Source organism: Adiantum capillus-veneris, chromosome 15 (assembly GCF_014529385.1).
Source record: "Adiantum capillus-veneris isolate H3 chromosome 15, ASM1452938v2, whole genome shotgun sequence".
NCBI classification, from domain to species: Eukaryota; Viridiplantae; Streptophyta; class Polypodiopsida; order Polypodiales; family Pteridaceae; genus Adiantum; species Adiantum capillus-veneris.
In genome coordinates, this window is record NC_140945.1 from 58,795,694 (window position 1) to 58,939,872 (window position 144,179).

The 144,179-nt window shown below is 44.5% G+C and overlaps 1 protein-coding gene across 1 annotated transcript; it reads right to left on the bottom strand.

Annotated features, from left to right (window-relative positions):
* Nucleotides 1-21,305: 21,305 nt before the first annotated feature.
* Nucleotides 21,306-105,214, bottom strand: LOC147440740 (protein PAT1 homolog). The gene is made up of 4 exons (XM_086482573.1): nucleotides 104,992-105,214; nucleotides 66,086-66,246; nucleotides 65,927-65,998; nucleotides 21,306-23,694 (listed from the first exon to the last, which is right to left on the bottom strand). Exons 1-4 carry the CDS (start codon nucleotides 105,008-105,010, stop codon nucleotides 21,724-21,726), a joined length of 2,223 nt encoding a protein of 740 aa, XP_086338699.1. The 5' UTR covers nucleotides 105,011-105,214; the 3' UTR covers nucleotides 21,306-21,723.
* Between the last annotated feature and the right edge of the window lie 38,965 nt (nucleotides 105,215-144,179).

Here is a 144,179-nt window from a genome sequence, read left to right on the forward strand (position 1 = left end):
CGTCTATAGTATGCACACATACCTATAAAGCTTCTTAGTTCATGAAGATTCCTTGGTTTAGGCCATCCTTTTATTACCTCTAATTTGGATGGATCCATTTGGATTCCATCTTGAGAGATAATGTGACCTAAATATTGAATCTCTTGCAAGAAAAATTCACTTTTCTTTCGATTAACATAAAGTTTATTCTCTCTTAAAACTTGAAATATTACCTGGAGGTGTTGCTTGTGTTCCTCCAATGAATTAGAGTAGATGATAATATCATCAAAGAACACTCCAGTGAAGGTTCGATGAGGCCTGAACAGCTTTTCCATCAAGCGGTTAAATGTGGCTGGTGCATTAGTCAAGCCAAAAGGCATGACAATGTATTCGTAAAGACCAAATGTAGTACGAAATGCGGTCTTTACAATGTCTTGATCAACTATCCTTATTTGATGATAGCCACTTTTTAGGTCAATCCTACTGAAGTAGGTCGATCCTTGTAGCTTATCAAATAGGTCTTCTACCCGTGGAACGGGAAACCTATTCTTGATAGTGATCCTATTTAGTGCTCTATAGTCGACACACATACGATATGTGCCGTCTTTCTTTTGCACTAATAGCACAGGTGAGCAAAATGGAGATGAGCTAGGCCTAACCATGCCCTTCTCAATTAACTCATGCACTTGCCGCATAATCTCCTCTTGTTGAGCTTGAGAAACTCTATAAGGAGGTTTGTTAGGCGGTGAACTTCCTGGAAGAAGTTCAATTGCATGGTCGTCATTACCTCGTTTAGGAGGTAGCTCACAAGGGATGTCGTCAATAAAGACATCTTGAAACCCCTTGAGAAAATTGGATAACTCTAATTCCTTTTGGTTGCTTTTATTTTCTTTTGCTAAAGCATTAGGTTCATTTTGAGAATCTTTAACAAAAATCATGTACACGGAAATAGAGCTCTTTATTGACTTGTTGAAAGCTGGTGTATGTACAATGGGGATGGTGTTACCCATCTCCCTAGCATCTATATACATGTCCTTTTCCCTGAACTTAAAGGAGATTCTCCTTTCAGGAAATTTAACATGGGCAGCCAGACGGTCAAACCATGGTGCCCCTAGGATTACATCCTCATGCTTGAGAGGAGAGATAAAGAAATCCTCTTTGTCCACATAGCCTTGGACATGAAGCCTCAATTTCCCGATTAAGGGAGTGACTGAAGCTTCTTGCCCCTTGAAGGCACTGTCTGCGGGTAGGATATCTCCCATCTCGTAGGATTGTATGCCTAGCTTGGTGGCTAACTCCATAGATATGAAATTGTGAGTAGAACCAGGGTCAAAGAGAATAAAAGCATCATGTTCTCTTACCTTTCCCCAAGCATGGCATAGAGGAGATCCTTTGTGGTGAGTTTGGTGAATCTCCTCCTCTTGGATTTCAACCAAAGAAGCTCTAGGAGGATCTTGGCGGTTGTTCTTTTGGGGACAAGCGCGGTACGCATGCCCTTGTTCGCCGCACTTGAAACACCGGTTATCTTTACGATAACGCTCAAGCTCTTCAGGAGAGAGTTTATTCTTTCCTTTGTAAACTCCCTTCTCTTTAGCTTTGTTGGAATTGCCCTTAGGAGACTTTTGGACATTGTCCTTCCCCTTAGGCTCATTGGTACCTTTGTTTTCCGGGGGCTTATTATTTCTTTTACCCCCCGTTTGGAAATTGATTCGCGAGGCCACCATAGTATGGTGTATTACCGCCGATATGGTACGTGGCCTTTGGGAGTTGACATACTCCGCCATTTCTTCGGTTAAGCCCGCACAAAATTGTTGCTTTTGCTCTCCAAAATCCAACTTTTTGAAGACAGTGGCTTTGAGTTGTAGGTCCCAAAACTTGTCTACATATTTGTGGATGGATTCATTGGGAGAGAGCTTTAAGCTTCGCCATTCGGTGAGTACTTTGTCTTTGGCATCGGTGGCCAAAAACTGCTTCATAATGGAAGCTCTTAAAGCCTTCCATGTTCGTGGAGCTTCACCGTTGGCTCGTAGGCTAGACCACCATTGTCTGGCGGACTTTTGAAAGTGCATAGCTACATGGCGTAGCTTAGAGGACTCCGTGAAGCCCTCATCTCCAAACGCCGCATCGAATTGCTGGATAAAGGCCAAAACTTTGTCTGTAGCACCGAAGGTGCCATCATAGGTAAGGAAAGAGATGCTCTTCCCTCCCTCTTTGAATTTCTTCAGCTTGGACGACCTCTTCCATGCGGCATAGGATTTCCTATGGCCTCTTCTTTTTGATGGTTCAAAAGTTGCACCATCACTTTCTTCAGAAGATGAAGAATTTGAAGAAGGTGGAGAAGAGGGTGACCTCTTTCTCGCCTTTTTCTTGTCTTGATCTTTGTCGTCTTCACCATAGCTTTCATAAGAGGAAGAGGATGAAGAAGATGGAGAAGAGGGTGTCCTCTTTCTCGCCTTTTTCTTCTCTTGCTTTTTATCATCCCTCTTTGAATTATGGCGTGGAGAAGAGTGTGATGGTCTTCTCCGCTTTGGTGGTGATGGAGAGCGTTTAGCCCGCCGTCTTCGTGGAGCCATCTCCGCCGAGGTGGCGGGAGACTCGCTTCTTTCTCGTTCCTTCGGTGGAGGCTCTTGAGTTCTCCTTTGGGAAGGAGATGCATCATCAAGAAGTAAGTTCTTGAGCCCTTCATATGGATTCTCTTCTTCTTCCCGAATCGGAGAGAGACCTCTTTTGGTAGTCTCACAAGGAGGCTTCCTAGGTGTTCTCTCGTCATGGTGATGAGCTTGGAGAATCCCGTGAGCACGGAGCTGCCGTTGCACTTCACTTTGGAGAGATGGATTGCCCATGGCTTGTTGAAGCCTAGAAACAAGATAATTAACAAGCATTGAAGCATCATTAGTAGCTTGCTCATGAGCAAAATCAAAGTTATCAACATTAATTTCACTCTCTTTAATATTGTCAGCCATTCTAACAACTTTTAGGTGTAAACTTTTTAGGTGTACTTTGGCACTTCAAGCCCTAGTTGCTACCCCTCTTTACCCCTTTAGAAAAAGCACTCAAGCTACTGTACCCGCGGCTCGAATACCATTAATTGCAAGGAATAGAAGAGAGGGTCTTTCGACACCAAAACAGCACCGGCTCCTGTCAAGCTTCTAATAGCTCAATAGTGGTTAAGCCGTAGGCAAGTCCCGTAGGACTCCACTATTAAGACCATAGCTCTCGACGGTGATGCCCCGTTAACTGCACAAAGGCAGGCGCACTGCAAGGCTGAAAAATCCCTATTCTACTTACTCACAGGCAATTAATAATACCAACCATTTGTAGCTAGCTTGAGGACCTCCCTTCTTGAGCAAGAAAAGAGAAACCTTGAGCTCTGATACCAATGTAACATTTAATGGCCTAAAATCTTTTGTGTAGCGGAATTTAGCATGAACATAGTGGGCATTTCATTAGAGTTGATTCCTAATGAGAATTACAAGAGTGCTTGGGTGGAGAGAGCAACAAAAAGCATAACACCTAGTTAGATAGCATCGACAATACTTTCAAAAGAGAGAGTAATTAAGCTATTGACAACAGTTGAGGACCGGATTTGCATGGAGCCGGTCCCCCCTCCAAAAGGCTTTGTATTATGGTTTCTCCCATCAAGAGAGACATTGTACAATACAATTCTTTGTGTTCCTTCAAGACTAGCTAGTGCAATGAAGATGGAAGCTTCATACACCAAGCAAAACACTTAATCAAACACAACTTGAATTATCCCCGTTCTCAGACCCAAGACCTCACACACCTTCGAAGATGGTGAGAGCTAGCAGGGTATGAGAGTAGATTGAGAGGAAAAAGAAGTATCTTACGAGAAAGAAGTACATCTCCTCACATAATCACTCATATTAGCATAGCTTAGCTTAGTAATTAGCTTGGTAGAGAAGATGAGCATGCATTGAAGCTTGGCTCTTGGTTGGATTTGCATCCACATGCCAAGAGAGTGTTGATGTAGGCTTCTATCCACAAGCTTGGAGTAGGTGATGAGCTCTCCATTAAAGCTTGGGAGGAGATAGAGTGTTTTTCCTTCACACATGGTCAAGTGTGAGAGTGTGTGTGTCCATGCCAAGCAAAAATCAGCCCCCTCTCTCTCTTGGGCGAGCCCTAGCTGCTAAGTTAGGCTGGCTTTTGCCTCATTGGACCTCCCCAGATCCAGCCAATAGGGATTAAGCAGCATAAGTGATAGCCTTCTGACATGTGTCCCCCTTTCCCCTTTTGGGAGAGCTTTAGATAATTAAATAATTAAACTAAACTCTCATTGGACCCCTTTGCCTCCTGGCCAATAGGAATCAGGCAAGCCATGGGGCTCCTGAATGCTCATTGGTCCCCTTGGGAGACTGCCCAATAGTCTTCTAGGACACTTAATTCTTATTGGTTTCTTTTATTAAATGTTTTTAAATTAATTAAACTAGATTTACTCTAGCTTAATTCTCATTGGTCCACTTCAAGGGTCTTCCAATAGGAATTGGGCACACCTTGTGGGCATCTGGCCTAGGGAGCTGACATGTGTCCCTCATTCCCTTTGTGTAAAGGGAGCCTGTGTGTGTGTGTGTAGCTTTCTCTCTCATCCCCTAGCTTTGGGGCTCGCCCCCTCCCATGTAGGGATGCAGAAAGACTTTTTGGGCACACACACTAAGCATCCAATTTTTCCTAAGGTTGACCTTTGGACACAACCTTTGAATTTTGGAACCTTAGCATTTTGGAAGTCTTAATGGGCTGAACCTTAGGGTCTTTTTAGCCCGTTGTTTCACATGGCTCTTTTGCAGATGGCCCCCCCTTTGGATCCCTATTTTCCCTCCTTTGGATCCCTACTGTGGCCGGTCTGCTAACTTAACCAATATTCTAGCTTTTTCTCCCTTGGCACTTCCCCACATTAAATGATCAGTTTAATATGAGAAAATCATTTAGGAGAATTAGATATTGATTATTATGACAGTTTGAGGGGGGATTGTTGGATTTTAAGCCCTGGTTAAAGTGGTTTAGCCCATGGAAAACCATTATGTCAACAAACAGTCACACACCACTCTTTAAAGTGGGAGTTTGCATGGAAAAATATTGGATATTATTAGCTTACACTTTCTATATATATGTAAGAGCTTTTCAATAATTCATAGCATATTTATTTTGTTCATCTTTCTCCCAAAGTACTCTCTCTCTCTCTCTCTCTCTCTCTCTCTCTCTCTCTCTCTCTCTCTCTCTCTCTCTCTCTCTCTCTCTCTCTCTCTCTCTCTCTGGACGCTCTCCCTACCATGGCTCTTCATCAGCTCTGCCCACCATAGCGCTACACCCAACTAGCAAGTCCCTTTCACTTCACATTTTTCCACTTAGCTGAGTTGGTGCTTGAAAGATGATGATGTTGAAGCTTGCTTAGTATGAATTATAATTGAATTTGAATTTTAGGTGAAGAGGTAGCCAGAGAACATTTGGCTATGAAGCATAGTTGAAGAAAAAATTATGCAAAGCTTGTTGCTTCACAATGAGAGTTTTGGCAAGATAACAATATCCGTACCAACCTATTTAAAATTTGAGGACAATGAAGGTGTGTAACATCATTACTCATCCAATACTCTCCTTTAACACTAAAGGAAACCTTCTCCTAGGGAAAGGGCACATTCTCTCTAAATCATGAAACTTAGTAAAGAAAGTGTGCACCCTCACTGCCATAATTTATGTATGGATTTTCTTTTGACACCTGCATGTGCACATATAGCATCCAATTGCATCATCTTCTTAGAGATAACTTTCTACTTATGTAGATTGTATACTCTAACTCATGTTTTTATCTTGCAACTTCTTAAGTAAACTGTCATGCCAAGGGCATACCTGGGGGGGGGGGGGGGGGGGGGGGGGGGGTCACTGACCCGGGCCAACAGGCCGCCTACCAGTGTGGACTGGGGATTCAGGCCAAGGGCTATATATATGGGAGATTGGGTGGTGAGTCCTACAAGGTAGTTCCCTGGGCTTCTTATTGGTATCAGAGTTAAAAATAGTCCAAGGCAGGCGTGGTCCTCTCATGCTTTTGCATGTGCATGCAAACGGCCGTGGAGCTCCTCTCTTGCCATGCGGGGAAGAAGTCAAGGAGAAATTCGAGAGCAAGCGCGTGTGTAGAGCCGCTTGGGGCGGGGGAGGGAAGGTTTTGAGACCGGCGTCAAAGTGTGCACAAGTAGGCTGAGAAGGAGCACGAGGGGAAGTTAAGGAGATTCCATCACACGGGCGGGCGCAGCCAAGCAACACAACAACCTCTCTCTCTCTCTCTCTCTCTCTCTCTCTCTCTCTCTCTCTCTCTCTCTCTCTCTCTCTCTCTCTCTCTCTCTCTCTCTCTCTCTCTCTCTCTCTCTCTCTCTCTGCGACTTTGCCATGTTCGCCATTGCCATCTCTTGAAGTTCTTTTTTCACATTTAAGCACCCAAAGGCCTTTGGCCTTAGGGCAAAGACCTTTATATCTTAAGGGCAAGTACCAATGGGCTTTAAGCCTGCATTCAAGAAGCAGTTGGTTCGGGAGATTTTGACAAGGTGCCAAATCTTGGCAAGTTGAATCTTGGCACATATTTGGCACACCTTCAACAAGCCACTGGTTTGCTGCACCTACAGAAATTTGGCAAGCACGGGTCAAAAGCTCGACGAAGCACATTCGAATTGCAAATTATGCAAGGTGACTTCACAACAAGCTTGATTTCCTGGATTTGTGGCTTTCGACAACCATATATTGCGGTTGTAGACCCTAATTAGCACGGCTAATTATCGACATCTGTGGTGCATTCTACAATTAGGAACTTTCTTTGGAATCAAGGTATTCTTCTTTTTCTTTCCCAGCATTGCAAAGTCACCATGGATTCAGATATCAACATGACTTTTGACTTCGAGCACAATATGCCCGATCCTCCCAATGATGGCTCGCGGTCGGATACTCTCACGAAGGGTACCTGCAAAGCTACGGGAGGAGGTGACGCCTATGAATTGCTCGATATCCAAGAATTTCGAGCACTTCGAGCACGCATAGCGGTGATGGAAACAAACTTTGCATCATTAAACAAAAATGTCAGTAAATTATCCACTTTAGTGATATAGTTTATGCAACAGCAGGCCAAGGGCCCTATTGACACACACATGCATGAGCACGTAGCCGATTAGGGGCAGGGCCCTCCTTGTCATGTACAAGGTCCATCTCCAGATTCTCTGCACTCTCTCACTACATAGGAGGTGGACGAGTTTTTGAAAAATACAAAGCCACCAACTTTTAAGGGAGAGGACTGAGAGCGCAATAAGGATGTAGTGAATATCTTTTTCAGCAAGTGGGATGGAATTCATGCCTTACGGCATACTCCATATGCATTCAAAGCACTACAGACAAGTCTGACTCTAGAAGGTAAGGCCTATAAATGGTGGATGTCTCTCAAGGAGAAGAATATCATACCACAGCGTTGGACATCCTTTGAGGCTATGTTTAGAAAAGAGTTCTTGCCCACGAATAAGGCAGATAGAAATTGAACGACTTGGGACACGTGTTCCACGCGCCAACAGCCATCATTGCTTGAATATATCTCGCACTATTGGGATGTTGACCTCAAGTTGGAAGGGTTAGACACCTTTCAACAAGTACATGGGTGTACCCATGGTCTGACGCCAAAGCTTAAGAATCACGTCAAGACTTAGGACGCTAAAACACTTGAGGAGGCTATAGTGAAAGCGCACATTCATGATGATCCACATGAGAAAAAATACACATGGTAATACACAGACACAACATGGGCACAATAAAAGGAAACATGTAGTAGCCAATTCTAAAGCAGCTAAAAACCCCAAGGGGTCTCGAGGGCCTCCCTCTCCTGAGGAATAAAGACTCAAATTGCCACAAACTCCAAGTTCGCACCGCTACAAGGTAGCAATGATGAATGGCTATGATACCAAAGTATGGGATACTCAAGTCAGAGCCGTACCGTTGGAAATTCAAGGCTATTCCACATCCTTGGATTTCTAAGTTATGAATATGGAGCGGGCAGATGTGGTACTTGGTAGAGAGTGGTTGCATAGCCTAAGACCATCACTGAAGCGTAGCTACGAGCACAACGGTTTGATGTTTGAATCCCATGGCGCACATTGTTGTTGCTAGGAGAGCAAGATGTAACTTCCTCACCACTGATATGTACAGCAGAGCTTACGAAACTCACTTTTGATAATGAAATAGAAGAAGTTTTCTTGTGTTACTCATTGTCTCATTTTCTTTCAAATGTTCTATTAAAAAATCCTCAACACCGCATGCTTCTCTCTCTTCTCTTCCAGATCTTCTCAACAAGCAAAGGTTGCTAGTCGGTTAAAAGATTTATTGATGGAACTTCAAAGATGACCGCTGACACGATCTATGCAACATGACATAGAAGTGGTTGCAGGCAGTAAACCAGTCAGTAAACCATCCTACAGAGGCTGCTGAGATAGAACGTCAACTTGGGGGCTATCTTAGCAAAGGGTTTATTCGATCGTGTTCTTCACCATGGGCTTCTCCTATCCTATTGGTAAATAAAAAGGATGGTAGTATGCACATGTGCGTAGACTACCGTGGGTTAAATGCGGTCACTGTTAAGAACAAGTACCCATTACCACGAGTGGATGAGCTACTTGACAAGCTCACTCATGTTCATATTTTTACAAAGATCGACTTGCAGAGTCGGGCTATCACCAAGTACGTATTTGTCTTGCTGATATACCCAAAACTGCATTCCGGACAAGGTTTGGGCATTACGAGGTTTTGGTATACCAATATGCCCGCTACTTTAATGACACTCATGGATAGTGTCTTGGGATCGTACTTGGGCAAGTTTGTTATCGTTTCTCTCGATGACATTCTCGTATACAGTGCTTTTAAGGAAGAGCACTTGCAATATCTGAGGCAGGTGTTTGAATTGCTAAGAGAAAATAACTTATATGCCAAAGAATCAAAGTGAGATTTTCTCAAGGAGGAAATTTACTATCTAGGGCATGTTATCTCAGCTAATGGGATGCACATGGATCAACCAAAGTGGATGCCATTCGGAAGTGGCCTTCTCCTAAAAATCTAGAAGAGTTACAGATTTTCTTGGGATTTGCAGGTTTTTATCGACGATTCGTTAAAAACTATGCTCATATTGATGTGCCAATGACAAACCAGCTGAAGGGCAAAGGAAAAACCTTTCAGTGGGGTGTCGCTCAACAACAAAGTTTTGATACGCTCAAGGATGCATTAGCTACAACTCCTGTTCTAGCTATTTTGAATCCTTTGAAGCCATTCATTTTGGAAATGGATGCCAGTAATCATGTTATTGGAGCAGTCCTTCTCCAAGAGGGGAGGCCAATTGCATTTTAAAGCAAGAAGCTTGATTCAGAGCAGTAAAATTATTCTGCTTATGAACGTGAACTCTACGCAATAGTATTTGCCTTAAAGACATGGCGGCATTATTTGTATGGAGCTCAGTTTGAGATTGTGTTTGACCACAAAAGCATAAAATGGTTTACACAAAAAACCGACTTGAAGGGTCGAAAGGCCAGGTTGGCTGAGATTCTTTAGGAGTATGACACAAAGCTCTCAAAAGGACGATACAATGTGGTGGATGGTGCTCTTGGTCATATTTCTAAGATCAATTCTCTTTTGTTCATGGAACTTCACAGTGAGTTTTTGGATTCTCTGAAGGGAAAATATGAGCATGATGATGCATACTCCAAAGTGTGGAGCCATGTGCAAATGAGGTATCCTTCTCACTCCAATGCTGATAGTGTGTCGTTAACCTCCACACACAGCTCTTCTCAGTTGAGTGATGAGCTTCAGAGATGGAAGAATTTTTCCATCGATAATGGGTACCTACTCCCCAAGGGGAGAGTTTGTGTACTGCACGGACATTCGGTGCCAAATTCTTTATGAATGTCATGACAGTCCCAGTGTAGGGCACTCGTACATTAAAAAGACTTATGCTCTCGTAAGACGATAGTTTTACTGACCAGGTTTACATGGCTTTGTTAAAGACTATGTCTTGCATTGCCAAAAATGTCAAGTTAACAAAGCAGATTGCCTAAAGGAAGGAGGACTCTTACATCCTTTGGAGATTTCCAATGGGAAATGGGAAAGTATCTCTATGGATTTTATTGTGGGTTTACCAACCATTGTACGAGGTCATGACTCGGTATGGGTGGTCGTAGATCGATTGACTAAATTATGCAAGTTTATTCCAACCAAGTCGACCATAAAGACTCTAGAATTATCTAAGCTATTTGTGGACAATCTATAAAAGTTGTATGGATTGCCAAGTAACATTGTGAGTGATTGTGATCCCAAGTTTAACAGTCATTTTTGGAGGGCTGTGTTTAAACGATTGGGTACACAACTTAACCTCAGTACAGCAGATCATCCAGAAACGGATGGTCAAACTAAACAAGTTAACCAAGTGCTAGAGGATATGCTACGAGCACACGTTAGCAAGAAACAAACAAACTGGAAGGAGTATCTATCTCTTCTTGAGTTTGCTTATAACAATGCAAGCATGTCACGATTGGATGTAGTCCTTTCATGCTCATGTATGGTTTTCAACCTAGGTCACCCGTTACGGTGGGGTTGGCAACCGAAAAACTCCATCAGGTTAAGGATTTTCTCCAAGACCATATGGACATTGTGAAACTCGCTCGTCAGAATGTCCGGCAAGCGCAGGATTGGTATAAGAAGTACGTTGATGAGAAATGTTGGCAATTGAGGAAGGGGAAGAGGTGTTTTTGCATGTGTCAGAGCATTCAGAAAGTCTGAAGACTGGACCAACACCTAAGTTATCTCTAAGATATTGTAGGCCTTTCAAGATACTCAAGCGAGTTGGTGATCGTGCTTAAAAACTCTCATTACCGACACACTCTTGTGTCCATCCGGTTTTTCATGTAAGTCGTTTATGTAAACTTTTACATGGGGATGACAATGTCATTGACCAACAGATTCTCGTCAATTTCGTTGAACCTCCTATCCCACTGCATGAACCTGAGCAAATTCTCGACTATCATGATTTACGTACGCGTCATCATGTACGTCGTAGCTTTAATCAAGTGGAAAGATCGACCTGATGAAGGCGCCACTTGGGAAAACATTAGTGTTCTTAAGAATAAGTTTCCCACTTTTGTTTTTGAGGACGAAAACACTTCTCCAAGGGGGGAGTAATGTCATGCTAAGGGCATACCCGGGAGGTTCAGGGACCCGGGCCAAGAGGCTAGCTACCAGTGTGGACTGGGGGTTCAGGCCAAGGGCTATATATAAGGGAGGTTGGGCAGTGAATCCTACAAGGTAATTCCCTGGGCTTCATATAAACATGTATGATGTTCCTTCTACACCAAGCACTACCCCTCAGTTTTGAGTAATCAATACATGGATCTTGTACATTTGCATTAAAATTGTGCATGGGCTAAGTCGCTTATGGATCTTATGTTGAGTCACTTATTATGAGCTCATGGTAATGTACAAGTTTAACGGATGTTGTTTGAAGCATTGGCTGATTATGACTCTATCGCAAAAAAGGTATGGTTGCAAGCTTATGTACCCTTCTATCTTGGATTCCAATGAGGCTGAATATTTATACATCCAACCTAGTTTTTGTATTGGGCTATCAAGCCCATTTCTTGAGTCTTTATAGGTATGTAGAAACGATCTACTCTAAATATTAGCCAAAAAGTCTCTCCTAGTCTCAATGGTTGGCTGCCCTTTGAGAGGTGGAATGAAGACTCAACATCACCTTGATGGCCCAATGAGAAGGTAAGAAGTACATACTAGGCGCTACTATATACTATGTCTCTAAGTGAGTTGAGGTATTTGGCACCATTAATCGTATTTTCACTAGATGGCCAAGTTTCTCCATGGAGATTTTGTCTTTTTGGTTTTCCTTATAGGTCTAGAGATCATTATGACCACACATTAAGGATCAAGTACTCACTTTCCAATGAGGTCAAGATGGTTTTGTCAAGTAGCTCAAAATCTCCCAACAACTTTGTTAAAAGCTTTGTCCAATGACTTGAAAGTCATCCATTAAAAATGTTTCTCATACTACTTCATAGAACATGGGTAAGCCAAAAGTGAAAATAAAATTCTAATCACTCTGCTAAGGAAAGCTATCTTTTTCACTTGCACATTTGTGCTCTTTGTTGGTTGTGAGGCCCTCCGACAAGGATTGATTCATCTAAAGACTTTTTTTGAGTCTCTTCTTCGTTTGATGGTAAGGGCCCCTTTGTTAGAGTTTTGGCATCTAAAGTGAATTGCCCAATTTGAAAGTGATCTCATTATTTATTTTGGCTTTTAGGTAATTATTTTACTTGTTTGTTAAAGTCTAGGTAGGACAATTTACGGAGGTGGGTATATATGTGACCCCTTGCCCCCATTGTACATTGTATCAATTCATTGCCAAGGTTAGTTCGTTCAACAAAGTCTCTCTCTCTCTCTCTCTCTCTCTCTCTCTCTCTCTCACTCTCAACCTCCCCAATACTCTACACTTTTGCATCATCAACTTTGACATGGTATCAGAGCTTTGTGCTTGTTGATTACAAGAGCGAGGATAGAGCTTTGTGCTTGTTGATTACAAGAGCGAGGACCAGCGCATGTGGAGAAGAGGAACAACAACGGTCAAGCTCGTGCATTTGTGAAGCTGTGTGGACTTGGCCCAGATAGGAGGCTTTGCTATTGGCGTTTTAATGGAACTTCATAAGGTGTGAAGGCTTGCTTTGCTAGCGGTTCACAGTGCTTGGTGCTTCGGGAGAGTTTCAATACGCAGGTAGAGTGTTTAAGGAGTGCGAAGAGTTGAAACACTAGGGGGTGACATCGCTGGCAGCGTCCCGCCTGCATTTTGATATGCAACGGTGGCACTACATGGCGTCGACAGCGTTTTGAGATGCCGCCGATGATGAGGACAGCCAGGTGTGGTTTGAGAGGCCACAAGTCTAGACGACAGCAGTGAAGAGGGAGTGCTATTGCCATGTGCCTTGGTAGAGCTTTCGACGTCAAGTGGTTTCCCATGAGGACATTCCCACGATGGCAACACTCATTGAGCCTTTGAAATGCGGAGGACATTTCTACTAAGCCAACATTAGAGTGCTAGGCTAGGACCTGATTGCATTTTGAAATGCGAATCCATTTAAATGAAATATTGCAAGTTCACCATGACTTGTTCCCGTGCAACCTTGCCTTCAATGAAGAACCAAAACCAACACATGGCTATGAAAAGATCATCAACCATCGCCCAGTTAGCAACCTATGCACCGACGAAGTTCTCAAGGAAACCATCAATTTGTTTGGCTTGAGATTGAAGCCAAAAGTAAATGCACGAGTCACATAGAGGACAACGACAAAGGCAAGCTTGACAAGGACGGTAGTATTAGTACTCAGTTGGCTACCTCAACATCCATAAGGTGCGACAATAGTTGTCATAAATGTGACATGACGCTTTGTTTGGCTCGAGAGTTTGAAGCCAAAGACAAAAGCAGGAACTCATAGGAGGACAAAGTTAAAGGCAAGCTAGAAAATGATAATGGTGATATAGAATTGATAGACAAGATTGGCATGGCACACGTGGTGGCAACCATAGTGGCCACGACACCAGATTTCTAGTCAAGAGGCAATTGTTATCACTAGCTTCAACCAGAGAAAGGCTTGTGAGTGACAGAGAGGAGCAAGCAGTGCTCCGTATAATTAATTTGGACCCTTGTGTTGGAGTTCAAGTTACCGATGTTTGAACGCGTGGGTTGGATTTCAAAGCACATGTATCTCATGGGGAACCAATTAGACGTATCTAAAACACTATGGATATGTACACCAATCGATTGTTGTTGGTCGGATTATAGGCAGGATGTGTTCCAAAGCTCATTATCTTGGATTATTTTGGATGTGATGTGTTCATAGTTACTGAGTGGGGATTTTTGAACGTAGTGTGCTCTACAATCAATTTTCTAGGCAACCGATGCTCAAGATGGCATTCTTTAAAGGTAAAAAGTTGAAGGTAGGAAAATCGAGGTGTACCTAGTAGTCGGCCCCTTCTGGGGTGTCCATGGTAGCTTCTTCATCGACTTGGTCTTACTATTTATGTCCACTATGAGCTGCAGAGAGGGTGTTAGAGTTTTGGAATCTCAAGTGAACTACCCAAAGTGATCCCATTATTTATTTTGGCGTTTAGGTATTTATTTTAGTTAAGCTTCAAAATTTGGCAGGGCAATTTACTGAGGTGGGTATATATGTGACCCCTTGCCCTCATTGAACATTGTATCGCTGGTTTAGCATAGTCTCTCTCTCTCTCTCTCTCTCTCTCTCTCTCTCTCTCTCTCTCTCTCTCTCTCTCGTATTCTCCCCATTTCTCTACGCTTTTGGATCGTCAACTCTGACATCCTTTGCGGGTTTTAAGATCTTTGCGTGTGGTGGGGCACACCTAGATGTTGAGAAGAGTCAAGCTGAGAGCATGGAAAATTGTGCTAGAGTAGAGATAAGATTGAGCACTAATGAGGTCAAAGAGAATGAGGATGAACATCCCCAAGAGAATTGTATAAAAGAATGCGTTTTCAATATGAGACTATAAGGTACATTGTTTTTTACTCTCTCTCTCTCTCTCTCTCTCTCTCTCTCTCTCTCTCTCTCTCTCTCTCTCGTTTACGCACATAGAATTACACCATGAGTTCTAAGCTAGTGCAATCCCCATAACCCTTGTTTATGCACACATAACTACACCATGAGTTAGAGCTAAGCTAGTACAACCCTTAAAAAAAATTGGAAATATGTGGAGCCTACATTGGGCATTAGGGTCCTAAAGGAATCCTCCAATTAGAAGATCGAATTATAATTAGTTAATTGCAACGCTTCTAGTATTACCAATAATCAAATACACCCTACCCAATTTCTTCAAGTAGTCCTCCAATTAGAAGATCGGTTTATGCTTAGATAATTGCATCACTTATGGTATTATCAACAATAGAATGCTTACTACCCAATTTTTTCAATTAGTCGTGTATGAAGGAATCTCTAAGCAAGGCCTTTCATTTAGGCTCTCAAGCCCTTGATAATTTCAGTAGACTTCTTAATCTAGGTGCAAAGCATTGATGTTTATGTGTGCATTGGCACCATCTTTGCACCATTAAAAATTCAACATAAAGTTCCCAAATTGGTGTATCAATTTTTCCCACTAAGAAAATCTTTTGAAAGTTATTTTATTTGAGCCAACAAGCTTTGAATTTTGAGGTCATTAGCTCCTCTTATTACTTGATTAGCAAGTGTGTGGGTGCGTGTGCTTGTGAGAATCCCTATCAGGCTAAAGATAACATATCTATTTTTGGAGGGAATATCACACAAAGCCACTTGGCTTCTGGTGGGTTGCAATCAAAAGGGATATCACTTTAAAAATTAAATTTAAACAGTGGTGTAGGGAACAATTAGGATAAGGAGCCTCAAAATGTAGATCTTTTTATTCATATTCCTACACCATTCCTTTTATGTTGCCTCTATGAATACGCAAAAACCAACGGATTGTGGTCCGTATTATGGAAAACCCATCACTTACCAAGTTATTAACCAAGTTGATTATAAGTTTATGTCGCTTTGTAAATTTTTTCTTGGACTTTATGTCTCTTGGCCTTTGTGCATGTGTCTATGTGGTTAATGATTCACCTTCCACAAATAGCCGTGATTTTGAGAATTGAGAACAAGAGTGAAACAAATGAAAGATATTCATATTTAAGAGAGGATTTTGGACAAATTTAGGGGGAGGGTTGCATCTATCAAAAATAACTACATCCATAGAGGCCTCCTCCATGCTTGTTGCCTTGCATTGCTCTTGCTTCACCTTTTTCTCAACGCCTTATGAGCCACCATTAGAGACAATGTCATGTCCGACATGAGAAACGTGTTGCCAATGTTTCCCAAGTCAAGATCCATGAGCATCCCATTTTCCTCCTCCTTATAGTCTCTACTTGATTTCTCAAGATTCTCGTTGAATTGCATAAAAAATTTGTGTCCTCCCTAAAGGTGTGATTGATGAGATTAATTGGCACCCATAATCTCTCTTCTTCTTCAAAACTCAAAGGAGAATGCATCCATGTAGGTTTGCATGTAGCTTGTTTTCTCCTGGAAGATGTCATCGTGAAGGTGGGAAGTGGCCTCCATGTTGATGGATGCCTCAAACACAAGGACTAGCTTCTCCACCAAGTGAAGGAGACCCAATTGTGCAAGAATGACATTGCATGGAGTGGATGTTGCTAAGGAATGTATTGATGCACAATGTATGTAAGAGGACTGGTAGACCAAGATAAGGGTAAAAGTGCTAGAGGAAGAGATTTCAAGACTCAAGTGACATAAAATTACATAATGACTCAATAATCAAATCAGCATGAGCATCTCAAAGGAATAGACAATAGTATGGAGAGATAGATCTCTTAATCTAGATAGGCAAATCTATGCAAAGAGATGGGGATCTGCTATATAGGATTATGGCAATATATATACATATATATATATATATATATATATATATATATATATATATGTGTGTGTGTGTGTGTGTGTGTGTGTGTATATATGTATATATATATAGAGAGAGAGAGAGAGATTTCTTTAATTAGTTCCAAAGTGACATTATCAATTAAACTTCTATGCAAAGCTAAAGCATTTTGAGTGAAACCACATATATGCAACATCATTGATCAAGTTGACATCAATGCAAGCTTGCTATCATTTTAGTCACTCTTTTCAATGCTTATCACCAAAAGGGTCCTCAAAGTGCAAGTTGAGGGAGTCATAATGCATATGTAACACACTAGTAGTTTGAAACCTTGCATGCTATTGCACTACTTAATGAGAAGCTACCCAATTTTATGATAGGGGCCCACAATAGATAGTCATGGCTGGTTACCTTAAGTGAAGGTATTGTCTTACTTTATAGGATCACTATCTAGTTGTGGAAAAAAAATTCAATGCATGCAAAGAGTGAAGCAAAGCTGATACAATTCTTAAGAGACAAGATTAGCGATTGAAAATAAGCTCTTTTTAAGACATCGGTGCTTTTTTATTACATGTTTAGTGAATCAATACTATGTTGAAGGTCATTGTACTTGAAAACAAGATTATTGCTAAGCATACAAATAAGCAAGATCAAGAGAAATAATACATGAGAGAGAGAGAGAGAGAGAGATGAAATGGAATGAAATGTTATAGTAAACGTCTTGAAAAGGCCAAAATGACCTATGAGACCAAACCGTTACAATCTTGATTCTTGTTATGAATCTAAGCAGCTAAGAGTTGTGCAACACTATAGAGTGTGTGACAGTGAACCAGTGGGTAGTACAATCTCAGTGTATGAACATCAATGTCAATGGATATTTAGCATCGGACGCTATTGAGGATGTACACCACCATGGTGAGTGTCTCACATGTCAAGCTAAACTGATCAGTATCCTTTATCGTAGTCTCCGTCGATGCTGTGAGGTACCCCCCAATCGCGGGCATCTGGATTTCCCTAGCTCAGTAGCCCAGTCAATCAATGTACCTTTGGTGTGGGTGATATATGGGCTTTGCTGAGTGGTCTAAAAAAATCTATAATCTGGCTTTGAGAGTGTCTCTTTGCCGGTCTTTGCAACACAGTCTCTCTTTGTGTATGTGTAGCTTGAGTAAAAATAACTCAAGACATCTCTGAATTTGACATCTCATGACCCTGGATGGTCCTGAAAAACCTCTCTAAAGAGACAATGAAATCACTCCCGTACACCGGATAGTGACATCTATAATGCAGCTTTGTCTCATGCTCCAAATGGCATAGCTAGCATATCCTAGCCTTTGCAGATATCACCCTAAATCTGCCAGTCTCAACCTCAAGCCAGTGTGAAGAGGTGCATAGCTGACCAATAGCGCACCGTATCCTCCAAGGTAAATGTGTATCCATGTAGCTAGGTCTAGTCACAAAGCCATTCAGTTGGAGAAGATACTCTCTATAGAAAGCCATCTTTGTGTCCAACTCTCGTATTGGTTGAATTCGAGTCCTAGTGTTAAGTTGAGACAAGTCGTGACAGATGAGCCTGGTGATCTCCTCGTGCGTAATAGACAGAGAGGGTGTATTACTAGAAAGAAGGCAATCTATCCATACTAAAACCGTGTAATTAAAACCAGGATGTCATCTTTCCATACGAGGAAGTAGTATCCCCATGTAGTGCTAGTTGTCAAGAAGACTCAAGAGCTAAGCGAGCATATTTGTGTCTAAGGAGGTCCTATAAACCGTGCATAAAGGAGACTGATATGGTCAGTGCCTCGACCAAGAGTGGACATGTATCCAGCTCTGCTCTGATGATCTCATGTGGTATCGAAGCCTTAGCTCTAATCATCCGAGAGATTAGAGAAACCAAAGGCCTCTCCATACGGCTCCATCCATCAGTGCTACCAGATCTATTGTAATGGTCCACCGAAGGTCCCCATATCTAGACTCCATAAAGCATAGTTGATGTCACCTAAAGTATCAATGAGCCATAGCTTTGTTCGAGGTTCCTAGAATTGAACCTATGAACACATCCTCTCTAGTTTTCCAAGGGTAGCATAAGCTCTGGTCAATCTAGTCTCAGATGCTTTCCTCAATGAAAACGCTGGCGCACTAAAGACTATCCTAAGGTAAGTGTATGCATTTGTATACTCCACTAACTCCTGGCCATAAGAAAATGTGGGCGTTGATCTACTAACCCACCTGGTGTGGTATTAAATACCATAACCTAGGTTGATAGAGAATCCACTATAGTGGGCCAATGCATGTAAAGCATCTGAGTGACCCTACAACATCTCTGGGGAATCAGAACTGAACACAATATCATCAGCATATAAAACAACGGAATCCATGTCCCAGCCAACGTTGCTACCTCCCTTCTCAATATAATCAGAAACCTCATCCACATACATGCCAAAGAGTATCGGAGATAGCTACCATCCCTGCTTCACCCCAATAGTGGAGTGAACTACATCAAATAACCCCTTTGAGGTGCAAATTTGTCTTCTCACTAACCTATAGAGTGCCATAATCCCCCAAATCATCTATGTGGGTTCCCCATTTCCTGTAATCTGTGCATCAACTTGTCTCTAGGCATTGTGTCAAATGCTTTGCGAAAATCCAAAAGCGACAATAAATCCTCCTCCCATGTGATCTACCCTCCTCAATAACAGCTCTAAGCATCAGAATGTGATCAAGCATAGAAAACCTCCGCCTAAAACCTGATTGTCCCACTGCTCGTATGCTGACTCTCTGCTCAACTGTTGCTGCTCAAGAATGGATGTATACAGTTGTACCAATGTGTGCCCAATCATCATAGTAAGATGGTTCTTAGGCTCCATAGGGTCCCTTGCCTTGAAGATAGGCACTACAGTAGACAAACCCAAGTGTCGCATAGACCCTCACACGTTGCACGATCGAACATCACCGTTAGATACTCTGCAAGCATATCCCTAGCATATATGAAATGCTCTGCTACTAAGCCCTCATGATCATAAGCTCTCCCAGTCCTGATCCTATGAACGATTTCCTTACCATCTCTGCAGTAAAGAAAGCACTAGTACGTGGGCATGACTCTAGGGGGTCTGGAAGCGGTAGTTGTCCGGGGGCCGTGTACCAAGATGTCACACATTTGACCAGAGACCTCTGTAGAAGTGATGCCAGGAGGAGGTGAGTGCTCATGGAAAAGTCTCCATGCCTCCCAAGTCCCAACTCAAGAACACTTGGTTAAGATCATGCTGTAATTGAGCCAAGAAAGCCTGCTTCTTCCATCACACTAGGCGGCGGAAGGCAATCCGTGATTGTCAATAGGTGATGACTCCCATGAGTACCTCTCTCTAGAGCCATGCTCTCATGTCTCTGCACTCCTCATTGTACCAATTGTTCTGGGGCATACTCCTGGGGCATTACCTCCTACATATGAGCAATCTGCGAGAGCATGAGGTCATCTCCAAGAGAGTTGGTCTCTTCTTTAAAATTACTTCGCTTCCATGGAGGGGAAATGAAGGATAAGTGCCCTTTCCTTTGAGGTTTCCCCCTTGATTCCACTTTCTTATTACCCACTCTCCAAGCCCTCATGTGTGTTGGCTCATTAACCCCCATCATAGTAATGAGTTCTTTTACCTCTTCATCCACCTTATCTTGGTCTTTGAGGCCACAAATCGTCACATGTAAGGCATGCACATGCCTCCTTTGCTACACACACACACACACACACACACACACACACACACACACACACACACCAACGCCAAGGGACAATTCTTCATTTTTCACAAGATTTTGAAAAGTGCTCACCAAGAATTGCTCAAACAAAACATAGCCAATTTAAGAGCACCATTTATTATTTACTTGAATGCAAACTCATTATGCCAAGAGTACCTTCACATGGGCCACTACACCTTTGGAGGGCCTTCCAAATTTCCAAAGGCATTCCCTTGCATCTCCAACACTTCACTAACTATGAGTTACATCTTAAAAGCACCTCCACTACATAGGGCCTTTCTAGAGGCCTCAAGGCCCTATACCGAAGTGAGGGGTGGAGCATGAGAGCAATAGACGCTACACAAGCCCGTTTCTTGATATTTGCATGATGTATTATCTTTGCACATCAATGCTTGAAAAAAAAAAAGCTTTTTTCCAAGAACCTACATATGAGAATAAATAGACTATTTTAAAAAAGGTTTTTAAACTAAATTTCTCTATATTTGTAGGCTTTCTCACCTTTCAATTTAAAATTTAGAGTTAAATCTCAAAACTTGTAGGTGGGATTGCAACCTAGGTCTTTTTTCACGCACTGTTTTCTATAATATTGACAAAACATATCAGAGACTACAGCCAATCACTACTTGTTGCAATAGATGTAGAATGCATGCAGGATAGTGAAGGAAATGGCACATCTTTTACCGTTTTATTGATTTTCCATGTTTTTAACCTTTATTGGAAAGAGCAGATATCTAACCTTAGATTCACCCTTAAATGATGACAAATGCACAAGTACATACTTAAGGCATTACATAGACTAATGTTTGCTTGTACATTTGAAGACAAGCTGGATGGCAAAATAAATACTGAGCAATAATTAGAAGGGCAACCTTTCACATGTTGCCATGGATGGGATGTCTAATAAATAACAAGGTTAATATTAGGGCAAAAAACTGGTAAAAAAAGGCTGTGTAAGAAAATCAATACTGAGCAGTTATTTAACCTTAGATCGGCATAAAATGACTATTGCATTTGAAGACAAGGTCGATAACACAATTGAAGACTCATCTTGATACAACACGATGAATTGTAGATTCACAGAACATATAGTTAACACAGTCCAGTCAAATTAACAACTGAAACATATAGCATGTCAGAATAAAGCTGCACAAAGGAAAAACTGTCAATTATTCAAAACTTATTTCTGGCTTGTTACAAGGAATGGTCATTTAACAGACACCATGCAACATGTACAAATTGGTCTCTTAACAGGAGCCCCGCCCATTACATCCCCAATGATAACTCTTCAAGATTGTACTTGTCCAGGACGCATCGGACTGTGCACACAGACCAATCCTACCGAAAGCCATGAAGCAAAAGCGAGCAGCAGTATATGTGCAAATGGTCAACTAGAATCACAATGTGTTCAATCTTGTCTCGGCATCCACCAAGCTCGGTCCTCATGGCAACATGAGCTCTTCAAAACAGGCATACGTCACGTAACACTGCAATTCTCACGAGTATCAGCTGATATCTTCATCCACACTGTTACAATGAGCGTTATCTTTATGTCCTGCAGCTGCCCCTTTAACTATTGATCTTTGGGTGAACTCCAGAAGCACTTTTCTTTGCTGTTCATTCATATGTGGCAGAGTAGCTCGAAGAAGCTCTATAGGCAGCTCTTTGCTGATCTTCTCTGCAGCAGCTTCACTGATATTCAGAGGCCGTTCTGATGATGATGATGACATTGCTGTAGTGTGAAGGATTCTATCAAATGTATTTGTACAATACTTGAAAAGCACAGTAAAAAAGCTGTCAAAAGTTGCTTGCCAACATTTTCTATCTTCCAAGGGCATTGCAATGGCAGTATCTGTCAAAAGATTGGTGGCTCTATCAAGCAAGGACTTCATTATCAGACTCACCCCTTCACCAGAACCACTGCTGAAAGGTCTAAAAACAGGCTGTTCCGGTGATGACACAACAGCTCCTACACATGCATTTACTGTTTTCAAATCCATTAGGGTTGCACAGCCAGCTACCCTTTGTGCCAAATTTGAGGTCGCTGCTGTTGCATCTAAATCCTTTTGATGTACACCAAACAAAAACTGGAGGTAACGGAAAATAATTAAGCAGACTCTATGAACTAGCTGACTACCTTCCGGGAAAAGCTCGAGGTATCGAGAAAGAAGTTTGCGCCCTTTTGGGAGTGAAACAATGTGCAAAAATACCAAATCTTTGGTATCTGTTTCTGCCAAGTGCGCATTATTCTCTGTTGAACCTGTGCCGCTCTCCCCTTTTGTGTTTGAGGGTTCCAAAAGCTGCAATGAGACAGCTAGTTCTTCCAGCAATAATTGTCTTTGCCGTTGCAATTCAGCTCCACCATCAGGAGGCTGTGTCGCCCTTAAAAACCTATCAATGTCATCCACATCCAAGAGACGGCACAAACCATCTTCAATAGCTATTCTAGCTGCTAGCATTGGCTCTTGCTCCAATGGGCATTCTGACCGCTTGAGTGAAGTACATCCAGTCTGAGAGACAAAATCATCAACTTCAAGCAGTGGTCGCGGACTTCGAACAGAAGAAAACGGCACTTTCCCTAATCCATCAACTGGAACAAATGTAGGTTGCAATACTGATGCACGCCTTTGAAAAGATAAATCCCGAAGTTGATTAGGAGCAAAATGATGCTTTCCATTGACTGTCCCAGCACCAGTCTTTGCCTGAACAGCTTGATGGTAATAATCACCAACATAAGGATCACTGCTCTGAGTTGCAGCACGTTGTATTTTTGCAATGCTCTCAATTTCTTCCGAGCTCATGTATTTTGATCTAAATTGTTGCTGAGAAGAATTCCTAAAATAGTTGGGTGAGCCATGCCTGCCCTGTTGGCGCACAGTATGGCGCTCTCGCTGCTCGAATTCATAGCGAAGATCCCTTGCATTATCACGTTCATCGAGAAATTCACTAGCCAAAAATGGATGAGCTGACAGTATGGGATTTAGCAACCCTTGTTGAGCATGGACCAAAGGGACCCTGGGGTGGCCAAATTGTCGTTGCAGGAGAGCCTCAGGAACTACTGGCATTGCTGCATACTGCTGAGCCATGTGATGCTGAGAATATCCCGGAACAAACCCTTGGGAAATCCCTTGTTGCACATTTGGAGGCATCAGATGCCAGGGTGGAGGTGGAGGAAAAAATGCATGGCTAGCTTCACGATAGGGATATGGTTGAAGAGGTCCCCTTATAGGAAGAGGAACATGCGGTAACCTGTACCCTGGAAATAAATTTGCCTGAGATGCTGCTACCGGTTGCTGCCCATTGTGAAACATTGCTGCTTGCAAAGCCGCACGTGGATGAGGTCTGACTCCAGGAAAAGGCATTTGAGAAAATCCTCCTCCTTGTACTTCCCATTGCCTCTCTGAGAGATAGCTAGGGACATGGCTAGTATTATGTTGATCTACTTCAGTATCCGATAAGGTACCAAGTCCTAGACTCTGCCATTGAACAGAAAGTTAACTTTGGATAGGTTTGAATGCGAACAATAAATATAAAAGAGCAGCTCAAAGACTTGATAATTGTTTACAAGGGACACCAGGCACTTGCGCTAACTCAACTTACAAGAGCAAATTTCCATGCATCTGCAAAGTGTTAGCTTGTACCACTCAGCCAGAAAAAAATATAAATCCAACTTGTGCCATTCTGTTAAGCTCAGAAGCTGACAAGAAAACCAACTAGAAGATCCTCATCCTAACTATTGCAATGTCCAGAACATAGTCCTGGGCATTAATCTTTTGAATCAAAACAACATAGAAAGTTCGTGGATCACAAAATCAGCCATGGACACCAACAAAAAATAATGCCTTCAATATGCAAAAGAGAAATACTCCATGTGAACCAAGAGAAGCTATCTGTCGATCATTGTGTTTGTTGAAGCTGTTTGGGTAGTCTGATCCCAATGGGTTTAAGAATCATCTTTCCCAAGCAGTTACAAAACGGCATTGAATTTCAAGGGCTTTATACCTTGATTACCTAATAGAATTAAATAAAATAAAGAAACTACATGCATCCACGTTTATATGTGGCTAAGGTTTACTGGTAATTTGTTGCAACTCAAAGCATAAACAGAAACAAGGATAATAAATATTTATATTTGAAAAAGAATATTAATTAAACAAAGCTTCCCAATAAAAATGATCAATCAATTATGTCAAATAAATCGAGAAAAATTCGTTCACGTGGGGGAAAACACGGAACTCAAAAGGGAGTCATTCATATACATGCGAGTTTCAATAACACTATCATTACCGTCACAGACGTCCGGGGACAGGTAATTATTTGGTCTTCCACCGGTGCCTATGGATTTAAGGGAACACGCAAAAGCACGCCATTTGCTGCGCAAGCTGCGGCTGAGAATGCAATTAAAGCATCAGTGGATCGGGGTATGAAACAAGCAGAAGATATGATGAGCGGGCCCGGCCGGACCGGGGAGAGGCACCGCTTTGCGAGCTACCATGCCAAAAAAAATCTGAATCAAACATGAAGAAAAGCACGCAACCAAGCACGATAGAAACAAGCATGCATAAAAGCACCCAATACAAGTACACGAAAGTGGCGATAGCTTTTTTCTGAGACTGTAACAAAAGTCAAATCTACTGCTCAAGTATAAGAGTACTCTGCTACATAAATTCTCTGCTACAGAATCACTGCTGATAATATTGAGCTACTCTGAATTCACTAATTTCACTATTGATAGGGGCACTGCTGGAATGCACTGTTGTAACAACATTTACAATAAAGGACAATGGCGTCGATCCTCTTGATGCCTTGATGAACTCCATGGCCTCGCCAGACTTCAAAAACCTTAAGCGATTTCCAAGAGCAAAGACCTTCTTTGTTGGAAGGTGGTTTCTAAACCTTCTACGTTTTAACTTTTCTTAGTGAAAAATGTAATTTCCAGGCAGGCAAGAAAAATAATGAAGATGGATACACATGACACCTACCAAAGAGTCGTCAATCTCTAGAGTAATCCACATCGCTCTATCATGCACCAATGTACCATGGTCGCGTACACAATGTCACCAATGGGGTCCCACAAAATGCATACACCACTGCTAGAATATACTGCTGGCCTATCCCAGTTTCCCAAATGTTGAGAATCGCAAGGTAACAATTTGCCACATCTAAGGTAACTGTCCATAGATAGCTTTTCCATACAATAGATATGCTTGCCTAGCTTTGGAGTCTTCTCAACAGCTTGCCTCATAGGGAGACACATCTTGTTGGTATGCACAGATGACATCATGGATTCAGCTACATGGATTTAGTATGGGCAGACTACCCCCCTTCCAGTACTCACAGGTGCACCCTCCTTGTCCCTCACACGGACCGAGACTACTACCTCATTAGACAGGATTTGATTCAGCTAGACACCAGGACTTGGACAGAGGCGACACTAGAGCTTGGCACAAAGACAGAGAGCATCTTCTCCAGCTAACAGAGGATGGATATGTGATCAGGCCTGCCTATATGGACACTCATTTATCCCATGGGATACGATGTGCTATTTGTCAGATAAGCACATCATCGCATCAGCTAGAGATTGAGACTGGCAGATTCAGGAGAATACCAGCAGAGGCCAGGATTTGCTAGTTGTGTCATATAGAGCCAGAGACAGAGTTACATCACATATATCATTGACCTGCATACTATGAGATACGAGGCAGCTTTCATTGTCTATTCAGAGAGGAGAGGGCTTTGGACCACACTGGCTAAAGTCATGAGATATCAAGATCAAAGATGCCTCGGGTTAGATAAGTAGTGGTCAGCTCGGTTGTGGTCTGAGCTCGCTGTTGCTGCCCGCTCCCTCCCCCTCGCCATCGCTGCTTCCCCCCCTCCTCCCCTTCGCTGCCCCCCACCCCAGCCCTCCGTAACCTCCTGCGCGCAAGCCCCTGGCCGGCCCCGCTGCACTCAATCCAGCCCGCTGCCCCTCCCCGTCGCCTGCACACTCACATACGCACCCCCTGCGCCCTGTCCTCCCTCCGCTGCTCGCTCAGCCTGCCCGCCCAGTCACCCCCACCCCCGTCGTTGCCCTGTCCGTCCGCCATCCTTTCGCCCACCTACCCGCAGTTTTTGTTTTTTTTTTTTGGCCCTTCGTCTCGCCTTTCCTGCTTGTCGAGCCTTGCCAATTACCTTGGCGTGTTTGGTCCAGCAGGAGCTTCCCCCTTCGTCTTCAATTTTTCGCCTCTTCTCCGCAGAAACAGACACAAATGGAGGCTCACGCTCCGCCACAGAGGGACTCGCCTGAAGCCCCCTCGCCCGACCCCGCTGAGCCCACCATTCGACTTGCTCTTTCGCCGACAGAGCAAGCGAGCCTTGCCGCAGAGGTAGAGCGTTTGCAGGCGATTTCGGTCATCTGCAAGGTTCTCGGCACCCGACCTAGCAGAGGAGAGCTGCGAGACCTTCTCCAGGCCCGCCTTCTCGCAGAGGTGGGCAAGATCTTGGATGTCCAGATTCTCGAACGGGGGTACTACCAGATCGAGTTCGAGACTTCCGAAATGGCCTCCAAGGTCATAGCTATGAGTCCACTGGCCATCCGAGCATCACGCGCCCACTTTCGACAATGGCGACATGGTTTTGACCCGACTTCGAATGTGCTAGTAGAGGAGGCAGACATCCCCATCTCAGTCTGCTTTCCGGGTTTACGGAGGGAGTACCTTCCACTTCTCTCCAGGATTGGCTCCGCCATCGGGACCGTCCTGGAGACACCTCGTACAGCAGCATCAGTAGCTGCCAAGGCGGCTGGCATCCCTTCAGTTCGAGTTTTGGTCAAAGATACCCACACGCTCCCGAAGGTCATTCTTCTGCCTCGGGTGAGTGGGGGTTGGTTTAGACAGAGTGTGGAGTACTCGGGTCTCCCGAACCAGTGCTTCATTTGCAGACAGATGGGCCACCTAGCGAAGGCCTATCCACGGAGGAGGCCACGACCTACACCTTAGCCTCAGCCCCAGCTTGCCAAGGCTGGGCCGCAACCACAGCCAGCGGCACAACGCACAGATTCAGAGCCACCCTCTGAGCTTGGGGCTCCAGCGGAGGAGGGGTGGCAACAGGCCCGTGGCCGTCGACGCCAGGGGCCACAGCGACAGCCTGGCACTCAGAGTGGCCCTCAGGTGCCTACTCAGCAGCAGTGGGTTTCCACGGGGAACCGCTTTGGTCCTCTTGAGCAGGAGGAGCTCCCTACACCAGCCTCCACCTCCGCTTCACCCTCACCAGCCGCCCCACCTTAAGAGTTCCCCTCCTCCTCCTCATCCCCCCCCCCCCCCCCCGCCCTCTGCTCCCGTCCACTCCCCACCTCGCCCCCGTGTCTCTGTCGCCCCACCCCGCTTCTCTTCTCCTCCGCCCCCCCCCCCCAGCTCCTTCTCCCCCTCCTCCTGCTTCAGTACCACAGTCGACTCAGGAGACTGGTCCCTCGCCGGCGGCTAGGAGATCTCTTGGCAGCGCCTTTGCCACGAGTCGCCTAGCGAGAGAGGGTCAGCCCTTCTTGTGGCCCCCTCTGCAGATTCAGACATCTTCCCTTGCAGCTATCCCTCGGGGTCTGACGAGCATTGACCTCCGACGCCGCTGGGATTTCTTTGATTACGGGTTCACTCGCTTTCTCGGCGATCCCGCAGCAGACCACGAGGCAGCCTGCTTCAGGGTCCATGCTTTGTTCCTCGCCGCTAGGGGGACAGAGGCCTTGGACTCAGCAGTTGGTTTCTCCTTCCCCCTCTGTGGTAGGACCAAGACAGAGTGGTCCCTCGACTCAGTGGTGGGATGGTTGCATACACAGGTTCTCGAGCTCTCTCACCACATGGGAGAACTTGGAGTTACAGATTTGCTGCAGACTTTTGTGGCCACTCGCCAAGTTTGCGGTGACACCCCCAGACTCAACAGGATGTAGGCACATTGTGGTGTACTTTTTTGCTGATACGCAGTGTTTGCCTTGCTATGTATACATTCATGAGAACTCCTGGACAGAGGAGGTTGCTTTACGCACGGCTTGCTCTGCTTGGGCTTGGGCCAGGCACTCACTGCAGTCTCGCCTATCTAGAGGACGCTCGGATACGGATTACTCCCCATCCAAGCCAGCCTCGAAGATAGCCCGTCTTGCTGCTGCGGCAGCATCTGTTCTCTCTCGCTCTCCATGAGGATCGTCTCGTGGAACGTGCAGGGACTAGGTGGGCCCCAGTTTCAGCGACAGTGGGGCCGATTGCGTCAGGAGCTTCAGCGTTGCCTTGTGGGAGGAGAGATTGATCTCCTTATGCTTCAGGAGCACCATTTGTCTGAGAACCGCATTCGGCGATGTGGTCAGATTTTGCGTGGACGTTATTATACCTGTTGGTCAGCTGCTTTTGGACCTGGAGGCATCCAGGGAGGGGTATGTATGACTATTGCGGACTCATTGCAGCAGGCCATTGTGGGCAGAGGGATTATTGTGCCAGGCAGGGCTCAGTGGATTACTATGCAGGTTCAGGGTGGCCTTGTGGGCTTCCTGAACATCTATGCGCCCAATGTGGCGAGTGCTCGTGCAGAGTTTTGGTCACAGATTGTTGAGTCTTTACCACAGGTTGACCATTGGTGTGTAGGAGGGGACTTCAACATGTTGGAGGACCCTTCTGACAGGATCGGAGGCAGCTATGCTACTGTGCATGGAGTCGAGTTAGCAGCTTGGGAGAGGTTGTGTGTGACTTTTAGGATCTCGGATACATGGCAGCACTCTAGCTTTGTGAGGCCTCCAGAGAGTCTTGCCTTCTCTAGATCGGACCGCAGAGTGGGAGGAGTGAATCTATCGCGGATAGATCGCTTCTACACTAGTGACCACTTCAGTAACCTGGGGGGATCAGTGGGCATCCTGGCAGGGACATCCTTCTCGGACCATGCACAAGTGATCCTCACAGTGGCAGACAGGTAGAGGAGTGGGAGCACGATGCTTCGCATCCCAGAGCGGGTCTTGTTGGACTCAGCACTCAGAGAGAGGGTAGAGGCTCTCTGGACAGAGGGCTTGGACAGCCAGGCTCTTCTTGCAGACAGAGTGGCCTTAGGCCTACCTCAGCTAAGCCACTTTTTTCTCCAGGAGTCTCTGGCTCGACGGGCTGCAGCGAGAGAGGAGGAGCAGCGTCTCAAACGAGGCATTGCTTCACTACAGAGGATGCAGGAGCACCATCCAGACAGTCCATGGTTGGAGGAGCAGTTACAGCAGGCTCGACAGGAGCTTGCTTGCACAGAGGAGAGGCGTCATGAGTTTGCCTTCCACCGACAGGCATCTCAGTGGACTCAGGTGGGTGACAGAGTTACAGGTGCTTTTTTTGAGACAATGGGACCTCGGCACTCACATGCCAAGGTCAATCAGTTGAGGAGACCCGATGGGTCAGTTGTTTGTGAGCCCAAGGATATGCGTGCAGTTGCTACTGACTTTTACCGTGAGTTACTGTCGGCTGAGCCCCAGTCAGAGCGACAGGATGCATGCAAGGAGCAGCTTTGGGCACAGATGCCTTGTCTTGTGACTGAGGAGATGCGCCAGAGGCTAGAGATTCCTCTTCAGCTTGAGGAGCTGCACACGGCTCTTAGGGCCCTCCCTCGTGGTAGCTGTCCTTGTGAGGATGGGCTGACTCCTAGCTTCTTTTTGGAGTACTGGGACCTGCTTGGCCCAGATCTTTGTAGTGCCTTTCAGTACATTCTGCACACAGGAGTGATGCCGGATAGCATGAGTGAGGGCCTGATTTACCTTATTCCAAAGGAGGGTGGCTCCTTGGATGAGATTCGACAGTGGCGCCCCATCACCATCCTCAACTCAGCCTACAAAATTCTTGCCAAGGCTCTGAGTTTGAGGATTCAACCACTTTTGGAGAGCCTTATACATGGGACTCAGACAGGTTTTGTCAAGGAACGCAGTATCCTTGACAACATCTTCACTTTCTGGGAGGCTTGTGCCCTGGCACGGCTCCGTGGGGAGGACCTTGTGATTCTTCTTCTCGATTTTGAGAAGGCATACGACAGAGTCGACTGGGACTTTCTAGAGGGCACGCTCCGCAGGATGGGCTTCTCAGATACTTGGATCAGAGGGGTGTCAGCTTTGTACAGACAGGCTCACAGTCAGGTGCTTTTGGCAGGAGGTAGAGGTGAGCGCTTCATGCTCACACGATCGGTCAGACAGGGTTTTCCTCTTGCCCCCTTTCTCTTTCTGTTCTATGCGGAGGCGATGAGCAGATTTTTGGTGTCACAGCAGGTTGGTCTGAGGGGCTTAGCACTCCCTATACGGGGAGATGAGCTTCTGGACGGTGAGTTTGCCGACGACTCAGCCTTGTACTTAGAGGGCCAGGAGGCCAATCTACATAGATGTGAGCAGGCTTTGGAGACCTTCTGCTGTGCATCGGGCGCATTGATCAACTGGAGAAAGACAGTGGCTTTCTCGGTTGGCAGTGCTCCTGTGCCATATTGGATGCCAGGAGAGGGTTTCAGGTGGATTCCTCTAGGGACCGCAGTTCGGTACTTGGGCTGTCAGGTTGGTCTGGACTTGTCCCCCGAGCAGCAGATTGCTCCTCTTCTCCTGTCCATCAGGAGAAAGCTGTTACATTGGAGCTCAGCACGACTTTCGTTGGCTGGTAGAGTAGTAGTTGCCAACCAGGTGTTGTTGGCGACTATGTGGTACATCACTTCTTGCTCGATCTTCTCGAGTTCTTGTATCAGCCAGGTAGAGAGGCTGATCAGGAACTTCCTTTGGTCAAGTCGCGACACTCAAATTGCCCGAGCCAAGGTGGCTTGGTCGGTCATCACACTTCCTTGTTCTCAGGGAGGGCTTGGGATCATTGATCCTGCACAGCAGAGCAGAGCCCTTCTTGGGAAGTTTGTCGTCAGAGGACTTCTTCCAGGCGAGGAGCCCTGAAAGGAGTTCTTGCTGCAGAGGCTTCGTGCTAGGGTGCCTCAGTCAAGAGGCCCTTGGCAACCTTCGACTAGATGGATCTTTACAGAGTTGCGCCGAGTTGGTTTGAGCAGGAGACTGGAGGACCGATTCGCTGTGAGTTTGCTTTGATCTTGGGAACTCTTACGGCGTGGCCTAGAGCAGAGACAACCGACGTGTACAGAGGAGCGCCTACAGCAGCCCCTCGTCTGGAACCCCATGGTTAGCACTCAGAGAGGCCACTTGGTTGGGAGTCGGCCTCATGTTTCCTGGGGTCCCATGGCAGCAGGTCTAGCGCGCTCTCTAGGTGACTGGCTAGAGTTCACAGGTTTGTCAGAGGAGGTGCAGGCTGTTCAGCTACAGGGCATGAGAGGGGTGCAGAGCATGTGTCAGGACATCTCAGAGTCAGTTCCAGCTGAGTGGCTCACGCCTCTCGAGCCAGTAGCACCCCGGTGGATGGGAGCCTTCACACGATTGGAGGTTCTCATTTCAATCACGGCTTGCTCAGAGACTGTCCCACCCCTGTTCTTCGAGCTTCAGGGTGGGGGACGATTACAACGAGTTGCAGTAGAGGCCCCGCAGGTAGCAGAGTGCTGTTTCCAGAGGATCCGAGTTGTGGGCATCTGTGGGAGGACTTGCGTCATAGACCCTGACCCAGCAGCTCTTGAGACTGGACAATGGAGGCTATGGGCTTGGGAGTGTTGTCCACTGGCACGAGTACAGTGGGATCCTGGTGAGTGGCTATGGAGGGACCCCTTCTCTTCTGCAGACCGCCCAGGAGTCCCCTTCTTTCAGTACACTGTTCGGCTTGGACGTCATATACTTGCAGCACAGAGAGAGGCCCGCCCCGCTGCAGCACGTCATTGGCAGGAGGAGGGCCTCACAGTCAAGTTCTTGGCAGCTTTTTGGCAGAGGCTGTGGGACTCCAGACAGCCGAGGCACGCCACTTTGTTTCAGTGGTTGGTTGCACACAGAGCCATAGCAGTAGGGAGCTGGCTTGTGCATAGTGGTCTCTCGGCCGCATGTGCAGCCTGTGACCAGTTGGTGGAGAGTCAGCGTCACTGTCTTTGGGACTGTCCCTCGGCCCAGCAGGTGTGGCTACGAGTTCTTCGGCTGATGCCTGCCCTCTCCACGGCTCGACAGTACACTTGGGGGGCAGCGGCTTGGTCCACCCTCACGGGCCCGGCACTTCAGTTTGAGCTATCTTCCACCAGCAGGATGATAGTGATGCAGGGGGGGCGACCTACACTCCAGCCTGCTACAGAGCTTACTCCACAGGTGTGGTGCAGTGAGAGAGAGGAGTGTTGGGAGCTCATCAGCGGCCTAGCTCTTTGGTTCATCTGGCGGGGCCGCTGTTTCCGCATCTTTGAGGCTCGCCCTGTGCCATCAGGAGAGACTGTTCGTGACTTTTGCCTAGAGCTGATCCATACTCTCAGAGGACAGCTTGAGGGACTACAGGGCAGCTCCGACCGCATGCGGGAGCGCCGCAAGGCTTACCTTCGACTCTGGCGCCCCGGGCCTTTCTACACTATAGTCCAGGGGGTGCTCAAATGGCACTACTATCCACCTGTGTGGCTCTTCCCTCCTCCCATCTCTTGATTTGGCCTCATTGTATATATGCTGTTTTTTCATTGGGAGAGTCTCCCCATCATGCTTGTTGTAGCCCTCTCTCGCAGAGGTGGATGTAGCCCTATGGGCAGTTTTCAATAACTAAAGGAAGGATCTTTTTCTCGGAAAAAAAAAAAAAGATGCCTCGGGTTGTTTTTGCTAGAGCTGCGCAAACACAGAGAGAGTCTCTTGAGGAGATTACACAGTGGGAGACATTCACAGAGGGAGATCACTAACTTCTTTAGAGCAAAGACTCGGTAGTCAAATGAGCAAGCTTCATAGTAGACTTCAGAGTCCACCTATACCAGAGGTATATTGACTAACAGAGGCATTAAGCTTGGGAGAGTTGGACGCCCAAGTCTACGAGGACCACCACGACATCGGCGGAAGCTCCATCACAGGACCAGGACAATTCTAGCACGACATGGGAGACGACTATTCTAGCACGACATGAGAGACGTCCAGTACGACTATTTACAAAGGTCCATTGACGATGTGCCACAGACTCGTGACATGATGCTCTTCAGCGATAGATGCAGTACATCCTTGGACAGTGCCCAACATCATCCTCGGACATTGATGTTCATTTTAGCTTTTATTTTACTTTATGTTATTTTGTACCCAGACATTGTATTTAGATCCACCAAGATTGTATCGGTTTGGTCTCATAGGTCATTTTGGCGTTTTGAAGACGTTTAATATAACATTCCATTTCATTTCGAGGTTCAGAGCGAGGGTAGATTGCATTATGTCCTCTCAGAGCCACCAGAGATCTTAGAGTGCTGCTTCCAACGGATAGAGTGTTGGGCATTAGTACAAGATCGTGCGTGCTAGAACCGGACCCAGCCATCTTAGAGACAAGAGGCTGGAGACTGTGGGCTTGAGAGAGCCGCTGCCCCCTAGCCCGTGTTCACTGGGATCCTTGAGAGTGGTGTTGGCGAGATCCCTTCACTGCCATAAACCATCCTGGGATTCCCTTTTTTCGGTACACAGCGTGCCTGGGCCATTACATCCTGACTGCTCGACGTGAGATTTCTCCAGCAACAGTCGACCATTGGCAGAGGGAGGGCCTCTCACTTGAGTTCTTGACAGATTTTTGGGCACACCTATGGGACAGCCGACAGCCCAGGAGAGCCACGATGTTCCAGTGGCTGGTTGCTCACAAGGCCGCAGCAGTCGGCAGCTCGTTGGAGCAGTCAGCAGTGGCCACCTTCCAGCGTGCATAGCATGTGGTCACCATAGAGAGACAAAGCGGCATTGCCTATGGGACTGCCCCAAGCACAGCAGATATGTTTGCAGGTCCTTCATTTGAACTTTGTTCCCCTCACTAGGTATAGCTAGACAGTTTATTACCTGGGGCTCGGCAGCATCGTCCACCCTCACGGGCCCAGCACTTGTAGCGCAGATAGTGTGTCGTGCTCTCTACAGTGGGTGCTCCTCAGTGCAATGTGTGTGAAAATCTCACTCAAAACAGACTGAAAACAAGAAACAATAGACGACAACTGAGCTCACAGAGACACAACAACAACAGTAGACCACAACAAATGACTCGACTATCTCAAAGAACTGATACAGACTCTAGCGTGGCAGTACACTCAGCTCCAGCCCAGGACTACGTTGACCATATATCTAGAAGATGATCCGATGACCCAACAGCTGCTACCCATATGTATAATCATAAAGAGCCACCAACGGCTCATAAATGTCAGCCATCTAAATCTATCCCCAACTGATAACTGAGTGGTGATGACCTGGCCACTGGCCACGATGTCCACTAGACCACCGTCCGTATCCCCTGCCACGTGTCACTGCCCAGCCAAGAGAGCTCGTCCAGTCTGGTGTGAACCAGCCTCGGCTAACTATAACTTGTGTCCTCTGAAAGTGACATTGTAGCCTGCTACAAATTGCCCGCCACAAGACCCCTCACCGTCTCGGTGAGAGGAAATACTGAAAAAACTTGAAAGAAAACCAATAGGTACCGCATCTGTACGTCTTTCGTGAAGCAAGTGTGAGGCCCACTCCATGACCTTACATGCCTCAAAAGTGGGGTTAAAAACACTGCTTTGCTTGCAAACGCCTTAAGCCTTTGAATAGGCGAAAACCTAGTATGATTGCATAGTCCAAGAATCCCAATTGGCAAAACAGAATGAGGCTCCACTACAAAGAGATATGCTCGGTTTGGATCCAGCACATCTTTATCTTTGATAACCATAGTGAGAGGAAAATGACCCGGTCCATGCTTGCAAATGAACCTTGCAACACTTTCTGCATAACACTGTTCTCGAAAAGAGGGATGACCATAAGGTGGAGTAACACTGCAAATAAGATTAAGCTCCATCGTGATGGCAGAACGAAAAGCATTAACAACAACGGGATGGCAACCAGGTGAATGCTTGAAAGCCGAGGGGTGGGTAGGTAGTAGGTAGGGGGCGAGGCTTAGGTAGGTAGGGCCACGGCGAGGGCGAGATAGGGTGAGGGCGAGGAGTAGGTAGGGGGCGAGGTCTAGGTAGGGGGAGGGCGAGGGCGAGGCCTAGGTAGGTAGGGCGAGGGCGAGGCCTAGATAGGGTGAGGGCGAGGGCGAGGCCTAGATATGGTGAGGGCGAGGGGTAGGTAGGGGGTGGGTAGGGGCGAGGGCAAGAGAGGGGTGGGTAGGGGCGAGTAGGGGGAGGGCAAGGGCGAGGGCAAGAGAGGGGGTGGTTGGGGCGAGTAGGGGGTGGGTAGGGGCGAGAGTGTGTGAGGGGTGGGTAGGGGCGAGTTGGGAGAAGATAGGGGCGAGATGGGAGAAGGTAGGGGCAAGGGTTGGGTAGTAGGGGGTGTAGGTATGGGCGAGGGCAAAGGGAGGGAGTGGGTAGGGGCAAGTAGGGGGAGGGAAAGGGTGAGGGCTGGTGAGGGGGAGGGACTAGGGGCGAGGGGTGGTGAGGGGGACTAGGGCGAGGGGGTAGGGGCGAGGGGTGGTGAGGGGGACTAGGGACGAGGACTGGTGAGGGGGAGTCATTAGGGCGAGGGGTGGGTAGGGAGGCGAGGGGGTGTGAGGGGGAGGGTGGTGGCGAGGTGAGGGGGGCGAAGGGGAGGGACTAGGGGCGAGGGCTGGTGAGGGGGACTAGGGCGAGGGGGTGTGAGGGGGAGGGTAGGGTCGAGGGCAAGGGAGGGGGTGGGTAGGACAAGGGATGAGTAGGGGGTAGGGGGTGAGTAGGCAAAGGGTTGAGCTGGTTCTACAGGACGTGAGTTGGTATGCAGCAGTCCCCTTATTGCCACAACTGGTGTGAACCCTAAGGATGTGGGCATTCTGATTGTGTGTAGGGTCTAGGGGATAGGGGTAGATAGGGGCAAGTACGGAGCAGACAGCTATCATGAACAAAATAGCTATCGTGATCTTGGAATTCAACAAGCAGGACGGGTTCTGTGAAGGGAGTTTGCTAGACGCAGAGGAGAGCTTTGTTCTGGTCGGAGGCGCAGACACCAAAGGGGTTGATGTTTGAGGGGTGGTGAACTCCTGTAGAGGAGATTTCTTCCCGCTTCTATGCTTCTTCATAGGCTCACCAAATTCAAAGGCTTTCACCAAGAGCGCATCAGGAGTAGCTTCTGTGACCTTCAACTTTTGAGCTGGCTCATTTGGTTTAGTGACTATGGAAACATTTGAAGAGGGTGTACCTTCAAGCAAAGAGTGAATAGAGACTCCATAACAAGGCATAGATTTGGTAGCCTCCAACCACTCCAGCAGATCTTCGTCTGACCCTTCAGGTGTAGTAGGTTGTTCTTGTTCAGGGTTGGTTTCCATTGACAAAGAAACTTGCTACACCATGGGATCCATACCTCCTTCTAAGAGAATGGGTTCCATCGGGAAGCCAGAAGTATGTATCCACATTGCGTCGTTTCCCCAATCATGAAGTGCTTCACGAGGACGTGGCAACTGCTAACCTTAGTTGTTGGTTTCTTTCCAATGATTTTTGTTTAATTTTTGAGACCCTCTTTTTGAAATTGCAAATGGTCGGACATTGTATGGCCAATGTGAACGGTAGTTTCACCCGCAGACGGGAAGTTGGTCGGCATTGGAACTCGAAAAGTAAAAGGAGGTCTAGGCTCAGTTCAAGATCATGTAGGTCCCTCCGTCGCACTTAGCAAGTTGGTGGATACTAGGAAGTGAACTCAATAAAGGCATAAAGTCAAGGTTGGGTCACCAACAGAAAGCATTCAACAGGTGGATACTAGGAAGTGAACTCAATAAAGGCATAAAGTCAAGGTTGGGTCACCAACCGAAAGTATTCGACAGTTGGGTCACATTGCACTTTTGGATGCGGTCCCAATGAGGATAGATGGTCAGATGACCAGTGGGAGCCCAACGGAAACATCTCCTAAAAATTAGGGAACTGCTAATTTGGGCCGTGAAATGTGTTCACGTCATTACCTTCGTTATGACCAGGGGAGCATTTTATTACTCTGCTGCAAAGTCAACTGATGCACCAGTTGAGAGATTTTTAAGCAGGAAGCCCAATGCGGGGAAATTGCATGTATGAGTGCAAAGTGGCACTTTTTGGTCAATTTACCAAGTCTAGGAGAACAGAACTCGTAACTGACTCTTCGGAGCAGTTTTGGAGATTGATAACGCTGATTTTCAGCCATTTCTCTCCATTTTTTAGCTTCCCATGACTTCACCTAGGTCCAAGGAGTTCATTTTCAGCATTGGAAGGCATCAGATGCGTGTTTACACGGCTGTTTTGCTGCGTTTTCAGCGATACGCAGGTTTTTGGCAGCCATGGAAATCTTCCCCTTTTTACATTTATTTGTTCACAGATGCATTACAAGTCAAGGGCAGCAGAGGGGGCGCTCGATTTTTGCTGGGAGGATGCTTCATTGAGAACTTGTCATCACAGGTTAACAACTATGGAGTGCTTTCTTTCCCTCCCATGTACACTGTGGTGCTAGGAGTGATGCCCTACACGCTACACACTGTTCTCTCTCCCCTACGTGCAGTTATGTGATGCCCCACAAGAAGGCTCTTCATTTGACTGATGTATAGTTGTGTGGGTTCATGCTTTTGTGCTTAGGCAAGAGCCTCCTTGAGCAGGAACAGGGGTAGCTAGCTGCTACTCTAAAGCAGGCACCAGTGAGGGTCATAACCTCACCGTATGGGTGCAAATTCAGCGTTGTATATGCGCAGGAAATTGACTGTTTTTCAGCCATACGGACGCCAGAACCTTTGGGAATCGTGCCCCACTGGCAGAGGACAACTAGGGAACTGTTTGGGGCTGAAAACAGGGCAAAAACCAATAAATACAGCGAGCTGAATTTACTGTTTTTGGGCAGGAATCAGAGGGTTTATGCCAGTGGAAGTGAGTTCCAGCAAGGGAATTGGTTTTGCGCAAGTTTTGGGGTTGTTATGCTACCGAAATTTGGCCAAATCAAGTGGTATCTAGCTAGATACAGGTAAAGGATTCCTAGGACTCTACTTTGTAAATTTACCCTCTCAAAGAATAAAGAAATACCGAAAGGGGCGCCAATTTTGGGGCCTACAGGTTGTCGGCGTCTGCTCGGGGCATTCTAGCTTCCGAGCCGTGTGTGTATTCAAGTGTTAATTCCCGTCGCAGGTTCTCTTTGCAAAGTGCTCTGTGTGTGTGTCTAAAGTAAAGAATTTCGGGTGAAAGCCAATGCCTACCGCCCCACGGGCCGGTTTCAACATGCACCCTGTGTGACATGGAGCCTGAGATAGAGTTACACTACACATGCCACTGCCCCGTCTACGACAAGATACGAGGCCGCTTCCACTGCTTGTTCAGAGAGGGCTTTGGACCACTCTCCAAAGTCATGAGGCACGAGGATCAGAGATGCCAGGGTTTGTTCCTGCTCGAGTTGCGCAGACACAGAGAGAGAGCATGATGAGAGGAGAGGCTAGCCAGTCTCAGAGACACATCGCAGACTTCTTTAGAGCAGACACTGGACACCCAGAGGAGTTACTATCACAGCAGATCTTGTCGCGTCACGCCAGAGACACATTGATCAATCGAGCGACTGAGCTAAAGGAGATCCAGACGCCCACAACTGCGGAGGACTACACAGCATCGACACAGGCTACATCAGAGGATTCGGATCACTTTGGCCCGACATGCACGACGCCCGGTCAGACTACTGTCCATGGAGGAGATTGATGAGATCCGCCAGCGATCGATGCTGGATTTCTTGTGACTTGTGATTTAGCTATCCCAGCTAACTGCTTAGTTCACAGCTACCAATTTAGGATCCCTTAGTACTTTTATTTTATCATTTTGTCATTTCATTTTGTTACTCAGACTTTGTATCCGATTCACCACATTGTAACGCTTTGGTCTCATAGGTCATTTTGGCCTTTTGAAGACGTTAATATAACATTTCATTTCATCATCTCTCTCTCTCTCTCTCTCTCTCTCTCTCTCTCTCTCTCTCTCTCTCTCTCTCTCTCTCTCTCTCTCTCTCTCTCTCTCTCTCTCTCTCGTCTTTTTTGTTATTCTGACTTTGTATCAGATCCACCACATTGTAACTTTCTGGTCTCATAGGTCATTCTGGCCTTCTCAAGACGTTAATATAACATTTCATTTCATTTCTCTCTCTGGCCACAGCAGAAGCAAACGCGACCGCAGCAGTTATTCTCGCTCTCCTGAAACTCGCCATCGCAGTAGCAACAGGTCGCACAGCGGCAGCAAAGGGCTCTGACGCACAGCTCTTTAGCAGGTCACGCAACGCAGCAGATCCTCTAGCAGCAGCAGGTCATGCACACCAGCAATAGTTCGAAACAGAGTTTTCCTGCTGGCCCTGCTTGTTCGCTAAGTGCTGCTACCTGCTCGCCCTCTACACACTCTCACGTTCGCCCTCTGCTACTCACTTGTACCTAGTCACCAGCGCCCTGCCCACCTGCACCTGCTCATGTACGCCTGCTGTTAAACGCTAATGCAGCAAATAATTGTGCGGGCAGATACATGACAGCAACCAAGGGTCGTACGCAGCAGTAGTGACAATCTGGCGCACGAGTAGACAAGTGAACAAGCGGGGCGAGCAGCATGACTGGCTGTCTGAGCAGGTGGTCCCTCTCACTGGTCTGCGCAGGAACTTGCAATTTTTCTGCACAGTGACCAAAAGCTTAGTCCAATGGATAGAATTCAAGTGGAAAACATCATCAATACGGCAGTGAACAAAATAAAGAAAGATACAGATAACACAGTAAATACAATAAACCGGCAACTCCTTGAAAAAATAAGGAAACTAGAGTTGGAATGTAACATACTGAGGTCAAAGACGGAAACGCATGACACAATTATTCATGACTTGAAAACTAAGATGGATGAATGTAGCAAGTTGGGGTTGATTTTATCAGATGTTGGAAAGTAGGATGACATTGCAGAATTGAAAATTGAAGTGGAGAAATGTAAAACATTGAGGTCGGAGGTCGAGAAGCATGATGACATTATAGCAGGACTGAAACTGGAAATGGGGAAATGTACAACTTTGGGGTCTATGCATGATGAGACCATAGCAAAATTGGAAAGTAAAATCACAGAGGTGCATCGGTTTTCAAAGCTTGAAGAAGGGGAAATACGTCCCAACATAGTAGAGGAGATCTCTAAAATTAAAGAGGAGATGCAATAACTCCAAGTTGAAGAGGGGGAAAAGTCAACAGGGACCATTACTTCTGTGGAAATGATTAAAAAGACACAGAAACAGATGGAGGAAACCGACCAATGGATACAGGTGGTTAAGAAGGAGATATATCAGCTGCCAACCGCCTCACCGACATCATTGATTAACACCACCCTTGAAGAGGAACAGAGACGGAGAGTTAGGGCACTGCATGTGAGGGTGACAAGCCTCAAGCAAAGTAAAAATGTAGAAGAATATACCCAGGTGTTATGCAGACTCATGGCTATCACCAACCCTAAGCATACAGGTGCTTGGAGAGTTGGGAAAAGAAGTGCCAATGCCAAAAATGAAGGTACCTCGAAAGAGGTTGCTCTAATCTTACGTTTAAGGCTAGGAGAGAGTTCATTATGATGAGGAAAACCCTCAAAGGGACAGGTATCTTTCTAGGGGATGACCTTGAACCAAGCCATCTAATACACATGCGGGAATGTATGCCACACATCTTGGCAGCTAGGAAGGAAGGAAAGTTATCTTTCTACAGGGGAGGGAAGGTCATCATTTTGGACCAACCCTCCAAATGACGGTTTGGGACCTATGGGACCAAACTTACATTAGCAACATGGAACTGTAATGGGTCTCTTCGACTTGATGTAGGTGCCTTTGAGGACAGCTTCAGAGATCGAGACATTGTTTTCTTCTCAGAGACTCATCAAACCCCTGGACAACTTATGCCACATGTGGTGAGATACAGATGGGAGACAACCCACAGGACAGTCACGAGATCTGAGCATGGGAGTAAAGGTTCAGGAGGAGTAGCAGTGCTATTTAGGAAGGAGTTACAGCCACTACTACATATTGTACGGAAGGATGATCATGCTAGATACATGTGGGTGAGGCTGAGAGCTGACACATGCCGATTTCTATACATTGCCATATGTTACTTCCCCCCAATACGTCACTATATGCTGCATCCAAAGGACAGTCGCCTTTCTCTATACTAGATGATGATATATGGGAGTTTTCTAGGGATGGTGATATCATCCTCCTAGGGGACTTCAATGCCCGAACGGGAAACTCTCAGTCTTCTACGACACTTCAAATGAGATGCTTAGAGAGCTGGATGTGGGTGAGTTGGGACTTGACAGATGCTCACATGACAGAAAGTAGGAGTATGGGAGATACCTCACGGAGATGACGACTACAGATGGGTTAGCCATACTTAATGGGCGATTTCCTAGAGCATCCGGTTTCACATGCTTTCCACACAGACACAGGGCAGGTACAGTGGACTATGTTGTGGCACAACTGAGCTTTATTCCTTGTATTCAAGATTTCATAGTGGGAGCCAGACCAGCGGGCGTAGCAATGGATTATGCTATTTTGACATTGTCCATTTCATTTCAGTATAGTACAGCTCAGACATCAAGAGGCAGGCCACATACCCGTTATACATTTACACCAGAGACTGACTCGGCTTATTCAAAGGAGATCTATAGCCGTTTATGCACAGCTGGTCATGGCCTCTCAGTGAAGGAGTGCACCACTTTACTAATTGAGACACTACATGGTGTAGCATCAGAGGCATACCCACACACTCAACCGGGTCGGAGGGGACATTCTGGGAGCATGCCCCAGAATAGTTGGTATGATGAGGAGTGCAGAGAGATAAGAACCCAGCTTCAGAGGGTTCTTCTTTTAGGAGTCATCACTTATAGACATTCTCGAATTGCTTCCCGGGGCCTTATGCGACGGAAGAAGCGAGCTTAATTGGCCCAGATGGAGTGAGACTTGTCTCAGTTGTTCTTGAGTATAGACTCAGGAGAGGCATGGCAACTCTTTCATGAACATTCCCCACCCCGAGTGATTACTTCTCCAGATGTGTGGGGCCTGTATGCGACATCGTTATATACGGTTCTTGGACAGGACCCCTTTCCAGATCCTACAGAGCCATGCCCACCTACCAGCACCTTCTTTACCATTGAGATGGTAAAGAGATCCATTGACAGGATGAGGACCAACAGGGCATATGATCATGATGATCTAGTAGCAAAGCACTTTATACATGCTAGAGATATGCTGGTAGAGGTTCTTGCAGTGTTGTTCAATTGTGCCATGTGTGAGGGATTACCTGAGACTTGGAGGCTGTCTACTATTGTGCCTATCTTCAAGGAAAGCGATCCTACAGAGCCTGGGAATTACCGCACCATTATGGTTGGGCACCATCGGCACGGTTGTATGCATCCATTCTTGAGCAGTAGTTGAGTAATTGGGCAAAGGGTGAGGATGTACGGGCAAAGGGCCAGGACGGTTTCAGGAGGGGTTTCTCCACTCTTGATCATATTATGACACTTAGAGCCATCATTGAGGAAGGCAGGTCACATGGGAGACGGATTTATTGTAGTTTTGTGGATTTCCGCAAAGATTTGACATGGTACCGAGAGCTCGATTGATGCGCAAACTGCAGGAGATGGGGGTGCCCATAGTGTTGATTTGGGGATTATGGCTCTATACAGATCAGTGATGGGACATGTACGCACCCTAGAGGGGATATCTGATTTAGTTCACTCCACCATTGGGGTGAAACAAGGTTGCCCATTGTCTCCTACTCTATTTGGTATGTATGTCGATGAGGTGTCTGATTACATTGACAGAGAGGGGATAGAGGTGCCTAGCTGGCAAGGACGTGGATCCCATTGTTGTTATATGCTGATGATATTGTGTTGATCTCTGACTCACCAAAGGGTATGCAGCGACAATTGGATGCATTACACAGCTTTGCAGAGGATAGTGTTTGTAAACCTTCGTAAAACCAAAGTTATGGTGTTTAACACCACACCACAGTGGATCAAGAGATCAGCACCAACTTTCACATATGGTTAGGAGATTGTAGAGTATACAGATGCATACACTTACCTTGGGGTTGTCTTCACTGGGCCGAAGTTTTCCTTGGGGTGGGAGAGTAGCAGAGACTAGACTGACTAGAGCTTATGCGGCCTTGGGAGTCTTGGAGAGGATTGTTCGCAGGTTCAGTTCCAGGAACCTCGAACAAAGATATGGCTCTTTGATACTTTAGCAGCCTCAGCTATGTTGTATGGGATGTAGATTTGGGGACCTTCGGTAGGCCAGAATGGTTGGAGACATGTGGAGAGGCCCTTGGTATCTATGATCTCTCGATTGATCAGAGCCAAGGCCTCCGTACCCCACGCTATCATTCGAGCAGAGCTAGTTGCCCCTCCTCTGGAGATTGAAGCGCTTACCATATCACACTCCTTTGTACACAGCTTGTGGGATACTACTAGAGACAGATATGCTAGACTGGCCCTTGAGTCTTCCAAACAGTTAGCTCTTCAGAGGGACACTTCATGCTGGTATGCACAAAAGACATCATGGTTTCAGACGCATGGCTTCACCATGGACAAGCTGCCCCCCTTCCAGTACTCTCCTCAGGCACCCTCGATGTCTCTTACACGGGTGGAGATTACTAGACTCATTGTCACCAGCGTGTGACTACTATCTATCCTTTTTGTTGATTTCGTTCTTATTATTTATTTACTTTCACTTTTTGGAAACACCCCTCCGGAAATCTAACTGCCCTGCACTGCATAGCTAGTGTGGAACTGTTCAGAGGGAGTCCAGGCCTGAGGGCAAGAGAGCACTAAGGTTGGACAAGGACTATGGTTAGCCAAAGTGGGGTCATTGATTAGCCAAAGTGGAATCCTTTGCTACAAAGGCTACATTTCAGTTCTGGGTGTGGCTGCAGTGTACAAAGGGCGTCACATGACCTAGCAAGATACAATGGCACCATCTCCTAAATTTAGGGAACTGCTATTTTGGGACCTGAAAATGTGTTCGCGTCATTACCTCCGGAATGACAAGGGGAACATTTTACAACTCTGCCGTGAAGTCAACTGGGCAACCAGTCAGGATATTTTTAGGCGGTAACCCCAAAACGGGAAATGGCCTGTAAGTGTGCCAAGTGGCACATTTCTGTGCAGTTTCCTTATGCAAGAGAAGGGGACGCTGATTTTAGAGAGGAGAAGGCTCATTTTCATGCTGTCACAGGTTGAGAGCTTCAATGGAGTGCTTGCTTTCCCTCTTATGTACAGTGCGGTGCCAGGAGTGATGCCCTGCACGCTACACACTGCTCTCTCTCCCCTATGGCAGTATGTTATGCCCTTCTAGTGGGCTCTTCATTTGACCAATGTACAGTTGTGTGGGTTCATGCGCGATTGCCGAGGCAAGAGCCTCTTGCACAGGTACTGATTAGCTAGCAGCTAATCCCCCGCAGGTACAGGTGATTCGAAGAGGTTTCACGTGCCAAATCTCGTCCGATTCAAAGGGCAAGTAGCCCTACAGGTGCGGGAGCTCGAGGACTTGCTACGGATGCGACCGGCACGCAAAACGGAGCCCGAAACAGTGAATTACAGCCTGCTGTGTATTTTTGCAGGTTTAGGGTTTTGGCCCTAAACGGACCTTAATACCCCTAGGAGGTTCGGGGATGCGAGGGGACCGCTGTACAGGTGATCTGGCACACTTTCGGGGCAGAAAACAGAGAATTCAGCGTGCTGCAGATTCTCGCCAGGTTTTGTAAAGTGTCCGAATGCGTCGGGAAAGTCATCCAATGCGTGGGGATACTGACTGTGAAGGGTCCTAGTACAGTTATGCTGCCGAAATCGGGCCAGAACAGTTGAAATTCAGCCAAGACTGTGCGGGACAGCTTGTAGGGAACCACACCTTCTATTCCCTCTGTTAAAGAATAAAGAAATACCGAAAGGGGCGCCTAATTTAGGGGCTAGTATGGTCTCAGTCTTCTCATACAGGTGCAATCTAGTAGCCTGTATCCCTTTCCCCTTTGTTGTGTCTTGAAAGTACAGGTAAAGTGGGCGACAAATTAAATGGGTGAAAGCATATAAGGTTTAAGTCTAAGGTCTACCGTCCTTTTTGGATTGAACAGGCCGGTTTCATGGTTTCATCGCCAGGATTAAATCACTTTTTCCTATAGAAGTGAGCCTTGGTCAGTTTGGGCTTGAAGACACAGGGGATCATAGACCAGACACAGGAAATTGCAATTATGGCTGACAGACCATATGATGTGACTGAAGAGGTTTCCTCCTCACAGGGTCAAGAGACACATGAAGTCGGTGAGTCTTCAAGACCACCACAGACGGATGATGATATATTCAGGACCCAGTTAGCTACTGTTGTGGCTATGTTCACACAAGTAATGCAGAACCCGAGGTTTTTAGCCTTTCTACAACCTCCTCTTCCGTCTCAGCAAGTTGGGTCACTGGATCATATTCAAAAGCCTGTTAAGGCTCAAGCACAGGTGATTCATACTGCACAGTCAATGGAAACACCTGTACATTTGACGCAGAACATGCAATCTCCACAACCTGTGCCTAAGGTGCAAGAACAGGTGGCTGAAATGCCAGTCTTTCAAGCTGTACCAGTTCAGCAAGCCACCTTCAGCAACCTATAGCTGGTTCTAATAGGCAGGGAAGCAACCTACTACAGGCTATGCAACAAGTCTTCCCACCACCTTCAGTACACCCTGGCTATTTTGGAGGTGGATCGGTATTCCAGAGCATGGCTGGTCATGCACCTGGAAATCAGTTTTACACGCCAGGAACAGTGTTCGGGGGTGCTCAAACAATAATGCCTAACCCCATGTATGGTGTCACGGGCATGCTACCAGGGTTTCAAAGCGCTCAGTGCCAATTTGGGATGCCACAGGCAAATTTTGGTATGGCTGGAATTACAAATCAATAGCCAAATATAGCGTTTCCATGTCAAGGAACACAGATGAACCCTAACAGTGTTCCCATGTTTGAGTCACTTCCATATGACAACTTAACACCGCTGGAGAGGCCAACTCCGTACAAAGAAGGTGGCAAAGGTGTGACATTCACGACCTTTACAAGGTTTGATGACAGGAAGAAGGCTCTCTCATTCCTCCAGCAGTTTGACAAGGCCTATGCAGGGGGAAACTTTACAGAGGCTTCAAAGGTCCGCAAGGCAGCCACTTTCTTGACAGGGAATGCAGGACAATGGTGGACAACTTTATTGCTTCAAGGGCAAGCTCCGTCCACATGGATTTACTCCAAGCAGATTTTTGCAGCAGCATGGTTATCTGATGACTTTGAAGCAGATGTCGTGACAGAATGGCACCAGCTTAATGCTGCTACTTGCAAGAATCTGGATGATTCCAATCGGAAGTTTTGGAAAGCTCTACTTCCAGTAACTTCCTATAGGTTTGTGCCATTGACAAAACAGATTGAAAAATACTGTTGTGGCCTACCCAAAGGATTGAGAAAGTACTGCACGAAGACCAAAGTCACTACTTTGACGCAGCTCCAATCGGCAGTTTTGGAAAGCTCTACTTCCAGTAACTTCCTATAGGTTTGTGCCATTGACAGAACAGATTGAAAAATACTGTTGTGGCCTACCCAAAGGATTGAGAAAGTACTGCACGAAGACCAAAGTCACTACTTTGACGCAGCTCATCGAGGTAGCAAACACTGGCAATGGTTTGCTCAAGGGAGAAGATTGTGAATTTAATACTGGCGTCAAGGAAGGATCAGCCAAGAAAAATTCAGCGAAGCAGTACGTTCCTAATGAGGTTCCTAAAGGGACTCAGGAGCCAGCCAACGCGGGGAAAGGCAAGGCTACGGCTGAATCAGAAAAGGGACCAGCAAAGAAATGGAAAAGACGTTTTCCTCGCAAGTCGGAAGACCAAAAGAAGGTCTTGAGGTCAGAGAACAAATGCTTTATCTGTGAGCATCTTGGCCACATTGCTTACAATTGTCCTCAAAAGAAAAGGCTAGCTGATTCTGAAGACAAGGAGGACAGGAAAGGAAAGAGGCCCATGGCTCATCTAGTGCCAGATATGGTGGGCGACAAGCCAAATTCAGATGCAAGTGAGCTTTGCAGAGCATGGGGAAAGGTCAGGGATCAAACAATGCTCATCTTCTTTGATCCAGGTGCCAAAGCCAACTTCATTTCCCCAAAATTGGCTTCAAAGTTGGGAATCAGACCTGAAGAGATGGGGTATACAGCAGAGGCAGGTTTGGCATGTCCTGGACATATAGAGGCTGTGACACCCATCATCGGAAAGTTACACCTACATATCCAGTCCTATGTAGATGCTGAAGAATTTTACATCATGCCACTGGACAGATGTGATGTGTTGCTAGGTATTCCTTGGTTGTTTCTTGTACAAGGAATCATGGATGCCTACAACAAAAAGATCATTGTACAGAGCAGGGGAAAGACTCACATTCTGGATGTAAAGCTTAAAGGGGAGTCTATTCCCACTGTATCAGCCTCTGCTATTACTTTTGTAATGGAAAAGCATCTTTCTGCGTACTTGGTTTTTGCACGTGAAGTGTCAGATTGTGATGAATCAAATTTATATGTGTTAGATAAAGAAAGGTCAATGTTTTTACAACAATATAGTGACTGTTTTTCCAATTCATTACCGTCTCAATTACCGCCAAAGAGACCCGAGGACCATGCGATAGATTTGGTGCCAGGCAGTAGCCCACCAAATAAGTCTCCGTATAGGGTTAGTGCGGCTCAACAGAAAGAGATAATGAGCCAAGTACAGGAGCTGTTAGAGAAGGGGCTGATTCAGCCCAGTTAATCTCCATTCTATTCTCCAGTGTTGTTGGTGCAGAAAAAGGATGGCTCATGGCATATGTGCATCGACTACCATGCACTGAACAAGAATACCATCAAGAATAGGTTCCCTATACCTAGAATTGATGATATTCTAGACAAATTAGGAGCAGCTATGTTTAGCAGGATAGATCTAAAGAGTGGGTACCATCAGATCCGCATTAGATTAGAGGATGTGCACAAGACTGCTTTTAGAACGACGTTTGGCCTTTACGAATTTTTAGTGATGCCCTTTGGTCTCACAAATGCTCCTGCTACATTCAATAGGATGATGGACAGAATTTTCCGTCCACACCAGCAGTTTGTTGGTACATTCTTTGACGACATGATAGCCTACTCAAAGAATGAAGAGGAGCATAGGCATCACTTGGCCATTGTGTTCAAAGAGCTACGCAACCATAGGTTGCTCATCAATGCAAAGAAAAGTGAATTTTTTCTGGAAGAGATTCATTTTCTAGGACACATTGTCTCAAAGGATGGTGTCAGAATGGAACCTGCTAAAGTTCAAGCGATCAAGTCATGGCCAGATTTGAAGACGGTGCACGATGTCCGAAGCTTCTTGGGACTATGCTCCTATTACAGAAGGTTTATCCGAATTTCGTTGAGATTGCTTCACCTTTACATGCTCTTCAAAAGAAGGCAGTCACCTTTAGATGGACAAAGAAAGAGATTTCAGCTTTTAATCTCTTAAAGGAAAAGATGACTTCAGATCCAGTCATTGTGTTGCCAGATCTTAAGAAGTCATTGTGGTCCAGTGTGACGCCTATGGTAGTAGCATTGGTGCAGTGCTAATGCAAGATGGCAGGGTAGTAGCCTATGAGAGTAGAATCTTGCAAGGGCCAGAAAAGACTATGCAAGTCTATGAAAAAGAACTGCAACCGTGATTTATGCGCTCTTAAGTTGGAAACACTACCTGCTAGGTGCAGATTTCGTTGTCTAAATGGATCATCAGACCTTGCGATACTTCTTGACACAGGCAAAGTTATCTGAGAAGCATATGCGATGGGCAAATATCTTGTCCATGTTCCATTTTCAGATTGTGCATGTGGAAGGCAAGAAGAACGTTGTGGCTGATGCCTTGTCAAGGAAGCCACAAATTTCAGCTGTGTCAATTCCTTATCATCATGAGCTTGATGATATGAGGGAACAGTACGCAAATGATGAAGATTTTGCAAGGGTCTTCGAGCAACTAATGGATGGACAACGTCATGAACACTATCTTCTCAAAGATGGGTTCATGATGATGCATGGCAGATTGTGTGTCACAAAGCCATTGCGACGTAAAGTTATGGAAGAGAGTCATGTCCAACCGTATGCAGGGCATCGTGGTATCGATGCTACAGTTAAAGCGGTTGAGACATTCTTCTACTGGCCTACATTGAGAAGAGATGTGGATGCCTTTGTGCGAGAATGCCTAATATGCCAGAAGGTCAAGTTTGACAGGCAAAAGGCACCAGGGTTATTGCAACCACTACCTATTGCAGATAAACCATGGGAAAGTATTGCTATGGATTTTATCTTTGATCTTCAGAGAACGAAGACAGGAAACGATGGTATTTGGACCATCATTTGCAGATTCAGCAAGCAGGCTCATTTTATTCCTGTCAGGAAAAAGAAAAAGCCAGATCAGATGGCACGCTTGTTTATGAGCAATATTTTCAAGTATCATGGCATGCCACAGTCGATTGTTAGCGACCGTGATCCACGCATGACAAGTTTGTTCTGGAGAGGCTTGTTTGTCTTCGTCGTTTCATCCTCAAACAGATGGGTAGTCAGAAGAGGCAAATTCTATTGTCCTAGATCTGCTGAAGTGCTATGTGTCTGAGCATAAAGGAAAGTGGGAGCAGTATTTGCCATTGGTAGAGTATGCATACAATAATACAGTGCATTCATCAACTGGCAAGGCACCTTTTGAAATAGTTGAAGGTGGCAAGAAAGTTACTCCCATACTGCATACAAAGGACAAGATATTTGAAGCAGATAAGTATGCGCAGGACATGCATGAAATGTACAAGAAGGTCAAAGTGGCCTTAGAAAAGACTCGGGCAAAGAAAAAGAAAGCAGCTGATCGTCACCGTCGTGAAGTGGTATTTTCACTTGGTGATTGGGTGCTTCTACGCTTTGAAAAGGCAAGGTTAAAGAAGATGAAGGGCAAGGAAAGACTGTTTCCAAAGCTCAACATGCGTTACTATGGGCCTTTTCAAGTATGCGACATAATCAATGATGTTGCATATAGGCTCAAATTGCCTGAGAGTTGGAAAATTCACAATGCGTTTCATGTGAGTCTTCTCAGACCCTATGTGGGTTATGTGCCAGAGGATATGCCAGCTGAAGATCAGTCGGAAGTCGAGGAACTTGACGAGATCTTGGTCCCGGAACAGATTTTGGCACATAAAGAAAGAAAAGTGAAAGGCAAGGTTGCTAGGCGTTACTTGGTGAAGTTCAGAAACTATCCACCAATGGATGCTAAGTGGATGGAAGAAGGTGAACTTGCAGAATCACCAACTGTGTTATCACTTTAGCTTGAAGCCTTCGATTTGCAACCTACCTTGACCCCTTGAGTTTCAAAGCTACATGGATTGTCAATGTGACAATGGCTTCTGAAAGAAATGATGTACATGGTATTTAAAGTGAGCTCAAATCAAGTACATGTTACATGAATGTTAGAGATGTACAGATTGTCAGTTTGGCAATTGCTCTTACGGAATGTCCAAAAGTGTGCTTAGTGCTATAGAAGTGAGTATTTCTTGTCAGTTTGTCAAGGATACAGTAATTGCTTCTATTAAAGGGTACATGTGTAACTGCATTCTTAAACTGTCGGTTTGGGTATGCTCGAAAGTGTTACTGGATCCAACGTGCACTAAAAGACAGTGGCAAAATGCGTAGCTACCATTTTGTCACTGGAAAGTTAATGACTCAAAGCAATGGCACAGTGCGAAGCTACCACTATGTCATTAGGACAGGGTTCACACGCAGGCAATACATGTGTCGACAAGGTGTTGAATACACCAGGGTTGACAATGAGCATGTATGTGTTGTACATGTGTCGACAGGTGTTGAATACATCAGTGTTGACTGTGAAAATGTACGACATAGATGCAAACAAGGACGTTTGAGATTTCAAGAGGGGGGTATGTCACCAGCGTGTGACTACTATCTATCCTTTTTGTTGATTTCTTTCTTATTATTTATTTACTTTCACTTTTTGGAAACACCCCTCCGGAAATCTACCTGCCCTGCACTGCATAGCTAGTGTGGAACTGTTCAGAGGGAGTCCAGGCCTGAGGGCAAGAGAGCACTAAGGTTGGACAAGGACTATGGTTAGCCAAAGTGGGGTCATTGACTAGCCAAAGTGGAATCCTTTGCTACAGAGGCTACATTTCAGTTCTTGGTGTGGCTGCACTGTACAGAGGGGATCAGATGACCTAGAAAGATACAATCAACATCTCCTAAAATTTAGGGAACTGCTATTTTGGGACCTGAAAATGTGTTCGCGTCATTACCTCCGGAATAACAAGGGGAACATTTTACAACTCTGCCGCAAAGTCAACTGGGCAACCGGTCAGGATATTTTTAGGCGGTAACCCCAAAACAGGAAATGGTCTGTAAGTGTGCCAAGTGACACATTTCTGTGCAGTTTCCTCATGCAAGAGAATGGGACGCTGATTTTAGAGAGGAGAAGGCTCATTTTCATGCTGTCACAGGTTGAGAGCTTCAATGGAGTGCTTGCTTTCCCTCTTATGTACAGTGCGGTGCCAGGAGTGATGCCCTGCACGCTACGCACTGCTCTCTCTCCCCTATGGCAGTATGTTATGCCCCTCTAGTGGGCTCTTCATTTGACCAATGTACAGTTGTGTGGGTTCATGCGCGATTGCCGAGGCAAGAGCCTCTTGCACAGGTACTGGATTAACTCCCGCAGGTACAGGTGATTCGGAGAGGTTTCACGTGCGAAATCTCGTTCGATTCAAAGGGCAAGTAGCCCTACAGGTGCGGGAGCTCGAGGACTTGCTACGGATGCGACCGGCACGCAAAACGGAGCCCGAAACAGTGAATTACAGCCTGCTGTGTACTTTTGCAGGTTTAGGGTTTTGGCCCTAAACGGACATTAATACCCCTAGGAGGTTCGGGGACGCGAGGGGACCGCTGTACAGGTGATCTGGCACACTTTCGGGGCAGAAAACAGAGAATTCAGCGTGCTGCAGATTCTCGCCAGGTTTTGTTAAGTGTCGGAATGCGTCGGGAAAGTCATCCAATGCGTGGGGATACTGACTGTGAAGGGTCCTAGTACAGTTATGCTGCCGAAATCGGGCCAAAACAGTTGAAATTCAGCCAAGACTGTGCGGGGCAGCTTGTAGGGAACCACAGCTTCTATTCCCTCTGTTAAAGAATAAAGAAATACCGAAAGGGGCGCCTAATTTAGGGGCCAGTCTGGTGTCGGTCTTCTCATACCGGTGCAATCTAGCAGCCTGTATCCCTTTCCCCTTTGTTGTGTCTTGAAAGTACAGGTAAAGTGGGCGACAAATTAAATGGGTGAAAGCATATTAGGTTTAAGTCTAAGGTCTACCGCCCTTTTTGGATTGAACAGGCCGGTTTCACTCATTCGTCAAGACCTAATCCAACTAGATACCAGGAGGACATGGATACTAGATAGAGCCGCCACAGGAGTTGGGCACGAAGATGGCTTTCTATAGAGAGCATCTTCTCCACCTCACAAGAGATGGGTTTGCGATTCGACCCAACTACATGGACACATACGTGTCATGGTTTGCGATGTGCCATTGGTCAGATACGCACATCATCACATCAACTGGAGATTGAGACCAGTAGATTCACAGGGATACCAGCAAACGACAGGATATGCCGCTAATGCCAGCTAGAGCCAGAGACACAGCTACACCACATATGTCACTGCACAATGTACTATGAGAACTGGGCCGTTTCCACTGCTTATTCAGAGAGGGTTTCGGTCCTTTCTATAGGGTCGTGAGTTATGAGGATCGGAGATGTCTTGGGCTATATCTACTTGAGTTACACAGATATAGAGACACTTTACTCGGGAGAGCTAGAGAGAGACAGTCCCATAGATAGATTACAGGTTTCTTTTCACTAGATTCGGGACAGCCAGAGGAGCAGCCATCACTGTAGAGCTCGGCCCACACTCTTTCGACCACTACCGGCACTCTCATCGATCGAGCACTGGAGCTACGGAGATCCAGACGGCCACGATTGAGGAGAGGGGCTACACAGCATCGACGGAGACTACAGCAGAGGATTCAAGCCATACTCTCTCGACATCCAGAGTGCAAATGAGGATGGATTCTAGTAGTAGTATCTTTGTTCTAGTTCTTTTGTTCTTGTGTACCTAGACATGGTATCAGATTCAATATTTTGTAACAGATTGGTCTCATAGGTCATTTTGGCCTTTTGAAGACGTTAATATTTCATTTCATTTCTCTCTCTCTGTACCAGTTTGGTCTCGTAGGTCATTTTGACCTTTTGAAGACGTTTAATAGAACATTTCATCTTCTCTCTCTCTCTCTCTCTCTCTCTCTCTCTCTCTCTCTCTCTCTCTCTCTCTCTCTCTCTCTCTCTCTCTCGGGTAGATACCTCTACATTGCTATTTGTTACTTTCCTCCTAGTACATCAATATATGCATCACCTAGAGGACAATCCCCCTTTGCTATTTTGGATAATGACATATGGGAGTTTTCCAAGGATGGTGACATTATCATACTAGGGGATTTCAATGCTAGGACTGCCCACCACCAGACAATATTCTATGATACTTCCGAAGAGATGCTTAGGGTGCTGGACGTCACAGAGATGGGTCTATCCAGACTATCACAAGATGAGGAATACACTGAATATAGCAGATACTTGATAGATATGGGAACCGCATACAGATTGGCCATTCATACAGATTGGCCATTATGAATGGCCTACAAAGATTTTCGACAGCTGGAGGTTTTACTTGCTTTCCACACCGACATGGTGCTAGCACAGTGGATTATGTTATGGCCCAGCCAGGTCTCATCCCATTCTTTCAGGATTTCATGGTGGGCAATAGGCCAGTTGGAGTAGCAGTTGATCATGCTATACCCTGACCTTTCAATTCAGCACAGCTCCATTAGGAGAGGTCCCCACACACACTCGGTATACCTTAATGAGGGAGACGGATTCTGTGTATATGGATGAGATATACAGGAAGCTATGCACTAATGAGCCGGGACGGCCACTAGACAAACTCACTCAGATACTGACAGAGACGCTCCATGATGCAGCATCAGAGGCATACCCCCACAACCAGCCCACACGGAGACGATCTGGGAACATGCCCCAAAACAGTTGGTATGATGAGGAGTGCAGAGAGACGAGGATCAAATTACAGAGGGAAGTGCTCACGGGTATTACCACGCATAGACAGTCACGGATTATCTTTCGCCGCCTAGTGCCACGAAAGAAAGGGGCCTATCTATCTCAGCTAGAGCGGGATCTATATCAGCTATTTATAAGTCAGGACTCACACGAAGCATGGAGGCTATTCCACGAGCATTCACCACTGCTAGCGGTCACCTCCACTAAGACATGGGGGGAATATGCCACATCTCTCTACACAGCATCAGGGCAACCACCTCTGCCGGACACACTAGAGATGCCCGTAGACATCTTCTTTCTTTACTGCCGAGAGGGTAAGGAAAGCCATTGACAGGATGAAGACAAGGAGAGCACATGATCATGATGGTCTGGTAGCAGAGCACTTCATCCATGCCAGAGATATGCCAGAGCTCCTGGCTATGATGTTTAATCGAGCCATGTATGAAGGCTTCCTGGAGACTTGGAGTATGTCTACGATTGTGGCTATTTTCAAGTCAGGAGATCCCATGATTCCCGCGAATTATCGCACCATCATGGTTGGTCACACAGTAGCTAGGTTGTATGCATCCGTTCTTGAGCAGGAGCTGAGTAGATGGGCAGAGCGAGAGGGCATAAGAGCACCAGGGCAAGCAGGTTTCAGGAGAGGTTTCTCCACTATTGACAAGATTCTAACACTCAGAGCTATTATTGAGGAGGGTAGACACCATGGCAAGAGGATCTATTGTAGCTTTGTGGACTTCCGCAAAGCTTGACACAGTGCCGAGAGCCAGACTTATACACAAACTATAGGACATGGGTGTGCCTATAGAGCTGATATGGGGTATTATGGCTCTATACAGGACAGTGATAGGGCGGGTACGCACCACTAAGGGAATGTCTGACATGGTCCACTCCACTATTGGAGTAAAACAGGGAGCGTCAGGGGGACAGGGGGGCTCAGCTAGCAGGGACGTGGATTCCGTTGTTACTATATGCTGATGATATTGTGCTGATTTCTGACTCCCCAGAGGGGATGCAGCGTCATTTGGATGCTCAGCATACATTTGCTTGTGACAGTGGATTGTCTATCAATCTGGGGAAAACCAAGGCCACAATGGGTCAAGAGGTCGGCACCCACATTTATGTATGGCCAGGAGACTGTGGAGTACACAAATGCATATACCTATCTTGGGGTAGTCTTCGGTGGACTGGTGTTTTCACTAAGTAGAGCATCAGAGACTAGACTAACGAGAGCATATGCAGCTTCGGGAGGACTGGAGAGGATGTGTTCGCAGGTTCAGTTTCAGGAACCGCGAACAAAGCTTTGACTTTTTGACACTCTAGTGACTCCAGCTATGCTCTATGGAGTTCAGGTATGGGGACCCTCAGTAGACCACCATGGGAGATATAGCAACACAGATGGATGGAGATATATGGAGAGGCCTCTGGTCTCTATGATCGCTTGGATGATTCGGGCTAAGGCTTCAGTACCACATGAGATTATTCGAGCCGAGCTAGCCGCCCCCCCCCTCGTGGTGGAGGCATTGACGAGATCAGTTTCCTTTATGCACGGTCTACGGGATCTCCCTAGGGACAGATACGCGCGGCTTGCCCTGGAGTCATCTCGACAACTAGCTCTACAAGGCGATACAGCATGTTGGTATGGACAGATGACATCACGGTTTCAGTCGCATGGTCTCAACATGGATAGATTACCTCGGCTTCAATACTCCCAGGATGCACCCTCCCTGTCTCTCACACAGACAGAGATCACTAGACTCATGCGTCAGGATCTGATTCAGCTAAATACCAGGAGCAATTGGATACAGCCGACACAGGAGTTGGGCACGAAGATGGCCTTCTACAGAGAGCATCTTCTCCAACTCACGGAGGACGGCTTTGTGACTAGGCCTGCATACATGGATACACATTTATCTCATGGGATAAGATGCGCTATTGGACAGATACGCACATCCTCACGTCAGCTCCAGATCGAGACTCACCTATGTAACTTAGAGCCAGAGACAGAGCTGCACTACACGTCACTGCCCGGCATACTATGAGATACGCGGCCGCTTCCATTGTCTATTCAGAGAAGGGTTCGGACCTTTTTCTAGGGTCATGAGATACAAGGATCAGAGGTGTATCCGATTGTTCTTGCTAGAGCTACGCAGACTTAGGGAGAGCTTGCTGAGGACATCAAGGGAAAGAGAGTCTCAGAGACGAATCACAGATTTCTTTACACCACACAGAGGAGAGCCAACGGAGTAGTCATTACAGCAGATCTCAGAGCCTACTCATACTAGAGGTACACTGCTTGACCGAGCCACTGAACTTGGAAGATCCAACGTCCACGACCTCGAGGGGTCTCCCACTACCGACGAAGGCTGCAACAGAAGATACAGATCACTCTAGCTCGACATGCAAGACGCCCAACCAGAGTTCTGACCATGGAGAAGGTCAATGAGATCTGACAGCGACCAATGAGAGATTTCATCTGAACCCACAACCCCCCCCCCCCCCCCCAATATTTCCTTTTTCCTTAGTGTTTTAGTGTTAGTTCTCTGTAACTTTGTAATTTCCGTACTCAATCATGGTATCAGATTCACCAATTGTAACTTTTTGGTCTCATAGGTCATTTTTGGCCTTTTTTGAAGACGTTAATATAACATTTCATTTCATTTCATCTCTCTCTCTCTCTCTCTCTCTCTCTCTCTCTCTCTCTCTCTCTCTCTCTCTCTCTCACACACACACACAAAGCACACTTTCTTTCGCATAGTAGCTTAGTTCGATGCGTGAGGCTCTCTCTCAATGAGTAGGTGGGCACACATTTCGTACAACAAATTAGCCCGATGCGTGGTCTGATCCAGCTACTGCTGGGATCATATTACGCACACTGGCAGATATTTTTTCACCAAGCAAGGGCCTTGCTTGAGCACAAGCCTTGCTTCTCTCCACAACCACTCTCATAAGCATGACCTTGGAAGAGGAACAAAAACGGAGGACGAGAGCCATGCATGTGAGAATATTTGGTCTAAGAGACCAAGATAATACAGGAGTGAAAGTGAAAGAGCTCTTGAAAATGATGGGGATCACGTCTCCGACACATACAAAAGCTTGGAGAGTGGGAAAGAAGAGCACATAAAGAGATGCATCCTCATCCAAAGACCGTGCTCTCATCTTACGCTTCCCTTCAATAGAAGCCAAGAAGGAATTTAGAAAAAAAGACCTACTCTAAAGAAGACGGGAATCTTCTTTGGGCGATGATCTGACCTTAGCATAGCTAGCACGCATGCAAGAGGTCACGCTAGAGATGCAAGCAGCAAGAGAAAGAGGGAAGAATGCCTTTTATATAAAATAGGTTCGCAGCAAGTGCCAAACCCTGAAACAGCCCTCAGCAGGTGACAAAAACCCTAAAACAGATCCGCAGCAGGTCTCTCTCTCTCTCTCTCTCTCTCTCTCTCTCTCTCTCTCTCTCTCTCTCTCTCTCTCTCTCTCTCTCGTCGGATAAATCTTTGAGGTCTCTTGGGATAGTTTCTTATGACATTAAAATTCTTCTCTTCTTCTTCTTCTCTGTCCCTACTCTCGACAGGGTTTTATTTGACTGTAAATTAACACGCAAGGTGCTGCTATAACTAAAGAACAAGCAGGTACAAGGGCTGCTTGCCTATGGCAAGCAAATGGGCAGCTTTAAGCAGGGGGGCAGCTTGAGCAGCGGTTCGAAAATGAGCTGCTGGACCACTGTGTTCAGCAATGGAGACCAAGAGCATCTCACCCGTGTGCAAGTCTCCCTCGATGGTAACGAAGGCAACATTCATGGTCATGAACAAGACGAAAATGGAGATGGAAGGATGGTGGAAAGAAAAGGCCAACCTCATCCAAATGGTCTTCAACAAGAGCAAACAATAGAAAAAGGAGAAAGAAGACTTTCAAACAGAAGTCCAAGTGCTCGGGAAGAGGTCTCAGCCCTCAATATAGAGCTTGCGGAAACTAGAGCCGGAGTGGACTTGAAAAAGGAGAAATCGAGCCCTCCATGATAGAGGAACTCAAAGTCATCAAAGAACAAGTGCGGAAGATCAAAGAAGAAGAGAAGCAACATGAGGCGAAGATGTCATCGTGGGTAGATGTAATCACGAAAACACAGAAGAAGGTAGATGGATAGAAGTCGCCAAGAAAGCGAAAGGGAAGAACCAACAGCCATCCCCACTCCCACAATCATCAACATGACCCTAGAGGAAGAGCAAAGGAGGAAGTCTAGAGCTTTACACGTACGAGTGACCGGTCCAAAAGACAGTGACGATGTGGAGGGGGAAATCAAAGAGCTTCTACTTATGATGGGTAGTGAGGCCACACACACAAAGGCATGGAGAGTGGGGAAGAAGAGAGAAGGAAATAAGGAGACTTTAAAGGAGAGAGCATTGATCCTTCGCTTCCCCTCCATGGAAGCAAAGAAGGATTTCTTGAAGAGGCGTCCTACACTAAAGAAGACAGGGATATTCCTTGGGGACGACCTCACACTCTCCCAGCTTGCTCATATGCAAGAAGTTATGCCTAAGATAAGGACCTATAGATTATCACAGGATATGAAGCATATTGAGCATGGACGACACTTGATAGACATGGGAACTGCACATGGATTGGCCATTTTGAATGGCCTACAGATTTCCTGTTGCGGGAGGTTTCACATGCTTTCCACACAGACATGGAGCCAGCATAGTGGATTATGTCATGGCACAGCCGAGCTTTAACTCTAGCATCCAGGACCTCACAATTGGACCAGACTTGTTGGTGTGGCAATAGATCATGCCCTTGTGTCGATGACCATTCTTTCCAGTTGTGTAGCACACATACCATAGGTAGCAGCCCCTACTCGCTACACATTTACATGGGAGACGGACTCTGTCTACATAAATGGGATCTACAGACGCATGTGCATTGAGGAGCCAGGGTGACCTCTAGAGGAGCTTACTACTATACTGACAGACATTGCATGATGTAGCAGCGAAGGCATACCCATGCACCCAGCCTGAGTAGAGATGACGTTCTGGGAGCATGCCCCAGAACAGTTGTATGATGAGTGCCGCGAGACGAGAGTCAGTCAGGCTTAAGAGCAACGTGCTTTTGGAGGGGACATCACTCACAGACAGTCACGGCTTGCCTTTAGATGCCTAGTGCGGCGGAAGAAGAGGGCATTTTTGGCTTGACTAGAGCAAGATCTATATCAGCTATTCTTGAGTCAAGACTCATGTGAGGCGTGGCGACTCTTTCATGAGCACTCCCCCCCTCCTACCATTACTTCTACAGAAGCCTAGGGCTAGTATTCATCATCTCTGTACACAATTCCTGCCACCTAGACAGCCGCCTCTTCCCTACCCCCCCGAGCCATGTCCACACACATGTGCTTTTTTCACCGTTGAGATGGTGAAGAAGGCCATTGATAGGATGAGGACTGGGAGAGCATATGATCATGATGGCTTAGTGGTTGAGCATTTTATACATGCTAGGGATCTGCTTGTAGAGCTTCTAGCAGTGATGTTCAATCGTGCCATGTGTGAGTGCTTGCCTAATACTAGGAATACATCTACTATTGTACCTATCTTTAAGTCAAGAGACCCTATGGAGCTTGGGAATTATCACACTATCATGATTGGACACACATTGGCACGGTTGTCAGGTAGGGTTTAGGAGAGGTTTTTCTACTCTTGACCACATTCTAACTCAGAGCCATTATTGAGGAGGGCAAATCAGGGATCTATTGTAGCTTTGTGGACTTCCGCACAGCATTTGACACAGTGCCCAGAGCTAGATTGATGCGCAGACTACGAGAGATGGGAGTACCCACAGAGCTGATTTGGGGGATCATGGCATTATACAAATCAATGGTGGGGCATGTACACAATCAAGAGGGGTTATCTACATTAGTTCGCTCCACTATCGGGGTGAAGCAGGGCTGCCTGCTCTCTCCTACTCTATTTCGTGTATGTGCATGAGGTTTCTGACTATATTGAGCGAGAGGGTGATAGAGGTGCACAACTGGCAGGGACATGGATTCCACTATTATTATATGCTGATGATATTGTGTTGTGCAACGTCACTTGGATGCTTTGCATAGGTTTTCCCACAACAGGGTTTGTCTGTCAACCTTGGTAAAACCAAGGTTATGGTGTTTAACACCACCCCACAGTGGCCAGGAGATCAGCACCCCCATTCACATACGGCCATGAGACGGTGGAGTATACAGATGTTTACACCTACCTTGGGGTGGTCTTTAGTGGACCAGCATTTTCATGGAGGAGAGCAACAAAGACTAGACTGACCAAAGCATATACAGCATAATGTGGATTGGAGAGGATGTGTTCACACATTCAGTTCCAGGAGCCTCGGAAGAAGCTCTTGCGTTTTGACACTCTGGTGGCTTCCGCATTGCTCTACGGAGTTCAGATATGGGGGCCTTCATTGGACCATGATGGGAGGTCGGGTCGCACTAATGGATGGGGAGACATAGAGAAGCCTCTAGTCTATATGATCGCATACTTATTAGAGCCAAGGCTTCAGTACCACATGACATTATTCGAGCAGAGCTAGCTGCCTCCCCACTAGTGGTTGAGGCGCTTACCAGGTCAGTCTCCTTTATACGCCGCTTTGTGGGACCTCCCCAGAGATAGATATGCCCGCCTATCACTTGAGTCCTCTCAACATTTAGCTATGCAAGGAGATACAATATGCTGGTATGGAGAGATGACATCATGATTTCAAGTACATGGGTTCAGCATGGACAGATTGCCCCCCTTCCAGTACTCACTGGATGCACCCTCTGTGACTCTTACACAGTCCGAGATCACTAGGCTCATCTGCAAGACCTGCCTTAGCTAGATACTAGGAGGACTTGGATACCATAGTTACCGGGGAACGGAATTGAGAGGGCTTGGAACGCCGGAACGTCTAGGCGTTTCGGCAGACAGTGACTCACCGGAACGGCAGGACCAGAACGCCTTGGAACGCCTCGGAACGGTCGGTGAGCTCTATAGTCAATGCACATTCTCCAAGATCCATCTTTCTTTAGTACCAGCAACACCGGCGAACGAAAGGTGAAGTGCTAGGTTGGATAAGACCCTGTTCAAGAAGTTCTTTTAGCTGGTTCATTATTTCTTCATTTTGGGCTCGGCTAACTCGCTAAGGTGGCCAATTCGGTGGTGTACTACCCAAAATCAAATCAATCGTATGATCTTCAGGATGCAAAGGCGGTAACTCGCCTGGTAGGCCTTCAAAGACACAGTCAGCTTGTGCATGTAGAAATTATTGTCGCTCCTTTTCTAGATCAGACATCTTTGACCTTTGATCATCATTCAATTCTTTTAAGAAGATCTAATACACAAAAAGACCGGATTTCATCAAGTGGGATGGACTTGCCTTTCGTTTTACATCAAGAACAATCTCTTTGCCCTTCTCATTCTTCAAGATGGCCTTCCTTGCCCTATAATCGACCACAGCGTTGTTCTTGCAGAACCAAGGGATTGCTAGGAGGACGTCACACCCTTCCAAAGGCATGATGTAAAAGTCCTCGCACCCTAGGTACCCTGACAATGCAAACGTAGTTTGCCAATAACATGAGTAGTGGCAACATCTCGTTCGGGTGCCGCTAGAACAGCCTCGGCCGGTGGCCCCATTTTCTCGGGCATTATTCCAAGTCGAGCCGCCAATTCTGTTGAAATGAAGTTGGCCTTGGCTCCTCCATCAAAGAAGATAAGGGCTTTCTGGTCCTGCACTTTTCCCAATGCGTGGAAAAGTTCAGTACTTTCATCCATCTGAGCAAGGTCGGTCCCCACACAATTTGGTACCAGTCTTGCATTCATCTTTCCTTTCCTCCCGCACTCTTCGGCTACTCTAAAACTATCTGGCTTGTTTTCTGATCAAGAGCTCTATCCAGCTCTTTCTGCGAGTGTAGCTTCCGCTTTTCCGCACTCGTCTGTCCATTCAGCTTTCCTCTCGACCTGAGAGGAGAAACAATGGCCTCATGCTGTCACGAATGGATCAATCGGGTAATTCTTCACGTGTTTCGCAAATCTCGAGTCTCTGGAGTATCTGATCAGTCTTTCCACAGATGGGTCAACCTACAGTTGATGCTTGTACTCCACTTTGGCAAACTTTTCCGCCAAGAATTTGTCCAAATCTTCATTCTTTTCTTCAGTTCGTGCGCCAGATTTCAATTTTTCTTCGCCTCCCCCCCCTGAGAGGTGTTTATGTCTTATGCCCTTTAAGACAGAGCAATGAAGACGGGAGCGCACCCGATGCGCGATGGAAGAAGGGTGGGAGTAGCTAATAAGTCCGGGGTCGAGAAACCAAGGTTCTTTCACATACAGATAAAATCTCAACTATTCCGTCATGTTCTCGAGAATCTGTTGCGCTGCCAAGGGATCGGATCCTCCGTAGAAGAAGAATCTTTCTGAGCTCCGATACCACTGTAACAAGCTTGGACCCACCAAGCGAGAAACCACTAGCAACACACGAACAGAAAGTTCAAAATCATTGAACTTTAATAGATAGACAGAGAGAGAGAGAGAGAGAGAGAGAGAGAGAGAGTCAACACGGCACGGCGGAGTTCCACGCCCAAAAGCAGTGGCCCCAAAGATTGGCACCCCTTTCGATATTTCTTTATTTATTGAGCTCAACAAGGTACAACTCCCGAGGGACCTCTACTCTCAGACTCTACGTCTAGATGCTCTACAAACTGAGGCCCCAATGGCTCTTATAAACAGTACAAGGGATGCCCAGAAGCAGAGCCCCAAAAGCAATACTTGAAAAGCTTCAAGTTCTAAAAGCATCCAGGCCCAAAAGCTAGCGCTGCCAGCAGCCAGCGCAATTCACAGAAAATCCGTACGCTGCCATGTCAGCAGTCAGCGTGATGTGCGGGCTAGCCGTACAGCTGCCATGTAAGTATCCCTTCGCGATCTCTCTTTTTTTTTTGTCTATGTGCCCCCAAGGGCCCCATCTAATGAATACCCTATAAGTTGGAACAGGACATGCCACTTCATTTTGTGACAGTGATTCAAGAGGGCCAACCCAGACTCCACCCCGCCATAGAGCTTGTACCTCAAGAGTGGAGCCGAGATAGAGAGTTGTTGGGAGCGGAGCTCATCTGTAGCCTAGCAATTTGGTTCATCTGGAAAGCCCGATGTTTCCGCATCTTCGAGGCTCAACCCATCCCACCCACGAAGACTGTACGAGACATATAGTTGGAGCTGATTCATACACTCAGGGGACAGTTTGAGAGGCTTCAAGACAGCTCTGTTGACATGCAAGAGCACCGCGAGGCTTTCTTGCAACTTCGCGACCAAGGCCTTTCTTCACCTTAGCTCATATGGCACCTCGATGGACACGCAGGGGACAGTTTGAGAGGCTTGAAGACAGCTCTGTTGACATGCAGGAGCACCGCGAGGCCTTCTAGCGACTTTGCGACCAAGGCCTTTCTTCACCTTAGCTCATATGGCACCTCGATGGACACGCAGGGGACAGTTTGAGAGGCTTCAAGACAGCTCTGTTGACATGCAGGAGCACCGCGAGGCCTTCTAGCGACTTTGCGACCAAGGCCTCTCTTCACCATAGCTCATATGGCACCTAGATGGCAATCCCACCCACCAGTGTGGTGGTTTCCTCCTCCCATATCTTGATTTAGCCATCATTGTACATATCTAGTTTTTTTCATTGGAAGAGGCTCCCCACCTCTTGATGTAGCCCTCTCTAATAAAGGCAGTTTGTAGCCCATTAGGTAGGTTTTTTGACTAATGGAAGGATCTTTTTCTGGGAAAAAAAGATCTATTGTCAATTTATATACAACGGAAACAAGGACACGACTTAAAAAATATTTCCAATCAATTTCATGGTATGAATTTAGCTGCAACAAATTTCAGACACATCCGAGGTGTCTGTAGCTAGCTTAAATCCACTGCATACTTATGGACTCACTTAAAATCTTGAAGCGATGCTCACCAAGCATGGAAGCTGATCTCTAACTTTTCCTATATAGTATAGCCATTGATGACATGCCCACACGGTTTACAGGAAGAGGAGCTCTAGTTTGGCTGACTCGGGCTTTTGGAGCCTGGCAAACTCTGATGGGGATTGCTAGCACTAGTTGCCATTGGACGATAGGATTTTCTCTTATCATGCCTGCAGTATTTTGTAGAGAGGTGTACTATATCCAGTGGTGGATTGGACTTGCAAATTCCTTATTCCTTCTTGGAGGCTCCAGATTCCTACTCTTGTAGTGTACCCACGATCTGAGAGGGGGTATTCTTTGTGGCTGTGCATAGCCTTGTTAGGTTTTTCCATATTCTCTCGTCATATGGTAGAAAATCCAGACTTGGTCCGGCCGGCCACTTGTGGCACTTTTAGTAGGCGCACTAATTAATAATTATTTCCCATATTTTCCATTTTTATGGTCGTGGGGTCTTTATAGGAGTGGGTCAGGCACTTTTTGTGCTCGCCTATATATGGAGGAGGGGGCAACCCCACTTTGGGATCATATGATTGCAGAGCCTTGTATTCTCTTGTGATAGCAGAGTTGTGCCATCCACGGCTTGTACATACTCTCTCTCTCTCTCTCTCTCCATCTTCTCTCTCTAGCGTTTTTCTCTCTCCTCTCTCTCCCCTCATGTTCCTTGTTACCACATCTTCCATGTGTCGGTTCCACATCTTCTTAGCACTTTGACAATTGAGGGGCCAATGCTTCCGAGAGTCAAACTCCACCTTTGTGTCTCTTGTCTATTGTGTGATGTTCTCTCTCTTTCAAGTTCAAATGTTTGCTGTTTCGGTTCAGATCAGTATTGTTCCAATGATTCACCACCTAGCCAATGGCTTTCCGCTTACACAATCCTCCATATACATCTCCATACTGCGAAATAGAATAACCCTGTGTGCCAAGCAACAAGCCATAGATGCCTCGATAAATCCAAGCATAGAGGCTCCAAAACCCCCTAACCTCCCTAAACGCATCCATGAACTCAGCCTTCTTGCCATCTCAGCAAAATGAGGAGCTCTCCCTACGTGTCCTGGGTACCTGGACAAATTAGCAGCCATGCCTTGTTGCAGAAAACTGTTGTTGCTGAAAGTGCTATTGGTATTGTTGAGTGTGTTGTCACCACAAGGAATTGGTATCCTTGGTGTTGGAAGACTTGGTACCCTTTAGTGTCTCCTTGATTTAAGAATTATCATGCGCCTCCAAATCCATTCAATGCTTGGACACCGTCTTCATAACCTTGTACTCTTTATGCAAAACCGATTAAAAGGCTACTTTCTGCGCCAACTACTCCCCTAGATTGACACAAAGAGTGATATGGCATTTTTTACCGTGTTTGCAATAGACCATCAATTTTTTACCGTGTTTGGAAGGTACTGTGAGGAGCCTTTCTCTTGTGCATGGTAACAGTGTAATTCAATTCAAAAGATGTTGAATGGACATGTTTCTAGCCCAAAAAAGAATTCGCAAGTGGCCCAAAACAATCTCATCTAAACCATCTAACATTTCAGCCATTCCTCATATGAAATCCTACCCTGAGAGAGCCACTGATATTAGAGATATCATACGGGCCATCCAATTGGGGACCTGTGTCCAAAACGTCAACCTGTGCCAAAGAAGGTACAATCCAGTTAGAAATCAGAATACCCTAGGTTACATCCAGCTTAAGGGAGGAAAAAAAGCATGTAAACACCTCTTCCTTGTCGCTTGAAGGATTCAAACTTCTCTCATCCTCCTCATATTTAGTACCACTCGATGCAATCTCCTCCTCCTCATCCAGGCCACCGAGCTCAACCTCTTGGCTTATGGCTCCCCCAAAAAATGCATATTGTGATGCATCAAACCGCTCATCATCTGTGAAATAGACAGCAACATTGTCAACACCCTTACATCGAGTATCAATCAAAAATCTAGAGTAAACACACCCAAGAAAAACAAGAATGTTTAATTCCCACAAATTTGGCAGAAGTTCAAGCCAAACCTTTTCACCTGTGGCATTTCAGTTCTAAGAATATGAGAATCAAATATACATCAGCTGTGCCTGAAGCAGCTGAATTAAGCTAAGAGAAGAGCTCTAAACAAGAAAAAGCAAGAGAAACTCTAAGCTTGCTTGATAATCTCATAGTAGAACGATGCAGTTAACAATGGATAAAACACAAATTAATAATATATACATACTCTGGAACCAAAAAGCTGAGCTCGCTGCTCGCTGTGACACAAATAACCCCCCCCCCCCTTGCTTCCCTTGCGCTTGTGGTCGCCATTGCTGACCGTTCGCTGTCCTTTGACGAAACAGACTTCGCTTTCTTCTTCTCACTCGCCTCCCTCATCATCGAATCGCCTTTTTCTTTTTCACAGCAGCAGAGATAGATGGAGGCTCCTGCTTCGCCGCAGAGGGACTCTGACAAAGCCCCTCGCCCGACCCTGCAAAGCCTACCATCCGACTTGCTCTATCACTGACGGAGCAAGTGAGCCTTGCAGCAAAGTTGGAGCGCCTTCAAGTCACCTCTGTCATCTGCAAGATTATCCGCAGCCAACCCAGCAGAGGCGAGGTGTGTGACCTCCTCCTTGTCCACCTTCCAAGTTCTTGCGGAGGCGGGGGAAAGATCATCGACATACAGTTCCTCCAGCGTGGTTACTACCAAATCGAGTTTGAGACTCCCGAGATGGCTTCCAAGGTCATTTTGATGAGCCCGCTGGCCATCCGAGAAGTCAGGACTCATTTTTCAACACTGGCGCCATGGTTTCGACCTAGCTTTTGATGTTCTTATCAAGCAAGCAAATTTTCTCATTTCAGTTTGCTTCCCCGCCCTTAGGCGAGAGAACCTCCCGCTTCTATCCAAAATTGGTTCGGAGATTGGGATAGTCTTGGAGACCCCGCGCACGGCAACTTCAACCGTTGCCAAGGCAGCAGGTAAACCTACTGTACGTGTTTTAGTTCAGGACACCCACACTGTCCCGAAGGTAGTCCTTCTGCCTAGGGTGAGTGGTGGTTGGCTCCGCCAGAGCGTGGAGTATTTAGGACTCCCAAACCAATGCTTCAGATGTAGACAAATGGGCCATCTTGCAAAGGCCTGTCCTCACAGGAGAGCTTAACCCGCTCACACGCTTAGCCTCCCAAGGCTAGTCAGGCACAGCAGAAGATACCCAGGGTGCACAAGCTGGCATTTCTTTAGAGATGGGTGGCCAATCAGTTGATGATGGCTGACAACAGGTGCATGGCCATCGCCGTCACGGACGGGCTCACCATACCGCCCCCCTATTGGTCGACCTACGATAGGCCAATAGCATTGGTTTCCTACAGAGAACCGTTTTGACCCTCTACAGCAGGACGTTCCTGAGCTGTCTCCTTCAACCTCACCCCACCCCCGCCCCTCCCATCTATCCCATTGACCCCTTAGCCTCATCTCTTAGCCTGTCTCAAAATCTACCACTGGCTCAGGGTCCGGGACACTCCTCAACAGCTCGAATATCTCTAGGCAGCAATTTTGGTACAAGCTGGCTGGCTCGGGAGGAACAGCCTACTTGAGAACACCACTTTTGGTGCACGCTTCTCCTTTTGCATCAGTCCCTTGCAAACTGACCACTTTTGACACACACCAACAATGGGATTTCTTCAACTACAACTATACGCGGTTTCCTGGCGACACAGCTTGTTTCAGCGTACATATTCTCTTTTTGGCAGCCAAAGGTGCCGATGCCTTGGATACATCGGTTGGGTTTTCCTTTCCGCTTTGTGGCAGGGATCACACATAGTGGGCTCTGCATACAATACTAGATTGGCTCAAGGTCCAAGCTCGTGAGTTCTCGATTGTTTGACCTCGAAAAGGAACGACAAGATTTTTATGCAATAGAGGATGATTGTTTCTCTGAAGGCGTACAAAGCGAGTTACCTCCTTAGCGTCGTGAAGATCACATGATTGATTCGTGGTAGTACCACCATTGAACCGGCCACCTTACAAAGTTAGTCGAGGCCAAAATAAAGAACTAATGAACCAGAACACATTTCCACATTATGAGGATTGATGATATACTCAACAGACTTCAGAATTCTACTTGCCGAATTGATATGAAGAGTGAATATCATCGGATCTGTATTGCTCCTCGAGACGTCTACAAGACAGCTTTCAGGACGACTTTTTGGATTTTCATAGCATACCCATCATTTGTGGGTTTTCCAAACACTAAGGAAGCATAAATTGCTTATAAATGTGAAAAAGAGCAAGTTTTTCTTGCCTGAGATACATTTCTTGGGACACATCGTCTCAACAGAAAGGGTAGAGATGGATCTGGCCAAAAGTGACACTATCCGCGAGTGGCCTGACTTGAAGAATGTTCATGGAGTTAGAAGCTTCTTGGACTTGTGTTCTTACTACCGGTGGTTCATTCAAAAGCTTGCAGAGGTAGCTTCCCCTTTGCACATTTTGACACAAAAAGGAGTCCCTTTCTCGTGGGGATCCACATAGGTGAATGACTTTCAGACACTGAAAGAGAAATTGACTACTGGACCAGTATTGACTTTGCCGGATTTGCAAAAGTCATTTGAAGTATATTGTGATGCTTGTGGTCGTAGTTTGGGAACGGTCTTAATGCAAGAAGGCCATGTGATTGCCTATGAAAGCTGATTGTTTTCAAGGCCAAAATTGAAAGCACAGATTTATGAGAAAGAGCTTTTGGCAGTGATCCACGCTCTTGCTCAGTGGCAACATTACCTACTTGGAGCCGATTTTACAGACTTAATTGATCATCAAATCTTACGCTACTTCTTGTCACAGAAGCAGCTTTCGAAAAAGAAGATGCGGTGGGCTAACATCTTGTCACAATTTCACTTCCAGATTGTCCATGTTCAGGGACAGAAGAACTTGGTGGCAAATGCGTTGTCCCAGAAGCCGTCAGTCTTGGCTATTTCCGCGATTCATCATAGAAGCTTCGAGGACATGGTTGCTCAGTACGCCACAGATCCAGATTTTTCAGATGTATTCACTCGAATACAGAATGGGGAGATAGTAGCAGGATATTCCATACGGGATGGCTAGTAGATGAAGAAAACGATGTTGTGCATTACACAGCCGTTGAGGGAAAAGGTTTTGACTGAGTGCCATTGTCCACCTTCTACGGGTCACCGCGGCATCGATACCATCTTGAAAGGTGTGGAGCATTACTTCTTTTGGCCGAGACTCAAAAAGGATGTGGACGACTTTGTGCGCAGTTGCTTGGTATGCCAAAAGGTCAAGTTTGACAGGCATAAAGCACAAGGATTGTTACAGCCTTTACCCATTCCCACCCGCCCCTGGGAAAGTATTGCTATGGATTTCATTTTTGATCTCTCGAAGACACAGAGTGAGCACGCTGGCATTTGGACTGTCATCGATAGATTTAGCAAGCAAGCTCACTTCATTCCAGTGAAGAAAACAGTCAAGACAGGTCATTTAGCGAGACTTGTTCATTGCACACATTTTCAGATTACATGGCATGCCTGAGACAATAGTCTCTGACAAAGATCCCCGATTCACGAGTTTGTTTTGGAAGGGTATTTGGGAGAACATTGGCACACGATTGCAGTTCTCGTCCTCGTTCCACCTGCAGACAGATGGGCAATTTGGAAATAGCCAATTTAATGGTTTTGAATTTGTTGAAGTCTTCTTCTTTGGATCAGAAGACTACATGGGAAAGGTATTTGCCCTTGGTGGAGTTTGCCTACTAGACGCAGAGTAAAGACGCCATTTAAAGTATTCGAGGGTGGTAAGAAGCTTCTTCAATTTCTAAGCATCTAAGACAAGATTCTTTTGAAGAAGATTTTTTAAACAAAGTCTAGAAGGCATGGAAGGCCATCTAGCTGTTTAAAGGAGGAGAGGTAGTCCTCTATTGACAATGACAAGAAACCAAGAAGTTCAAGGAAGGGAGTCAAACCAGGACACTCGTCGAGCCCTTGCGTTGAACAACAGTTTGACATCGCCTTCCTCTGGAGCGTGGTTATCAAAACATTCCAGGGAGCGAAAGGCGGCATCTTACTTGAAAAGAACGATGAATATGCAAGAGATGCCATCATGCCTTGGCATCACTTGATAATGACTGAGAAAGATACATTGGGGATGACTACTACCCAAAGGTTTTGGGATACTTGTCGAAGATTCTTTTGAAAGACCAGATTGAGTGGTTTTGCTATGATTTGCTAAAGAGATTCAAGACTATGCTTTAAACCAAAGGTCTGACTTCATTTAGAGACTTATGGGACATAACTAAGCAACGTTTTTGAATGCATGCCGGCTCATTGACTTATGAGATTGGCAGGATAGTATCCACCTCAAAAAGGCAAGAGTCTGCCAGTGAGAGAATGAATCAATGGAACTAGATGAAAGCTCATCACACGATTCTGGCGAATGAGTGGATCCAACGAACTAAGGAAACCAGATGCAAGTTCATCAAAGAGTTCCAGAGAAAGAGGAATCAGATGATAGTGCGTCTTAGGGTTTTGATGATTGACTCATTGACTTAGCGACTGGCAGGATAGTATCCACCTCAAAAAGGCAAGAGTCTGCCAGTGAGAGAATGAATCAATGGAACTAGATGAAAGCTCATCACACGATTCTGGCGAATGAGTGGATCCGACGAACTAAGGAAACATGATGCAAGTTCATCAAAGAATTCCAGAGAAAGAGGAATCAGATGATAGTGCGTCTTAGGGTTTTGATGATTGACTCTGACGTGCCAATGGGCAGGGAAGCAAAAGACGCTATCAGCACGTCCCAAGGCACAAGGAAAGAAAGGAAAAAGAGAATCAGCTGGTAGATCAAAACATTCCCCAGACCGAGGATAAGATTTTTAAAGCCGACCAGTACACGAGGGACTTGGACACTGCTTTTGCCAAGGTCCGGGAGGCTTTAGAGAAATCTCAAGAACGACATCGGGCAGTAGATCGACATCATCGCGATTTGAAATTAAAGGAAGACAATTGGGTGCTCTTACGTTTTGAGAAGGCACGCCTAAGAAAGAAAAAGGAAAAGTAGCGGCTTTTTCCAAAGCTTAGCATGAGGTACTATGGCCCTTTCCAAATAAAAGAAAAGATAAATGATGTCTCCTTTAGACTGAAGCTGCCCGATACTTGGAAGATTCACAATGCATTTCATGTAAGTCTATAGAAGCCTTTTAAAGGTGATGTGCCCCATGATGGGGAACCAGATGAGCAACCGGAAGTGGAGGAAAGCGAGGAGATACTCGTTCCAGAACAGATATTAGCACACAAGGACAGAAAGATAAAAGGTAAAGTGATTAGGTGGTTCTTGGTTAAGTTCAAGAACTATCCTGCATTGGATGCGAAGTGGATGGAGGAGGAGGACCTAGCAGATACTATAGGTACCCGGAACGCGGAACGGGAACCGCGATGGGGACCCCCGCGGAACGGGGGAACGGCCAGGGGTCCGAAACGGGAACGGCGCAGAACGGGAGGCATAAAAACACACCCAAATAATGCAATTTCTAGCTCTACACGTTTGAAATTTGAATACAAGTAGTATTAGAGTCCTTTGACTCTAATACTCACAAAAAACTCGACTTGAAGACCCCTCGGCCATGGATGATATAATAGGGGGAGAGAGAGAGAGAGCTTAAGAGAGAGAGAGAGAGACTCAAGAGAGGCGGAGAGCTTGAGAGAGTGACAAGGGGAGAGCTTGAGACTCGAGAGTTGAGAGAGCTTAAGGCTTAAGCCTTAAACCTTGAGGGCATGTGGATTTGCTTGAGAAGGGAATGGGTGTGAGGGGGTGCATTTTGAGTCCTTGCACACTTAAAAAAACTCCTAATGCTCACTACAAATTTGCAAAAAACTGTCCATTTCTCCCCATTTTTGAGAGCTGGCCGTTCCCGGCCGTTCTGGTATCAGGTTGTCACCCGGAATGGCAAAACGTTCTGGGACGTTTTGTCGTTCCAGCAAGGGGGGGGGGGGGGGGGGGGGAATGGCGTTCCGGCGTTCCAAGGCCTAGGGAACGCGTTCCCTAGTAACACTGGCAGATACTCCTCAGATTTTGGAACTTTACCGTGAAGCATTTGGGTTTAGCATAGCTCTACTCGATAGAAACCCCGATTTCTGCATGGGTGAATCTAGTGCAACGGGTTTGCACAAGAGGGGAGTCACTCCGCTCCTTTGTCAACGGATTACTCCGATTTGGCATAGAGTCATTGATGTCCCCCTTTGGGTTTCAAGGATACTGATGGGTTGACAGTATTCTGTTGTATGACTTTATGAACTAGAATTCCCGAAACTGAATATGATTGATTTGTACTTGACTTGTTTGAGTGCAAGAACTGAAAGACGAAATGACTGCAATATTTCGGTCTCATAAATCTCTATAGACATGATTGCAATAAGGATTAGTTAATCGGGCATCCGTGAGGTCCCGACTGGATCTAGATGCAATCACTAAATACATTGCCAATTAATCATTGTCTGAGATTTGGAATGAATTTGAACGTGATTTATCTTGTGATGTCAAGTGATGTCTTGTGATGTACGGTGATGATTGTCGTTTTGTACAAGTGCTAGATGTGTCGTGTCTAGTGCGTCGGTACTAACAGTCAGTGTCTACTAAGAGAGTTGATGGCCTCTGTCTGTTTTGCAGGCGTAATCGAGGGCGATTACAATTCTTTCAAGAGGGAGGTATGTCACAAACTGGTGACGTGGCAACCCTTTGAAATTGTCCCAACTTATGGCCAAGTGACGAGGGGACCTCGAGGACATTAAAATTAAAAGCGCAGGAACTGTCGACGTGGCTGTCGTACGCATCTCCGCAAATTCCGTTGACTGTACAAACAGCACCAAAACGCACTTACATGCTGACATGGCACTGTATGGAATTCCGCAATTTACGTTGCTGTTTTTAGCTGGCTGATTTAGTGCTGCCAGCTTTTGGCACAGTTAGCTTTTATTTTTAAAAGATTTTGGGGCTCTGCTTTTGGGCATCCCTTGTAAGAATAAATAAGCCTGAGGGGCTCACTTCTCTGGGCATCTCGACGCAGAGACTGAGAGTGAGCATGTAACAAACTTGGACACTCCAAGTCAAGAATCAACCGCGACAGCACGAAATAACCACTTCAAAACAATTCACAGATCACAATAGATTTGCACTGGCCCGGCGGAGTTCCGTGCCTAGAGATATTGGCCCCAAAGACTGGCGCCCCTTTCGGTATTTCTTTTTGTATTAATCAATCATCAAAGTACAAGAGAGCGGTTAGGGTTTCACTCTCAGACTCTGCGTCCAGATGCTCTGAGAAGTGAGGCCCTCACCACTAATTTAAAGGTTACAAGGGATGCCCAAAAGCAGAGCCCCAAAAGCTTTTAAAATCAAAAGCATCAGTTCTCTCTCTCTCTTAGAGAGTCTTTTCTCCTTTTTTTTTATAAAAAAAAAGCAAAAGCAAAATTCGCGTCACTCATCATTTTCCAAAAAAAAAAAAAAAAAATTTAATAATCCGCCTCCGCGATTTCCGGAATTTAGGGTTTTTGGCAAAAATTAGGGTTTGCAGGAATTTTAGGGTTTCTGGCAGAAATTAGGGTTTCTGCTGTCCGCCACGTCATCACTTTGTGACATACCCCCCTCTTGAAAGCATTGTAATCGACCGCGATTACGCCTGCAAAACCGACAAAAGCCATAAACCGTCTTAGCAGACGCTGACTGTTAGTACCTACGTACTAGGAACACACATCTAGCACATGTACAAAATCGACAGTCACATCACACGACATCACAGGACATCACACGACATCACAGGACATCACATGACATTCAACATTCATTCGGATCTTAGACCATGATTTATCGGCAATGTAGCTAGCAATCACATCTAGGTCCAATCGGGACCTCATCGATGTCCGATTGACTAACCCCTATTGCAACCATGTCTATTCGAGATCAATCAGACCAAAATGCTGCAGTCATTTCGTCTATCAGTTCCTGTACTCACAAGAAGTCAAGAACAAATCAGTATCATAATCAGGAATTCCATTTCATAAAGTCATCCAGCAGAATACTGTCAGCTCTCAGTATCCCTGAAGCTCAAAGAGACATCAGTGACTTTAGTATCAAAATCGAGGCATCTGTTGACAAAGGAGTGGAGCGACTCCCCTCTTGTGCATCCCACTGCACCAGATCTTCGGCCAAGCTGAGTTTCTGGGTTCCGTTTGGAGTAGACTATGCTAAACCAAAACATCGAGGTAAAGTTTCACAATCCGAGGAGTATCTGCTAGGTCCTCCTCCTCCATCCACTTCGCATCAAATGCAGGAAAGTTCTTGAACTTAACCAAGAACCGCCTTCGGACTTTACCTTTCTTCGTATCATTATGTGCCAAAATCTGTTCAGGAACAAGGATCTCCTCGTTTTCTTCCACTTCGGGTTGCTCATCAGGCTCCCCATCATCAGGCACATCACCCTTAACAGGTTCAAGAGACTCACATGCAATGCATTGTGAATCCTCCAAGTATCTGGCAGTTCCAATCGGAAGGAGACATCATTTATCTTGTCAGTAATCTGGAAAGGTCCGTAGTATCACATACTAAGCTTTGGAAAAAGCCTCTCCTTTCCCTGTTTCTTTCTTAGGCGTGCCTTCTCAAAAGTAAGAGCACCCAATCATCCTCCTTCAGTTTCCAGTCGCGACGATGGCGATCCGCTGCCTTTTTTGTCGTTCTTGAGACTCCTGCAAAGTCTCGCGAACCTTGGCAAAAGCCGTATCCAAATCTCGCGAATATACATCCGCTTCAAATTTCTAATCTTTCGTGCTCAGGAAGGATGGAACCTTCGCAGCAGTTTCAACAATCTCACATGGCATCTTCCCCGTCGAAGAGTGTATCGTGTTATTGTAGGCAAATTCCACCAAAGGTAAGTTCTTTTCCCATTGAGTCTTCTGATGCGAGATACAAGACTTCAATAAATCTAAAATCACTGAATTGGCAATCTCAAATTGCCCGTCAGTCTGCAAGTGGAACGATGACGAGAACTGCAACCGCGTCCCAATGTTCTCCCAAATTGCCTTCCAAAACAAACTCATAAATCTGGGGTCTCTGTCGGAGACAATCGTCTCAGGCGTGCCATGTAATCGGAAAATCATCGTGATCATTCTGTATTCTCGGGAGATAAAAAAAAATGAAATCCATTTCAATATTTTCCCAGGGGCGGGTGGGTGGGTATGGGTAAAGGCTGTAACAATCCCTGTGCCTTATGCCTGTCAAACTTGACCTTCTAGCATACCAAGCAACTGCGCACAAACTCTTCCACATCCTTCTTCAGTCTCCGCCAAAAGAAATCTCTCTCTACCCCTTTCATGGTGGTAGCAATGCTGCGGTGACCCGTAAAAGGTGGACAGTGGCAATCAGTCATAACCTTTTCCCTCAACGGCTGTGTAACGCACAACATAGTCTTTTTCATCAAGTAGCCTTCCCGAAGGGAGTATCCAGCTACTGTCTCCCCATCCCGTATCCGTGTGAAAATATCTGCAAAATCTGTATCTGTGGCACACTGATCGACCATATCCTCGAAGCTCCTATGATGTATCGCGGAACTAGCCAGAACCAACGGTTTCCGAGACAAAGCATCTGCCACCACATTCTTCTGTCCCTGCACATGGACAATCTGGAAGTGAAACTGCGACAAGATGTTCGCCCACCGCATCTGTTTTTCCGAAAGCTGCTTCTGTGACAAGAAGTAGCGCAAACTCTGATGGTCTGTAAAGACAATAAAATCCGCTCCGAGTAGGTAATGCCGCCACTGAGTAAGAGCATGGATAACCGCCAAAAGCTCTTTCTCATAGATCTGTGCTGTCATCTCCGGCCTAGAGAACAAACGGCTCTCGTAAGCTATGACATGGCCTTCTTGCATCAAGACCGCACCCAGACTACGACCACAAGCATCACAATATACTTCGAATGACTTCTGCAAGTCCGGCAAAGTCAAAATAGGTCCCGTAGTCAATTTCTCTTTCAATGTCTGAAAGGCAGTCACCTCTGTGGGTCCCCACGAAAAAGGTACTCCTTTCTGTGTCAAGATATGCAAAGGGGAAGCAACCTCTGCAAACTTTCGTATGAACCGCCTGTAGTACGAACATAGTCCCAAGAAGCTTCTAACTTCATGGACATTCTTCAAGTCGGGCCAATCACGGATAGTCTCTATCTTGGCCGGATCCATTTGCACTCCTGCTGCTGACACAATGTGCCCCAAAAAGTGTATCTCTGGTAGGAAAAATTCGCTTTTCTTTGCATTGATCACTAACTTGTGATCTCGTAATGCCTGAAAGACTTGAAGCAGATGATCTCTGTGTTCTGCCTCATTCTTGGAGAAAACAATGATGTCGTCAAAGAAAGTGCCAACAAATAGCCTGTACTCTCGAAAAATCCTGTCCATCATCTGGTTAAATGTCGCAGGAGCATGGGTTAAGCCAAAAGGCATCACCAAAAACTCAAATAACCCAAAAGTCGTCCGAAAAGCTGTCTTGTAGACATCTCCTGGCGCTATCCTGATCTGATGATATCCACTCTTCAAGTCAATCCTGCTAAAGCACGAGGATCCCTGTAACCTGTCGAGTATATCATCGATCCTAGGAATCGGAAATCTGTTCTTGATGGTGATTTCGTTGAGAGTGCTATAATCGATGCACATTCTCCAAGATCTGTCTTTCTTCAAAATCAACAACACTGGAGAGCAATACGGTGAAGTACTAAGCTGGACAAGACCCTTTTCCAAGAGGTCTTTCACTGAGTTCATAATCTTTTCATTCTGTACTCGGCTCACACAATAAGGTGGCCGATTCGGTGGTGTGCTTCCAGATATCAGATCAATGGTATGATCTTCAGGCCCTCTCAAAAGCAATCGGCATGAGCGTGGAGAAAAAAATCTTGGCGTTCTTTTCTTCAGGTCAAAACATATTCAACCTTTATCCATGGTTCAGTTCTCCCAAAAGAATGAGTAAGAAAACTGAAGTTCATCAAGTACAATCTCTAAGCCCTTCATTTATCAAAGTCGCTTTCTCGGCCCGGTAGTCAACCACGGCGTAGTTCTTGTGGTACCAAGGGATCCCGAGTAGAACGTCACTCACGTGCCCTGAACACCCCTGTCATTGCAAACGAAGTTTGCCAATGCTCGGTGTAATGGCAACATCCCATCCGGGTGCCAGTCGAACTACCTCCGCCAGTGGCGTCAGTCTGTCGGGCGCAGTTCCAAATCGAGCCGCCAATTCCAAGTGAAAAGAAGTTGGCCTTGGCTCCTTCAAAAGAGCTTCTACATCCTTCACTTTGCCCCAAAAAAAACGGCAAAGTTTGTACTTTCATTCATTTGATTCGGTGCAAGTCCCACGCCATGTGGTACCAGTTCTGCGTTTCTATCTGCCTTTTCTGCCACATTCCTTAGCTGCTCTCGAACTCTCAGACCTGTCGTCGTCTTTATCATTCTGTTCTTTCTGTGCCTTATCAGGGCACTTTGCGGAAATATGTCCATGTTTCCCGCATCCAAAGCACTTCCCCTCTCTGATGAAGCGAGCTCTCTCCTCAGGAGTAAGCTTGGGTCGTGCATCCTTTTTTTTTCTCTGGGTTGCTCTTTTTCATTCTACTTTCATTCCCAGAAGTCTGTTTGGCTCGTTGTGTCATGGCCTCATCTGTGGGGTAGGTCAGACTGCCAGAGTGAATGGCAAAGCCCCGCTTCGCATGACTCATCAACTCCTGAATAGAAGCTGACTTCTGTTCCAAGCAGTGATCTCGGATCTCTGTAGGTAGACCCAAGGTAAACCGCTCAATTTGTTCTCTGAACGAGATCTTCTTGAATGAAGAGGCGGGTAGAAAAGAGCTCCAGAATCTTTCACAATAAGAATTCACTGTATCGCTCTTGGTCATCCGGAGATGGTTCCAAGCAGCTCGTATATCTCGCTCAAACTCTTGAGTCAACCAAGAAGAAATAAAAAGCCTCTTGAATTTCAGCCATGTAACTGGCACAGTCTTGCTTAATAGAAGCGTGGACCACCAAGTACGAGCATTCCCCTCAGAGTAAGAGGCAGCTCTCCGAATCTTGGAGTGCTCTGAATAGCGTCCTCCCGCGAAAGCGATGTCAAACTGCTGTATAAGAGACAAAGCCTTCGAAGCATCTGAGTATCCTGAAAAGTATCAAACTTGATCGAGTGGCCACCTTCCTTAAACTCTCGGACTTTCTTGCTGTTATCTTCGAGAAAGTCATACTGGTTGGCTTTGTAAAAATTCTTCTTGTTCGCATAAAACTTTCCGTCATCGGAATCTGAGCTGTCTGTAGACGAGTCCTCAGTAGAACTGTCAGTCTCTGGGCGAGATGTAGCCTTCTTTGCCTTTTTCTTGCCCGTTCCGAAGCTTTGTGTCTTGCTTCGCTTTTTGCTTTTTTTTTCTGTCTTCTTCGCTCTAATCCGAGGAGCTAGAAGAACTGTCAGAAGAAGAAGAAGAAGAACTGGGTACTCCTTCAAATCGAACACGCTTCTTCCGTTTCTTTGCTTTGTCGAATGTCGACTGACGACCCAAATATCCCGGGAAGTCAGTACCTTTGTTCTGCTTTTTGCCGTGCTTTTTGCCTTTCTTTTGCACGTCGAAAAGCTGAGCAATCCGTGCATCAACCACGTTCTCCAGTTCCTTCTCCGTATATTTCTTGGAGGTAGAAGGTTTCTTGAGAGCGGGTTTCGGGAGTGGTGTTGTGGTTCTCTGCCACTCCATCTGTACCTCTTTCAAAGAGGTCTGGTTCATATATTTTACCATCTTCGGGTCCTTGGCAAAATTGAGCATCATCTTTGTTGCATCGCCAATCAATTGACGACGCTCCATCTCTGTTTGCTCCGCCTGAGTAGGCCGAGGCGGGCCATACTCTCTGTCTGAATCTTCGTTGTGATCCCAGCCCGCATCTCCAGATGCAGAGGGAGTCGACTGATCATTGCCTGAAGCCATAGGTGCCGCGGAAAAAAAAAATTCGGGGATCGGATTTCCCGTAGAAGAGAAATCGGCCGTGCTCTGATACCACTGTAACAAACTTGGACACTCCAAGTCAAGAATCAACCGCGACAGCACCAAATAACCACTTCAAAACAATTCACAGATCACAATAGATTTGCACTGGCCCGGCGGAGTTCCGTGCCTAGAGATATTGGCCCCAAAGACTGGCGCCCCTTTCGGTATTTCTTTTTGTATTAATCAATCATCAAAGTACAAGAGAGCGGTTAGGGTTTCACTCTCAGACTCTGCGTCCAGATGCTCTGAGAAGTGAGGCCCTCACCACTAATTTAAAGGTTACAAGGGATGCCCAAAAGCAGAGCCCCAAAAGCTTTTAAAATCAAAAGCATCAGTTCTCTCTCTCTCTTAGAGAGTCTTTTCTCTTTTTTTTTTATAGAAAAAAAAAGCAAAAGCAAAATTCGCGTCGCTCATCATTTTCCAAAAAAAAAAAAAAAAAAAAAAAATTAATAATCCGCCTCCGCGATTTCCGGAATTTAGGGTTTTTGGCAAAAATTAGGGTTTGCAGGAATTTTAGGGTTTCTGGCAGAAATTAGGGTTTCTGCTGTCCGCCACGTCATCACTTTGTGACAGAGCACCCGCGGGCTCTTTGTACTTTGAGCACAGATTAAGATAAAAATAAATACCGAAAGGGGCGCCAGTCTTTGGGGCCAATACCTCTAGGCACTACGCCGGGCCGTGTCGTCTTTTGTGAACTGTTTTAAGTGAATCTCTGCTGTGTCGCGGTAGAATCTTGACTTGGGGTGTCCAAGTTTGTTACAGTTCTCGCACCACATGGAGGACCTGGGAGTGACACCTGATTCAGACACTTTGGCTACTAGCCAAGTTCAATGTGACGCCGCCTCATGCAACTGGTTGTAAACACATTGTGATATACTTTTTTGAAGACACCCAGAGTGCTCTCTATTATGTATCTGTACAAGAGAATTCCTCGACAGAGGATATAGCCCTACGGACTGCACGCTCTTCTTGGGCATGAGGTGGATAGTCACTTTAGGCACGCCTCTCTCGGGGTCGCAGGATTACTCTCCATCCAAGCCAGCCTCGAAGATTGTGAGGTTGGATGCCGAGGCAGCATCAATTTTCTCTCACTGATACCATGAGGATTGCCTCTGACGGTGTGAAGGCATTCCTAAAAGTACATAATGTTGAAGTACTCAAGCCTTAATTAACCTTGACAATGCAAACGAAGCTTGCCTATGATAGGCATTACAATCATGCCTTGGTGCCGCTAACACTACATCCATTTGTGGTCCCATGCCTTCACACTTGATTCCTAAGCAAGACGCCATTTCTCTCGAAATGAAGTTGACCTTGGCACCGCTCTCAAAAAATTAGAGCTTTTGAACTTGTACTTTGCCCGACGCCCTGTAAAGTTCTATACTCACATCCTCGTGCCATGTGGTCCTCAGGCGTCCCCATAAAGCCTGGTACAAGTCCGGCCTTCCTTATCCTCTTCATAGCTCTTTCCACTGCCGCTTTAGAAGTTTTTGGTCCGTCTTCTAGCTTACCCTCCTTAGGGCACGGGCACTTTGATAAAGCATATCCCACTTTACCACATAGAAGCACTTTCCTTGCTTGTAGTATTCCACCTTTTTCGCGGCACACAACTGTGGGGTTGTGGATTTCTTTTTCTACACCACCTTCATCGCTTTCTTCTTAGAGTGTCTTTCTCTATAGCCTGGGGCACTTTCTCGTTCGTAGTATAAGTCAAAGATCTTAACATCATTGAGAAACAATTCAGAGCATGATCCATAAGTTGTTGAATGCTACCAGATTTCTGCTTCGGATAGTATTGTTGGATTTCCTTCAGTAGACCGCACCAATATCTGTCCATTTCTTCCTTCACAGACACTTTTTGAAAAGAAGTAACCGTTTAGAGCGTGTCACAAAGGTGATAGCGTGGCATCTCAACTGAAGAACGTATCATCGGTGATGACGTGGCTGTACGGTTGGCCTGGAAAACGTGCCACGAATTATGAGTGTTGACATGGTAGCCTTGATGCAAAGTGAATAGAGCTTTTGGGCGTTGAGATTTCAGCAGTTGCTTTTGGAACTCATGAGCTTTTTGAATCTAATGTTGTTCAACCAAGGGCCTTTTAATATGAGCGTTGAGGGCCACTTTTGCAGATCAGCTTGGTAGCAAATTGCAGAGTGCCTCCGTGGGCAATTGTACTCTCTGAAGATCAATATAAAAGAAATACTGAAAAGAGTGCCAGAGATTTGGGGCCACTGTATCTAGGAGCAGAACTCCCCCATTCCGTGTCTTCCGCATGGATTTTCTCTCTCGATTTCAAGTTGTGTTGGAATGCTAAAGCCTCTTCCAATTGTATTCTTTCAATCAGCATGTCGTACTCTCTACAATTACACTGGTATCAGAGTGTTAAGTCATTGGTTGTAACTTGTTCTAACATACCTCAACCTACAACTGAAAGCTATAGGAGAGTAAAGGAATCGCCTAGGAGAATTGCAACATGCTAACGAAAATTAGAATGGACTCTACCAAGGTTAGAGCTCTCCCACACAGGATGTACAGGAGAAGACTCCATATGTTGCTAACTGAGAAAGCAAGAACTAGATGTCCCGCTTACTGCCGACATTGTGTGCAAACCTGTCATCCGAAGGATTACGACAAAGTCCTCTAGAGAGCAGGAATGAATGTGAACTTTAACTTAGAGAATGCTATTATTGGCTTTTTCTATGACCTTTATCGCCGACTTTAGTTTAGGGTTGGCAATAATCTGCCACTGCTCATAGACATCAAGCAGCGGTTTTATCTTGTATGTGCTTGGCATAAAGTGGATCCTTTGTGAAGCCAAGAAGTCGATCAAAAAAAAGCTTGTCCCTCAAACTGCCATTTGAAATCTGTAGCAGCCAAACTCAGATCGGCAATGCAATAGGGAACTTTGCTCAAACACCTCCCTCTTCCCCCAAACCAAGTTGTCTAAAAAAGCAGATGACATGGGCAAACCTCCTATCTCAATTCCATTTTCAAATAGTGTACTTGAAGAAGACACAAATGTGGTTGCAAATGCCTTGTCTTGCAAAGCCACAAATATTCGTTGTTACAACAATGCATCATCAAGCTTTCAATAAGATGCGGGAGCAGTATGCTACAAACCCAGATTTTGGTGAGATCTTCGATAGGGTATAGAGTGAGAAGACAATTTCAAAATATTCTCTCGAGGAGGGTATTTGATGCGGAAGACCATGTTGTGTGACACATTGTCTTAGGCGAAAGGCGTGAAGGAGTGTCACAATCCTCCTTTTGTTGGGCATAGGGGCATAGAGACAACACTCAAGGATGTTGAGCGTTACTTCTACTGGCTTCATCTCAAGAAGGACATGGATGAATTTTTGCCACTCGCATAGTGTGTCCAAAAGTGAAGTATGACACGCACAAAGCGACATAACTCCTACAACCTTTACCTATTCCAAATTGACCATGGGAGAGTATAGCTATGGATTTCATTTTTAATCTTCCCAATACTCAAGGTGAGCATGATGGCATGTGGACTATCATGGATAGATTCAAAAAATAGGCTCATTTCATACCATTGAACAACATTGTAAACACCAATCATTTGGCAAAGTTGTTTGTCACGAACAAGTTCTCGAGAGTAGTGTGTGAAAATGTGGATACTTTACTCAAACTTTCTTCATCACTTCATCCACAGATTAATGGGAAGTCAAAGGCAAACAAACTCAATGAAACTAGACTTATTAAAGTATTCTCTCTTTAAAAATAATTCTTAATGGGTGGGAGAGATATTTGCCATTGTTGCAGTTGACTTACAACAACATTGTTCACACATCGATGAGGAAGGCACCATTTGAAATTGTCGAGGGTAAGGTTCCGCCTATCTTGTGTACCAAGAACAAGATTTTCCAAGCATATCACTTTGTACAGTACCTGGAGACTACTTTTGTCAACATTAAGGAGGCTTTGCAGAAGTCTCAAGCATGGCATGAGAAAGAAACGGATTAGCATCGACACCCCCCAATTATCCATGCACAACTCTTTAAGGCATGACGTTGTAAGGCATGGTGCCTAGTGGCCTTCTCAATGCCACTAATAGAGGCCGGACTTTTCCCATGAAAGACCCAACCAAAAAAAATTGCGAGGCTAATTACTGACGTGGCACCCTATCTGTGCCGCAATTCACATGGCAACCCGTACACGGATTTTAGGTGCAGCTTTTACGAGGTTTCCTGTTAGGTGCAACGGAATGACTGTTTGCGCTTTGCTCAAGATGAGTGCTCCGAACTGTGCTCAAGGTTCCCTTTGTTCTTATGGAAGGTAGAGCCTTCCGTTCTTAATGAGAGAATGCTATGATCACAAACAAAGTGAATGGACACTGTGCGTGCAAGTGTATGAGATTGAGAGATAGAGAGAGAAGAAAGGTACGACACCAGAGACGTTGTAAAACCCTCCTCTGAAGGCCCCACTCTCGTCGACGAGAGTGGTCTACTTATGATTGCACAATCTGGCACAAATGGTATGCATGAGACTGATGCAAGTCTAGGCTATGTCGACGATGACGACGGTGATGACGAAGTCGACCTAAGGGCTGAAATCTGCAATCTTTCTACTGCTGTCCAAAATCGCTATGGGCTGAAATCTGCGACTAGTCCAAAACCCTGATTTTGGGGCTGTTTTCGGTGGGTCTTTGTCGCTGAAAATCTGCAGGTTTAGGGCTGAAAATAGAGGTCTCTTAAGGCTGAATTCTAATGGTCTTATCGGGCTGAATCTGCTACACTTTAGGTGAAAATTGCCGGTCTTTATCTGCTGCTGAAAACCAAAAACGCCAGGGGATCTGATCATCAAAAACGCTAGCAGTTGTGGTCCTTGCAAAAACGCTAGGTGCTGGGTACTGTTGGCGATGCAGATCTGATGCAAAAACGCCAGGCTGGGGATGCTGTGCAAAAACGCTAGGTGAGGGAATCTGCTGCTTGGAGGGGAAAGTCCACGAAGGTTCTTGTGAGAAGTTGCCTGCTGAGCTTGGCTCCTATTGCCTCTTCTGCCATTTAGTGCTAGCTTTGGTTTGCTTATATATTTTCTTAGCAAAATTGCCCTACCTACTTTTGTTGGAAAGTCACTTAAATTAATAAGTGAAAAATGTCAAAAATAGGGAAAATAGGCTAAATGCATTGGAAAATTCCCCTGATGGAATCTAATGGATTCTGGTGGGAATACTGATGATCATGCTGTGTGCAACCAGAGGATATGCATCTATACTAAGTACTGGGCATGCACGGTCTACGAATAGACTCACAAAAAGTGCAAGATCACTTCTAAATCTAGACTGATTGAATTGACTGAACCCTGATCATGTTGTAGCTTGTTCACGGTTACATAGGGTTGGATGTGTCACGTGACATTTCCATTGCCTCCTCAGAATCTAGACACATACGGGATCAAACCTCGTACCGAGGAATTGGGAGGAATAACAGAAAGTTTTCAACAGGGGATGTCTACAAGACGGAGTACCGACGTCAGCTGCACGTTGACACACGTGCCAAACGAATAATCGAGTGCTCCAAGGACTCAAATTACGTGAAGTATTGGAAGAATCACCCGCTTGATGAGGTTCACTCTCAATGGCATGATGCTACCACTCACCTCTCAAGTGGGCTATGAAGACTAAAGCAAAGCCCAGTGCAGAAAAGCAGAAATTATACTCACAAGAAGAGTTTGACAACGCTTTTGAACAAAAAGTCAATCACTTGATGAAAAACAAAAAGCACTCTTGGAAGAATAGAAAATCACAGGATTATTCCGGTTACCTAGGCCAGAAATCAACTTTCGAGGAGGCTAGTGATCCAAGAAGCACGTACACCTCAAGGATAACCCTGGACCCAAGTTCTTTGTCTTCATCTTCAGAAAGTCCATAGAGTTCCTCTTCCTCCGATTCCAATGAGGAGGAAAAGAGGCAAAAGAAAAGGAGAAAGACTAAGAAAAGCAAGAAAAGCGAATCCAAGAAGTATAGAAGCACAGAAAGCATTCTGCAGTTCCGAGAGCACTAGATTTCTCTTCAAATAGCTCGAACAATGATTCTCGTACCTTCGCAACTATCTACAGTAAGAAGTAGAACCACCTTATGAGACCGACTTAGTATGACTATTTGGAAAAGAAGAAAAAGAAGACCAAAGTGTTCAAGGATGGGGGCCAAGCCAAACGGTCCGACACGTTTTTAGGTTTTAAGGATGCCCAATGAGCTCTCGCCTGCATGCAACAATTTGACACTACTTCCACTAGGTCCTTTGAAGCCTCCAAAGTACGAAAGGCGGCATCTTTTCTTAAATGTAATGCTCAATTGTCACAAACTGCTGACGTGTCAAGCCATTGAAGACCCAGAGGGTCAGGACTTTCGAAGCCTAACCCTTGCCAACATGCTGATCCCTGTAAAGGGGGGCTTAAATCCTAGTAGAAGCAACTTACGGTACCCCATCTGATGGGACCTAGCCCAAAAAATAAGACAGACGCACACACAAACCCAAATTGCGTAGAGCCAAATGATGACGTTGTCAGTCCTCCCAAGGACAGACAAAGCAAGATGGCGTTTCTAGAGTCCACAAAGTATCTGTAGTTTCTCCTCGACGAGCTTCGCGACATTCTTGCAAAGCATCCTCAGCATACTCTCCCAATTCTGCAAATCTTTCAGCAGTACTTCAATTACATGTTGTCGCCTCATGTTCTTCCTCCTCCTCTGGCATCAGAAAGCACAGGGGCTTCAAATCGACGACCTACCCAGCCTTCAATTCCGATCGGGGAAGTTTTTAGGAATATGGTTCAATCACCTCACGTGTACTCGGTGTTGTTGCTAAATTGGCTTTATCTGACATAAAAATTAATTCTAAATGAATTATTGGCTTTATAAGTGAGAGGGTTTTCACGCTTGGAACACAAGGAAAAATAATTCTAAATGAATTATTGAAATTTTAAGTGAGAGGGTTTTTCTCACCGGAGACATCCGAGTACAGATATTTCTAGTGTGTCATTCAGAGTAATGACGAGAGCACTATGAAAGGGAATATCTGTAAGGCCACTAAGAACGGGTACTTCTGATGCGTCACATCGAATGGGTGACAGGGAGCATCGAGAAGAAGTATCTGACCATCCAGGAAGAACGGACATCTCTGATGCGTCATAGGATGGGTGACATAGAGCATCGTGAAGGAGATTGTATCGTAAGTTCGGTAGGAAAAGACTAGGTGATGGGTATTCCTGATGCGTCACAAGGTGGGTGACGGGTGCATCGGAAATGAAATATCCATAGTCAGGAGGAAATTCCGAATTGTGTTAGAATTGTGCAAAGGAAAAGCAAGCACTTGAATGAAGATGGGTTCAAAGGAAACTTTGAGGAAAAACTGATGCTTTCTGAGAAAGCAGGATTGCTTTTCGGGAAAGCAAATGCTTTCCCGCGAGGAAGTCTACGTCTGCATTGCAGGTTAGCACTCCTTGAGCCTAACCCTAGCCAACCTGCTAATCCCGGTTGAGGGGCCTAAACCCTAGTAGAAGCAAAAGAAGGAGTGACCAACTTACAGGTTCTTGTTGAGTGGCCTAAAAATACAAGGATGTTAGGATTTAAAACTTCTAACCCAAACCAACTTACAATACCATGACCCAGTGGGGACGATAGAAATGGGACAGTCCTGAACCAACATTTCTCCTTAACTCACCATCTAGGTACTACAGACGCGTGATTGGGTTTGAGAGGGTCTAGTAACGGGAGTGTCCCCCTCCGTTCTTCAATGCAGAGCTAAATGGGGAGCCCGCCACGCACAAGGACTCTAGAGCCAGGTGAATCGGGGCACTCGGCTCACATGTGGGGCTCCCCGCAGGGCCATCAGCGGTTTTCATCAGCGAGCGTCAGCAAGGCGCTACACACAAACCGCTTGTCCGAATTTGACGTTTAGGTACTCCACGCGGAGGCCTTGATGTCCTCTTTGAGATCAGTCATGCACATTCATGAACGTGCGTTTGAGGCGCTCCTCATTCGCAACCAACGGCTGTCGGCAGATTTCGGCCCGGCCTAGATAGAGATGGTCCAAGGCATTTTTGGCAATTTTTCAAGTTTGCCCAAGATGAGGCCTAACCCTAAAAATAAAGCGCATGCACACACACATCCAACTTTGCATATAGCCAGATGATGACATGGCAACTGTATGGACAGTCCGCGTTTTGCAGAAGTGCAACCACATGGCATCGTTGTATGGACCAGCCCATAGAGCACATATTTTTGAACCCAAAGCTTTTAGAAGGGTTGTTTTTCATGTAATTGCTTTTGGATAGGCCAAGGGCATTTAAATATGTTGCGTGGACTCTCTCTCACACTCTACCGCGTGGAGAAGCAGAGCAAGCCACAGAGTTGTACCCTGTTGAAACAATATAAAGAAATACTAAAAGGGGCACCATCGTTTGGGGCCATTGCAGTCTCGGAGTGGAACTTCGCCACTCCGTGTCATGTGGATTCTCTCTTTCTTTTCGTTCAATTGTTGAAAGTGCTACATCTATCTCAAACCGTTCTTTCAATTGGTACGCAGTGCCGTTCTGTTGCATCAATCATGGTAGTTGACCTTGCTCTTACATAAGAAAGTTCCCAAAACATGGGTAAAGTGTCAAAGGTGCAACGGAAAAGGGTGAATCGGGTGATGAACTTGTCTGTAACCGCGAGCAAACCTCCTCTCCATACCAGGCAGCCAATAGATCTCGGATCTATTGCGATGGATCTCCTCGTCGTCAAGCTCCTAGCACGTACCGCCCACCAAACGGGCACGGAAACTCGCCGCACAAGCAATGCCACACCGAGAGGGTATGCACACGGCAAAGGGAAGGTAGCACTAGCAAGGGAGAGACTTGAGAGAGATTGCTGTAGAAAACGCTGGAGGGAGAGAGAGAGAGAGAGAGAGAGAGAGGTGAAGCCGCACACACAAAATGCTAGCAAGAGAAAAACGCTAGAGAGAGAGAGAGTGTGCCCAAATGCTCAAGCTCTCCAATGATCGCAACACATGCCAAAAGTACAAGGGGAGGGGTTGCATATATAGGCAATTCCCAGAATATTGCCCTGCCTACTGCAAAACCCCACGATCCTGATAAATGGCTAATAAATACTAATAAATATGTAAACTCACTAAAAGTGACCGATGTAACAAACTGTTGACGTGTCAAAGCCTAAAGAATGGAGCCAACTTACAGATGTGGCCGAGGGGCCTAAACCCTAAGCAGAACAAGTAACAGAAGAAGTCCTACCAACTTATGGGGACCCCGTTCGATGGGGCCCCAAGTGACATAAAGGATTAAAATAAAGCAAGACCCGCACACACACAAATACTGATGACATGGCAGATTTTCGAAAATTGCGTTGGCATGATGACGTGGCAGGCTGTACGGATTTCCGTGATTTATACTGACAGCTTTTTGGCTTTGCTTTTGGACCAGATGCTTTTAAGTTTGAAGGCTTTTTACTGTAAACTGCCTTTTAGGCCAAGGGCCTTTAAATATCAGGTTAGGGGTCATTCTCTGGCATGCTTCCTGGCGAAGGTGCAGAGTCTGGAGTGCCGGCTTGTCCTGTGTTGATGCAATATAAAGAAATACCGAAAGGGGCGCCAAGGTTTGGGGCCAATACTCTCTGGGGTGGAATTCCGCCACTCCGTGTCGCGTGTCGTCTCTCTCTCTTTCAGTTCAGTTGTTATTGAAGTGCTAAAAGTCTATTCAGTTTGCTCTTTTCTATTGGCACGTGGTGCCCGTCTTGTGACAACCGGACACACATATTTAGTAGCTGAACTCCAGAGCACTCAAGACTCTTAACCCCCGGAAAGTTGAAACCCTACGAATAAGGGTCCCGCCTTATGCTAACCTACCGGGTGAGCAACACCGTGGAGTGCATCGCCGAGAACAAGTATGTCTACCTCATATACGTCCGAGCACAGCCACAAAACAGCCCGCACTCCCTAATCTACTCCTGGGAGATATTGGAGCTACCATCGGACAGGAATTTGAACTCTAACGCCAACTCTCAGCTCCTGGACGGGAAACGAGTCCAAGGGAGCTGGCATGAGAGGATAATGTCGCATGTGGAAGAGGTTTGGTGAAGATATCGGCAGGGTTATCAGAAGTCGGGATGTACTCTAGGCAGATAGAGCCATCCTTGGTCTTCTCACGAACAAAATGGTACTATATCTCTATATGCTTGGTTCGGCCATGAAACACCGTGTTCCTCGCAATGGCTATACAACTCTGGTTGTCGGATACATGATGGTCGTCTGCTAGGAAATCCAATCTCCAAAAGTAGCCTCCGAATCCACACTGACTCACTTGTAGAACTGCAAACAGTTCGGTACTCTACCTCTATGGAAGATAAGGCAATTGTAGGTTATTTCTTGTTGTCCATGAAACTACTCCTGAGCCAAAAGAAAAGGTGTAACCTGTAGTCAACCGTCGTCCATATAGATCTCCATCCCAATCAGAATCACTCCATTCTCATACAGTGATCTAGGAGTCTGTACCTCCAGCCCCATAATGAATGCCTAATGTCTTGGTCGCAGCGTAACCGCGAAACATTTCAGACCTGAAACGTTCACCCCGAAACGTGGCGTTTCACCCTGAAACATTTCACCCTAGGCTAAGGCCTCACTGAAACGTCTGACCGAAACGCCAATTTTGTGTATATATAGAGTTATGTATCGACAAAATAGGTATTCACAGTGCAGTGAGTAGAGACACATGCTATGTTAACCTTGAAATAGCATCTCTAAAGAAATTTTTTATTTCACGCGTTTCACTCCAGGCGTTTCACCTTGCAGGTGAAACGTTTCGGCCGTTTCCCGTTTCAAGCCTGGTGAAACGCGTTTCGCGGTTACGCTGCGAAGTTGGTCGCCTTTAAATACCGCATAGTCCGAAAAGCTTATTGGACATGTGACTTGGCAGGTTTCCGCATGAAAGAACTGAGAAGTCCCACCGAGAAACTGACATCAAACCAGGTGTTGCGAACCCAAATGAGAGAACACCCAATTTCGAATAATTTGTAGCATCTGCTACATCTGGGGAATCATATTGTGACAACTTTTGATTGGGATCCATAGGGGTTGAGATAGATTTGCACTCCGTCATACCAAATGCTTCCAACAATTCTTGGATATAGCACTCCTAAGAGAGAAAGATGCCCCCCTCTATCTGCCATATCTCCAATCCAAGAAAGTAGTGAAGCAAGCCAAGATCTGCCATCTCAAACTCCTTAGCCAAGGTCTCCATAGTACTGCGGATGTGCTCAACATGGCTACCTGTAATCACAAGATCGTCCACATAGAGGATAACAAGTGTCACTAATCCTCCCTCATGGTAAATGTATAAATCTGGGTCTACAAAGGATCGTCGAAAGGAGTGTCGTAGGAAGAAAGAGTCTATCTTCTGGTACCACGCTCGAGGGGCTTGCTTCAGACCATAGAGAGCCTTTAGCAACCTACAAACCATGTCTGAGAAGTCTGGATCCTCAAACCCTAGAGGTTGCTCCAAATACACTTCCTTTTCTAAATCACCATTGAGAAATGCCGAAACAACATCCATCTGAAAAACCAGCCACCCGAAAAAGGCAGCAAGGGCAAAAACTATCCGAATGGTTGCCATCCTTGTAGTCGGTGCAAAGGTTTCGTCATAGTCTACACCACGGTTTTGAGAGAAGCCCTTGGCAACTAGCCTTGCCTTGTGCTTGTCCAAAGAACGATCAAATTTGTACTTGGTCCTGTAGACCCATTTTACACCAATCACTTTTCGCTTGGCAGGCCGCTAAACCAACTCCCAAGTGTTGTTCTTCTTGATGAAATCAAGTTCTTTTTGCATGGCCAACTTCCACTTCAGTTGTGAAAGCGCCTTCTTAATTGTCAGAGGAACTTTGTGCTTGAACGCTGTAGACATCGAAGCATAGTTCACCTGTAATAAAGTCCCATCCACCTTAGCGACTTCCCTTGGCTACTTATTTTCAACGGATTTGGAATACCTTTTTTCCAGTAACTATTTTCGAAAGATCCCTTTTTCTGGAACAGATAGATTCTAGAACAGTTTTGTTGTGGTCTACCGAAAGAGATCTAGCAATACTGTTTGAAGCAAAAGTCCCAGAGCATTCAAAAGCTCATGGAGTATACCAAGGACAATTTTTCTATGCATTCTCGCTCCTTGACTTGTCCCTCGGACAAGCCAGTGTCCTCTTCAACAGAGAAAGAGTCTTCCGACGAGAGAAAGAAGAAGGACAAGAAATAGAAGAAGAAATCCACCAGCCCAAAATTGACATTAGAGCAACGTGCAAAATACTACAAAGAGGGCAAGTATTACAGTTATGGGAACAAGGGCACATTCTTGCAAAGTGTCCTAAGAAAGAATCTAAGGAGTAAGCCGAGGACAAACCAAAGACTTTGAAATCGATAGAGAAGCTGACAAAGAAAGGGAAGATAAAGGCAAGACTGGTTCCAAAATTTGTGTGGAGACGACCTTGGAGCAAAAGGATGAGATTATTGAGCTTTACAAGCGTGAGGCAAAGTACTAGTCCAAGAAGTTCTGAAATTCTTCAATGGACGAGCCAAGGCCACCTTCACCTCACATGAAACCGGCCCGTAGGGCGGTAGTCCTTAGCTTTCACCCGATCTTTACACTGTTAAACTTCATGACACAGAAAAACTTCACAAATAAACCTATGAATGAAATTTAACACTTCAAACAAAAACACGGCTTGGCAGCTCGAGTGCTTCCAAGCAGACAGTGACAACCTGTTGGCCCCAAAGATAGGTGCCCCATTTGGTATTTCTTTATTCTTATTACACTTAGAAAAACATGTAAACTTCTACAAGCTGTTCCACTTTTATAGGTCTAAAATTCCCCTACTCTTACCCGATTTCTGCAACATAACCACAGTATAAGTCTCCACGGACAAAATCCCAAGAAAACAAAGACTTTCCACACACTTTAGAGCACTTTACAAAACCTGGGAAGAAATTACAGCACACTGAAATCTCTATTTTTGGCCTCCAATTTGCACCAAAACACTTGTTTGGTAATTCCCTAGCTCCCTCGAAGCTCCTGGACGTGTAGGCATCAAAACTGACCAAAATTCTGAACCTACAAAAATTACAGCTGTAATTCTCTGTTTTGCGTTCCGATTCGAATGTCAATCAGTCCTGTGGATATCCCTCGAGCTCCTGCGCATGTAGGGTCACTTGCCCTTTGAATTTGACAAGATTCCTCACGGTCTTTTTGCTGCAAGCATGGGCTCTCACAGAGAATCTGACAGAGACGACACCCCTCCGACCATTAATCTACAAGGAGATGCCAAATCCTAGCAGGGAAACAAAGTACATATTTAAAGGCCCCATGGGCTCTCAAAAGCAGTACATGTAAAGCTTCAAACTTAAAAGCTCTAGGCCCAAAAGCTGCCGACGAAAAACACGAAAATCTATATTGCTACCACGTCAGCACTGTCAGCGCAATTTGTGGGGGTTCCATACAGCTGCCGACGTCAACAGGTCTGCCTCTCTCTCTCTCTCTCTCTCTCTCTCTCTCTCTCTCTCTCTCTCATTTCTTTAAGTGTCACCAAGGGCCCCATCATACGGGTACCCAATAGTTTGGAATCAAGCTTTATCAAGGACTTTCGAGCATCTTGACATTCTTTATCAAACCACCTTATACGTGATCTGTCTTTGTTGATACCATGGAGATGCTTTATGGCAAAGCATTCTTCGACACAAGAACAAATAACTTTCTTTGAAGCTTCCCATTTAGTTTCCAATGGTGCGTCATATTGAAGCTTTGTAATCCATAACTTTTGCTAAACCATTTCAATGTACATTGGTGCCTGTTTGAAATCCATACATAGTGATAATTTCTCTTCCCTTTGGCTTAGATTATCATGCTTAATTGCTTCTCCACATGAAAGGTCAATACATAAGGTCCAATGCTCTGATTACGGGATCCATTGGCCAAACATAAAACTCTTTATGTGATACATGATGGCTCAGAGAGTAGCTTATAGTCAATCACACTGTCTCCATTATGGCTCCTACATGTAAATCCATCGGTTCCACTCCACAAAGATTCACCATTGACAATGAGCATACTCGTGCTATTACACATGTGTAAAAGTAACTTTCCATAGTGATCCGGCTCTTTCTCATCCATTGAAGTACGATCATGCAAGTGAACTTTCTCCAACTCCCTTGAAATGTATAGCATATCAAATTGTTGAGTATCATGTTGCAATGTTTTTGTGCGAGCATTCATATCGCCAAATACAATAATATCACCTTCACCTTTGAAATAAGCAATGTCCTCTTCTAAATCAAAAAGTGACCGATCTCTATCCATGCAAGCATAAAAGGGGAAATCATGATGAGGAATGTAGCAACCGGCTACAAAAATGGGTGCTCTTATTGGTGTCATAATTTTCAGCCATACATAACGTTTGTACTTGTCATCTTTCACAATTGATACAAAATCTTTCAATCCTTTCTTAACCATACATGCTATCCCTCTTTGTCCTCTTCGTTACTTGAGATTCTTTAACTGCATCAATGAATGTACACTGTAATCCTCCAAGCCGTTAATCCTTTGTGTATCATGCTCCCAAGTTAGTACAACATCGGCTTTGCTTGTTAGTTCGTCAATGCCAACCCTCGCATTCCATGGGTATCAAATACAAATCTAAAAGCATATTTTCAATTGTAACTCAGTCTCATAGGTCACGCATCCCTATTTGCTCCAGGGACTTGCCTCCTCCTTGGGCACATTTTCTTCATGAGATGTAAGGTGCAGCGGAATAAATGTTGAACTTTGCTCAAGACGAGTGCTCCGAACTATGCTCAAGGTTCCTTTTACTTATGGAAGGGAGAGCCTTCCGTTCTTAATGAGAGAGTGCAATGGACACAAACAAAGTGAATGGACACTGTGCATGAAGATGCATGAGACTGAGAGATAGAGAAGAGAATACGACACCAGAGACATTGTGAAACCCTCCTCCAAGGACCCCACTCTCGATGGCGAGAGTGGTCTACTATTGATTGCACAATCTAGTACAAGGTGCTGAATGCAAATCTAATGGCTATGTCGATGTCGACGGTATAGACGACGAGGACGAGGCTATGGCTGAAAACTGAATGCTTTGAATTGGTACTGTTGTACCAAGTCGGGGCTAGTCTGCTACTATGTCTTTGTATGCCAAAAACGTTGTCTTTGCTGGGTCTTCAACTGCTGAATTTGTTGATGCAAACGCTGGTATAGCTGACTGAAAAACGCAAGGTTCATGGGCTGTAATCTCTGTGCAAAACGCTACTAAAGGCTGATATGGCTGATACAAAAACGCTACATGGGCTGCTTTCAAAAACGTTGAAGAGGCCGCTTGAAAACCGCCAGGCAACAGGGGATCAAAAACGCTAGTAGGGCTGAGTACTGCAGCTGCAAAAACGCCAATGCATGGCTGTTGTAAACGTTGAATAGGCTGGCTGTTTTGCTTGCTGGAAGCGCTTGCTGCTGTTGACAGAAAACGCTAATGGCAGAGGTTCTCCAATGCTGAAAACGTTGAGGTGTTGAAGCAAAAACGCCAGCTATGGTGAGGGTCGTCTTGCTTAGAAGGGTCTCCAGAGGGCCTACTGCACTTGAGTGCCTGATGCTCTCCTTCTTCTTCTGCCAGATAGTGCTAGCTTCGGTTTGCTTATATATTATCTTAGCAAAATTGCCTAGTTCCCAACAAAAGCCACTTAATAAATAAGTGAAAAATGTCAAAAATGGAAAAAATAGGTTAAATGCACTGGAAAATTCCCCTGATGGATTTTGATGGGAATACTGATGATCATGTTGTGTGCAACCGGAGGATATGCATCTAATCTAAGTGACTGGTCATGCACGGTCTGCAAACAGACTCACAAAAGTGCCAGGTCACTTTCTATTCTAGACTGACTTGACTGAACTGAACCCTCGTCATGCTGTAGCTTGTCCACGGACACATGGGGTTGGATGTGTCACGCCTTTTCAAAGTGAGGTATTGGTACCGAACTGTATGGCGTCGAGGAAGATCGCCAATAGCATCCGGAATCCTGGAAAGGACTCTTCGCCAGCCCACTCTCATGCGTGGGGCATGCGATACTTGAACTTCATAAAGGTCTGCAACGCTTGCTTCTTTGGGCCGCGCCAAAAGCGACAGTCATTTGTGGCTCCTTCATTGCTTCAACTTCGTCTAGAGTCATGCTTCTTCCTTCTTCAAGAATCTCCGAGGCTGAAAATTCCTGAAGCCACTTCCAACACAAAAACATGAACATACCCATTCCATGTCAAGTGACTAGAAAAAATCTCGTATTTTGAAAAAACTATGCATGCAATGCAGATGAACAAAGTGACGGAGTGCCAAACCGTTCATCAAACACACGCAAACAATGAGATCGAATCTTATGTTTCAATCTCCTGAGGCAAAACACAATGGACATGCCGATGCTTGATGCTCATACTTTCTTGTGCTCTTGCTATGAATGTGTCATGCCAAGGAAGAGACATGGAATGTGACTTCCTTGAATGCAAACAGTTCATCTTTTCATGAGAAATCCGTATACATCCGTGATCATCCATGAGTGAAGCATACTCAACGTACAATATGTCATGCCTAGAAAAAGGGATCACATAAAGACGTTGACTAAAATACAAGAAACGATCACGAATGAAACACTCGTACAATGCGTGCTGACTAATCATTCGTACACATAATACTTCCTATGAGGGTTCTTGGGACCTAGGCTCGACAGCCAAGATCGGTTCTTCTTGATTGATCAAATCGTCCTATGGGGGTTCTATGGACCTCGACTCGAGAGCCAAGATCGGTTCTTCGTGATTGATCGAATTTGCAAGGAGGTTAGCTTCACTAGAGAAAGTATCAACTAACACATCATTCTTGTGAACAATCACATCATCTTTATCGTGCAAATCATTATGCTTGTGAGAAATCACATCTTGATCATGCAAATCATCATGCTTGTCATTGTCAACCAAATTATCATGCTTATCATTATGCAAATCTTGTGTATCATGCTTTGAAGAAGACAAGACCAAGAGATTCTCCTTCTCCTAAATCCGTTTAATCTTCGCCTGCACATTAGAAATGAGAGATGGAGAATGAACAACTTGCTCTCCACGAATGACAATGGAAGAGTCACTTTTGGCATTGAAAGTGAACGTATTTTCTGCCCAATCAATGAGAGGGTTATGCTCACGAAACCATCGAATGTCCAAAATCATATCACATCCTGAGAGAGGAGAGAGAAAAAAATTTCTACAATAAGCAGCTTGTTTATCTGTAAACAACACATCAAGGCACTCTTTCGTTATGAGAGAATCCATACCGCGAGCGAAGCCAGAAACCTCGAGAGGAGATTTTTAACTAACCTCTAGGCGGGCTCTCTCAACAAGAGAGGAACTGATCACATCATGCATACTACCTGGGTCAAACAATATGACAAAACGTTGCCCAGTCATATGACCATAAGATTTAATGAGGGACTCATCAATGGGAGAGTCATGAGAAACTTGGGGCACAATCGTGTTGTCATTTATTGGATTGACAAAGAAAGTGGGTTCTGTGGATTCTTTAGATTCATTAGAGTCAACCTTAGGACATGTTCTTTTTATGTGACCCTTAACATGACAATGAAAACAACGACCTTTCTTAGAATAAGTGCTTTGCTCTTCCGACGTGATGTATCCTCCTAGAATTCCTTGTGCTACCTTTTCATATGGAGTGAGCTTAGGTTTAGCAATTGTGTTAGCCTTACCCTTAGGTTCATTTTGAGAATTCTTTTCTGAGAGACTATTGGAAGATTGGTTAGAAGAGTTACCGTTCTTACCATTCTTACCGTTCTTACCACTATGGGTTCTAAGAAGTCTGAGAGATACTTGTGGAAGTCTTGGTTTCCTTAGGCTTTCCCTTGTTGTGCTTCATCTCCTGTGCGAAAGCAATCGCTACCCCTTTGTTGAGATTGATTGGATCGAGCACCTCGACATCGTACTTGATATACTCGTCCAATCCATAAAGGAATGCCTCCTTGCGCTCCGCATTTGATTTGCGTAATTGCGTGCCGAGTTGCAAAACACGATTGGAGAAAGACATAACTGGCATACCATTTTTCTTGAGACCGCGCCAATCATCTTTCAATAGTGCGAGGTACTGAGGTGGTATAAACCACACCTTGAGCTTGTCTTCGAAATCGGCCCAATTGAAGGAAAGGGGCGTAAATTCGTCGGCTTCCTCTAGGTGCGCGGCTAACTGTGCCTCTTGCCATGCGTGGTACCAATTGATGGCATCACCGGCAAGGTACATAGCTACCGTCAAAACCTTGCTCTTCTTAGTTGTCGCAAAATAAGCATTAAATTGATGCAGCCAAGAATGAATAACTGTAGCATCCATCTTACCATCATACTTATTGAACTGGATCTTCTCTGTGACTGGGTTGTTGGAGTCCGAATCTCGGCTTGCACCACTTGATGAACTACCAACATCTTTGGCTGGCTCGAACTTCGAGGCAAAAACCTGTCAAACCAATTCTTGCATGCAAAGGTCCCTCTGAACCTCACGATCGGCCTCCAAGGCCGCTCGTCTTGCTTCGGCTTCCTCCTTTCTTTGTGCTTTTCTTTCTTTTCGTGCATCGCGCTCGCGTTCCAAAGTAATGCGAGTCGCTTCTTGTTGTGCCATCGCAACGCGATTCGCTTCTTGTTATTGTGCCATCATGTCCATCATTGACTTGACCAAAACCTCCATAGGATTTGGTACAATCCCTGGCGTAGATGGCGTAGGGGGAGGATCGGGAAAACCTCCATGGTGAGGAAATTCTTCTTCGCTACTTTCATGCCCATCACCTCCATGCGAAGTATCCATTCCGCTTCGGGTGGTGACCATACACTGTGATCTTTGGTTCTTAAGTTCACGAGGAACTTGGGTTCTTGTGGGTCTTTGGTTTTTGGGTTCTTGGGGGTCTTGGGTTCTTGAAGTTCTTGAGGTTCTTCTTTCGCTTGCAATCTGTGTTTGAGAAGGATCTTCTCTTCACCCAAGTTCTACTCTTTTCCGCGGGTGCACCCCTTGGCAGCTTTGCGCTCACACCAAGGTTGCTTTTTCCCACCTCACGTCGATTGGCCGGCCGCTAAGTGCACGGTCCGCTCTCAATGAGTAAAAAGAGGCACAAGGGGAGGCTGGACAAGCCCTTCTTTCTTGGGTTTCCTGTCACTCTTCAAAAACACGATTAGGAATCGACACGCCCAAGTGAACTTGGGTTCGTACGACCTCAACAAGAAAAAAAAATTATGTGGTTCTTGTGGTTCTTTCCTTGAGTGATACAGAACAGTGTCAAAGCTCTGATACCAATGTAAGGTGCAGCCAAATGAATGTTGAACTTTGCTCAAGATAGTGCTCCGAACTGTGCTCAAGGTTCCTTTTACTTATGGAAGGGAGAGCCTTCAGTTCTTAATGAGAGAGTGCAATGGACACAAACAAAGTGAATGGACACTGTGCGTGAAGATGCATGAGACTGAGAGATAGAGAAGAGAATAGGACACCAGAGACGTTGTAACACGCTCCTCCAAGGGCCCCACTCTCGATGGCGAGAGTGGTCTACTATTGATTGTACAATCTGGTACAACGTGTTGAATTCAAATCTAATGGCTAAGTCGATGTCGACGGTGTGGACGACGAGGACGAGGCTATGGCTGAAAACTGAATGCTTGAATTGGTACTGTTGCACCAAGTCGGGGCTGGTCTGCTATTGTCTTTGTATGCCAAAAACGTTGTCTTTGCTGGGTCTTCAACTGCTGAATTTGCTGATGCAAACGCTGGTATGGCTGGGTGAAAAACGCCAGGTTCATGGGCTGTAATCTCTGTGCAAAACGCTACTGAAGGCTGATATGGCTGATGCAAAAACGTTGCATGGGCTGCTTTCAAAAACGTTGAAGGGGCTGCTTGAAAACCGCCAGGCAGCAGGGGATCAAAAACGCTAGTAGGGCTGAGTACTGCAGCTACAAAAACGCCAATGCAGGGCTGTTGTAAACGCTGAATAGGCTGTTTTGCTTGCTGAAAGCGCTTGCTGTTGTTGACAGAAAACGCTAATGGCTGAGGTTCTCCAATGCTGAAAACGCTGATGCTGTTGAAGCAAAAACGCCAGCTATGGTGAGGGTCATCTTGCTGAGAAGAGTCTCCAGAGGGCCTGCTGCACTTGAGTGCCTGATGCTCTCCTTCTTCTTCTGCCAGATAGTGCTAGCTTCGGTTTGCTTATATATTATCTTTGCAAAATTGCCCTACCTAGGTCTCAACAAAAGTCACTTAATAAATAAGTGAAAAATGTCAAAAATAGGGAAAATAGGTTAATGCACTAGAAAATTCCCCTGATGGATTCTGATGGGAATACTGATGATCATGCTGTGTGCAACCAGAGGATATGCATCTAATCTAATTGACTGGTCATGCACAAGAACAGACTCACAAAAGTGCCAGATCACTTCCTATTCTACACTGACTTGACTGAATTGAACCCTGGTCATGCTATAGCTTGTCCACGAACACATAGGGTTGGATGTGTCACGTGATATGAGAGATCTCCTTGTTTTCCTTATTCTTTTTCTCATATGCCTTGCGACGCATATTTTGTTGCTTAATAGTGCGATCTTCACATACAAAACATTTTGTATCCCTCAAATAGATCCAACTATTATCAAGGATAATCTTTCGCTTAGTCTCATCCGGCATGGTGCATACAATTGGCCGTTCTCCCGAGCGAGGAGCTCCTTGCCTCCCCACTCTATGTGCTCCATAGACCATAACTCCGGACATGCCAAAGTGGGTTTTAAAGAAATCTTCGATAACAATGGCAAGAGAAGGAGGTGTCTCTAACTTCTCTTCAGGAATTCCACGAATAACAATGTTCTTGAAACGTCGCTCCCGTTCCTTCAACTCCCCTCCACATCCACATTCTCACATTCTTTGTTTGAACCATAGCTTGCATGAGTGAGGAATTAGAAACCACATGCATCAGCCCAAGACTTGTTTGTGGCATGTGCATACATTTTTCATGTCGCATACATCCCGGCTCATGGTGTCAAATTTCTCCTTTTTCAATACATTGTCATGCTCTACTTTGCTCATCCACTCGTTCAAAGCATTCAAGTCCACAAAAGAGCATTTACATCCCTTGACTTCCTCTTCAAGTTGCATCAAAAGGTGTTGTTTGCATCTCAAGTGTCCTCTTGAGATTCTCATTCTCAACCACAAGTACCCTTAGTGTGTCATTCTCCATTGCAACTGCTCGTAAGTCTTCGTCTTATTTGTTTACGGGCTCTTGCAATGATACCAAGTATGCCATGATCATGGTTTCTGATGTCATTGGTTGGGTGGTTGTGGACCTTGTTGAAGAAGAAGAACCCTTGCGAGTGCCGGAAGACATTGTATGTAAAACAAGAGATGAGAGTCAATTTTCCTAAATCTGTTCATTTTGCAAATGCTGCTACAGAAACGCCTTCCATAACTCTACAAACTTATGTCTTTACATCAATGCGGAGAGAGAGAGAGAGAGAGAGAGAGAGAGAGAGAGAGAGAGAGAGAGTTGTCACGGAACGACAGAGTTCCATGCCGAGATGCACTGGCTCCAAAGACTGGCGCCCCTTCCACAAAGGTACAACTCCCTGAGGGTCCAGCTCTCTCCGAGACTTTGCGTCCAAAAGCTCCCCAGAGGCTAGCTCACTGGGACCTTATAAACAATACAAGGGATGCCCAAAAGCAAAGCCCCAAAAAGCTTATGATCCCAAAAGCACTTTACTCTAAAGCATGACCAAAATCTAGTGCTACAGGCTGGTTGACCATACACTATTGCTACATCAACAATGTCCCCGTAAATTCCGTTGTTGGCTGCCAAATCATCCCCTCTTCGCGTTTTGTGTTGTCTGCTGCCACGTCAGTGCCTACCCGCATTCTATGTTGTTGGCCAGTCCTTGTAGGTCTTCTTTTAGTAGGGTTTAGGCTCCTCCGCCGGTGCTCACAAGTTGGTCAAACTCTAACCCCTCTAGTCTTCTTGCCCATCTTTTAAGTTTGGGCATGCTATGACACCAACTTGTGACATGTTCCACCAATTTTGAACACCAAGGGCAAGATTTTTGAAGCAGATCATCACAAACAAGGTCTCAAACTACTTTTGCCAAGGTAAAGAAGGCTTTGCAAAAGTCTCGAGCATGGCATAAGAAGGCAGCAAACGAGCATCGACGCAAATTGCACTTGAAGGAGAATAATTGGGTGCTTCTTCGATTTGAGAAAGCACACCTATTGAAGAGGAAGGGTAAGGAGAGGCTTTTCTCAAAGCGTAGTATGCGATACTATGGGCCCTTCCTGACACAAGAAAAGTTCAACAATGTATCCTTTCAATTGAAGTTGCCAAATACTTGGAAGATTCAAAATGCATTTCATGTGAGTCTCTTGAGACCTTTCAAAGGTGAGGTGCCAGAAGACAAGGAGCCACCAGCAGAGACGAAAGAGATTCTCATTCTAGGACAAGTCCTAGCGCACAAGGAAAGGAAAGCGAAGGGTAAGCTGGTCCACACTATCTAGGTCTTGATGCAAAGTGGGTGGAGGAGGACGTAGATGATTCTGCTTGATTACTAGAGCTATACCTTGAAGCTTTTGCTTTAGCACCGACTATTCGTGCACGCTGAATCAACGGGTTACATCTAGTGCGGTGTGTGTTGCATGAGAGGGGAGCCATTCCACTCCTTCGTCACAGGTTGTTGAGAATGGAATAAAGTCGCAAATTTCTCGGTATTTTGCTAGATGACTTTATGACAAGGTGTACATTGAAATGGGAATTCCTAAAATGGACTTGTTACAAGTGCACTCCCATGTGTGTAATGTTTGAGTACCTGTCGAAAAGATGAACTGACTGTAGTATTTTATCTCCTTCACTTGATGGGTGATACGAATGCGATAGTAACGAGATTTAGTAGATCAGCACATCCATGAAAAGATTTAACGCAGTCTGGATGTGATTGCTAGATAAGTAACAATGGTCATGATTCTCATCTGAAATCTTGACGGGGATATTGATGTGAATGTGATGTGAGTATTCACTAATTGTCGTCTATGTGCAACTGTTGGATGTGTGTAATCTGGTGCATACATACATAGAGACAGTGTCTACTGAGCAAGTTTGTCCTTGCTTTACACGTGTAATCGACGACGATTACTCTTCAAAAGGGGGTATGTCACAAGTGAGGTGGCGTGGCAAGGCAAAGTGCCCACTGGCGTTCCCAATGGCCACTAAAAGAGGTAGGACTCTCCCCACTAAAGACTCCACCTAAAAAATTTGTGAAGCTATTGCTGACGTGGCACCCATAATCTGCACCACGATTCATGCTGCCACATGGCACTCTGTACATGGATTTTACGGGCAGCCGAGAGTTGGGTGATGCTTTTTGCCAGGCAAAGCTTTTAGAAGCCATCAGCTTTTGGGTGCCTATTTTTAAGGCCTCTTGTAAACCACGTGCCTGTTTTTAGGACTGAAGAATATAGTCTCCTAGGGATGGTCATTGGCATGTATACATGTCACAAGCACATGGCTCTGTGTGCCACGTGGACATGCTTCATCGACTTCCCGGGCCAAGTTTGTACCTATTCCTAGATAGGAGTGTCTAGAATCCTAGGAGGATTAGTACCGGCAATTTTGGGAGCCTTTTCGCAGGACCTACATGTTCAGACGAGTCCATTAGATTAGGTTTTCCACTTTCAGAACCCTCTTGTATACATGGTTTGTATAAGCGTTTTGACAAATATTATTATACTTTAGTGGGCATCTGACATGACAAGCATCTAGGTCTAGGTTATAAACGTGTCAATCTAGTAAGTTCGTCAAATGGGTCACAGAACAGTGAGTTATCGTCAGAAAAGTTAAAACTGTGCACACATTTGCACATTTTTCCCGGCCTGGCCTAAAAGTCTTGACCTGCCTTTAAAGTCCTATAGGTAGCACATTTGCCCAAAGTTTTTGCATAAGTGTGGAGCGCTAGCAGAGATCCTAGCCTAAGCGTTTTCAAATCAGCCCGTCTGGCGTTTTTGCTCCAACATTGTGGATCAGCCCAATGTTTCTACAAGCGGCAGGTCAGCCCAGCATTTTCAGCTTTCAGCCCTCTTCCTCGCCAAAGATCATGTGGCTATGCGAATGCTTATCTTCCCTACTGCAGCCTGGACCTTCGGCAGCCCATTGAGCCTCTTCTCGGCCATTCCCTCGCCGCATCAAGTGCTCCCATTGTTGTCCATTATTGGCTCCAGGCTCCAGCATCATCTCGTTTTCAGCCCTGCTTTACGCTACGGATTGGCTGCGTTTTTGCAGCCAGATCTATGTTTTTGCAGCCAGATTTCAGCCCTTGATCCAAACACATCGGGAGCACAAACCAGCCCCAGAACTATCCCTCCATGATGCACCAAGATGAAGGATTAAGACATGATGCAGCAGCTTGCATTATGCATGAATTTGCGCCATTGACATGGCAGCTAGGCGCCTGAGAGCTTTGCCTTTTTGCAGCTTTTGGATCGTCAAGTTTTAAAAGCAGTTGATTGTGGAGCTTTAGGGCTCTTGTAAAAGCAGGAGGCCAAGGGCCTTCAAATATGAGCCTTGGGTGAGCCTCAATCTAGCAATCACGCGGTTTATAGACGAATGCTCCTACAAGGCAGTTTATGGATGAATGCTATGACTCGCCAGTTGAATCTGTGAAGAGCAATAATAAAGAATACCACAATGGGCACCTAGTTAGGGGCAAGGGCATATGGGAGAGTGGAACGCCGCCACTTCGTGTATCGTCACAAGTGTGAACTTCTATGTCAATTTACGTATTCAAAGTGTTTTCAGATTTGTATTGGTTGTATTAAAGTTCCTTTCTAGTTGTTACTTTCCGTCGGCACACGGTGCTCTAACGGGTTACACCAAATTGCTGAAAAAATCTAAATTTCATTCACCCAGTTTTAAGCAGCAATCCAACATGGGAAAGCAAATGCATGGCACGATTGAGGAGAAACAGCAAACAATGGGCAGTTTATGAAAGAAAACTCTAGAAATGTGGCAGTCTGTTTGGCAAGTAAAGAAAAAACTAAGTTAGAAATAAAGATGGTAGCCTGTTGGAAAAATAAAGTTAGAAATAAAAACTAAGTTTCTCCAGAAATTTGGCAGTCTGTTTTTGGCAAGTAAAGAGAAAACTAAGTTAGAAAACAAGCTACACGTAATCTGAATTCCAATAAGAAAGATTGTTTGGATGACATGGATGATGGTTTTAAAAGAATTGCTCAGCGAATCTTAACTGTGGCCAAAACACTATTAAAATAAAAACGGTCACAGCATCATGATATCAAGCTTAGAAACAGAAATCAAACAACTGGCATTTCATCAAAGAGCAGAAAAGAGTTAAAATGCAGACACGCGCAGATCCAGGACTATCGCAACAGTGATCGTTATCAAAAACTCAAACGCAGTGTCTTACCTCTGTCTACAAGTGGATATGTCACGCAAACACAAAGTAAAAGCTATGGAAAGCGATCAAGAATTCTCCCCACAAATCGACTGCAGGAGCGCATACCTTTAAGCTGCTCATCCATTAAAACTGGTGGCTTTCGATATGGATATGGCGCGGAAGCACAGACCCACAGAAACGCATCACTTGGGGAAAAGATGGAAGGCTGGTCGACGAGCGGCCGAGGCCTGAAAGTCAGAACAAGAGCAAATGTTGCATTTCGTATATATAGTGGCAGGGGGGCAGCTTTTCAAAGTAGATTTTGGTGTCTTCCTTCTGGTCTTTTCAAATTTTGCTCTGCTCGAGTGAGAATGTTTGTCAACAAATGCTTTTTTAAATGACCAACTACTACCAGCTTTCTTGTAGCGGGCTTGGCTACCCTTTTGGTACAAACAAGAGTGCAAGTATGTCTCGTCAATTCTACCAAAATCGTCCAAAGCCAGAATCTCCACATGATAATATGTACGCTCGATTCGTAAAAAATTGAAAATTGACGAATCGTCTCAAGATGCTTGTGTTCTTCGCTCGTTTGACACGTGGATTTCTCTATTTGTTTCACATCGCTTGCATGTCATGGCTCTCTCTCTCTCTCATTGAAAATTGATGAATCTTCTCAAGATGATCGCTCTTTTGACATGTGGATTTCTCTATCTATTTCACGTTGCTCACATGTTGTGGCTCTCTCTCTCTCTTTCCGCCATGTTGTGTTCGAGAGCTTCTCTCTCTCTCTCTCTCTCTCTCTCTCTCTCTCTCTCTCTCCATTGCAAAGACCCTTCCATTGCACTTGCCCTCACCCAAATGCTTTGTTACCTCCACACTCATTGAATTACTAGGCAAGTTTGGGAAGCCAAGTTTCTTCATCTTCAAACTTTTGCCAAAATGCAAAAGTTAATGAGAAGAAGAATACCCACGTTTTGATTCCCTTTTAAGTGAATATGAGTTGAAAACTCATAGCATGGAAGTTTCTCTTAGTGATGAGCACTTGGGAGCGAGTCTAGGGTTCAAAGGTCGCCCATAAAGGAAAGTTTTTCTTTGAGTGGATATGTGGAAGTGCGTTGCGATGATTTGAAAAAATGTGTACTTTCTAAATTAATGATAATGACTTAAGAATTTTTCTATTTTAATTTGGCTAATCCATGGTGACTAAGTTGTAATGTTTAGAAGGATATTTGAAAAGTATTGCTCAATCAATTTATCAAGCATGATATTCATCCATAATATTATATTCAAAGTTACGCAAAGACATGATATGTAGTCTTGTTGGTTTGTAGGATTGAAAGATAGAATAATAGAAAAATGTAGAGTTGGTTTCTCACTAGGTCACAAGTTTGATTTTAGTGAGTTTTGTTTAAAATGCATAGAGTGTTTTGGAACCTAGATGTTAGCACCAAGCTAACAAAGCTACTACTTTGAGCCCAAATCTTGTAATTTCATCTCATTTCTTAATGTCAAACCCGTCAAGTCCAAATCTTGTACCCTATTTTATTCTTAGAAAATGTATAGTCGGAAGGGATTATTACCCAGATATGATCTCTAGTCCTATTCTACCCCAAACTTGAGCCATTTTGTCATTTTCAAACCTTGGCTAAGGTATAACAGCCAAAAAAAAAAAATTAACCTTTTAGTTTTGGGATAATGAAATGTATCTCTGAGCTCTGTGTACTCTCCCTCTCTTTTTTGATGCTCATATCTCCCTTATGGATTGTCCATTTGAAGTGACATCTGCTTCTACGCGTTCCAGGTGAAAGCTCTATGTAACGAAGTAAGTATCTTTCAATGGTTCTGTGAATTTTTTATTGCTAATCAGCTCATAACTCATTGTTAAAGCATTAAAATTGTATTTTAGCTATAGGAGAGGTATTGGGGCATCAATGATGATCTTCTAGGTGCATTTTTTACCAAAATCGACTAGATCAAATTGCCCTACTGATAATGATCATTTTTTTTTCAAGTGGTCAAAATGTGGATTTGAGACCCTAAGCTGTGTGTTTAGGCTCTATTTACTTGTCTTATTTGTTTGGTACCGTTTGGAGCTCGATAGCTTAGTGGAATGTCAAGATTTGCTTGCCGATGGGACGACTAGCATTTGTTGTCTGACATTGAATTGAGTGTTGCATTGAGTGGATTGGGATTGAGTGTTTTATTCAAGAGATTGACAACCTCTTATAGCCTCCATGCACTAATCGTGTCAACTACGTCTCATAGATTGACATTTATGTACGTGATTCTCGATATGCCTATAATAAGATAGAGTGAAGTTTGGCAACCCACGCATACATTTGGCGTTGTTGTTGTTACGAGACTGGGCACCCTCCTGTTGTAGTGGTTAGCTGCAATTGGGATAGCTAGCATGATGGTTAATTATGTGATGTCTATTTATTTTCTAATTGAGTTGATGATGATGATTTTGTAGAGTGGAATGCGGGGAGTTGATCAAGAGACGTCGGCAATTACTCTTGGCCATTTTATATTTGCACAGTATTTTAGAATCTCATTTCAATAAGCCACTATGAGTCTGTAAATATTTGTAGTGGGAACTCTCCTTATGGGTCATGCAAGAACTAATGAGCTTCACCATTAGGAAATTTCGGAGGTCATTTGGAGGGCCTTCTAAGAAAATGTATTTTTCGCACTCTCTCTCTAGAAAATATGGCAAATAATAGAGGCGGGTCTGTCATGGTAAAAGTTCAAAAAGTGTACTTTAAGTAGATTCTTTACCCTTCTGAACATTCGTCCGTAATGATTGAGGGATAATCTTCTTTTCAGTTGCATTGAATGAACCTGGTCAACATGGAGGGAATGAGGCTAACATGGAGGGACGAAGCCGCAGCCGCCTATTCACTTTTCATTAAACCTGCACCGTTGGCTAATGGCGCACTCCTCAAATGGCACAAATGTTACGCAGAAACGAGCCAAATATCACCTTCACATTGATTTGGACAACGAGTATCAACCATTGATTAAGCGGAGTAAAGCAAACACGCATATACCTCCCGTATCATAGACACGCTCAGAGCTCAGGAAGCTAAACACATAGATATATGGAAGAGAGGCTCTCTCTATCCTAAGAATCCAATGACTAATGCGTCTCCAGCATTTGTCAATCCTACAAGCTTATTGACCTTTGCTGGTGATGGAGAAAACGGCCTTCTGGGTTATTGTAAATCTCTTACAAGGCAAGCTGAAACTTATAAGGGCATTCTCCAAGCTCAACAATGTGAGATTGTTCGTCTTTCACATTTGCATTCTACAGATCAGGTTACCATTTTGCAACACAAAACAGAGGTACAGGAACTGAAAGGAAAGGTACGAAGTTGTCAAATGAAGGACACCATCTTGGGTGGTCGTATCCGAAAGAAGAAATTGCGCAATCTTGAAACATTGCAGGTTGCATCCGGAGGTCTCAAGAAAAGAATCCGAACATTAAAGTGATGCTTCTTGGTTGACTAAATAGTCTTAGTTAAGTAAATTTTTTGTTTTTCTAGTTATGCATTATTTTCATGTGCCTAAATAGTGTTAGTTAAGTAAATTTTATGTTATTTACTTATGCATTGTCTTCATGTAGAGATTCAATCTATCCTGACAAGGAAAACATTGACCCCAAAGCCAATATAGGAAAGAGATTGAAGCCACTTATAAGTAGAAGCCTTGCAGCAGATATAGTACATGACAAGAAGTTTAAGGTCCTACAACGAAATGTAGTGGACTGCTTTATTTCAGAGAACTCAGTGCCTGCAAAAGAGATACAAGGCACACTTGATTCACTTGGTGTAAGCAAAAGAGGATATTCGGCTATAAGAAATCTGTCTCATCCATCTTTGTTAAGAAGGGAATAAAATCCAAACTTTTACCATCAGCCTCAAGTGTTTGGAAAGAGAGGCTTCAGCTTAACGACGCAAAGGGAGAATATCTTGGACAGCCGTTTCATATTAAAGCAACATACAATGGCCATGGAGCAAACATAGCATATGATGAGTTCAATAATATTTTTATGGACCTGCAGATGTTGCAGAAGATAATGGTGGAGTTTTACAACATCACATTTGAAGAGTCACGAGGGGTATTAAATTTTGTGTTGAAACTGGATGAGTGTGACCTTGTTAAAGACAAGAAGCTAGAGCGTATTACTATTACTTTAATGAATAGAGCCCTCTCAAAGTGTCCCACTGATGATCCTTTGTATTTTAGTGTTCAATCAGAATCTAACATATGGTGGCTTGGTGCTTTTGAGGTAAGTGAGATTCTCAGCTGAGCTCAAATGTTCACATCTACTTAAGTCTCATTTATTTTGTGTTGCAGGTGAATAAAGAAGATCATGAGATTCTATATTGGGTGTTCCATCAAACTAATGTTCCAGAGGTGATTGATCGACAGACTAACCAGGGAGAGGTACTATGTCTAGATGGAAGGGGAGACTTTCAAGTTCAGTGGCATCTTGCAAGTGACCTCAAAACATTAAAGTGCATGTATAATTGTGGAATGGGTGCAATGGCAAAGTCGCCGTGTTTGTTCTGCGCCTGCAAAGGTCATGGACCCAAAAGTGGTGGAGAAAAGCTCCAACACGTCACATTGAGGACCCTGCTTTTCGACCGGTTTTGAAAATACCACTTGTGAATGTCCACATATGTACAATGCATGCCCTTTGTAGAATTGTGGAGAAATTGGTCTACTTATATATCAGGTTTGCTTGGAAAATCAAGAACTCAGCAGAGCGACATGTGGCCCTACAGTGCTTAGAATTGGTATTGTCGGATATGGGGCTTCATGGTGGCAATGTGAAAATCCAGCGGAATGAAAAGAGATCAACTGCTGAGAAGGATGTCCCATGCAAACCATCCATCGGTGGGGTGAAGGCACGAAGGTTTTTATCTAAACCCCAAGGAATAGGAGATCCGAAGCTAACAAAGCATGAAAAAATATATAACACATCTTATGTTAGCAAGGTAGAGTATCAGAGCTGGAAAAAGCTACATATTGCAGTCAAAGATCAAGAACCAACTACTCGTAACGCGAAGGCTGAGGTTTGGCAATTGATAGACATGCCATTTTTTATGTGCGACAAAGATGACTGGTCACAAGGTGATATGAACAAGTTCAAGGAGAATCTCAACCTTCTGAAGAAATCATTCAAGACAGCATGGACAGACACCCAGATTACTCACTACATGGTATTATTGTGTATTTGATTCTCTTTTATGTGTAACTATGTGAGTGTAAAACATTCTAAGTAATCTGTTTTCATATCCAGCACATCATTTTCAATCATTTACCATATTTTATACAAAAGTATGGGAACCCGTCCATATGGAATACCCAAGGGATGGAAAAGTCTCATTACATGGCCAGAAATGCGTATTTCATGCACACACGACATGGTGGCTCTCAAATCAAGGTTAACAGTTAGAGAGAACTATTTGAATGGTTCTATCGTAGAATCATTCATCGAGTGCAGGCAAAAGAAGTCTTGGCCTCTTTAGCAATAGCACAAGCCATCATACATTTACAACAAAATAAAATTAAAAGATCAATGGCATACAACAACTCTGGTGCTCATGAAGGTCAACGAAGGTGGAGAGAGACAATGGTGTATATGAACCACAAGTGGAGAAAGATACTCTGAGTGGATGACATTGTACAAAATTTCAATATTTCTGTAACATGATCTTAATACAATTGCTCCTTGAAGTGTATCAAGGTTTTGAAGGTTCACTTTTGTTTTTTGGCACATCACTCTTGTAACGAATCATGAGATGTTTGCCATACTCTAAAAGTTCATCCGGGTTTTGTCTGCCAAGAGCTAGTGCCATTGCTCTATAAGTGTAGTAATACGCGGCCCGACCACCTGTATAGCCCGGGCAATAACCAAAACAATCTCTGGCAAACACTTTGTCAACAAGAATGACTTTATCTGCACTTTTGGGCAACACGGGTCCACCCAAGAAGCGTGATAGTGTCTTTAATGTGTAAGTTACTGTTGTACCCTCTTGTGACATTCCATTGTGAAAAACTATTATCGGCGACTCACAAAGCTTCGAAAGGTACTGTGCTAGGGCCGCACCCTTCCACGATACTCTCGAGTTCGCCGTCGAAGGAAGTCATCCTTGTCAGCAATCCAAGACTGCACATATCATGTATGAGTAAGTGACACACACACACACACACACACACACACACACACGCAGAGTTACCATGAAGCTCTCATCCTACAAAAAGAGGTTTGCTTGCCATAGGTCCACAGACATAGTTGAATCCTGACATGAATGGTTAAACCAATCCTCCACTTCTTAGTGACTTGTTGATGGTCTTAGGCTTTGTCTTATTGCTTGGAAGGTGGCTTCATCCGGTAGTGTCTCCTTGTATTTTTCAGCTTTTTCAAAGAAACTTCAGAGGCATTCCATTGGATTGTTGTATGTTTCCATTGCCTCATCATCGCTACTATCCTCTGAAACAAATCCACTCCTCTCCTCTTGGATCCTGGAAATGATAGCCTGGGAGAAGTCCTCCTTAAATAAAAGATGCTTTGCACATCATGTAAAAGGATATAGGTCCTGTCTCCAATCTTGAACTCAGGTACAGTAGGCAACATCATCTGAGCATGCTTCTCAGTGAAGTTACTGACATCCAAAGGTAGTTTGATTTTTGTTGTTTTCACAGAGAGCATCTTACTTCTTTGAACTTCAATTGCCTCAACCTCAAGGTCGACTGTATCTTCAACCTCCTCGACTTCTTGTATGTGTGTTGTCTCCTCGCATTCTTCATCTGGTGCTGCGTCCTGCTCCCCTATCACCTCATTAGGATTCTGCATGAGGAATCCAAATAGGCTGTTCAGGTAATCATAAAGCCAAAGGATTCCTGAATAAGTTTGCACTCTTTTTGGTGCAAAGGGCAAGCTGAATGTCGGCAAGCAGGTGGTAATTCCCTATACTTCTTCAATCCCTATCCTTTTCCACCGCAGTCATTTAAATGAACCACAGTCATACTGGGCAGAATAACCCTCCCTACCTGCACCATAAGTTCAAATTGATCTTTGTAGGGCTACAAGAATTCACTGTGCTGAGCTAAAAGGTCTTCAATATCAAATTTTGGGTTAAACATAGAATGAACTAGATCATATTTGTCCCCAGCACCACATGATGCTGCAAAATCAAATAGCCTCTCATCAGTTACAGCTGGCTCTTCCAGAGAAGGCACATCCTCTTTGGCTTTACCTTTACTTGCATAAGGACTGCTTGCTGGGAGATGTGCATCATCTAAGAAGTCTATATTCCTCTTTCTTGTATTTTTCTTGACAAGTACTGTAGAGAGTGAGGGAGACTTGTAGGGTGAGGGATACTCTTGGCCAGCCGACCTCTCTGACTCATCTTCACAAATTGACTCTTCTTGATCAAAGTCCTGACAAAAGTCAACAGTTCTTTTGGCAGAAGCGCTAAGCAACTGAGCCTGTAAAGGTTGGAATCCTGGCACAAGCTCTGGGTCCGGTTTTAGTCTCTTCTGCCTACTGGACCTTAATCCTATTCATCAGGAAACAATGTCAAGTCTTTGTTTCTCTCTCTCTCTCTCTCTCTCTCTCTCTCTCTCTCTCTCTCTCTCTCTCTCTCTCTCTCTCTCCAAAGCACACCAAAAAACACACACAGACACACAGACAGACTCTCTCTCTCTCTCTCTCTCTCTCTCTCTCTCTCTCTCTCTCTCTCTCTCTCTCTCTCTCTCTCTCTCTCTCTCTCTCTCTCTTTCTCTCTGCCTCTCCATAGTACTAAATGCGCGCGTAGAGACTTCCAAATAGTACTTGGTTGTCTCTGCACGCCTTTAGTACAGAGAGAGAAAGAGACACACACACAGAGAGAGAGAGAGAGAGAGTCTATGTGCGCCCCTCTGTCTGTGTGTGTGTATCTGTGTCTGTCTGTGTGTGTATGTGTGTGTGTGTGTTCAACAGTATAGATTTGTTTGTTTCCACACACACACACACACACACACACACACACACACACTTTGCTAGCTATTGTTAGAAATAGAGAGAGACAGAGAGAGTGAAAGAGATGACCTTTTGTTGAGGGAGTTTGCAGAAACTCCATGGGAGGCGTCTGCTCCATTGCGCTCTCTCTCTCTCTCTTTGACAAGAATCAGTCCCTCTCTCTCTCTCTCTCTCTCTCTCTCTGTGAGACAGTAATGAGTCTCTCTCTCTCTCTCTTTCTCTTGCTCAATTTCTGAGTTTTCACTCTCTCTCTCTCTCTCTCTCTCTCTCTAGACATGTATAACGGTTAACACCCGGCGGCGCCCCACGTGTTGATTAAAATAGAATCTATACGGAATGATGCCGCACGTTTGGTCATTTAATGCGGCAGGATACGTTAGTAAGTGACATCTAAAAAGTATGAGAGAGAAAGAGAGACACCGAGAGAGTCAAAGAGAGTAAGAGAAGGAGAAACTGAGCGTGCGTCTGCGTCTGTGACAGAGAGAACGTGAAAAAGTGACTAGGTTTGGCGTCTTTTACGAAGGTTTGGCCTTCTCTCTCTCTCTCTCTCTCTCTCTCTCTCTCAAAGGTCTCCCTGTGCCTCTCTCTCTCTCTATCACCCTCTCTCTTTCTCAAAGGTCTCTCTCTCTCTCTCTCTCTTTCTCTGTCGACAGGAAATTTCCATATCTGTCTCTCTTACACACACACACAACACACACACACACACACACACACAGGGCCTATGTGTGTGTGTGTGTGTGTGTGTGTGTGTGTGTGTGTGTGTGTGTGTGTGTGTGTGTGTACTATAGGCCCACTGAGATAGCCAACTACTCTTTGGATGTCTCTACATGCGCCTTTAGTACTGTGGAGAGGCAAGGAGAATGAGTGAGAGAGAGGGAGTGTGTGTGTGTGTGTGTGTGTGTTTGTGTGTTTTGGTCTGCTTTGGAGAGAGAGAGAGAGAGAGAGAGAGAGAGAGAGAGAGAGAGAGAGAGAGAGAGAGAGAGAGAGAGAGTCTCTGTGTGTGTGTGTGTGTTATAGAGAGATGGAGAAATAGGTGGAGACAGGGGGGGAAGGAGAGAGAGAGAGAGAGAGAGAGAGAGAGAGAGAGAGAGAGAGAGAGAGAGAGACTCTTTTATTTGTATACAGTGGAATGGCTAGAACAAAGGCCACTGCAAGAAAGGGGGGCAAGGGACCAGGGTTAGCAGCTAAGGCAAGTAGCAGATCTGCAACCCCAAAGAAGAGACCTGGAAAACCAAGTAAAATTTTGAAAGGTCCAAGGATGAAGAAGTTACAGAACTGCATGGGACTTTTCAGAGAAATCAAGAAGGCACAGAAATGTGTTGATTTTTGCATACCAAAGCTGCCCTTCCAGAGGATGGTGAGGTCCATTTGTGAGGAAGCGACCTGGGGCACTAAAAGGTGGAAAGTGTTTGCACTGATGGCTCTATAGGAAGCAGCAGAGGACTTCCTGCTTGAGTACTTTAGTGACATGACCATTGTAGCAACCCATGCCCATAGGGTGACTGTAATGGACAAAGACAGCGAGACACTAAAAAGGGTAAGGTGGAGGTATGACAAACTTTTGGTACCCAATGACTACACGGATAAGAAAATGAGGGAAATTTTTCCATACCCCCCTGAACTATTGCCACAAGTCACAGTTGTAGATGTCACACATGATGTTAATACAAGGGCAAGGGCAGAGACGGTTGCTCGCCAAACAGAAGATATAAGGGAAGCAGAACTTAAGGAGAAAAGGAAAGTAGCAGTGGAGTCCCAGAGGCAAAGAGAATGCAATGGGACCCGATCCATAGATGCCAGCAACAAAGATACTCTACTTTCAATGAAGGATGGTTTGCTTGCAGAGATACCATTTATAGATGGAGCCAGAAAGCTGGCTCTGGATACAGTGGACATTAATATATTTCTAGATCCAGATGCTCAGATATCATATACAATTATCTACGTTTGTCTTAAGTAAGTGTTAATATTTTGCTAACTTTGAAAACTCAAATGATAGGTGTACTAAATCAGGTACACTCCTTGTAGTTTGATCAAAAGTCAACTTCCACCGCACACCCACACGGAGGTGTTTCTTCTTGATCCACAAATGTCTGTGATTATTAGACAAAAGAACAGTCCATCTGACACATTCAAAATTTGGTTTCTCCATTGTGCTATGCTGGAAGTAACCGTCATCATCTTTCCTTATGAGAACAACCATCATTGGAGTCTCATATGCCTTGATGTTGACCAGTCAGCAGTGTGGGTGTTCAATTCAATAAAAGGAACCCACCCTGAAATTAGGTTGTAAGTGTTATGTATTAGAAAGTGTTTCTTATGGATATCCATGTAAATTTGAAAGCCTCAAGCTAACATCCTGATACTCCTTTATGCAGTTGTGTAAAGAGATTATTGCTTGCTTATGGCAAGCTATGTGGAAGGTATGAACTATACAAGGCCCCAATCAAAGATGTGCCTGTACCAAATCAAACCGATGCAACTTCTTGCGGTTGGATATGTCTTCTCCATGCAGAATATGTCCTGCAAAGCTACTTTGCATTACAACCTTTCATGACTAAGGTAACCATTTGGCAATGCATTCAGTCAGTTTTGGTTTTCTTTATACAAGACTTCTCACCATGTGGTCTTTCAATTTTGCAGAGTGATGTGCAAAACTACACATATGATTATTTGCAAAGATATCGGGCAAGTGTAATACAACACCTGCTCACTATGTCGACGAACCCCAGAGAAGCTGAAGATAGCTACTTGGACGACCGCACAATCGATATGACAATACGTGACGAGCCACCACCACAAGCCCCTGCATCAGATACAGTGGAACCACAACGGCCCGAGGGGGTCATACCAGCCAAAGATGAAAGGGCCGAGGATGCAGAAAGGCCAAACGAGGCTATGCAAGGTGCTAGTGTACAAGCAGAGGGGCTTATGGAGGAGACAATGAAAGAGGCAAGTAGGCCAGTGGAGGAGCCAAAAAAGCCCATGGAGGAAACCCTGGATGAGGCAAGGATGGATGAAGAAAGAAGGCCTATGTATGAGGCAATCCGGCCAATGGAGGAGCCCCAAAAGGATATGGATGAGGCAATCCGGCCAACGGAGGGTGATGAAAAGACCTTGGAGGAAACCCTGGATGAGGCAAAAAGAGCCATGGGGGAGACCCTTGATGAAGATGAGAACGATGACTACGACGACGAAGCAAAAGTAGAGGATAGCAACAACGACAACAACACTATAGAGACCTAGTATGGACCCTTGCTACCTGTAGATACGGTTGTTCCGGTAATGTCTATTCAAGTATGGCAAAATATGTTAACACTAGAATGGTAACAGGACACTTTTATGTCCTTGGACACTTTTGTGTCCTGTTAAGTGACCATTTTGCTTGAATTATTTGAAGAGTATGAAAATGAATTTATAGGTGCTATATATCCACAAAGTTGCCTTATGAGCTGAAAAAAAATTAGCATTTTTTTGGAGTATCGATCTCACCATTAACATTACTCTTGCACAACATTTTTGAACCTAAACTGTGTGAAAAAACAGGTCCTATTTTTGGCTTTTTTTCAATTTTTGGCAACTATACCACTCTAAACTTTATGTTTGTGAGGTTTATATGGCTAGAGGTTAGGCCCTCATAGTTCTCAACATGTTTTGATGCTTGTAGGGAGAGCTAAGTGTTAAAATTGAAAGTTATGACCAATTTACAAGAATTGTATAATCCTGTTTTTTGGCCAAATTTAGCACTTTTATGATTTTTTTGGTGGCTTTCTTGATATCCAAATTCAATTTTGATTGTGTAAGTTTAATGTATAACATAAAGCTAATCTTCCTTGAGTTTTGGGGGACCTAATATGCTATATAGCATGGTATATGATGATGGTTGAGTTTTTTGATTGCTGAAGAATACGATACATTTTAGAGTAGCAAGTATAACTTTCTCAATATTGCTAGTTTCTTAGGCCAATTGTGTGTATTTTGTAGGTAGTAACCATATCTAATCATAGACTACAAACTTGGCTAGATATTGAGTAGTTTCTATGGGTTTCTAGAGGTCATAATGCTAAACCGAGTTTTTTCATGTTGGCTGTATTTAGCACTTTATCATTGCCCCCAAGGTTCCAATTCTAAGAGATCCATTATCCTTTTGACATGCTCCATGGCTCCTTTTGAATCCAAAGGCCCAAAGGGAACCAAGGAAACATGTATATAGTATCTGTATTGAGCGTGACTATAGAAACTTTGATGATAGGTCCGCAGAATGGAAAAAATGCAACTTTTTTGTACCTATTGTTTTTGCCCAAAAAACAATATGTGAGGTAAAAGCAACCATATGTTTTGGTCACCAACCCATTGAAGTTAACGGGGCATTTTATCTCATGTCCTACAAAAATCCCCACTCTTATTTATATGCAATCAACCGTAAGAAATTGCTGTTTTAGGCAAAATGCACTGGTCCATAAACTTTGGAGGCTTGTAGTGACCAAGTGATGAGAAAAATTACAAGTTTCTCATTTTTCCCATATGTAGTAGTTATTGAACTATAAGCTCATGAAAGTATCTTTCAAAATGAGTGGATCTACTATGGTTTTGGAATTTTTTTCCAAAACCCTGAAAGGACACTTTTATGTCCTGTTAGGTTACCATTCTAGTGTTAAGCTTTTAACTACTTATATGTACTTGTCAACTTTTACAGAGGTTGATTATCTTGGACATCAATGGATTGCTGCTGATGCGCGTGCCTCTAGGTATAGCAGACACCTACGAGGATTTGCAAACATTTCGAATGGGTACTTGTCGAGTTGTGGTTCGTCCAGGAACAAAAGAATTTATTCAGTTTCTTCTTCCGCGCTTTAGAGTTGCCGTATGGTCTTCAATGCAAAGGCAAAACTTGTTGCCACTAGTTACAATAGTTTGCGGTGTATCCGGTGCTGATACGACAGATTTTGCCTTTTTGTATGATCAGAGAAAATGCGTTACCGTCGAGGGCCACTACCACCCTAAAAAACCCAACTTACATCTTTTGTACAAACCGTTCAGCCAAATCGATGTACCCTTTGATGCAAGTAATACACTACTGATGATAGTCCTGAAAAGGGAGATCTAAATCCACCAGGAACAACTATCTCACCACCTCTTTTGAGGGCCATACCTTTGATTTTTACCTTGAAGACATTTTGATTCCATACTTACAGAAATTGTATCTCAGTCCATTGTTTATCTTGCCTTGAAGACTCGAAGGTCGAAGAAAAGAGAGAAGGGGTTGAAGAGGCCAAGAAGACCTTGATAAGATCTGGGAGCGGAGTTTAGGAGAAAAGTTTGTAACCAATCAAGCGAGTCAAGGTTGAGTTGTCGGAAAGTTCACGGTGGGAACGACCTCCTAAGCAAAGAAAAGAAACCCATTTTCTACACCAAATCGGCCGTAGCTGCATCCGTACGAGGTCGCCCTGGGCTGTTGAGCATAATCTTTTCCTTCTACAGAGGCCGAAACGGCCCACTCAGGGCGCTACATCTCCGTCTTCACCTCGTCACGTCATTTTTGGTTGTCTGTTCACTGGTCGACAACCCTATTGTTGCATTCCTTCACACCTTTTGTAAAAAGATGAGGCTCAAGTTGAAAGACGGTGACCGGCCGCCCAATTGCAATTAAAAAAAAAAAAACCTTGCTTAACCTCGATTCACCCCCTTCTGCTCAAGTTCACTACCAAGTGAGCTACACCCCCTGCCTCCACTTGACCGGTCTCCCAACTGAATCGGGCCTCCCCCATTCGGTCACAAGGGGCTATTATTTTCCAAGAAGCTCGACTTTCCCTTCTTACAAGTCACTGGTCGGCATTGGCATGGAGAGATCCCACAATTGCCAAAAAACATTTGCAACGAAAAATTGTCGGCTCTTTCACCTTACTTCCTTCTTAACACCAACTATCTCAATGGAGTTGCAAATTTATTTACCGAGAATCCGAACATTCTCATATAATAAAAAAAATTTCACTCATTTGAATAAACTGCGGCCTCCTCTTCTACAACTGATATTGTTGTCTTCTTTCGGGAGGATAAGGGAGATCAGACGCCACGCAATTTGACTCGCCTCGTAGACGCACCATCGGACCACTTCCTTTTCTGGCAATTTCCTAGCGCATCGCCATTCCGGACTGGAGGCCACCACAATTTTTCAGCTAAGTACATTACATTTCTGTTATTTATTTTACTCTTTTATTCTGCATACTGTATCTGTAAATATCACCAAATAGCCCTTTTTAAGCATTATCATTAAAAACAAAAATAAAAAAATAAAAAAAGAGAGAAAAACATAAAAAGCACGCAATCATGACACACCTTCCTCAGTCACCTACGATTGCGGAACAACTTCAAAATCTACAACAGTCCCTCACATATGAATTTGCATGCAAAGGCAAGAACTTGAAGAAAAATTATTGCATTCTACACGCACCGAATCTGCACCGGCACCCAAGAAAAATAAAATTAGCAGAAAAGCCTTCACTTCCAAAGATTTTGATGGCACTAAAGATGCTAACACAGTTCTAGCATGGGTTAGTCAACTAGATGACTATTTTCATGATGAAGACTTCCTCGAGCGTGAAATGGTAAAATGTGCATCAAATCATCTCACTAGCAGCGCTGCATTGTGGTGGAACGCCACCAAACAGCATGGGAAAAGACCACGTACATGGCATGCATTTAAAAAAGTGTTTTTGCCCCAATTTTTGCCCACACAGTACAAAGCTAAAGCACGACGTCAGTGGGATTTAATTTGACAAGGTCGAAATGAAGATATACAGGGTTACAATGATCGTTTTTGGAATTGTTTAATTCAATTGCAAGCTATTGAACATGTTAGTCGTAGGAAATTGAAGCGTATGTACATATCAGGCTTGGCACTACAAATTGGTGCTGAGGTAGATATGATCGAACCAGATTCTCTGTCAAAGGCTATTAATTTGGCTCTCAATGCAGAAAAGAAGAAAGGTGGACAACCCTCTCACACTGATCAACCTGTTAACACTAATCGTAACAAGAGACCTCCTTTCTCTACTAACTTTGACAGAAACAAACACCAAAGCCGTACTTTTTTCAAGAGACGTAGATTTGACAATTCACCTACAACTGCTCAACCTCATACAAGCAACAACAGCACGCAGCAACGAGGCAACCAAAATTCTTTCAACCAACATCCTCCTCAAAATTCTAATGGTAACAAAAAGGTGAAGTGTTTTAAATGCTTTCAGTATGGTCACTATGCAGATAAGTGCCCAAATGGTCCTGCTAATGGAAATGGTCAATCCAATGGCCATTCCAATGGAGTCAACAGAAATTAAAAACAAAAACCCTTCAACAACAACCGCCCCAACGGAGCTACTCTTAACCTCATCAAAGATGCTACTCCCGACGACAATGAAGTGGAAGCTAACTACGGTGAGGGATATGATCTTGATTATGATAACGATGACAACCCCTCCTCAGGTACTCTTATATCTCCTCACACCTTGTTTAAAGTGCAAGGCACTGTTAAGGGTGAAAGTGTCACCATTTCGTTAGATGATGGTAGTAGCCATGATTTCATTTCCACATGTTTGGCACAACAACTATCTCTCTTTGAAATCTCATCACCTCACAAGGTCAAAACTGTTTTTAATAATCAACATTTTAATTGTAAAACCCAAGTCACTGTTGAAGTTTGCATTGGTGAATTTACACAAGCACGTACATTTGTGGTAGCACCATTGCATGGTCTTGACATGATTTTGGGAATGTCATTTTGTCATGAATTTGACCCGTTGATTAATTATAAAACACGTACAATGTCTCTCATTCATAATAATAAAAATTTCTCCATCCAAGCAACACTAGCACATCAAAACTTTCAGCTCCTCTCTCACACTCAAGCCAAAAGAGCAATTCGAAAACAGGGGAAAACATATCTAGTATTGGTAAATCAAATTTTTGCTGAAACTGAAACTTCACGTAACTCCACACATGATGAATTTCTCTCACAATTTAACGATTGTTTCATGCATGATCTACCACCTGGAATTCCACCATCACGCCTAGAAGACCACAAAATTGATATTATACCAGGTAGTGAACCTCCTTGTAGAGCACCTTATCGTGTCAATCCAACCGCACACAGGGAAATACAAACTCAAATCACTGATTTACTTGACCGAGGCCTAATCCGACCTAGTAGTTCACCATACGGAGCTCCAATACTTCTTGTCAAGAAGAAAAATGGAACCTTGTGTATGTGTATCGACTACAGGGCTTTAAACAAGATCACCATTAAGAATAGGTTTCCTATTGCTAGAGTGGATGATCTATTAGAGAAACTGAAAGGGGCAAACATCTTTAGCAAAATTGACCTTAAATCAGGGTATCATCAAGTCAAAATGTTTGAACATGATGTCTACAAAACTGCTTTTAGAACACAAACTGGACACTATGAATTCCTTGTCATGCCCTTTGGTTTGACAAATGCACCAGCCACCTTCATACGCATGATGAATAGAATTTTCATTGACCATCAAGATTTTGTGATTGTATTTTTTTATGACATTCTGGTATTCAGTAAATCTGAAGAAGAGCATAAATAGCATTTAACACGTATATTTGATTTGCTTGCACAAAATCAATTGTATTTGAATCCTGAAAAGAGTTCATTTTTCCAATCTGAAATTGAATATTTGGGACACATTTTATCGAGTAAGGGAATACATGTTGATCCAAAGAAAATTGAAGCCATTGAATCATGGCCTAGACCCAAAAACTTGCATGAGCTACGTTCTTTTATTGGTCTTTGTAGCTATTACAGGAAATTTGTTCTTAATTTTGCTTACAAGTCACGTTATTTGACTCTCCTGTTGAATAAAAACACACCTTATGAATGGACTGATTTGCAAGAAAGCTCATTTAATGCACTTAAACATGCTTGACTAATGCACTTGTATTGCAATTGCCTGATTTTGAAAGACCATTCTTTGTAGTAGTTACTGATGCTAGTGGAAAAGGTATCGGTGCAGTCCTTATGCAAGATAACCATCCAATTGCTTTTGAAAGCCGTAAATTCAAACCTTCTGAATCAAAGTTCAGTACTTATGATAAAGAGTTGACTACTGTGGTACATGCATTGAAAATTTGGAAACACTATGTAATGGGTACTGATTTGATCATTAAAACTGATCAACAAAGTATCAAATATTTACTTTCTCAGCCCTTAATAGATGATAGACATATTAAGTGGGCCGCTTTTATTCAAAGTTTTCAACCCAACATTCAATACCAACCTAGTAAAGAAAACGTTGTAGCTGACGCTTTGAGTAGAAGACCCTCACTTAATCATATATCAACCATTACGGGAACCTCATTTGACACTATGCCCTGACACTTATGCACATGATGATGACTTCAAAACGACATGGTTGCATATGCTTGATAATTTTGTGCACACATTTCTAAAATACACTATTCAAGAAAATTTCCTTTATTTCAAACAAAAATTGTGTGTGACTAAACCTTTTTGTACATTAATTATTGAAGAATTGCACAAACCACCCTATGCTGGACATAGAGGATTTGCTGCAACTTTTCAAAATTTATGTCGTGATTTCTATTGGGCTACTATGAGAATTGATGTTAAAGAGTATGTCTCAACTTGTTTAATTTGTCAAAAGATCAAAGCCGCTACAGGTAAGAAATTGGGACTTTTACACCCTCTCCCCATTCCTGAAAGACCTTGGGAACACATTTCAATGGATTTTGTTACTGGTTTCCCACTCACAGTGCACAAACATGACATGATTTGGACTATTATTGACCATTTTTCTAAACAAGCGTATTTCATTCCTTGTAAGAAAACACTCATGGCACATCAAGCTGCACTTTTGTTTCTTAAGACTGTTTTCCCACATCATGGTTTGCCTAAAGTGATTATTTCTTATCGAGATTCAAAATTTTGTAGTTCTTTTTGGACTACTGTGTTTGAAAATCTTGGCACTACACTTGACTTCACTTCTGCATTTCATCCTGAATCTAATGGTCAAACCGAAGTCACCAACCGCACTATTATTGACTTGTTAAAGGCTTATGTTTCTTCTCAGCCTAAGAAATGGGATGATTACCTGCATATTCTACAATTTGCATACAACAACACCACTCACACTGCCATGGGTAAATCTCCATTTGAAGTTGTATATGGTCACTCTCTTCCTACTCCTGCTTCACGTCTTTCTAATGTTGTGCCTGTCGCTAATGATTTCACTACTGACTTTCATGATATTTATGCAAGTGTGCATTCTGCCATTAAACACTCACAAGAACTTTACACCAAGCATGCTAACAAACACCGCAAGGCACACCAATTCAAAGAAGGTGATCATGTTTTACTTCTCATCAAAAAACAAAGGATCAAAAGTGTTGATATCAATGTCTTTGTTAAGCTTGCTCCTGGTTTTTATGGACCTTTTAAAGTTTTAGCTATCATTGATGATGTTTCTTTTTATTTAGACTTACCTTCACATTGGCACATTCACAATGCCTTTCACATTAGTCTTTTACGCCCATTCACAGGACCCCTACCTACACACCACATTTATGAAGATCCACCTTCACTTGTAGACCAAGAAGAGAAACTCATCCTTGACAAAATAGTTGATCACGAGACCACCACTACACGCACTGGCATGGTTTATAACCATTACCTTTTGACTTTCAAGGGCCACCCTAGAGAGGATGCCAAATGGATGCCTAAAAAGTTTTTTTGCAACTTCCTCGACCTTCTCCACAGTTTCCATCACTCACGGACCAGTTGATTTCTCTATTGAGAAACTGAGGACAGCTGCTATCCCTGGTGGGAGGGATGTTACAAGACTGGGCACCCTCCTGTTATAGTGGTTAGCTATAATTGGGATAGCTGGCGTAATGTTTAATTATGTGCTGTCTATTTATTTTCTAATCGAGTTGATGATGATGATTTTGTAGAGTGGAATGTAGGGATTTGATGAAGAGGCGTCGGCAATTACTCTTGGCCATTTTATATTTGCACAGTATTTTAGAATCTCATTTCAATTAGTCACTATGGCTCTATAAATATTTGTAGTGGGAACTCCCCTTATGGGTCATGTAAGAACTAATGAGCTTCACTCATTTACAAAAGTGAAGTGGTTGGCACCTTAAACTAAAAAATAATATATTAAATACCAACTCCACAAGAGAGGTGCCGTGGAGTTTGGGGCTACATTTAGGCCTTTCTCTTGCAGATTCTCTTCTCTACTCTCTTATGCTATGTTCTGTTTGTTGTGTACTCTCTAATCTAGCCATCTCTTACACTCTCTTACAAGCATGTCTATGTCAATTCTATATTGTGTGTGTGTGTGTGTGTGTGTGTGTGTGTGTCATAGTCTAGGTGTGTGTGTGCGTGTGCTTGGAAATTGAGAAAAGAGAGGGACAGGTTGATGGTGATGTTTTGGAGCATGTGTTGAATAGCTTAAGCAGTCGATCTCCCCCTCTATCAGTTCTCAGGGATGACAACTAGGGAAAACCTCAATGCTTGTATATCACTGTCCATCACTTCCTCTAGGTTTACCTGGAGAAAACACTTTTTTGTAGAAACTCATAGTCGAGGAGTGTTGTCTTCGGCTGTGTAGAGGTATCTTGGGAGTAGTCGCACTTGTCGAGAACCTTTTAGGCATAGATTGAGTTGTTTTCAGTGGTTGATGAGTTAGAATACACTCAAGTCATAGATTGAGTTGTTTTCAGTGGTTCATGAGTTAGAATACACTCAAGTCATAAAAGTGAACCAATAAAAAAATCAATGTTTGTAGAAACTTTTCACTGCCCTTGTTGTGTTGTGATTAGGAGTAGGTTAAGTAGTCATTACAGTGGATTTTCTACATATCACACTCTCTAAACGATCATCAATGAGTTGTTCTTTGAACTTTCAAAGTTTTAGATTATAAACTCCTAAGGTAAGTTTAAAAGGCCATCAAACAATGTTTTAGGCTAAAAGTGGTCTTGGAAGAGCTATAGAAGCATTGTGATAAGTCAAAATCAAGATCGAAGAAAATTTTTAAAGGTTTGCTTAAAAAGCTATTATTATCTCTTGTGTGATTTATGCATGCAAATCTGAATTTTTGTGACCAACAGTGCTCGTAATCCTTTGTAAAAGACCTAATGGCATCAAAATTCCCAAAAAGTGCAATTCCACACCTATAAATAAATGATGGCTTTTTTTTTGTCTGAGGCAAAAATTGGACTTTATGTCAAGGGTTATCTTGTCAAGGTAAAGTAATAAAACTTTTGTGAAGGCTAGAGAAGTCTTGAATTCATTTGTGTACAAATTTCATGCCATATTTACTTCCACATTTGATCAATTGGTAAGTGTAGATAAGTACCTCAAAACTAGTCCAAATTGGTTGAAAACTCTTGATAAGCTTTAAATTACTTTGTACTAACTATGGAAACCATCAAAAGTTGAAAATCTTGTAAATCTGAGCATAAAGATAAGAAGCACACTTATTATCTCCAGTCCCAAAAGTGCAAAGTTTTCATCAATTGAACATACCACATGCTAGAACATAGTGTATAGAGCCTATGATTTAAGTTTGGAATCATTGGAGCTACAGAGTGCCAATTAGACCCAATTTTCTAAGAAATATATTAGTAGATACAAAAATTGGGCTAGAAACTTCAAAAATTGATCCAAACCTCTTTCAAGTGACCCGTTGACCCATTTATAGTGTGTATATCTAGTGTGGATCAAGAAATCGGAAAAATTTCTTCATTTCAGGCTCAAAGATAATAATCTCGCTTACTATCTCCTGTCTTGGAACTTCAAATTTTTGATCTTTTCTTGAAGGGGCTTTGACCTATGATATCAATAGAGTGCATGTATCAAATTTCAAGTGATTTGCAAAAGTTTTGATTGAGTTTGACACTTGTTTTGTATCAGAGTTTGCAAATCACTGAAATTGATGAAAATTTTTGCAACACCCAATTTGTTAAAAACTAATTCTGATCTCTTTGGATAGTTTCTTAACTAGTGGGTATCATCAAAATTGCAAAAAGATGCTTTTTGTGCCAGTAGATAATAATCGCGCTTATTATCTCCAATCAAATTTGAAATGGTTGCCAAGGGTAGAATATCTAACCCACAGATAGCTTGAAAAATTTGGAGTCATTGGGACATAGTTATTGAAAACTGAGTTTTTAGAAATTGAAGGTTGCAGATTGGTACTTTGACTATTTCTTCAAATTGGCACTGAAAATTTCTTGCCTCCCGTCTTTATGTACCTTAGATTAGACCGTGTAGTAGCAAATTAGGGTTACAACCAAGAAACGATGAGCAAAGTTTTGACTGAAGAGAGTGTTAACCAAGGGGGCCCCTTAGAGTTGAAGAAGTATTAGACACTTACTCCAACTTGACTCTAAACATGTCTTCCTTTTTCACTCATTTGGGTATTGGAACCTCGCTACATTTTAAGCATATATAATCTTTTACAAGACCAAATACTCTTGGGACTCAAATTCTTTTGGATCCTAATGAGGAGTATGTGGTTAGAGTCGATGACTATACTATTGAATTTGAGCAAGAAACCTTCAAATGGATCAAATTGAACACAATACCTGAAAATTTTGAATCCTGACACTGTGGACAAATGGGAACTGGAATTCGATATAGTGATTCCAAACATGACCACCAAAGAGGGACCACCGGTACTTGAGTTGGACGGTTACAATCACATTGATATTAAGCATGTAAAGCGTATATTGAATGACAACCTGAGACTAGGAGTCTATTGCTGGGAGGACAACAATGCTAGAGATTTGTTGTGGGAAAATCATGCCAAACTGGGACACTTGACACCCTTGAAGATCATGTATATTTTGAAGATTGGGGAGAAAGATGCACCAGACACTCCCATGTACCTCTTTAGGGATTTTTCGAACAACAATTTTGTTATGATGACTCCGAGAGAGGTTGAACATACCAAATATCAGGGTTGTTTGATCAAGGATATGATCTTGGGAATGGGACTTGAAATAAATCAAAAGGTTGAGCCAACGAACGGATCTATTGGAACTATGGCCAATTAATAGGACAATACAACCCATGGAACTCACTTCAAGGATGAAAATTGGGTGAGAGGAGTGGAAACCAACTTAAACAAAGGAGAATCGAGTGACAAGAGAACCAATAAAGGACTACACGAATCACCACTACCAATAAAATTGGTTTGAAGGCTTAGATGGAGGATCACTGATTAGAAGAGCAAGTGTTGAGCATAATCAAAGAGTCCGACCAGCTCATTTTCGAAAAAGGATAAAAAAATACAATGGATTTGTGTTGGACGGATACGCCGCGACGGACGTCAGCACAACGAGAACTCACTTAACATGTAATGTCAGCTAAGGACGAAGCTCGACCCGCAGGCGCGTGGAAGTAAGCATAAGGTGTCAACCTACACTCGACCGACTCTTAACTAGTTTCTACAGAGGTCTCTACCAATTGTCTAAGTCACAGCCTTCAAGAGTGCATAAGAGGAAACTTCCTTCAACGCTTTCTAGAGTCGAACACCCATCAAACAATCTCGTAACACCATAGAACTTGAAGGAGACCCTACTAATACCAATAGGTCGCACTCCCTAAGGTCTATGAACCAAAATCCCGGCCCAAAACACTTGGTGCAGAAACACGTAGGATGTCTGGCCGAAATCTGCAAGTCTTTGTTTCCGAAATCTAAAGTTCCTAATGTGTAGTTCTACTCAATGTGAATGCGTGGATATGCTGCAATGCAAAATCGGACAACGTATGCTCACCCAAACACCCGATGAAGCTCGTAGAAGGAACTCGCAAAACCGGACCGTACGCGCTCAATGTAGGTATCGACGCGTAGCTCTCGACGGGGGCAACACGCTGCACTTCTCCGCACTCGATTCCGACCACCGGAGCACACGTAGCGTCAAGATGAAGCTCACACTCTCTCTCTCGTACACAGTACGCTCACTCACAGACTTCAAAACTTGTTTTAAAATGACAAAAGGTTTTTTCATTAAGGTCAAAAAGTGGTATATATACCTTACAATTCTCAACCCTAAAGTTCCAAAATCAACCATCTACTCAATCTAACTATCAAAAATGGGATACAATCTGGAAACTTCTGTAAGTCCCAATAATTACAAGGTGAAAAATCAGGTTTTTCTCAATGAATGAATAATTACAAAAATAATAGTCCTCCGAACAGTTAGATGCCGTGGGGTGTGTCCAACTTCTAACACTCCCCCCTTCCTTGCTCATGTCGTCCCCGACATGGCCTTGATCTGCTGCTTCATCGTATCATTTCTCTCATCTTTAGCAGTGATTCGTATCTGGCATGCAGGTTCAGCATTGTTGGGCCAAAGATGTCAGTATTTATGGTGAAGAAGCCTGTGTAGAACGCCTCTTCGAAAGCCTGGAGGTGATAGGATGGTAGAAACATTATCCTTTGATACAACGCATGTATCACCTCCTTGGAAGGCTGACCCGACAGATCATAAGCGCATCTGTATGTATCCTGGAAGAAGAAGATGCTGTCGGTCACCTGGTCTGGCTTGAAGGTCTCGAACACTGCTAAGATGGTTCTGCAGATTTTTCTCATCATAATGCATGTAAGGTTAGGTGAGCCAGTGAACAACTTTATGGCGCCCGTTAGGGTTTTCACCATGTATTGGACACTTATTCTCTCACCAGCCTTCAAGCCCGGCAGCTTGGGGTAGTTCAGCCAAGTGGGTTGGCTTCTTTGCAAAATTTCCTGCGCTTTCCACGTCCTAATCCTTGGTAGAGGACAGAAGCTGAGGTTGTCTCTGATATTTTTAGGTGCCTGTACCAAGTGGACTAGGTATTGTGGGTACTTTGTAAGCCAGGCCTTCCTCCACTTTGGTTGAGAATCCACAATGAGCTTGACCCCTTCTGGTTTTTAGGTATCTGCATTGTAAAGTGGTACAACTGGCTCTTCTCTGATCCGCTTGTTTATGGTAGCTGCCTCATATTTCAGCAATGGATATGGGAGAGAGGGTTGAAGCCACTCACGTCTAATGTTGCTGGCGTCGATCTTCTGAATGGTCATAGATTTGAAGACCCTGTGCTCCCACTCCAAGGCTTCCTTTGTGGTGTCTCTGAGCTCCATCTCTATTGCTTTACGCATTTTTTCTTCCTCTTCTTGTGTTAGATCCTGAGGCTCTTGAGAGGATCCTTCTAGGATTTCCTCTTGCATAGGCGTGTCCACCGGCTCTGCCAATTTTCTAGGTCAATGCCCTCATTGGCGGCTGACCCTGTGCTCTCTGCCTCTCCTCCTTGCTGGCCTTTCAACTCCTCAATTTGCCTGAGGAGTTTTTGCTTTTTCGTTTCAGCTTCTTCGCCCATATTCACGAGGAGGTCATTAAGTTTGGCGTTTATTCTTTCCACCTCCTCGAGCTTTCTCTTCATGCTTTCTACTTCTTCTTGTAGGGCTTTTTGGCCTTCTTCCATTCTCGTTTGCATGACTATAGAGCCTTCTGCCATCATCAATCTTTGCTTTTTCGCTAGAGTCAACTCTTTCTGAAGTTCTTGCATTTGCTCTTCATAGAGTTGACTCTCAGTCATGATTTGAGTCGAGCTAGTAGCTCTGACTCTAGCAGGTGATGCTCGTAGCCTCTGGATGGTCTGATCTTTGACCTTGAGTTGGTCTTTGAGCTCTAAGACCTCATTTTGGCTTGCTTCTTGATCTATCTCTGCTCTTTCCTTGGCGTTCCTCATGGCTTCTACTTCTTTTGATTCTTCTGCCAGCTGTAGTGTCAGATTATCTCTTTCTTTCTCGGCATCTAGCAGTGACTTGCTGAGCTGCTGACATTCTTCTTCAGCTGCTTGCATTCTTTTTGCGGCTTCTCGATTGGCTTCCTCCATTGCTTGGCAGCTTTGTAGTGCTCTTGCTAAGCTGGCCTGTAGGTCAGCTTCTCTCTCCTTTTTCCTTTGACTTTGTGCTTGCAGAGAATCTACTTCCCTTTTGATCTTTTCTTCAGTGGCCTTGAGAGTTGTCATCTCTTTCTCTGAAGCCATGGATTGTGCTCTCAATCCTGTTAGCTTTGTCATCACCACATCCCAGTCATTGGAGGGCGGGTGTAGGTCCACTGTGTCTGTTGCAATTTCCTTTAAATCCACTAGCATGATGCCTTGCATCTGTTCTTTAGGCCCTGTCCTCTCCAAGTCGAATGCGACTGTGGCGGCTTCTTCCTTCGTATATCCTGCAGCTAGCAGGTCCAAAAATGCATAGTAAGAATCTTCAAATTCTTTTTGCTCACTTTGAGGCTTAGCCTCTTCTTTCGGCTCTGGCTCTTGCCTTTGCTCTTACTCTTCTCCTTGCCGTTCCTCTGCTTTGTCTTCAGCCTCCTTATCTTCTGGTGGGGAGCTGCTAGGAGGTGGTGAGGGCGGTGGTGATGGTTGTGGGCTGGGTTTAGGGCTGGCTGGTAGAGATGCAGGTTTGCCCTTTATGTCCCTGTCTGCTTTTGTTTTTCTTTCTCTTTCCTGGCTCTCTTGCTCATCCAGCAGTTTCTGCCGTATTTGTTGTACTTCTTCCTCTGTGAAAGGGACATGTGGAATGTTCTCTCATGCAGCATCAAGAATCTCAAAATTCTTGATATAATCTTCAAATCGGTCCCTTTGCGCTCTTCTGGATGATCCTGACATAGACTCTAGAGAAGGCTTCCAGAGTTCACTTAAATCACCCTTGAGGGCTCTCTCCGCTCGAAAACTCTCCATCAGCCTCTCTAGTCTTGCTGCTTTCTGTGACCTTGTTTCTTTGGCCGGCACTTGAGCAAACTCCTTCTTCCCTTTCTTCTGCTCGGGCTGCTCCTCTTGGACTGGCTCTAGCCGTCTTTTCAGTCTTGTTGCCACCTTTGGTGCTCTTTGCGGCTCATCTTCCTTGCCTTCCTTTAACCTCAGCCAATCATTCTGAGACGGGGGGTCAGGCCACCTTCCTTTTGCGTGTAGTGCCCCATAAATCACCTTGGTGATGAGTTATCCTGGCACTATGTAGGTCGGCTTCTTGTTACCCATCTTCACTAGGTTGTCATGTACATATGCCGCATAGTTGATTATCTTTGGGGTGCCTTTCGTCATTGCCCACATGAATGTCGTGGCAATTGCATCTGGCGGCATCCTGTACTTTTGTGGCCTCTTCGTGCACATGTGGAAGGACTGGTTGTATAACTGGCTCATGATTTCCACTCTTGGGTTGGCAATGTCTTCAAAGGTGTAATTCCCCTTTTTCTCTTTGTACACCTTGACCTCATCTCTTCTTTTTGTTACACTATCCCCCTTGTTGGAGAGGTCTAGTGCACCTGCTACAACCCGCTCAGTGATTATTATCTCTATTTCTGGTCTGCCTTGTAAATCTGTTACTTTGGCCACTCCATCCTCCTTGATGCTTGTCACAAACTCCCAGACTCTCTTGATGTCCACTCCTGCCGGTATTGCTTCAAAGTAGTTGTGGAGATCAATCTTCTCCAAGTATCCGGCCATTCTGCTTCGTACGAACTCATTGAGTTCTCTCGACTGCATTGGTAGCTCTATAACATTGCCTTCAGTGTCTTTGAACACTCCTTGGTAGATCTTTAGGTCGTTGGACTCTAACAGATCCTCTTGTATCCATGTGCTGGTGGGCTTTAGTGTTCCTTCTGGAATGACGAAGGGTTCCACTTCTTCCAGGTAATCCTTGATGGTCATTTTCTTCTTCTTTGCCGGTGACTTTGAGGCTGCCATAGATCTTGTTGCACTCAGTAGTCCGAAGTTAGCGTGTTTCCATATTAGCTGCGAAACTGAGTTTTACTTATCCAAATGACTTGAAAATTGAAAATAAAGCCTAAAAGGAACTTGTGAAGCTGTGCATGTGCTCACAGTGCAAATCTGGCAAAAAATTTTCATCTAGACATCCTACGCGTAGGATGTCTTTTTCATCAGAATTGGTTCATTCTTGACATGCTGGTAGTGTATGGCTCATGGAACATAGCTATATGCTTGGATTTGAATTTGGATATCAAAAAGTGGATTTTTGGGCTGATTCAGGCTTTAGGTCACAATTTGGGTAGAATGTCCATTATAGGTAGCAATTGATGTCCAAATGGGTTGAAAATTGGTATATAGGCTTATTGCACCATGGTATTGGCTCCCATGATGTCGTTCTTTGCACATAAGGCTAAATTTATGCTGGAGATATCCTACACGTAGGATGTGTTTTTCATCAAAATGACATGAAACTTGTTCTGTGGGTTGTCCTTGGCCTATGGAACATGGCCATGTTCTTGGATTTTTTGGGTTCAAAAAAGTGTATCTTGAAGGTGTTGGGGGTCAAAAGTGATTAGAATGGCTTCAAACTTGATATATGGGCTCCTGATGATGAGGTGATTGGATCTGGAATGATAAAACATCCCTTGCATGTCAAAAAAGTCAAATAGACATCCTACGCGTAGGATGTCTATTTCATTATTTTTTTCCTTCTGACCACACAGATTGGTTGTTGAGATGTTGGTGAATGTGTTGTGCAAGTTTCATGGGATTTGGACAAGATTTGGTAGGTCTATGGCCCATTATTGCCTCTATGCCCTAACTTTGCGTTTTTTCATGCATATGAGGTCAAATTTGGTCCAAATGTGATGAGACTTGGTAGATACCTTGTAAATGTCATTCGGTAAATGTGCATGATGAAAAATGTTGGAGGTTGTGCCCAAAAGTGCCCTTGAGACATCCTACGCGTAGGATATCTCCTGGTGATTTTTTGATTGCTGGTGCTCCCAGTGCTTGCCCTTGGCCCCCCTAAGTCCCTTTTGAGCCTAATTTCAACAAAAAAGTCAAATGGATAGAGAATAACTCCCTGTGTGGACTTCAGAGCCTCCGAGCTGTTTTCTGACTTTTGGAGTGCTTTTTAGCGATGAAATTTCTTGATGTTGGTCTCCATAGCTTCCCGATCCCTTGGGGATCCTTGCTGTATGGTTTTTGTCGACTTTGGCTTCATCGGAGCTCCATTTGGCAATTTGTCGCTCTAGAAGCACCCGTGGTTGCGTTCACATACCTTCGATGATTTGTGGTGGTCTACCACCATAGGACTTGGTTGTTGATGGTCTAGGAAGGCTGCTCGTGAAGTTTGGTGGCAAACGGACTTGCGGTTTGGCCGCAAGTGCAATTTGACGCTTTGTGTCTGATGCTGTTTCTGAAGTTTAGTGCCGCTTCGGGTCACTTTTTGGTCATGCGGGTCATATAGACTTGTCGAGCATGTCGAGATGATCCTACCCATGAATTTTGGTAGCATTTGGTCGCCGTTTCGCCGATTTCCTATTTGGTGGCCTCTCGCGGGTTTCTGGGAATTAGGGTTTTTTTCGATGGTTTCCTTCTGCCTTTGGATATCTAGTACTGGTCTCCTAGACTAGGGTAAGTTGTCGATGAAGTCTTGTTGCTTTCGGGTTAGCCGTTAGGCCGCCGTCTCTACTTGTAGGTCTCTACCGCCCGCTTTGTGTGTGACCCCTACGCTAGTTTTCGCGACATAATGACAAACATGCGCGAAAAGCTCAAGGTGGTGAGCCTACCTCTCATGTCTGGAGCTCGTCGGGTAGTCGTGCGCGTCGTAGAAGCTGCTGGAAGGTCGGTCCGCTCTAGGTGGCAGAACCTCTCCACAAAGTCAATAGTGAAAATGAGCTAAAAATGGGGTGAAAATTTCTTATAATGGAGGTCCCCGAACTACTTTTCATGAAATTTGACATGTGCTCCTATGTTCTTACGAGATGCAGTTTAGGCTCAAAAATTTCTTGATTTGGACTCCATTTGCTCTGTTTACCAGAAATTTGGCATTTCGGTCAAAACCTGGCCAAAACACGCTTTCCGCTCTAGTCTCATAATTGCACCCCCACTGTACCATAGGTTGTCCTATAGTCACTGATCATCCCCATATTTTTTGTTTTTCATTACGAATGTTTTTCACCTGCTTTTTGTATTTTTGAAGTTTTTCTACCGAAAATTAGCAAAATTAAAAGGAAAATAGCAAATCAAACCCAGAACATCCCCAAAAATCTTAATAAATCACAAACATCACCGCAAAACATTATATACACTCACATGCAATTTTTATGGTCGGATTTCTCCGTTTTACCAATATTTTTCCAGAAAAATAGCTATTTCTACTTATACACACACACCTAGGGGCTTGATTTGGCGTTTGGCCCCATATACCTATGGATACATGCTGTATAAGGGCATCTATACTTGGGTTACTCCAGAAAATTTTGCAATCAAACAACAACCCTTAAAATAGTCAAAAATCATGCCCTTTTTTGCTGTTTCTGTTATTGGTTCCGCATTTGAGAATGCCTCCCCCCCTCGTAGTCGGAGTCCTCCCGGACGACAAGGTATTGCCTCAGAGTATGTGCCGTGCATAGGTTGAAAAAGTTGTGCTAATGCCTGGCCAATTACTGTGGCCCTACTTTATGCATACTCGGTCAATGCATGGAAAAAATAATGCTGTACAAGAGAAGGGAATAAGCAAGATGCTTATTGGCATTCGCCGTCGAGGTTTCCTGTTTTCTTTGCAAGTAACAGCTGTAACTCTACTGCTCTCTGTTTAATTGTCTTTTTTGCAAAAGGCACTTGCTTTGCCGACACTGTTGATAGAGCCGTAGCTGTGAGACTAAGGAGAGAATTGGCTGGGCCGTAATGGTTATGGGCCGTATTGCCTTTGCTTTCCATTGGTATTTAGTTGTTGCCGGTTTTTGTAGATGGTTTGGCACTTTCTTGTTTGCCATTGATTTGTTGTTGATTGGCATCCCATAAAGCAGTTTTCCTTTTTGAAATGCAGCTGTATGCCTTCCGTTGGTGCTTGTACTGAAGGGAGTTCCTTTTGCTTTTGCTTTGGTATCCAAATGTGAGTGACATTTGGGTTATGGCTAAGCATTTTCTTGGGGATCCATATCTGTTTTATGCCCTTGGTTTGTGGTTGAACCATCTGCTTTGTTGGTGCATTGTTGTTTGTCCGCCATGGCATTTCTATCCTTTCGCATCCATACTTGTTTTCTTTGTTTTGCTAACCTAGATCTTTGCATTGCGGCCGGTGACTGCATATGTCTGTAATTAGCATGGTTGGCCTTTACCTGATTGTTTGTCTTGGTTATCAGGTCGTTCTTTGATGGCATTTTTGCTTTTGGCTTATGTTCCAGCGATTGCATGGCTTGCAGCTTATCATTCTGGTATTGCTGAGCAAAGGCTATCACTTGTTGTTCATGTTCATGCTGAATTTTGACTGCCTTTGCTTTCCAATCTATTTGCATATTGTACTCTTTTTGCCAAGGTTGCCCTAACATCATTGGGTGTTGTGTGCTTTCATCTGCCACCACATAGAATTTGTGTGGGTAAATATATTGATGTATCTGTACATGCAATATAGTCCATCCCAATGTTTTCAATAGGTGTGATGTGGTACTTTCCAGCACTTGAGGAGTATGATGAAGTTGACCTGTGACTTTGAGCTGTTGGTATAATCCGTAAGAGATCAAATTTGCTTGAGCCTCAGAATCAAGCAAGGCTGTTGATTCAACTTGATTGCTGCCCGCTTTGACCGCAATTATTGGCTCCACTGTTTCTTCATCCAACTTCGTCAGTCGAATGGCATTGATTCGCAATGGTGGTCCATTTTGTTGTTGTTGTCGCAGAAGTCTTCTTTTTGCAATGCGTTCTTGTGCTTTCTGCTTGAGCTTCCTCTCATACTCTCTGTTTTTCCTTCATTCTTTGCTTTCCTTGATGGATTTGTTGGAGCATCTCCTGTGTGAGTGGTAGATGATATCTCTTCACTCTACATCCACTAATCCAGTTTGGCATTTCTTCACCTGCTAATGTAGCAAGCTTGACAGCTCCACTTTGTGATAGATCACTAATCACAAATGGTCCCATCCCTCGCTTTTTAAGTTTCTTGGCATGTTGCTTCAAGGTATAAACAAGTACGTAGTCACCTGTTTTGAACTCTTTAGATCGCCCATGTTTGTCAAAAAATTCTTTTTGTCTTCTCTTTTTAGCATAGATTGAAGCGACAGCTCGTAAGCGGAGTTCATCTAGCTTTTCAAGATCATCAATTCTTGAAGAGAGCTCATGCCCTGTCCATTCTAAGCTATTTGCTACTCGTAGAGTTGGAATTAAAAACTCTATGGGTAGTATAGCATTTAGGCCAAACACCATGTTGTATGGTGTTGTTCCAATTGATGTTTTGTAAGCTACCCTGTATGCCCATAGTGTTGAGTGTAGCTGCTGATCCCAATCTGTTCTTGATTCTGACACTATTTTCGTGAGAACCGTGCATAGTGTTTTATTTGTGGCCTCAGCTTACCCATTGGCTTGTGGATGGTATGGTGCAGATTTCCTATGTATGACCATGAAGTCCTCTAGCAGGTATTCAATCACTTCATTGAGAAAATGTGTCCCACAATCATTGACAATTTCTATTGGTAACCCGTAACGTACAAAAACATTCTCATACAAAAATTGTGCAGTGGTGCGTGCATCAGCTTTTTGTGTTGCCTTGGCTTCGACCCATTTTGTGAGATAGTCCGTAGCCACAATGATATATTGGGTATGGGTGCGATATGCAGGGGGTGATATAGGTCCCACAAAATCAATGCCCCATTTTGCAAATGCTCTTGCTCCCATCATTGGACGTAATGGCATCTCATCTCGTTTTATTGGCACCTTGGTGCGTTGACATGCATCACAACGCTTTACAAACTCTTCAGCATCTATGTGCAATGTAGGCCACCAAATTCCTGCCGTTAAGACAATTTTTGCTATCTTATCGCCCGAAAAATGGCCTCCACTTATTCCACTATGTGCATGTTCTAGAATCATCAGGTATTCGCTTTCACTTGCACATATTCTAAGTTGATTGTCCTTTCCCCGCTTATAGAGTTGGTTCCCAATTAACTGAAAGTCACGAGCTTCCAGCTCTATAGCTTTTTTTCGTGCTCTTGTGATGTTCTCAGGGAACATCCTGGTGGTTAAGAAGTCAATGATATATTGACTCCATGCAGGTGCTATGTTTATCTGAAACAAAGTTGCGTGATCCACTGGTCTTTTGGGACTACATATAGTACAATTGGTAACATAAGAATGTGTGTCTGCATACATAGTTGGCCAATAAACCCCTAACTGTTTCAGTATCTGGTGTGTTCTCACTGTTGAACAATGAATGTACAACCCTGGACATGTGCCTCTGTAAGGTAGCACTCGAATTCTTCCGAATTTATACATAATCGTAGAATTAGGTCCGATCCAAGATGATACAGCCGTCTTGCTATCAACTGGAAGTTTTTTGTTTGTCGTATTGTTTGCTGTTTGGATCTGTATTCCGTATTATCAAACTTACTTCCAAAGGAAAGAATGCTCACAATTTCCTGAGACCATTTGGGTACCATTTCAATGTTGAAAAGATACGCATCTGGTATGTCATCATCTACTCCTTCAGGAGCTTCCCCGTTGTGTATCTTTGAAAGATGATCCGCTCGTAGATGGGTGTTACCCTTTTTGACCACCACTGTGAAGTCAAATTCTAGCAATTTAATAAACCAACGTACGATTCTCCCCATGTTGCAAGGTTTATTTACCAGATACAAAAGAGCTTGATGATATGTGAAGAACACAAATTTATTTGCGAGCAAATAATGCCGAAATTTCTTTACAGCATAAATCATTCCTAACCCTTCCCGCTCGGTGTTGGTGTAGTTCTTTTCTGCACTATTTAACTGTCGGCTCGCATAGCAAACTGGAAAATCCATTGTTCCGTCTCCAGGTTGAGCCAGAATACTTCCAATGGCATATGCTGAAGCATCAATGTGCACATGGAATATCTTTTCCCAATCTGGTGCTTTTAGTACAGGTGTTGATATAAGGTTGTCCTTCAGATTTTGGAATGAAGTTTCACACTCCTCAGTCCACTCGAAATTGACTAGCAAACGATACAGAGGTTGTGCAATAACCGCATACATGTATATGAATCTTCGATAATATCCGCAGTGTCCCATGAAGGATTGCACTTGTTTTGCATTAGTAGGCCTGGGTAGGTCTATAATGACTTTGACTTTGTCTAGGTCAGTGGTTATGCCATTTCGGGAGACAATGTGTCCTAAGATGCGGCCTTGCTTAACCATGAATACACACTTTTCCGAGTTAAGACAGATTCGATACGTCCTACATTTTTCAAAGACCTTTTGCAAATGGTCGATATGCTCCTCTCGTAGAAGAGAGTGTACACAAAGATCACCCATGTAAATTTCTAAGAATATTCTTAGGTATTCCTTGAATGCGTGCGTCATTAACCTTTGGAAAGTGGCTGGGGCATTAGTTAAGCCAAATGGCATAACTCGATACGCATAAATCTCCCATTCTGTGGCAAACGTTGTTTTGTGTTGATCCTCCCTTGCTATTGCCAGTTGGTTGTATCCTGAAAACCCATCCGGACTGTCGGTAATGGCACAGACATCCAATGTTGCTAGTATGTGTTCCCATTCGAGAGGTTCCAAGGCATCTTCAGGGAAAGGTTCCGGAATATACTCTTTGTCCTCAATTTCTCTTTCTAAGACGCATTCCTCTCTTCTTAAGCTTCCACAATGTGAAGCCCCGCACATCCATAGCTCTTTTGGTTGCCCTAACCATGCTTGGAGTTCTGATCCTGCTATTGTAGCTGAATCAAACTCTTCCACATGTGTTTGGTTCACATCTTTGTAACTATGGTCTTTCAGGTGTATTTTAGTTGTTGTCTCGCCATGTCTGAGGTATATGTGGTCATAACCCCAATCTTGGACCATCTTCAATTGTCGCATGAATGGTCGTCCCAAGATGATCTCATAATTGTTCTTTTTGTCGAAATCGACTATTGCAAATGTATGCTCATACTCGATTCCGCACGAAGTGACAATCACTTTTTCTAAGAGTCCTAGAGGCTTCTCCATGAACCCATCTACCAATTGCAGTTTCATTCTGGTAGCCCTCAAAGCTGGTTTTCCCCATTTTTTCCAGATTTCCTTGGTGGCGATAGCAAGTCCCTCTCCACTGTCAAGAATAGCTTTGGAAACCACTCCTTGGAATTCTACTGGTAGAGTGGTGTTTCCATCTTCTCCCTCGCAATATTCTCCAACCTTGTTCAATGGTACTGGCCTAGTGTTTAGTTGAGGCCTGTCCAACTCTCTGATCCCTTCTTGAAGCCTCAGGGTGGGGTCTTTTACTCCAAATTTTTCTAGGCATTTACCTACTGTGGTCCACATGTTTGGCCGTAACCTTAGGAGTTCTGCCAATGTGATTGTGCATGCCACCGGAGTGGACAACAACTCAATCAATCCTTGCGAATCTATCACCTTGTTAGAAGAAAGTCTTTGAGATGGGATTGCTCTCACTTCCGATTTGGCTTCGTACTCTCCTAGGTAAGAGGGTAAAGTTCTCAGCGAGTCTGGTTGGCTATGCCCCGAACTAATTGATCCTTGGTCTCCCCCTTGTGAATGTATCTCAAAGTTCATTTGTGACCTTGCCTCAAATTCTTCAATAGGAGGTAAGATCACATTCTTTTCTTTTCTCGTGCTATTTAGGTGGTTACTTATCCTATTAGCTTCGTTGGCCTCACGGATTTGCTTCCACAGATCGTCTAGACCGTTACAGTCCTTACCCATTTCTGCCAAGATTTTAGGCTGGACCCCGTCACTTGTCCCATCTGTGGTATTTGGCACTATGATAGGTTCTCCTCTGGACTCATATGCATTAGTGAGTTTTTCCTTTGTTTCCACATGTTTCTCTAAAGTTGGTTGGATAGGGGTTGGAGCTCGTGCCTCATGCCAATTCGCAGGTTTACCCAGCGGGTCTTCCATCAATGATTGAGTTGTTTCGATCATCTTTTTACACATATCCAACCTCTGTTTTTCTATTTCTGCATATGGATAAGTCATCCACCTTTGCTCCTGGGTTTGGTTCTCTTTAAGTCTAGCTTCATAAGCTTTTAGAAGCGCATCCAAATGCTCATTTACCTTGTCTGCCAGTACAGATCCTCCTGATCTTGCACTTTTGGGCTCTGCTATTTCCTTGGGTGCTATAGTTGTCGTGGTGTGTGAGATTAAGCTAGCTAGATCCTCTAATCGCTCCAATCTATCCTTTGTATGTTTCAACTTCTCAGATAGGGCTGTTTGCTCTCTTTCCTTCCTGGCTTTCCTACGCGCCTTTCTAGCTTTCCAAGTGCTTCTTTGATTTCTTGTTTCTGAACTTTGGGGGTCGGTTTTTGGTTCTTCAACTATGGGTTCGTTCGTCCTTCTTTGAGCTTGGGCTCGTGTTACCGCATGAATAGGTATGATTGTTTCATTTTCCGATCTTCCACTGGAAGGTACTGTTTCTAGCATGTTCAAGGTGGTTTTTGCTGCTTTGCTCGAGTTTTTGGGGCAATCGGGAATCAAATGAGTAATTCCACATTCTGGGCAATACGCATTGACTCTAATGATTTCATCATGATGACTGTGTTTCAGCCAATGGTCTCCACCACACTTGTAGCAGGGTCCCTTGGGTTGTTGAGGTGCTCCTTGAGCTCCTCTTTGTTGGTAAGCATGTCTCTGTCCGCCCATGCCTCCATTGGCTATGAACATCAGTGTTCGTTCATCTAAGCTGTATCTCCCTTCTCTTGCTGCCTGTGCAGCAGTTGGTGGTCTTGTATTTCCTATCATGCTCCATGGTTCAGGTGTCGAGGGTTCTTCCGGTGGATAATAGACAGGGTTTGCCGCATATCCATTGGGATCTTCATAATATGCATGCATAGGCACCAAAGCCTTATCCTCTGATTCAGTTATTGTTGGTGTGTATCTCATACCAACTGGTCGTAATCCTGGTAGGGGTGGTTGTTGCCCCAACACCGTTTGTGGTCTTTCTACACCTATAGGTCTTGGTAGGTTGCCTGCTTGATATCTAGGCATCGGTGGAACTTGAGGGGAAGCTACTGGAGTATGGGGAGCGTAAGGTCTCTCTCTCACATATCCCTTGTTATAATAACATTCCTCGGTCCCATGGTTTGTCCATTTTTGTTCAATAGCACACCACTTGGGTTGTTTAGCTTGGGGTTTGGCATACAAGTTGATCTTTTTTAGCACTTCATCTACAAGCTACTCCTGGTTTACAACTACTTCTCCTTTCGGTGCTGTCTTAGAAGACTTGCTTCCACTTTGGTGTGAAGACAAATCGCCATCAAGGTCCTTGAACTCCCCCTCTTTGTAGACCGCACAATTGTCCACCAGGGAAAGAGCTTCCTTGGTCAACTCATTCAACGTAGTGCTCCTCTTCATATGTAAGTCTTTTTGGAGATCTGCATTCCTTAGTCCTTGGATGAAGATCAGCATAAGTCTGGACTGAGTTGACAGTTCTTCAACAGGACAGAACTTAACATATCTTTTTAGTTTTAGGGCTGCCTTTCATACAGATTCTCCATCTTTATGTTTGAATTTATGGATCTGTGAGACAGTATTATGAGCTATTCCCCTTTGTGATAATTCCTCGATAAACTCGTCAAACACTTCCTCCATAGACTCAAAGTCTGTACGCTCTACAGAGTCAAACCAAGTGGCAGCATCATCCTCTAGGGTTAGACCAAACTCTGCAAATTGGGTAGGAAAGTCTAACACCTCTTCGACTCTAATTACACGCACAAAGGCTGCTACATGATCTCTTGGGTCTGTGCTTCCTATGTATTTCTTGTTTACCCATTTTTGCACTTGAGAAGGTCTAATTCTTGGATGGTCTACAAACCTCATCATTGGATCTCCCCGTCCTAATCGATATACCTCCTGAGGCCTTCTGTAATAGGCTGGTTCCTCTCCCAGTGGTGCTCTTAAGCCATAATTTCTAACGGTTCTCGCTGAGGTGGTTCTTCTCTTCGAACTCGTTCTATGGGTGGCCCTCCAGGCTCTGTCGACCCTTGAGTCTTTGGCTTACTCTCTGCCTGATACCTTGAATAGAGTGGTGGTTCTTGCAAATCCCTTAGCCCTCGGTTTCGGTCTTGTTCCAATGTTGCACTCTGTCGAAGCCATGCCTGCAATGATGGTTGGTTTGCTGGTTGTTGAATGCTTGCGGTTGGGTGAAATGTGAGGTAGCGTCATAATCATCTGAAAAAGGATTCGTTGACTTGCTTGGGGTGTAGGTGGCTCTTGGCACTTCCTCAGGGGCATATGCTGATGCTCCTGGACCTGTTGCTCTCTCTACCTCCTCTGGGAGAATACGCTGGTATTCTCACCTGTATCTATAAACAAAAACTATACCCTTCCCCGTAGCAGTTTCATAAGAGAATAAGTAAAGAACCTTGTCTTTGCTTAATTCGTTTACGTATGGTTCTTTGCTACGAAAGTAAGAGACTATACCCTCACTCTCATGCTTGTAGATTCCGACGTTCTCGTTATAAGTTGGAACCCTGGTTGTTTTCTTATCATACATAAAAATAGCTCCGGGCCGATCAATGTTTGGTGGCGGTTCTTGAGTTTCTGAAACCATTTTCCCTTTCGCCACGTTATCTCCATATCTGTTGTAATCCTCTGGGTTACTAACTATTAGATAGTGGTTCCCCTTTTCGTCTCGGAATCTATCTCCATCATCATATACTCGGATTATCTCCAATCTCTGAGCTGGCATCTCTTCAATACAAATGCACTTGCGGCCTCGATAGTCAGAATAGACTAGGGCTCCCCTCGAGTTTGTTCCCTCTAAGAAGATCACAGTGAACTTGGAATCATTCAAAGGATTTTGGGAGGTGCTTCCTCCTCGCATAGGTCCATTATTGGTGAAACCTCCTGGCTGTTGACTACCCATCATGAAGAAAGATTTGTCTGATGAAGTGTCAGTATCACTACCTTCCTCAATAATCGGTGCTAGCGGATCTAGCCTTGCCTGAGTTACACTCTCTTCGATGGACACTAAGCTACCTTGGTCACCTGCCACCTTCTGGTCTCTAACAATGTATCTTCCTAATCTTAAATTCATCAAACTTATCAATGCAATTTATCACAAATCCAACCACTCACCTGGCAAAGGGTCAGTTTTTGCACAACTTCTTGCTTTGTTGCTGAATATACCTGTACACAAGCGTTTTAATTTCGGCAATCGAGTCAAAGCATTTATCTGCGAGAGGTTATCTTAGTAATGATTGGTATAAATGGAGAGTTAATCTCAACCACTACTGTATTTTATACACTGCTGATGTTCTGGATTAGGTCTGCTAATCTGAAACTCTACTACCCTCAGGTGTTGGTCAATTTACGCTAAAAAGTCTGAATTCATTCTTTGCTTTGTCAAATGGGTAAACAAGGTCCAAATTCACTTCTGAAAGAATTTCTGGAACCCTTAAGCCAAATAGAATCTCATTGTCTATGCCAGGTCAAATTTTCTTTGTAGTATGCCTCAATAAACATCCTACGCGTAGGATGTCTCCTGCTGTGTTTTGCCTGGATTTTTGCACTGTGGTTTCCCCTTGTTGTGCCGAGCCTACAACTCTTTTTACTTTTTGATTTGGACACCTATTAGCTGGTCAATGAGTCAGAAATCTGTTCCGACAGCCTGTTGCTGATATTGAACAGTCTAATCAACTCCAATTTGGACCAAAATTGACTAGGAGGCTTGCCTTAGGCTATATAACACCTTACTATGCTCAAAGTCAAAGTCTGGCTTCAATTTCTTGCTTAAGACATCCTACGCGTAGGATGTCTTTTTCATTAGAATGGCTTCAAACTCAAAGCCCAGGCTCCCCTTGAGTTGCTGATCACTTTGGTATAATCAAAATTGGGCTTGGAGTCCAAAATCACTCAGAAGACATCCTACGCGTAGGATGTCTTTTTGGCCTGTTTGACCCTAGACTTGTCCCACAGCATCCCCTTGATGTCAGTAACCCAGTGGTATTTTTAGATTTTGGTTTGGATGTCAAAAGTCCCAAATTTCAGCTGTTCTTGCCTTTTTCAGTCAAAAGTGCTAAAGTTTGCTTTGAACCCAATTTTCTCACCCAAATGAGGTGAAACCCCTTTCAGTCACTCAATATATCATGCAAGACATGCTCATGCAGCCATCTTATGGTTTTGGTCTGAAAATAATGTTTTGGCACTATTTGGGTAGGATGTCTGGCAATTTTAGTCTATCTGGCCTTATCCTGTCAAGATATGGCCAAATTTCCACTTTCCAGTTGAAATTAGGGTAATCCCTACCTTCTGAACACATTGGTCAACTCAAAATCCCAAA

Coding starts and splice junctions, on each gene's coding strand:
- LOC147440740 (XM_086482573.1), bottom strand. Junction 65,999..66,085: donor CTTCAAGCGACAAGGAAGAG/GTGTTTACATGC, acceptor TCTTTGGCACAG/GTTGACGTTTTGGACACAGG. Junction 23,695..65,926: donor ATATCAGTGGCTCTCTCAGG/GTAGGATTTCAT, acceptor GTTCAATGGCAG/AGTCTAGGACTTGGTACCTT.